We start from the raw sequence: 144,179 nt of genomic DNA on the forward strand, positions 1-144,179 counted from the left end.
TTGCCTTCCGCCTCTGCATCTGGTCCTGTAGCTTCAACATTAGTTACGCTCAAGTGACGTCAGTAGCAAAAAATGGCGTGCATTTTTTTTCTTCAATTTTTCGCATGGGCGAGTGCGAAACTGTAATCAATTGGTTCATTAAGGCTTTATCAGACCACAAATCCCTTACATAGCGGACCAGTAGAAATGGGTGTTACTAAAAATGCCCCTCTCAATGACAGGTTTTTTTCCGCGAGGCCCATGGGCATGGCTCTCGGTGGCGTCAGCCGGGGACCTTTCGCCAAAGCTCTGGGACTCTCACGCCTGCAGTGGATTCATAACGGAGAAGATGTGAAAATAGGAATCTTTCAATGAGAAGAGGCTGTTCAGGTCGGCCCTCGCAGGTTATTCGGGAAGTGAAGGTTGCAGGCATATGCCTAAGCTGTGCTGAAGACAGGCCGGGGCGTGCGAAACTTATCAGTCAGATTGACACACTGGGGCTACGAAATGTCCAACCCGACCGTTTTCTGTTACATGAAGGCTCACTAGCCCTCACGGCATACTAAAGGGTCAAACACCGAAATTGAGTGGAAATCAGTGGAAGGAAATGGTGGAGCTGTGCACAAAATAATCATCCAAGAATTGGCACTAAGGTCAGCTTCAAGACGTCATTTCGAGTGACGATCTTGTTTTCGACCTCGAGCAGCCCTCAAGCCCCCGTAAAAAACTACCGCGTTTGGGCGAAAAACGGGCCGGAAGTACCCCATTATCACTTGAGAAAAGATCTCAGAAGGTGATGACCGGAGGGCGATGAGTGCCCAGGGACTTACAGAACTGCATGTGACGTCGCAGAACACGCGCAAAACAGACTATCATGTCAAGGAGATTATCAATGAGTCTTTTTTAAACGGACTGTTTCATATGTTTGTTTTGAAATGACATAGCCATCTGGAAGACCATTTGGTGCAATATACAGCCTTCCCTTTCTTAAGACCTAAACCTCTCTAGTTTACAAGCTACATGCCTGCAAAGATGTCCAGATTTCTTCCCGTAGACTATTTTAAGTCACCCAGGCATCGACGACGCTATAATGTCGTCATTGAAATGTTGTCATTCCGTTGGTCACGCGGCGGTCAAGGCCAAAATAAATATAATTTCGAGCCATTCACCTGTGGCGTTCGTGAGCACGATTTCCAGATACAACGGCCATCAACTGGCTCTCTATCAATCCTGTGGTTGTAAGGATGACGCAATTAGACACTGACGTATTGAGGAGCATACATACTAAACAGAGAAATTGTGTGGTCCATAGCAGCCTTGTCCACTTAAAAGAATACCAATTTTCATAAGGGAGCTTTTTCAACCCATATCTGGCGCTTGCCTCAATGTCTCCAAACGTGGAGAAGTCTCCTGAAACGACCGATGAGCACGGACCCCGCAAATAACTGGCGAATGGTTAACAACATCCCGACCTCTATCTTCATGCGAGACGACGCACACGCTCACGCGGCACAAAGGCCCAAGACGGCGCTGTCGCTCACACGGTACAGAGAGCCGAAGACAGCTCACCCGCTGACACTGCACAGAGAGCCCAAGACAGCGCGCGCGCCCACGTGGTACAGGGAGCCCAAGACAGCGGGCCCGCTCACATGGTACAGGGAGCCAACGAGGGGTACCAAACGACCCCTTCGTGGTCCCGAGACAAGGAAGAAGACGTGACCGGGGAATTTCCTTGACTTGAACCGCACCGAAGATTTGTGGGACTGAAGACGCGTCACAGCGAGATGGATTCTTGCAAGAGCGTCTCGGAACTGGGGACAGTGCTGAGAGGGGAGTGGGAGAGCGTCTCAACCTCTGTAAGTTAGCGAATGACAAGCCAAACAGATTGGCATACTTACAGAACTACATGTGGTGCCATAAAAACCAACTCTCAACATAGACGTCTGTGTCAAGTAGATTCTTGGTGGGCCACACTTAACCTAGTCAACTGTCGGCGAACACGCACTTGGGCTCTAAACTTACGTGGGGAGTATGACGGTATGCACTTAAAAACAAAAACAAAACACCACATGAACGGTGTGAACCACAAGTGTTTTACTGATGGCGAAATTTGGGAAAGAACTTATGAAACACCCTGTGAGCGTGTCATTCACTGCAAAGCCGCGTCGGTTTGGTTTACAGGACATGGCTGGCCATACAAATGCGTATTATAATGAAATGCCCACGACTTGTTTCCACTACGGTAATGCGCAAAGGAACGATTACCATATAAGGATGTTTTCTTGGATATATAAGTACACACTGCATATCTTTTTGTCAATCTGTGAGCTATTTAAGACCATTTTTATCCTCCGACTCTCTTTTTCTGTGTAACTTTGAACGCATTGGGTTACCGACTTAAATCATTTAAGGGAGCATTGCACATGAAAATATATTTACGTAGGCGTCATTCATCATGAAAAATCCCACATCTCACTATTGGTGTGCTTTCAAGTGCAAAAGGACAGCTATCAGCAGCACAATTTCGCTATTCACCTACTATGTACCTTCATACGTCGCTGTTGATGACGTCATGAAAAGTTTTTATGATGTCCGAGTACTTGCCAGACTGGCCGCGTCAGAGCTACCACTGTAGCGAACGGCGTGACTTACTTGTGGTACTTCTAGGCGCCGCAAGATGGTGGTAGTAGTCTGGGCGTGCAAATGTGTATTACGGCGTGTGTGTGTTTTGACCTTTTTTCGTGGTGTTCTTGTAAATTTTCCACGATTGCATGTTTTCATTTTAACTCGCATTCTTGGTCACTTTTATTAAATGGAGTATCCAACCTGCTGGTACTTTTCACTTATTGCTAGATTGGATGCGTCTGATTTAATCACTAATGCTACTTTTCTTAATATCCTTCTAAATAGCTCAGAATTTTGATTTTAAGTAGCTACTACTGCGGGAAAAATCTCATTGGATTCCCTACTCACTACTATGAAAGTAACACATTCCATTTGCATCGCCTTTTTCAACGGGCGTATTCTGAAGGCAATAAATGTGGCCAGCTAGTAAACCTATAAGGGGATGTCGCCGAATGGACTTTTGGAGTCCCAGTAGCATCGTACTAGCTTTGTAGCAATGTAATCCTACCGATGCCAGATACATTCATTATGTTAAAAGTTGGAAATATGAGCCCCTGCATGAAAACCTGTGCGAAGAATATATATCTGTCGTGCGAAAAGGTTGTTAGGATAAGGAGACTGTCACCCTTTATTCAACGATAGAGCGAGACACGTCCCCTCCGTCCCCCTTGCTAGCACCACCCCTGTAGTTTGGCTTTGGGAGACGGAAGGTCACGTGGTCTATGATGATACACTGGTTTAAATTTCGACCCATGCGTTTCTCGGTCGCTGGCTCTTGCCACCCGCTGTGCCAATCACAAATGTTCGTTTGCACCGACGTAATCCACGCTGAAAGTGATGCCACCTTTAACACGCGCCCAGGCGGCCGGTTGGATTCCCTTCGCTCGGTTCGAGGATCAATTTGACCCCACCGAGATCTCGGGAACTGGGAGAGCTAGAGACACCAAATTTACCGGGTTTGTTAACCTGCACCCGAACTCACTCAAGCCACAATTTGGGGTTCCTAGGTCATGACCTTCTGGTAAAATAAGGTCAATCAAGGTCAACCTCTAGGCTAGTCTCCAAAGTGCCCCAAAACCTAGATACCCGTTCTAAGCAAAAGGTGACATGATCATTTAAGGCCAGTGACCTTGTTTTGCCTTTCAAAGGTCATGGCGACCAAAATCATACGAGACTGTTTTAAGTGTTGCATTTGAATAAACAACAAATATTACGCCAGGCAGTATGTCCCCCAAAACAAAATGTTGACCCGGGTCAATTTAGGTCAGTGACCTATCCTGACCTTTGAGGAGCGCATGGAAGATGCATAATGCGGTTCCTGTTATCGATAAATTCGAAATGAGCACCAGAAACCATCTCATGCACAAGCCCAAGGGTGATAGAACAGATTGACTTTGACCTTAGCCTAACTTTCAAAACTGACCTTAGGTCAATAAAGTTTCTTCATTTAACTGTTGTGTTGCCAAAGAAAGTGTCTCCGAGATGTATAGTCTCGTCTAACACTCCGTTGTTGCATCAGATTGAACGATTTCTCAGAAATTGACTTCGCAGAATCCATGGCCTGATTTTGACCTGCCGTAGGTCAGCAACCTAAAAAGGTACATCTAAATTTGTGACAACAGACCATCCGTTATTCAATTGCCAATAATGATGCAGAATTTGGCGCAGCCGCGCCGCGCCGTTAAGAAACCATTCTGGAAAAACCTTCAGATTGGGGTCAATTTGACCCCCTCACCTCGGCGCGTGTTAACGAGTGTCCCACCTTTGGGCCATATTTCCGAAACATACTCTAGTGCAACCTCAGGACCAGTAAGTCTAATAATAGCACTGGGTAGTGCCAATGTAGGGCCCTCAGGACATGATTACGATATAAATTCTTATTATCATTTTCGACTCGAAAATAACAAAGTACCAAAGAACCACAAGGTGGGATGCTCCATTTAAATTGCTGGACATAGCAACGGTCACGGTTACACAATACAACACAACCTCTATGCGCATAAACAGAACAGACTGAAAAGCAAAAAAGTCGCGCGACAAAACATCCTTTTGATTCCGCATGAAAATAGGCTGCTTTATAATTTGCAAAGGATATACAAACCCTACGATATTCAATAGCGCCTTTTTTAGTGAACAAAAAGTGATTCTAAATGTCTAAGATCGAGAGAAATGATGCAACGTCCTTACGCGGAAAAATTTTCGATGTTTAAGTGAGTGCCACACGCAAATGAATGGTCTCCGATGGGCGAAGGGTTAGATTACACAGAATGCTACCTGTGTGGTCAGACCTTGCCAAACGTTACTGCACTCTGCAATGCAAATTACGTAAATTACAAAAATGACTGAACCGTTGAGAACCACATAAATGATACTGTCGATCTGTTATACATGCATATATATATATATATATATATATATATATATATATATATATATATATATACTCAACATGACGTCCAAAAATAACATTTTGAAGAGCACCACCTGCAGTTTATCAACTCTGCTATCCATACAAAGATCGTAGGCTTCGTGAGATCAACTACATTGACATCATAACCGCTTCTCTTTCCAGGTGACCTACTATATTTCTCCGAAACGGGGCTGCAAAATAACGCATTACCTAGTGCCACCAAACAACGCTGACACGCGAGCAACTCACCGAAAGCGCAAAAAGCACGACTGATGACATTAGAAGTCTTGTTCATTCCCCAGCATGCCCCAGCATTCAACAAGCAACTTAATTCTTGCGTTCCGCTGGACCTTTGGTATAGCTAGTGGTTTCTGATTTGTGGGGCATGATTAGATTTATGTGAAATGCGTGTAAGTGTTGTACTAAAGGGGTTTGTACATGCATTGAAACTTGTTAAACAGAGCTTGTTCAAATCTCTCTCGCTATCTCTCTGTCTCTCTGTCTCTCTGTCCCTCTCTCTCTCTCTCTCTCTCTCTCTCTCTCTCTCTCTCTCTCTCTCTCTCTCTCTCTTTCCCTCTCTCTCCCTCTCTCTCTCTCTCTTCCTCTCTCTCTCTCTCTCTCTCTCTTTCTCTCTCTCCTCTCCTCTCTCTCTCTCTCTCTCTCTCTCTCTCTCTCTCTTTGTTTGCTTGTTCAAGTCGTTCAACCACTGTTTTCTGGTACATTGAAGTTCTATTGCTTATGGTATCAAAACTCGTGAAGCTCTCTTCTCCATGTCCGTGAAGTTAGCGATTTATTCAGCGATTTTTTTCAGCGACGAGTTCCGATTTACCTGAAAAATGATTTCAAGGTCAATAATGGCATGAGAACACAAAAAATGACCCTCATTTTGCAATATCATGTGACCTTCAAGGTCAAAAGCTGGGTCAAAGGACGAGGAACTCGATATCACCCAAAAATTACCGGCCGACTATCAACTAACCAACTTGCAAATGTCAAAATATTCAACACACAAAGAACTAGCGTCCGTAAAAAATCCTGACCTCTCAAGGCTTTTTTCAAGACAAGACTTCTTGATGGACGCTAGTTCTTTCTGTGGTGTATATTTGAATGTTTGTAAGTTAAAAATAGGCCGGTCATTTTTGGGTGATATGGAGTTCCTTGTCCTTCGAGCCCGCGTTTGACCTTGAAGGGTGACCTTGAGAGGTCAGGACTTTATGACAGACGCTAGCTCTTTCTGTGGTGAATGCTTTGATGTTTACAAGCTTAAAATAGGCCGGTATTTTCTGAGTGCTATGGAGTTCCCCGTCCTTACAGCTCGCGCTTGACCTTGAAGAGTAACCTTAGAAGGTCAGGACTTTTTGACGGACCTAGTTCTTCCTGTGTTGAATATTCCGACATTTGCAAGTTGAAAATCGGCCGGTAATTTTTGATTTCCCCGTCGTTTGACCCAGCTTTTGACCTTGAAGGTCACATGCTATTGCAAAATAAGGGTCATTTTTGGTGTTCTCATGCCACAATTCGACCTTGGTATCATATTTCAGGGAAATCGGAACTCGTCGCTGAAAAAAATCGCTGAATAAATTGCTAGCTTCACGTACATCTCTTCTCCGCGTGGATGGCGACATATTGAAGGCCGTCCGGCACCGGGTATGGCGACAGGGTGAAGGCCATCAACTCGAAACAAACGCGAAACACCTCCAATCAACCACCATTAGCTGGAGACGAACGAGGGTCGTTTGCTATATCGAATCACGTGATTTGCAGCATTGCGGCACTGGACGCTGTTTCAGTGACTGTCAGCTGTCCAATGACACGGTGCTAGACTCCCGGAATCTGGTGCCCATGTGACAGTCTACAACAATCGGTGAGAGCCACTCAGTACAGGAAAGCGCGAAATGGTTTATTCTTTCGAAACCACAGCATTCTTTCGCGAAGGCACGTTCTGAGGTGAGAAATCTTGTCTTTTTTTTTTACTCGCAATTGACTGATTTCTTTACGTGACGAGAGATAATCGCTCTCGCGAGAGGGTGGGCCAATCACCACAGAGCAGCGCAGGCCACACCGAGAATTTAACGCCCTCCGTGCCCGCCGCCCTCCCACGTTACGAAAGGCTGTTAAGAGAGAGAGAGAGAGAACAGCGCACGATCTGCACTGAGCGGGCGTCGACATTTCCAACGCGAATTTGTTTTGCTTGCAACATGGAGGGAGGTTTTGATTGGTCATGCCCAGTTATGTCAGTTAGGCAGCTCACCTCTCGGCTTCACTTACATTGCTCTTTGCGCAAGACACGAGGCAGGGCACGCGACGCAATACTGATGTCCACGAGAACATTCTTATTTAGTTTACGAACAGAGAGCAGGCATCTCTTTTCGGTTAACGCGTTTTTCTGTCTTCTTTTTTTGACAGCCACTCACTTTCGACGCAGCATTCCTGCGATGTTCGGGTTTTGACACACGCTTCCGGCTACGTAGGCTTGGGACGTGGGTGGACAAGAACAGGGGCATGTCTCTCTGATTTTAGTGAGTTACATCAATCTTATGATTATGCTGAGTCGGCGTCGGGACGGGGCCCGACCCTCTCTCACTAAGACTGTCACAACCCTGTCCGGGTCAACCAGGTCAACCCACCGAGCTGCCATCAATTGGTCACAGATGTGATATCGGCTCCGAAGCAAATGATATCATTTCTGCGGGCACACAAACCGATGCCCATAAATCGTGCATCCGCTACTCAACGCACTCCTGTCCCCGTGCCGCCTCCACCAGTCACGGCCGTTCCTTGTTCTTCAACCACCCCTTGTCCTGTCTGGCCACCATCTTGCTCTAGCGTCAGCGCAGTCCCTCCGCGCCCACATTCTGGACTGCCCACCCCCGGCCGGTGCAGCTGGTCGGAGCAGCGGCCCGCGTGCGACAGTCGTGCCCCACCACTTCGCCCGGTCAGCGCCGGCAGGGAGAAAGGCGACCGGGCCGTGCATGCGGAGCACGCTCGCGCCACCGGCGAGTGAATCGACGGGGGCCGGTTTTTGTCCCCGGTTGTTGGCGGCACTCAGGCTCGTCGAGAGCGAGCGGACTATTCGCTGCTGGCCAGCCCAACCGTTGCTGTGCCGCCTCCCAGTCTGACGAAATCCGGCCCGTCGCCCGGCGATGACCGTAATGCAATGAGAGCCCGCGCCGGCGCGGCCGGAAGCAGCCTCCCTTGGCCGAAGCCCCGGGGTCGAATGCCAAACAGGACCAACCGCTGCGGCGTCACGATTGTATTCAGCCATTTATCTTGGACACAAACTGTAATAAGGTCGAACAGAAATTTAGCACTACTTCAATGTAAACAAACTGTTCGCTCAAACACCACACACATCTTCGGAATCAACCAGAGCCTTCAGGTTCACCGTGATACAAACGAGTACGGTGGGCGACGATACGCAGATGCCCAGGCACAGGCGCCGCACGCTCAGCTGGATTATCGGCACACGGACGAACACACCCCTCGCGCTAATTACAAAATCGCCCGTGCCCGGCGGCAGCGCAGGTCCGTGGTGGCGGCAGCCAGGCCCACGGCGGACACGTCAACGCGCGAGCAGAGCCGCGGGCGGCGTGGCAAGAGGAGGTACAACCGGTCGCCGGCACTGCGCGAACAAAACAGAGACAGAGCGAGAGCGCGAACGAGCATGGCCGGCGGCAGCGGGCCGCGCGGGCGACGCCGTCGCCGGCGGGCCGGACGGGCCTCGACCGCCGGCGGCGCGGTCGGTCGGTCGCCACGCTGGCGAGGCGCGGCGCCGAGTACAAAAGCCTGCACACAGTCTCGGCTACGAGGCACCTACTTTTTCTGGATTTTCTACGGGCCGCTCACTTCACTTACACGCACGCGGGCACAAGTTGGAAGTCTTATCAAAAGACTACACGCGCGCCAGGCGCGGCTTGATAGCAAACTACGGTCCGCGGTTCGCGGCGTGGAAAACGTATCAAAGCCGAGCCAATGGCGGCGCCACCTACCCCGCCTCCACCGCGCTCACCGTACCGGCGGGTACCGCTCCGGCCCCCCGCCCCCCGAGCCCACCACCGGCGGCGTGCCTCCTCCCCGCCGCCGTCCAACCAAGTGGGTGAAAATCCTAGAAAAGCTCGGGTAAAAACACAGAAAGCGATGCCTCCAGTCGCCTCGCCGCCGGCGCGCCCTATTTGGTAGTCCCCATATCACAAGTTCTCGGGTCCGCCGCCGGAGGGCGCTAGGAGAGCATGAAGCTGAGCCGGCCGTCGCGGACGGCCGTGGCGATGCGTTCGCCCATCACCTCCTGGCTGGTGTAGTCGGGCAGCTTCAGATAGTTGACGCACGTCATCACCGACGGCAGAAAGTCGTCCGGACTCTCGTTTGACTGCACGATCTTGCGGACGATGGTGAGCGGCGGGGAGAGCGCGCGGAACCCTGGCGGCGGGCGGGTCAGGTACGGGTCAGGCGACAGGTCCCCCGGCCGCACACACAAGAACGGAGCTCACTGAACCCAAAAACAGCAATTATTTGGGGTGGCTGACTAACCTGGTTCCCACAATGATGCACACAAGTCTCGTTAGCATCAATTAGTGTCCGCAGCTTCAACGCAGTTGAATGTGTCCAGCAATCACTTGTCAAACATCACTTTAAAGATGCATGGCTGTGGCCAGGGTTCTAACATACAATTCCCGATTAACAATCTTATTCGAGGACGAATTTCGATGCGCATTTTATGATGAACCAGCCGACACACGCATACCTGATCGGTACGGCGCGGAACGAGCGAGGCAAGAACACAGGTCACTGCTGCGATCTCGAGCTTAACGGCTTTAAAAACCGATGCAAACGGGTTGAAAATGATCAGTGTTGGAACAGGCAAGACAGGACGCGCACGCATGCAACCAATCAACGAGGGTTGGCAAAGACGAATCGTAACATGTCCAGAACGGGTGCAGTTGAGGCAGTGGCAGCTCGTTCTCTCGCTCTCGCCAGCCCACACAGTCGCGTTCATGCAGCACCCCGTAACACGCTGAGCCATACGGCGCCAGGCACGCTGAGACGGCCAGCCGGCTCAGTCCGTTCGGTCATTATCGCGACCGGCGAGCACAGCTCGCACGACTGGATGTCGGGAGGAAGACGACAGGGGAGGCGACAACAGGGAGCGGGCTGGCGTCACCCACCTCCGACGGGCAGGCGAGGCGAGCCAGTGACGAAGCTGAGGAACTGGCGGCGCTGCTCGTGGCTGAACTCGGTCAGCACGCGCACCAGCCGCTTGATGGCTGGCGAGTCGTGCGTGTAGCCGTGGTCGGGCTTGAAGGCCTCGCTCAGCGAGCGCTCGTCCCACGGGCTCTCCTACAGCGACGACACGTCACCACGTCAGAGCATGTCCCGAGCGAGCGTGGTGCAGCGCAGTCAGCCGCTTGCACCATGGCAGACCGGCTCACGCCAGGCCACTCGCCGCGGCACACCGGCTCCCGCCAGGCCACCCGCCGCGGCACACCGGCTCACGCCAGGCCACCCGCCGCGGCACACCGACTCACGCCAGGCCACTCGCCGCGGCACACCGGCTCACACCACGCCGCTCAGCAGCCGCGCCACCGGCCAACATCGCCGGGCCGTGACGTCACGGCGTCGTGTGTCGTGTTGCCGGAGTATCCAAGGCCTGCAGAGGCCGCTCGTCGAGCACTGGCTCGTCGGAGTGAGGCGAACGTTACGATCAGCCCGAGCCCGCGGTGGCTAGATTTCGCACTCTCATGCTGTCCCCACTTGAGCAGCTACAGTCGTAACCTATCTCTATCCCTTCCAAGGTCCGTATGCCCATCATGCTAAGCCCCGAACTTGGAACCGGATAACCATATTCAATCACTGCAGAGAAATCACGGTTTACCCCGCTGCATGAACTATCACGAGATAACACAGAAGTCGCATTTTAGCGACTGCAACCTGACAAGTCACGTCCGACAGCTTTGCATTATCGCTGCCACGACCCAGCTGCTGGCGGCTCCAACCGCTCACGCCCGGGCGTCTGCACGTTGCACCGCACCTTGCCCGTCCAAGCCTCCAGTCGAGACGGGCCGACAGGGCCGACGCCGCCGTCCGTGTGATCGATAGAGGACGCCGACAGCCCGCCACGGCGACACCGGCTGACAAACGAGCGTGCGCCACGCCACGCCGCCGACCCACCTGGCTGCCGCAGAACAGGCAGTCGATCTCCTCCGGGAAGAACATGCCCAGGTTCTCCAGCGGGAACACAGACTCGAAGCCCTCGCGGAAGGCCTCCATTTGCCGGTAGACGCTCTCGAAGAGGAGCCAGTGGGTGAGCAGCTGAGGGCGGACGCGCCGGGCAGGGTCAAGTTGCGGCGCCCGCGTGATAAGACTAGAGCAGCCAGTGGCGCCGGTCATCACGACACATATCGCATAAAAACAAGCTGCTCGAGAGGAAATCCTGCAAACCGGGAACTCCACACAGACCCACGCTGAAATAGCGTCTCGCGTAAGACGAAAAGTTCGTCGTGTCTGCAGCGACCCTTCACCACTCCATCCTAGGGACCCGCTCTGAAAACGACGATGATTCATGCTCCAAGGAGAGCAGACGTCCGCGGCCATTTAGCACCTGCCGCAGGACACTGTTCCAGGCTGTCACTTGGCCCGGGAGACAGCAGCCGGCGGTGTCCCACCTTGAGATACTGGTCCAGGTTGTGGATGGTGACCGGCTCGTCCCTGCCGCCCCGCTTCAGCTCGATGCCCGGGTGTCCGGGCAGCGTGAAGTCCAGGCCCAGCTCCTCCACCGAGCAGCCGTCGACGCCCAGCGCCTCGACGGCGGCGCGTCGCTGCTCGCCGCCCAGCGCCGGGTCCGCCTCCAGCTGGCGGCGGCGGCGCACCACGGCCGCCAGCTGCGACAGCGTGGCCGCCAGCGACGCGTCCAGCTGGTGCACGTCGGCCAGCGTCATGGAGCGCTCCTGACGCAGTAGCCACTTGTAGAACGGCACGCTTAGCGGCAGGTCCAGCAGACGGAAGTCCGTCAGCGCCTTGGCCATCAGCTTGCCTGCGGAAGGCGGGAGACAGCCGGTGTCAGGAAAACGCCGCGGGCGGCAGGACTGGGGGGAGACGTGGGGACGGGGCAGGGGTAGATGGGTGGGGTCGATGAGAGGTGGTTAGGGTGAGAGGTGAGGTGGGGTAAGAGGTGACGTAGGGTGAAAGGTGAGGTAGGGTGAGGGGTGAGGTACGACGAGAGGTGAGGTCGGTTGAGAGCTGAGGTAGAGTGCGAGGTGAGGTAGGGTGAAAGGTAAAGTAGGGTAAGAGGTGAGGTAGGGTGGGAAGTGATGTAGGATAAAAGGCGAGGTAGGGTGAGTAGTGAGGTCGGATGGGAGGTGAGGTATAGTGAGAGGCGAGGTAGGGCTAGAAGTCAGGAATGTGAGGTGAAGTGGGTTATGAGGTGGGTTGAAGAGGTGGAGCAGGGTGCAGTGCGCACCAAAGAGGAGGCGCGAGCTGGTGTAAAACGGGGATCTGCCGTCAGCCATCCGCAGGATTCAGGACGGTGGGGGAAATGGCCGTCCAACAGAACAAACCATCCAGTACGGAGTTCAAACCACGAGCCAGTTGCTTTTGATCCTTGCACGTCACCACTCTAGTATATAGCGCTACACGGCGAGAACAATCACCTAGTAGCCAGAGCACAGTAAACATGTCCCAAAAAACTTAACGACCACCACGTTATGTCTAAAACCGGTCTTATACTAATAAACAAACAAGAGCAAGAGCGAGCAGCTCCCCAGCTAGGTAGAGCATATCACTGTTTCACGGCAATCCCACACCGCACAGACGTCTCGGCCGGGCGGCGCATCGGCCCCGGCCGGTCGGGCACGTACCGAGGAACTTGTACTTGGCCTTGAGCCGGGTGATGGTGCCCGACTTGCCGGAGCGCGCCACCGGCGACGGGTAGAGGCCGAGCGGCGCGTGGATGTACTCGACGCCGTCGGAGGCGGCGGCGTCGGCGGCCGACGAGGACGACGACGGCGCCAGCTTGTCGGCGGTGATGTCGGGTGGCGGCCGGTACCGCTCGCCGCGCCACAGCTCCGCGTCCGCCCGCTGCCGGGCGGCACAGGGCGCCCTCAGTGCGACTCACGGCGGCCGCGGCCGACACCGGCGCCACGGTGACACCGCTGGGCGGGCATGGCGCATACCCATAGCTGGCAGCTGCCCATTACGGAAGCGATGGCTCAGGTAGCGTAAAAAGCGCTTAGCAAGGACACAACCCGGTCAGCGCCGGGAGGCACTTATAGTGGCACGCATACCGCACGATCTAAAAACGGAAAATAAAAAAGAAATGCCAACTGTCTCTAGGTTTTCAACACACTTGGGTCACATCACTCGGCTTAATCAAGTGCAAATATTCAGACCCGCGCGGGTTAATGAGTGCCTATTTGCGCGTGATACAAGTACTGCGCAGAACATCCACACCCGCATCACGAGCTGCCGCTGCACAAGCTGCCACCCGTTCCGTCCCCTCGCCACGCCTGCCACGCACCTGCAGCTCGCGCGACACCTGCGAGTAGAACTCGAGCGTAGGCCCGAGGCCGGAGCCGACCTCGTTCTCGTACTGGACCTCGAGCAGCGCGCGCGAGCCGGCCAGCTCGGCCATCAGCGCCTCGGCCTGGCGCACCAGGTCGTCGCGCGACACGGTGCGCTTCTTGCGCTCCAGCTTGGGCGCGATGCGGTCCTCGCTGTCGGCCGCCTGCAGCTCCGGCGACGACTCGATCAGGCGCAGCAGCGCCCGGTCCCGGTCGAACGTCGACGTGAAGAACAGCAGTTGGCGCGTGTCGAACGGGAACAGGAACGGGCTGCCGGCGGCCGGACGCCTTGTCAGCCGGCGGCGACCAGACGCGGTGGCCAGACAGCTGATCGCTGCGTTCAGGCCAACAACAATGTTCGGAGCCGCAATTGAAACCCGAGCAGAGCAGGAAATGTTTACCCCGCACCAATCGGTGTGAGGGACTTGCAACAACAATGGCCTAGGGCAGTTACATCTGTTGCCAACATAAACCACACCCGGAGATTGGCAGGAAACGGTGCGAGGTCGCTGAGTTCGACAACTCCCACCAGCGCCGACAAAAGGTCCCGCCGCGGCGTCGCCTCGACAGCAGCACCAGCACAGCACAGCACAGCTCTACTCTGACGGGCTGCGCGCGGCCTCGCCATCCACCGTAACACACCACTCCGCCACCTGCTTTCGCCAACGGCCGGACCCTTTCACTGCGGCGCCGTTAAAGCCGTACTACCACCCCGCGCTCGGGCCGCAGCACCGACGCTTTCCGGAGAATCTTCATTGCATTCGCGGCCGAGCGAGCGCCGCCTTTACGTTCCGTTCCGAGCCGTCACGCAAAAACGACGGAGTGCGGCGCGGAACAATCTCAGGGCGCGCCGCCGGCCGGCAGCGGCCGACGCCGGCGCCCGGGCCTCTCGCTCACCAGGCGAGCCCGATCTGCTGCAGCCACTGCGGCGTGTTGCCTGTCATCACGATCACCGGGTCCTGCAGCTGCCGGTTCGCCTTGGCCGACACCTTGCTGTTGATGAACTCCTGCCGACGGCCGGGTGGGTGTCAGTTGGCCGGCGGCACGGCGGGACGGCACGATCTGAGTCCGGCGGCCGGCCGGCGCCCGGGCCCACGGCCGGCCGGTGAGCCGGTCCCGTGCTCGACGGTGATAGATCATAGGTATATGCATTATAAACATAAGTCACAGGTCATTACGTATACAGGTACGTGCTCGGCACACGACCTATCTAGCCTTAACTAACATCTGCAACCTAACGGCATACTAGGCTGAAATAATCAGTTCTTACTATAGGGACTTCCGATCCTCCAATGGCCAGCCGGCTCACGGCGCTCTTGCTTTCCAGTGACCCTCACCTTCGTTGTCAGGACGACACGACCGGCCAGCAGACCTCAGAGTCCTCCCCCCCCCCCCTCCCCACCGCCGGGCCCGCCGTCGCTCACCTGGGCCGGCAGCAGCGGCACGAAGCGTGACATGTTGTAGAGGCTGCCGTAGTGGCGGCAGAGCGCGTGCAGCAGGCGCAGCAGATGGAGCGTCTCCAGACAAGGGTCGGAGACCGTGACGTGGTCGGGCAGCCGCGGCGTCAGGTAGGCCAGCAGCGGACACACCGGCTCTGGCGCCACGCCGTCCGACCACAGCTCGTCACGCCGCTTGCCGCTGTGCTTGCTGCCGCCGCTTTTGCCCTTCTTGGCGTGCGAGCCCGAGCCGCGGCCACCGTGCGAGCTCTCCTCGGGCGCCGGCCTGCCGGGCGCCGGCGGGGCGTCAGGGCTGCCGGCCGGGAGAAGGCCTCCCAACACCGACACCGAACGGGGTCGGGGGACAGCCAAACCACCGGGCACTTGCCAGGGCTTGGGATTGTCCGATAAAACAACAGGAAAACACCGGGTGGTATCTAAGGGAGCAAGTCTAGTCGACCTGGGATTTCTCGCTGTGCACGTAAGACTGCAGGGACTTTTGACTCACATTGATTGGCATCCTTTGTTTCCACGAATTCGCCTTCATTGACCATTTATTTCAAAGGTCCAAAATTTGTGCTCGCAACACAAAGCTATCAGGTGGCCGCCAAAACGTTTTTCATCACCAATTCACCTCTCAAATCGCGAACGTATTGTTAGCGTCAGAAACGGTCTTCCGATATGGGAGCTCGTCGGCAACGACAGCAAATTTCGAGCACCACGACTGCTACCATTGTGAAAACAGCACGTCTTTGCAGTATTGTGAGTCTATTACTTTCAGCATGGTGTTCTTTTATCATTCTGAGACTTACATTTCTCGATTCGGGCTTGGCAGCGAATTAGTGAACAGCGATGACGGATTGCAGCACTTCAAGGCAGTTTTTGCCGACAATTCCATTGGTTGCCATGGGAGACGGGGTAACGCCAAAGCAGACGCAATGATGGTTCATCGAAGATAATGTCATTTCAAGTCGTTAACCATCTCATCGTTATCATTCCCCACTGACCTCTGCATCAGACATGTAAACGCGTTGATAATTATTTGGTGCCAGTTGTCGCCAGTGTTTCGATAAATTACGAGACGTATGGGCTGGTGGGCCTACATCAATAAATGGTGCTCAAGATAACAATATGCGCTGTTCATGCCAAACAGTGCCTAATTTTTACATTGAATCACAGCAAGGCTACGACATTGAAAAAGTCTGCCGAAATAATCTTCAAGATTGAAAACCCCACACAAATGTGGAACACTCCCTTGAAGGTCTTCATTGCTCACGAGGGCAAATTTACGCAGACGCGTCTTTTCTATAATAGGGGGAACAGGTGTCCTTATTCATCCAGTCACCATGACGTTATGTGCCGCCGGCGAAGTGAAGAAACTCGGCACCAAAGCAACGGCATGGAAATGGTTACGCAGACTATGAAAGCTATGGTTAGACGGCCACGGAAACATGATTTTCAAACACGAGACGGCCGCGCGGTGCGCTCCGGCCGATCGCCACGGCGACGCGGCACCGCGAGTCGGCATTGTCGCCGTTCATGGTGGCGGTCCCCGAGCCACCGAGCGCACTCCATCCAGCGCGCACCACTCGCGGTCAGCGGAGGTCACACTGCTAACGGGGTCCCACTGCCAACGGGGTCCCACTGCCAACGGGTTCCCACTGCTAACGGGGTCCCACTGCTAACGGGGGCACAGTGGCGAAGAGCCAGATACATAGAGCGAATCGGCGGAGAGGTGACGTGGGCCGAGTGGGTGCGTGGTAAACGGGAGTGCGCCACGTCGCCACCCCACCCACCGGTAGTAGATGGTGTGCGTGCGCTGGAACAGGTGCGTGGAACCGACTGTCAGCTCCGAATCCGAGTCGGTCGGGTCCTGGCTGAACTGCTGAATGGCCTGGAACACTGTCATGTTGTACGGCAGCACGTGGTCGTTGATGATGAACTGCAGCTTGTGGTTGTTGCCCTGGCTGATGCTGACGGCCGCCTGCCGGGCGGGGACACGGGGCGTCAGCTGACCACCTACAGGTCAACAGGGGGTCAGCTGACCACCTACAGGTCAACAGGGGCGTCAGCTGACCACCCACAGGTCAACCGGGCGTCAGCTGACCACCCACAGGTCAATAGGGTCATAAGCTGACCACCTACAGGTCAACAGGGGCGTCAGCTGACCACCCACAAGTCAACAGGGCGTCAGCTGACCACCCACAGGTCAATGGGGTCATAAGCTGACCACCTACAGATCAACAGGGGCATCGCCTGACCACCCACAGGTCAACAGGGCGTCAGCTGACCATCTAGGGGTCAACAGGGACGTCAGCTGACCACCCACAGGTCAATCATGCCAGCTTTTATGACGGGCTTCCTTAAAGGTCCACAGGTGTGGAAGTCTACAGCCACCCGCTTGAAAAGAGCCTCAGTTGCCGGCCCGGAATTTATAACAAAATGCGAGCGAACCAGAGCGCTAAGCTATTAACAGTTTGTGCTGCAGGCTAGAACTGGTGCAACGGAACCAAAGTCCATGTTAACTCCGGACAGAACAGACAACAAAGAGAATGTCCCTTGGGTAATGCTATAATAATGTATCCTCCCTCCCCCCCCCCCCCCAACTCCTTCCAAAAGCAGCAGCCTTTCGTGGCGTCTGTTTTCCGCCACTCCCGGATCCACCCCGATGACGCACGACACCGCACATCTCACTGGCACCACCACCCGAGCGCGGTCCGCCCTGGCTGCGCCGGCCCGGCGACGGCGACGACGGTGCCGTACCAGCGTGTCGTCGATGTCGTCGTCCGAGTCGCCGTCGTCGGATCCGTCGTCCTCGTCGTCGCGGATGCGGCCGTAGCCGCGGATCACCAGGTACCGCTCGATGGCCTGCACCAGCGCCAGCGGGTCGATCTTGACCGGGCCGCCGCGCCACTGGCGCAGGTTCGAGCAGTCCGGCTGACGCTGCAGGTTGCACTGCCGGCCGGAGACGAGCGGGGAGTGAGGGCAGGCGGGCGGGCGGGCCGAGGCCGGCGGCGGCGGCCCGACTCGGCTGGGGCGCCGGGACCGCCAAGCGCTCGACGGTCCGGCGCTCCAGACCGAACGTGACGAGAGCGCCGGGCACGGAGGCGGCGGGACACGGAGATCAGCGGGACGCGAGGCCGCAGCAGCCAGGCGTGGAAACAGCGGCGCCCACTCACGCGTTCACCAGCGTCGGCTGACGCCGTAACTCACCCGGCGTCACTTGCAAAGCACTTTCCCGTCCTCGCGCCACATCGCTTTGTAACAATAGCGCCGACTGGTTTACTAATGGCCGTAACGTGGGCAGCTACACCGGCAAGCCAAATAAATAACGAAACACGGAGCAGATCAATACGCCGGTCCGACCTCCACGGTCCACAAAGCTGATTTAAGCGGTCGTTGGCGGCGTCCGACGGACCCAACCGGACACCCGGCCGCCATGCCGACTTACCTTGAGCTGATTCTGGTTGAAGTACTTGAGTGCACTCTGGCCGGACGGGCCGCCGGCCGTTTCCGACACGTCGTGCACCTTGACCACCAGCTGCTCCACCTGCGTGACGCAGGCGTTCAGCTTGGCCACGAGCGCCGAGAGCGTCGCCGTCTGCTCGGTGCCCGGCAGCCACGGCTCCACCACGTCGGCCAGCTCGGCCGGGCAGCCGGCGAACACGTGCAGGAACGTGCGCAGCCGGCGCTCACGTTCGCTGCCCTCGCCGTCCGTCAGGAAGGCGGTCAGCTGGCGCACCAGGCCGCTGCGCAGCACCTCGAACGGCGAGATGTCCGAGTGGCGCAGCACGGCGCCCACCTCCTGCAGGGCGGCGCGCGGGGCGGCCGGCTGCTGGCGCAGCCGCTGCAGCGCGCCGCCCAGCCGCGCCATCAGCGCCGTGTGGCCCGACGTGTCGCCCGAGAAGTGCTGCTGGATGAACTGCTGCGCGCGCTCGCGGATCCAGCCGCGCACGCGCTCCTTGCTGCCCGACAGGCTGGGGCTGCTGGAGGCGCGGCTCAGCAGGCCGTCCTGCGCGACCCGGGGCCAACGGTCAGGGTGGGACACCGCTCACGGGCGGCGGCGACACACGCCAGACCCAGCGCTGCTCATGCCCGATGCCGTGCATGGCGTCCGTGCTTCGGGACATCGGCTCGTTTGCTGCCTCGGGCAATGACCAGCGGCACGGTAATTAATTTTCCCTCATTACGAACGAGGTCGTTTCGTCAACAACCCCTATCGCCGCTTCAAAACAGAGCCATTACGCGCACGACACCTCACGTCCGGCGTCAGCCGACCCCGGTCCGGAGAGCTGCGCCGCCGGCGCCGGAAGCTCACCTTTGAAAGACCTCGGTCGCCGAGCGGCGAGTTGGAGGCGCTGCGCCCCCAGCGGGCCGGGTTCAGGCTGGCCAGGAACGATGTCTGGAAGCGGCTGCCGCCGGCGCAGCCGCCGGCCGCCGCCTTGCCACGCGCCGCCGAGCCGCCGCCGCCGCCGCCACCGCCGCGGCTGGAGCCGGCCGCCGCTGTTGCGGGCAGGCGGAGCGTCAACAGTGCCAGGCCGCCTATGGGCCTTTCTAACGGGTTCCAGCGACTGTGCCGCTGTCCTCGGTCGGGGCGGGCGAGGGAGGGGACTGCAGAGGGCGGTGATCACTGAGATGTATGGTCTGCCTTGCACAGATACTCCTCTTACAGGAGGAATGGGTAACTCCAACGGCGTAGGCCTTCAGCAGCTATTCTGCTGCGGTCGGAGGGCGACGCACGTGACACAAAACACAGCTCGATATCAACCGTGTAAACACTTCCTAACGAGGGAGACAGTTAGCGGCCAACAGAACTCGCGCAGTTCGTGGAAAGATGTCGCAGCTGAAAGTTCTTATGTTAGTCTTCGAAATACCAGGAGGTACCGGCCAGGCGACGCTGTAATGCTCAATAACGACTCAACTGAAGGTACTCGATATTTCGAGCTGTGCTGATCCTCACGAGTGGAAGGCGTCCACAAAGGTTCAGCACAGTATTATACCTCAAAATATCCACTGTGAATCCAGAGAATTTTCTGTATTCATCAAGACACGTGAATCGGACACCGCAGTCTTTCAAGTCTTTATTGTTAGTCTTCTGGAGCCGACTTTATAATTTTTTAGGAGCATTCTCTGGATTAACGCGTTTTATTTTTTGAAAGTCATATTTTGCTGAGCATTTTTGTACCATTGTCGTATTCGAGGATGGGCACGGCTCAGAATAGAGTACCGTCAATACCATCGTTATTTAACATTACAATGTCCTCTGACTAGTACCTCCTGGTGCACTGACGGTTGTTAACTCAAAATAAAGACTTTCCACTCATCGTATTCTAACCGATAACTTGTGTTAACACACGACCAGCCCTTTTCATTGCTCTAGATAATTACAAACATCAAATCTGGACCGCAACTGTGAGCCAGAGACGCCTCTCGTGGAATAATTCAATCCGGTTGTCTTCTTTGCGAGCAGTTTGTTCTATGCTTGCTACAAAAACGAGGAAGTACAAAGTTTGACTAAAAAAAGCCAGAAGTTCTGGACAGCACACAACGAAGGCGTTACGCATCGCCGAGTCCAAACAAACGTCTTGTAATGTTAACGTCTTGTAACGAACACCCCCGGGATCTTCAGTGAGGGCGAAACGACTGATGGGTCGACGCGCCCCACCGGCCCGGAGAGGTCCTCCGTCCGGTCGGCTCATTCGCCGAGGACAACTGCTCCACTTCGTGGCCAGTGTTCGAAGGGGGCTGCTTGGAGGGTCCGGAGCGCCCCGGAGCCGACCGAGCGCCGGCAACTGGCTGGCCCGGCTCTCGAGGATGGCGCCCGTCCCGCGCTCCAATCAGCTGACGCAACACGCGCCGAGCGCGCGCTCGGCGGCCACTCGGGGCGGCGAAAGCATTTCGGCCGGCACTCGGCGCCCAATCCTGCTCTGATTGACTCGACAGCTCCGACCGAGTCCGACCGCCGCCGTCGTCCCTCGACAGCACGAGGAGCGTTTGCGGGTCCGCAGGTCAGCGTCGCGTTCGTCGGAAGCGACGGGGCGGGCCGCCGGGCGTGTTGCCGCGGCGACAGCGCCGCCGCTCCGCTCCGCACCAGGCCAGCCCTGGCAACGGCTATCGACAAACCGGGCTCCTGCACGGCAGTCTCGGCGGAGCCTTTGAAACGGCACAGCGACCCGCCGTAATGACAGCTCACGACACGGCGCTTCACTAACAGAGCACGCTGGCCGGCCTGGCAGAGCGGGCCGCGCCACCCGCGGAGTTTCTACAGCGCCGCCGCTCAACAAGCATCCATCACCGGCGGTGATTAGCGTTCGGGTCAGCGGCGGGCAAAACAATTAACGATACAGATGCATCGAGCGGCGTGTGGCGGCTGGCCGCACCCACCTCTGGAGAGGGTGTCGAGTGTGGTACCGGTCGCACCCGGCGCCGCCAGCGGCGCCTCCTCTTGACGCGACTTGCGCGACGCATTGCCGGACCGCTTGGAGGTGCGCTTCCGCTTCAGCACGTCACTCAGGCTCCTGGCGGCAGGGGAGGCGGCCACGTCAAGCGCAGGCCACGCGCAAGGTCAGGACGGCGCCGCGTAAACCTCGCCCGGGTGGCGCGATTTGCGCGGCTATAGCGATCGCGGCTTCGGAGTGCTGAGTTCACCTTACGTGTCGCCCCCGTCACGATCAAGTGTGCACCAGGCAGCCGTTGATCTATTCTCACACGCGAATAATTTGCGAGAAGCCGTCAGTTGGCCGTCGCTGTAGATTTGTTGGCCATAGCTGCAGTAACACCTCCAACTTCCACTCCGCCGTTGCAATGACCTGATTCGTATTTAACGGCGAAGAGCGGCATCCTGCGCCGGCTCAAGCATGATTGCTTAGTGACGAAACTGACCGCACGCCAGACGGCGGGAAAAAGGCGACGACGGGCGGCGCTAAATAAATTATAACTACCTACACCAAATGGCCTGAGCTCGAAAACATGATGTTAACGAACACAGGCCTTCTAAATACGTAAGGATGGTGTCCCAAAATGCTATTAGTTATGTGCATCAGGATATTTCTGAACCGTGAGGTAACGTGTAGACTTCGACCTCGCCAAACGTGGCCAACGGGTGTACCGGTCCGTACTAAACACACCGGGCCCTCCCGTCCGGCACGGCAGCCGGCAGCCCTTCTTTCAAATGTAAACTATTCGACGCCAGGCCGGGACCCGCCTGAAACCTTCAAGCGCGCTGCAGGGACCCGCCCCATGCCGCACTGCCACGTGTCGGGGACCCGCTCCATACCGCACTGCCACCTGTCGGGGACCCGCGCCATACCGCACTGCCACCTGTCGGGGACCCGCGCCATACCGCACTGCCACCTGTTGGGGACCCGCTCCATACCGCATTGCCGCCTGTCATCGTACGATCCGCTGCCGGGCAGCTGTGAGCGGCACGGCTGCACCCGGCACCGCCGCAGCCCCGCGTCCGCAGGTGCGACCGATAGGGCTGCAGCGCCGCCACAGGTGCGGACAGGCGGCCACCGGACGACACACACACATACAGAGACGTCAGCACCACCCGCCGGCCTCAGCCAGCGAAGGTGCCGGGGCAGACGCCCAGACCGCCGCCGCCGCCGCCGCCGCCGCCGGGACACAGCTGGACGGCGGCTCGTCACGCCCCGGCCCACCGACGCGCGCTGACAGGCCGAACCAGGACGGTCCCGAACGGCCGCCGACACGCGGCTTCCGGTGTCGTGCAGCGGCAGCCTTCCAGCGTCAGTCTTTGATCGTGTCCAGTTCGTCGGCGCACGTCACGCGACTCAGAATTCTTGGCGTCATACGTGTCTTTTTCAGCTCGCGCCAATGTCATAAGCCCGCCCCACATAACCCAAAGGCACCCGGAATGCATCACTATCAGTCTGACTCTCAATGCGTCTAGACTCGTGTTCCGACGGCTCTCTGAATCGCGCGAATCGCCAGCCCAGAGCAGCACCAATTCCTGAAGATGACGCCTCTGACGCCCCGCCTTCCCTCGGTCTTGGCGGGACCCGGCGAGGGGCACTCACAAGTTGGTGGGCTCGTCGCCGGCGGCCGAGGCGGCGGCCGGCGGCGGCGTCTCCAGGTAGGCGGGCAGCGAGGCGCTGCTCGGGCCGGCGGCGCACAGCTCCGGCCCGCCGGCCGCGCCGGCGCCGCCGCCGCCGCCGCCGACGCCACTTCCACCGCCCGGCGACGGCATCGGCGTCGGCGCCGTCGGGTCGGCCGCCAGCTGGTTGATCTGGTAGACGACCCCTGCCGGAGCGGCGACGTTGCGTTAGGAGGCGGCGCACGGCGGTCGCGACACGGCCTCAGGGTGGCGGCGGCGCCCGGCGTCGAAGCCGAGGTCATCTCACGCCTCGTTGCGGTCGTTATGGTTAATACCTGCGACGGACTAAGTCGCCGAGAACGTTAAGTGCTACCGAAATTGCTTTGCGAAGTGGCCGCGGCACCACAACTTCAACATTTACTGGGGGAAGAGCCGGGGAGGACTGGGGTCGGGCCGTACCTTCGCGTCGGAAATGGATGCTGCACTGCTCGGGCAGCTTCTGGATCAGCACCTCGGCCAGCTGCAGCGCGGCCACCACGATCTTCAGGTCGCCCGACGACAGCATGCCCGTCAGGTGGGAGGACACCTCCTGGATGCCGACCAGGTCCTGCCGCGCACGAGACGGTACCGGTCAGCACCGGCCGCACCGCCAGCGCCAGCAGCGCCCATCTAAAAGCGGCACGTCGTACCCGGCGCCGCTGTACAAGCGGCCCAACAACGCAAGGCGGCGACGGAATGACGGTACGTCAACGTCTAAGTCAGTGCGACGCCACCTCCTGGGATCGATATCCCAAAGCATCCACTGATAGCGATGTAACGACGATGGCGACGACGTGTCACCCTTCTCGCCAGGCCGACACGGACCAGTCGTGCTCTCCTCTGACTGACCTACCGCGGGCGTGACCTGATCACTACGGCGGCCATCCGTCACGTAACGCTTCACTCGCCCAGTGGCGCGCCCGAGCGCTCACCTTCAGCATGTCGGGGCTGGCGAAGTAGACCATGCGCAAGATGGCGCGCAGACACATGTGGCGCACGGCCGGGCCGGCGCACGAGCTGTACACCTTGTACAGGATGGAGAAGAGCGTGCCGACGAGGCCGGAGTACAGCGGCCGGTTGGCCTGCAGCACGGCGAGGCGCGGGTCGGCTCCGGACGGTGCCGCTGGCGCCGACGCGCCCAGCGGCGCGCCGCCGCCGCCGGCCGGACCGTGCGCCGTGCGCCGCTGGATCGGCCGCGACGTGCCCGTGCCCTCGTTGATTTGGCGCATCGTATTGAAGTCGATCGTGTAGTGGCGGCCCATGAAGTCCAGCTGCACTTCGTCGTCGCCCGCCTGGTTGGCCGTCTGCGGCGGGCGTGGCGTGAGACTCGCGGCCGGGGGGAGGGGGCGGCGCGTGGCCGGGATGCGCCTTTCGGCCCGGTTGGCCAGGCGATCAGTTGGTGATGACGAGCACCCCTCCGGCAGACACTTTCTCGCGCTCTCTCGGACCTCTCCTCAGATGTACAGAGCGCCTAGTAAAACCAAAAGTAAACATGGCATGCCCGCCCCAGGAAGGAGCTGTTACCAGCGACTCGCCGAAGGCACAAGTCATCTGGCGCACACCGCCCTCGGGCCGGGCCCGGGCCCGGGCCAGACGCGCGCGCCAGCGCCATGTGCGCCGCCGCCAGACCGCCCGGCAGCGGGCCCAACCCACTCGCGAGCGTCCTCTGGCCCGGCGCCAGCAGCGGGTCCCCCCGGACTCGGTCCGGCCGCGCCTCCGAGCCGCGCCGGCCGCCTCACCTCCACCGTGAAGCTGTCGGCGTGAGAGTAGTTGTGCCAGTTGCTGCGGTCGTCGCGCCACTGCCACTGCACGTACTCCTGGCGACGCGGCACGTGGCGGAGGTTAGTCACACGGGCGCGCGGGGCCGCGCGTGCGTCCCAGGCCGGGTGTGCGACGGTGGCCGTCGCCGCCGCTGGTGGCGGTACGCGGCACGGCCGTCGAGTCACAGGCACAGGTACGGTCACCCAGACAACAGGACTGCGAGAGGAGGAGCGGCGGGGAGGAACCCCAGAGTCACTCAACCAGAACGCCGCCGCCGTTCTCTACCACAACGCACCACTCGGCGATCTCTCCGGGGGTCATGCCAGCTCGGTGGGGCCGAATTTCAGTTCCGCGTGAGCCCTCGACCTCGAGCTGGGAGGAGTCGGCGCGGCCAGTTTGTCATCACCCACCCTCGGGTATATCCTGAACAGCCACTGGTCGACGCTGAAGAGGCCGTCGGTGGGCAGCGACGGCAGCAGGTCGCCCACCAGGCACATGAGCGCGTACAACTCCTCCGGGTTGCGCGACACCAGCTCCATCTGTGGACGGCGGGAGACGTCACCATGACATCACATGGCGCGGCGCGGCCGGCCGCCGGCTGTCCATCGATCCCCGTGACGTCACGCTCGCATACGCAACAGCCAGCTGGCGCACACTGAACCAGCTCTGCTTCCTCGGGCGCCTCCGATCCGGAAGATGTCGCACGGAGCGGGCGGACGGAGCTTGGGCGCCCTCAGCTGGCATGAAGGCCGCGGCCTCGAGCTGCTTTGGCTTCCCGTCATTTACGTAATAGGTGACGACTGACGGCCGTGGCACCGCGGAAGCAGACACACTGATCATCCTCGCTTCAGGTTCGTGATAGAGCGAGCGGAGTCGAGTTTCTGATCATCACCATCCACGGATACGTCACGTTAAAGGGAGTCATACGCATTCAAATCGCGTTTTGAACAATAAAAGCTACCTTGAACATCTTTCGGTGCTGCTCACAATCCTGCCCTTCTGAAGACTAAGCCTCTCTAATTTCTGAGCCACACGCTCGTGAAAATGGGGAGAGGCACATCGGGAAGTGTTTCAAGGTCACCTTCGCATTCAAAGCGTCATAATAACGCCATCCAAATCCCGTCATTTGGCGAAATTTGGATAGCGTTATTGTGACGGGTGCTATATGGCCGTGAATTGACTCTCAACCATGTGGTGCGAGGTACGATGACGCAATCAAACCACGACGCATTGCGGAGCGTATTTACTACACACATAATGGTGCTATCTAGAACAGTCTTTTCCACTTTAAAAGTATTCCAATAATCGTAAGTGCGCTTCTTTCACCGTGTCTGATACTAACGACATTGATTTTAAAAGTATACCAACAGCCACAAGTGAGCTTCTTTCATTATACTTGATACTACCGTCTCTGATTATCTATCGGGCAGAGAACCTGACCAAAGTCCCGGGCGGTCCGCGGGTTACGTGTCATGCGTTCCAGTCGTCCGCGAATTATGTGGCGTCAATGTGGACCGGACTGCATGCGTTTTTCTCCCATTTCACATCCCACTTCACCGCGAAAACGCTGATCAGAATGTTCTGTAACAAATACCAGCTGGCCAGTGATCGCGTTCACATGGAAGGCAAGTAACTCATCGTGACCTGCCGCCATCATCGAACTGCTCACTAATGGCCTGGCCTCGCTGGCTGCGCTGTAGAAATATGATCTCCTGCTAGACTGCTCCATTAATCTCACCGCGCCGCCTTCATAAAACCTGACAGGGCCGCCAGCACGCCGAATGACCCGTCATTCAACAGTCTGCGTCAGGCCACAAAAACACGACCGACGACAAAAATGCACCGAGCCGTGGCAACGGCTCGTCACTGCGACTCGTCAATAGTGACGGGCCGTGGCCAACAGTGACCAAGACGCCCCGCAGATCCGCCGGACACGAGGACGGGCAGCGCTTGGTGCGAGTCACGCCAATCACGCTGAAGGGTCCGCTGATTGCGAGAATTACAACAAACTCCGGGCCAAGAAGCCCCACCTGAGACGCACAAGATGCTGCGCACCAAGCCTGGTTTCGGCGAAGCGCCCAAGACTCCCTTGCAGGCGAAGGTCGAGTCAGCAGAAGGTATCCGCAGGCCACATTAGCTGTGTCAGCCAACGAACTTTTGCACTAGAAACAATTCCAATGATGATGATGAATTGCAATTTTAGGGCGTGTCGACTGCAAATGGTCATATGGCGCCCTAACTACAGTGTTACGAGGCAGTCACAACTCAACGGATTTTTAAAATGCAAAAACCGCCAACCTAAGCAACTGTGAGAGAAACCATGGTGCAGGGGAGAAAACATCGGAGTGAAAATACGGCAGATAGAAACTGAAAAAGCTTTCTAGTTCTGATAGCTTCAGCCGTTTTTCAATGTCGGGCAGTACAGGATCTGGGGCAGTCCGCCCAAAGAACCGCACTCGCGTTCCAACTCGGTCACGACAGGCAATCAACACGAAGTGCACAATTACGGGTCACGGCACCGGGGCCAGCGGGAGCTATCACCAGCAAAAAGCGGCTGCGGTGTGTCCTATGCGAAGGCGGCAGAGAGTGACTTCCCCTCCTCTGCATTTGCGGAAACATGACTGTCACAGCCCGATCCGAGGCTTCATGACATTAAGCTTGTTGCTAAGCGAAAACCAGTCGTGTTGCCACCGCTCATGCACAAATGACGAAACGGCTGGGTACACGTCCTTTGCAGGTAATGGTGTAACGGGCATGCGGTTCCTTGCGCCGAAAGCTTGCCTGCTGCATCGGCGAGATCATTTCCAGAGATCCCCACGTGACTCGGGATCCAACAAAAGACCACCAATTTTTCTCGCTTGATCTAGTAAGGTAATACGCGAAAGAATATCTTGAAAGAGCAGCTTAGTCAAACACAGACCACCAATAGCCAGAAGGCTGCTAAAACAAGGGGCTTTGATGTCAGTAAGACAAAAAATGAGGGGATTTAGGTCTGAAGAAGGGCAGGGCTGTGAGCTGCACCGAATGCTCTTCAAGATGGCCATTTCCGTTCAAAATCCCACGCAAATGTGGAACACACCTTTTAACACGCGCTCGGGCGGGGGTCAATTTGACCCTTCCCCGAAGGTTTTTCCGGTACAATTTCAAACGTTGAGGCGTAGCCGTCCCAAATTTTGCCTAATTGTAGACAATTCAATAGCAGATCGTTTGCTATACAAATTTAGATGTACTTCGTAGGGCCAAAGTCTGGCCATGATCTCAGCGAAGGCAAAAGGGAATCACTCAATCCGATCCAACAACGGAGTGTTAGACGAAGCCATACATCTCTGAGATAGCTTCTTAGGCAACACAACAATTAAATAAACTAATTTCATTGACCAAGGGTTAGGTATAAAGGTCAGACCAAGGTCAAAAACAACCTACTTTATAACTCTAGGACCTCGCTGTATGGGGGAGAGTCTGGTATTCATTGACATTATTGATGACAGAAACCGCACATTTTGACTTCATTGATGACAGAAACCGCTGATAAATCTTTCATGGGCTTCTTAGAGGTCAAAATACGCCAGTGACCTAAAATGACACAGGCCAACATTTTGTTTTTAAGAACACAGCGCCTAGCGTAATCTTTGACGCTTCTTCAAATGCAAAACTTGACGCACTCCTGTATAATTTTGGTTCCATGACCTGCGAAAGATCAAAATAGGTCAATGACCTTAGATGGGCGCCAATGACCTTTTGCTTTGAACAGGTATCTAAGTTTTGGGGCACTTTGGAGACTAATCTGGAGTTTGACACTGTTTAACCTTATTTGACCCAAAAGTCATGACCAAGGAACTTCGAACTTTGACATCAGTGAGTTCGCATGCCGACCGACACACCCCGTACATTTTTCTAGCTCTCCTAGTTTCTGAGATCTCAGTTGGGCCTCAAAATGGACCCACCCGAGCTAAGGATATTCAACCAGCCGCCCGGATACGTGTTAAAGGGAGCATCGCACCTGTTTGTGCTTTCCACTTAACGTTAGAGACGTGTACAATTCAATCAGCAATGCCAAATTTCTCGAAATCCTTCTCAATAACTCGAATTTCGATTGAAGAAGCTGAACATGCGGGAAAAATCGCATTTGGCTGCCTGCTTACCACTATGGAAGTAATGCATTTTATTTGCCTAATTTCCGTGTGCGTTCTGTAATGTCTGTGGCACACTAATGTGCAAACGTTATTGTGCAATAAATGTTATGAAAACACGAAACACTAGCTAAGACAAAAACATATGCGAACATAAAGCTATTACACCGCAAAATCAACGAAACGTTATACTATGACACTTTGACATTGGGAATAGGAGTATCACGTGACCCATGTAACGCACTGGTTCAAGCTTTAACGAGCTAACTTTTCGGTAGCGGGCCAGTACCGGCTGGGCCAATCACAAACGTTCGCTTGTTCGCACCCGTAGAGGTGCGCACGGTCATCGTCATGACGACGGTGGTCGCGACTGCAGCGGAGAAGCGTAGTAGCACTGAGTAGTGCTGTTACAAAACAAAACGTTATCATTGGACGTAACTAGTCCCGATATTTCACTATAAATATCAGGACTAATTCCTTAATTTCAATCGCCAGTTCTTTATGCTTTCGCAGGTTGGTAAGTGATATATCAGCTCTCTGTGAAGTGAGCTCCCAAGGAGAGGTCTGCATGGCACCAGGCTTCCTAACACGTTTTAAGTCCAGACCACTCTCGTCTAGAAGGTCTTGAATGCGTACGCAGGACGGTGAAGCTTCGTGAACGACGCTATCAAAAAAGCCGTAACATGTTTCCCGAAAACCCCGTTTGATAGCTAGGATGACCAGGGAACTGCGACCGCCTGCACGCGTATCGCAGACCCAGGATTCGTCGGAGAATTGCCAGTGTAAGCCCGTGAGCCTCGACCAGAACACTTCCCATCAGTGGTGTGCGGAAAGTTCCTGCGGCAACGCGGAGTGCAGCGCGATGAACTGTGTCTAGTGTGCGTTTGATCGAGTCGGATGCACCATCGTAAGTCGCCAGTAAGTAGATATAACAGGCATTCTAGTTAAGAACGCGTCAGGGAACGGTACAAAAGTGAAAGGGTCTTCTCGTCAGCATCGTACGTGTGTCCCACGCACTTTAAGATGCTCTGGGATTTAAAACACCTAAGCGTCGGTCAAACAGCGTGTCGAGAGATTTTACCACACCTTCCGTCGGGGTGGTTTGTCCTTACAGTCTGAGTCATTTCGGGATAGCTACGGCGGTGGCGGCAAAAACCGCGTGTCTTAGACATAGACAAAAGAAAGCCTTTCATGGCACTGCACTTCTCCAGATGGCTCACCGTGAGCTGCAATTGCCGTTCCATCACGCGGGCAGTCGATAAACTGCACAAAATGACCAAATCATCGACGAACGGCTGACTTTGTGAAAAAGAGCTTCCTATATCATTGACCATAACTATGGAAGTATCACGCTTAATACATTCCATGGAGCACATCGTTTTCGTGCAGATAGCTGTCTGTAAAGTGAAAGCGCAAACACCCGAAAAATAGGTCAATTTAAGTTTTGTAAACAAAGTGCCCATAGCGCCCTGAATCCTATAATGGATTAACTACAACACAAAAGCATGCTTTAACGTTGCGTCATAGGCCTTTCCCATGTCAAAGAAAATTGTGCCGCGTCACAGTTTGGCATAAACTCAGACCACACCGCAGTGTCCACAACTAGAATGCGGTGGATCGCGGTTCTGTTCTTCCCAAAACCACACTGTACATTGGTAAAAGTTTGACTTTTAAATCCAGTTAAGTCGCTCATCAAAGGGAGTGCTCCCCACATGGGGTCTTGAACTGAAATGGCCATTTTAAACGTCATCCAGTGCAGTCCACAGCCCTTCCCTTCTGAAGGCTTAAACTCCACCAGTTTCTGAGTGACACGCCCGCGAACATGTGCATACGATTTCGGGGAAGCTCTTTCAAGGCCATCCAGGCATTCATGACGCCATAACAACGTCATTTAAATTATGCCACTCACTAGCCATGCGGCAATCAAGGTTAATAAAAATATAACTGTCGAGACATCCACATCTGACGCTCGTGAGCACGAATTCCAGATATAACGGCCGGCAATTGGCTCTCATTAACTGTTATGCCAGGTGGGATGACGTAATCAAACAATAACGCATTGTGTAGCTACTTACTAAACGCGGAAATTGTGTTCTGGAGCTGCCTTTTCCAGCTAACCAATAGTCATAAGTGATTTTATTTCATCGCATCCGATGCTTGCCTCAGTATCTTCAAAACGCGGTGCATGCCTTTAATGGCAGGGCTGTGAACTGCACCGAATGATCTTCAAGGTCGCTATTTCAGTTCAAAACCCCATACGAATGTGAAACACCGTCTTTAATTCCAATGAAGTCACTTGAGAAACAGATATTCGTGGACAAAACATTATATCTCTAGCATCCTTTTCGGCCTGAACGTGTCCCAGCGGGTATATGTAACCTTATTCTACCATACCTGATGCTTGAGGACTCCCAACACTATGCAACAAACGAAAAGCCGTTTTTTAGTTCCCTTATGGTGAAACGTTGGTTTTGACAGCACATTATCTGCACAATGCTTGACCGGACATGCTTCACATGTGTTCCTGCGCCGTATCTGTGGGTCAGCAGCGCCATTTCAGCTACGACCTGACAGTATCTGACCAATAGCGTTTGCGACCCTACTCGGGTGATGTCTTGGCCTCCAATTCGCACCACTGGAAGAGGAACCGAGGACAACACGTTGGCAATTCGCTTGCTGCGGCCCACACGAGCGACGCCGGCGTGAAGCGATTCGGCGAGTCGACGTGGCTACGCCGCGACTCACGCTCGGCCTCACTTACAGCGCGTGGCGCGGCAGCGTGCGCACGCTCAAACGCAATAAGGCCGTCCTCACGGCTGCAGCGGTCGAAGGTCCTAAAGGCCCTACGACGTGCACCAATGGCGTTGCAGCATTCGTCAGTCCACCACGGTAGGGGAAAGCGGCGAGAACTAAAGGTACGCGGAGTGCAACCGTTTGCTGTTGTTAATAGAAGCGGTGCCGACATCTTAGTGTCCATGCTACGGGAAATATTACACATAACACAGTTATAATGAAGTTCGTGATGCACTGTGTCACGATAATCAAACAAACGAAGAATGTATACCATGTATACGTCCTGCAGAATATGTCGAGGCAGGAGTAGCGATAATGGGTAGAGGCCCAGGGGCTCTGTTGATGTACATGGTGTCATCAACGTGCTGCTGATCGTGCAAGTCGGTAGATATCGTCAAATGCAAGTCGGCAGATATCGTCAAGTCAAGGTGTTTGTGGCTAATAACGGAAGGAATTCGTTGGCCATCAACAGCCAGCTGCGGTGGCTTATGTGTGTTTCTGATAGTGAATGTTTGTTAAATCGTTTTCGTGGCGTTGAACGTGATGAGCCAGTCTTTACCTATCTCTGGCACACTGTATACGTGACATTGGAGTGACGCCCACGTGGCCACCCGGTCAAGTGGTGTGCCGTGTATGGCGTGGTGTAGTCGGCAAAGAACAATATGTTGTCACCAGTCTTATCGGCTGGGTCGTTGAGATATATATGCACAAGGAAAGGCCCAGGCCCGTCCCCAGCGGGCACCAAGCATGTATTGTCCTGGAAGATGGCCTAGCAGTTAATCGCAAGGACGATACCACCGAAACGATCACAGTCGTTCTTCCGCTGGAGCGGTGAAAGAGACGAAGCATTTTCCTATCACCTTAGAAAACCAGGATCCAGAGGGAGAATATCCTCCGCTGCTTCCAGGGATGGTCGTGGTCCTTTCCTTTTTCGGGGGGGGGGGGGGCTTTTTTGGCGTGAAGATGCCATGCAAGTTCTTTTAAGTTTTGCCACCGGGCTCCCCATCCACCTCGGCGCCCAATTGGGGAACGGTCCAACACTCCCTCGGGAAATGGTCACCGCCATTGCTACCCCGGTACTATACGGGGCGAACAACGCTTCTCACATGGCCAGGTGTAACCGGGGAGGCCCCTTCCCGTCCTGACCGTAGTTCAACGCCGCCACCTCATGACTCCGCAAGCCACCGCGCGCAGCCGGGCTCCTAAGCGGACACCCGTGATGGGCACGCAGCATGCAGCGCAGATGACAAGCCGCTAGACCCGTATGGAGACCTACGCCCCCCCCCCCCCCCGCGTCCCCGGATATCGCCTGTCCCCGGTGAGGCCGCCAGCGTTCCGACCCGGTCAGACGGTCCGCGGGGCACCGGCGCCCACGCCGGCACCCGGTCCGGTCAGTCACGCCGAGCTATTTCATTACGGTGATGGCGGACGGACGCGCGACACGGCCGGCCGGCGGCGGCCGCTGTCGGCACGTGAGTCGCCCGGGGAGCCGGCGCTCGCGGCCAGCCCGGCACGCTCGATCCACCACACAACTGGCTGACTGACGGGCGAGCTTGGCGAGCGGCGTCGGCGGCGAGCTGGCGCGTGCCGTCGCGCTGGGCGACGGGCGCCCGTGACGACCCGGCGACCGAGCGCCGGCGGCGACGAGCCGGATCCGCTCGCCGTCAGCCCGCGGGAGGTCGAGGGATTGCCGCGTCGGGAAGGCGGCGCGGGTCGGCGCCACAGCTGCGTCCGGGAGAAGCATGGCTGCAGTGCAGTGTCATACAAGACACATCCATTGCACGACCGGCAACAGGTGTGCGGTGTATGTGGCGCGCGTGACACTCCCACTTCCTCGCGTTTGGCTGGCGCGGCCAGCAAACACCCCAGATGCGAGGCGGTCCATGCGAAAACGCGGCAAGCGCGCGTCCGCACGGCCCCACAGGCCAGCGGTCGCTCATCGTTCCCAGTCTGCCACTCCACGGCCATCCTCTCTCCACAGCCGCGTCCCTGAGGACAATCCCTCCCGGTCTGTGGTCGGTGACGCGGCTCCACCTCCCCCGGACGGTGACGAGCCGTGCCGTCAGGGACGCCGCCCGGGACGCAGCGGCACACTGCATGACGCGGCGATAAGGCCCACACAACCGAGCTGTGTCCGGTTCAGTCACGCCGCGCGCCAGCCGTCCGCGGCCGGCCACGCGGCGGTCGCCCGTCCCCGGCTCGTCGCGTCGGAAAAAACAGACATCGTTGAACTGCTCAACCGTCCTCTGTCCTCCCAGTCACCCCCACCTCAATTCTCCCACACGTCGTCCAGCCCCCCCCCCCCCCCCCCACGCCCTTCACCTGACCCGTAGCTGGCCGGCCCGAGCAGCCCCCACTGGACCTCGACCTGCTTATCAGCTACCACCTACCACCCGACTGCGCTATTTCCGACAACACACACACACACACACAGCGCTGCACCAAGCCTTCCGAGCGACCTTCCACTCTCCCCCTCCCCCCCCCCCCCCGACCACCTCCGTCCCAATGCACTCCCGGTCACCGCTGACCCGTTCCCCGCCGTCGACTGACCTGTTCCCTGTTACCGACCAGCAGGAAGCACAGCGTGTCGGCGATGTTCTCGGACAGCAGCTGGACGGCGATCTCGGGGCAGTGGCTGCACAGCACGCGCAGCATCTTGGTCACCTCGCAGAATGTGGAGCTGCTGATCACCGGCGGCGATGCCACCAGCTGCCGGGCGCGGCGGGGCGACCGTCAGGCGGGCCACGTGTCACAGGCACAGACCGCGCCGCGCGTGCCAGCGCACTGTCAGGGGAGCGGCGCCGGCAGGGGTGGATGTTCTCAGGGGGCAGATGCGCACGGGCGGGGTAGGGGCAGACATTGCCGCTCGGAACATGCACACAACCTGTTGCGAGAGACAAAACACGCCTGTGTCGAGGCAAATACACACACGCCGGCGGGCCGGCACGAGTACGGTGGTCACGGAGCCTCGTAGCCGAATTGATATCGATGGCCACGCGGAAGAAAAGTGGCGTCGCTGCAGCCGTGCCACGGCTGCAAACGCAGCCGTGGCAGAGCGGCACCCGACGGCAACTACAGCCAAATGCGGCGGCGGCGACCGTGCATAGAACTGTGTACATGTGCGGAGTCGCGTGCTGTCTAAATCATAACTCAAGGCCGGAGAGCAGCGGGCCGGCGGGTTCGCTCCGAGTGCAGCGACCGAGCGCCGCCAGCCGTCATGGCCGTAGGAAGACGAGCTCGGCGCCAGGGTCGCAGCTGATCGCGCGCGACGACACGCTTACTGGCGACTAGAACTGGCAGCCAATGGGTCTATCGTTCAATTCAGAGCGGGGCGAACTGTGTGGGCGAGAGCTGTGCGAGATGAAATGCTTGCAAGCAGACATTGAGGGCGTCCTCACAATAGACGCGACAGATTATCGTGTATGCCCGGGCGGAGCTGACTCGGACCATATCAGGCTACGTGGGACCTGGCGATGGGACTAGCTGTAGCCACACCACCGCTACAGCGAGCGAACTGGCGACCGGCGACTGGCAGCCGCGCACCGCTGCACGCCGTACTGCATACGGCCACACCAATGATACAGCGAGCGAACTGGCGACCGGCGACTGGCAGCCGCGCACCATTGCACGCCATACTGCTACAGCCACACCACCGCTACAGCGAGCGAACTGGCGACCGGCGACCGGCAGCCGCGCACCACTGCACGCCGTAGTGCATATGCAGTATCTCGCAAACGCGGCAATCGGCAGGCGCGCACCAACGCACGCCGTAGTGCATATGCAGTATCCCGCAAACGCGACGTCATCACGCCAGGCCGCAAAGCGCCGAAGCACATTAACTGCGACTTAACAGGTCCGGCAAGCCCCCCCCCCCCCCCCTTCTACACCAGAACGACTAATGCAACACAGCCGATATCTCGCCTTGAACCCTACGCCACTGGTGTAAAAACGTCCCCAAGCCAGCAGGCGGCAAGCCGGCGCGGCGGATCGACAAGCACACGAGCCGGGTAGCTGCACAGCGCGGCTGGCCAACCGGAATGTTGACATGGCGCACTGCCAACAACGACGGTCGCCACGCCAGATCCCCGGGCCGGCTCTGTTTTGGGGCTGTGGCTTCCCGTCCCTCCCTCCCTCCCCCTCCCCCCCCCCCCCCCCCCGAGACGGCACGGAGGGCAAGAACATCCCCTTGGCAACAAGAGGGACGGCGCTGCCCGAGACGAGCGGCACGGACGGCGCCATCCGAACGCGACGCCCGCTCGCCGGCGACCGACGATGTGACCGGCACCGGGTCAGCTCGGAACACCGGCCGACGGCGTAACTAGACGAAAATGCGCGGAGTGTCGCGCGCAGGGTGCCGGCAACATCACGTAGCCCCGGAGAAACGGAGAAGGGGAGGTCGGTATACCCGCCGCACTCGGTTCGGTCGTGACCGGGCACCGGGCCCCGCCGGCTGGGGCAGGACCAGGCTGGGGGGAGCGGACAAAGCGTCGTGCGCCCAGCGTCCGGCCCAACCCCTGCCGCGTCCCGCCGCCGCCCGTCACCGCCCGCTACCGCCCGCCGCCACCCGCCGAGACGGCCGCGCCGGCCGCCGGCCGCCTCCCTTTCCCGGCCGCTGTCCGCCCGATCGCGGCGACAGACGGGCCACCACCCCGCCCAGCGAGCGAGACCGCACCGGGCCGCTGCCGGCCGCGGTGGTGGCCGGCACGACCCGGCGGCAGCTCGCGTGCCGCGCACCACGCGGGTCGGCGTCCCGGCCGGGCCCCGGAACGCGCCGACGACCGGCTCGCGTGCGTCCGCGCCCACGCCTCCGTCGACGTGACTGAGTGGCGTGCGTTGCGTCCCCGCAACCGTTACATGGGCCGTGAGTTACGCCCGCGTCGGAAGTCCGGGCGCCGGAGCTGCTGAGTGGCGCGTGTCGCCCGCGCGCTGAGTTACACGCGTGGTGAATTATGCGCGGCGTCGATCACGTGTGCCATGAGTTACGTGCGGCGCGAGTTGTTTCGTGGTGTGCGACATGTTACGTGCGCCGGACGTTGCCGCCGTTTACTTGTGCTGTGAGTTACGAATGCCGTGAGCGGTCGTGCGCAACATGTGTTGTGTTGTAGGCAACAACGTGTCGCCGGCCCCTCCGACCGCGGGTTGAGTGAGCGGTCTCCAGGGTCGACGCCCCCTGAAGAGAGCGTCACCGCGTGGAGCCAGCGCCATCCCCGGCACCTGCCTGTCGCGCCCCCCCCCCCCCCCCCCCCCCCCGTCCCCCATCATGCCTCCGGCTGTCGCCACGCCGTCGCTGGCCGCCGCGATGCCAGCCCAAGCGGTATGCACTCCGGCAGCCCGTGAAAGGTCACACGGCGCCGGGAGGCGGGGGTCGGCCGGGCGGCGGCCACCAGCTGCTGGCCGACTGCCAGCGCGGCCCGGGTGGGTCGGACGGGGCCGGGCCCGGTCCGGCCCCGCCCGGCGCCGGCCGCCGTAACGGTCCCGCTCAGCCGGGCCGCCCGGCCGCCCGACCGCCGCGCACAAAGAGATCGCTCCCTGGGCCCGGCTCGGCCACGGACCGGGCGCTCGGCCGAGCGCACCGGCGGCCGGCGGCCGGTGGCGCGGGGCGCTGGGGCGGCTCGAACGCCGGCGCACATCTCTCGGCCGGTCGGCCGGCTGGATAGACCCACCGGCGAGAGAGCCAGCACACCACATCCGGTCCGGCGTGAATCCACCTCTCATCGCCACACCGACGTCCGACGTCCGTCGGCGGCGTCGCGTGACGTCGGCCGAGCCACGTCGCGTGCTTCAGCACGGGACGTCCATCCGTCCATCGTGACGCGATGCGCTGGACACGCATGAGCAGCGCACGCGGCCCCACACTTAACCAAACGCCCAAGCCCAGTTCGATACTTACTTGTGACAATGCTTGAGCCACGGTGATCAGTAAGTGAAATGAACGACGCCGACACAACCGCAGCCTCAAAGCGGTCTCATCAGTCCGGACGCGGTGCGCCGCGCTCCGATCGCGCCATAATAGCCCACTTCCCTGGCCGGGCCCTAATCGGCGCGACCACTCCGGCGTCAGCTGTCGGCCGGCCCGTGACGGCACGGGCAGGGGGCGGCGTGACGTCACTCACCAGGCGCTGCACGTTGGTGAGCAGGCCGTGACGCGCGATGTCCTTGACCTTGGCCGGGTCCGTCTTAAAGGTTTCCACCAGCCGGCTGAAGGCCAGGCACACGCTCTCCACAGTCTTCTTGTCCTGAAACCACGCCGGCGCACGCTGACACCGGAGCGCGCGGAGGCGGCCCACACGTCGCGCCGGCCGACCGGCAGGCGTTCCCACACGTCCATACACACACAGCCCGTCGCGCCCTAACAGAACGTACCGCGCGCGCCGCCAGCCTTATTTTTACTCAAAATAACACAACATTTCAACGCAGCTGTAATTAAGGCAGCGTCTGCCGCACAACAACGGGGACAATGAGGCAACACGCGCGGGTGGCGGCGAGTGGGGCGCCATTTCGTGGCGAGCGCGCCGCCCGGCCGACGGCGGCGGTCTCGGCGGCCATACCTGGTGTGTCAGCCTCTCGGCCAGATTGTGCAGGTTATCGCTGACCAGATGGAACTCGTCCTGCGTCAGCGACAGGCAGCAGTTTGCTGTAATAGGCGAGCGCCGCGCGCTGCGCCGGCAGCGAGAAGAAGTCCACGTACATCAGGCACGAGGAGATGCCGCCCTGCCGGCGTGACGCGCGACCGGGTCACACCTCTCCCCCGGAGCACAGAGGTGGATTAGCGGGGAGCGCAGCCCATACGGTGATCACCCGCTCGGACACAGTGCACACCAGTGGTGACTGGCAGCGGCCTGTTCCCAGAAAACACGACCACACGACCAGGAAGCCGTGGAAAACACCGTACTTTCTCAGGCTGGCAGGACACCCCGGGAGACGACAACCCGCCTGGGGGCTCACATGAGCCACGGGACTGTTCCGCTCCTTCCCAGGGCACCGCGGCGTGGTGACAGCAGAGCGGCGGCAAACAAACGCACGGGTCCGATGTGCTGACGAGCTCGCCGGAGTGGCCGCCTCCGCGGCGAGACTCAGTACACCAACCACGGCACGGCCGTCGTAGCAGGCTCGCCAGCCACCAGGTCCACTCAGTACGCCGCCCACCGCGGCTGCCGCAACGCCCCACTCCAGGCGAAGTCTCGCGAGATCAATACGGGGCAACGTTCTTACGTAAGGATCACACCTCGGCAAGACCGCTGCCAATGCAAATGCCGCACGGCGGGTGGAACAACCACTCTGTCTCGACGGCGGGGGAGGGCGCCGGTGGGCGGCTCGTCCGCGCCGGCCGCAGACGGCGTGTCGACACCGCCGGTGCGCTCAGGGCGCCGCGCGAGCCATCGCGCAGTACAGCTCGAGCGCATCATACAATCGGGAGCGGTAGGAGCGAGCGCACGTGGGCACGGACACGGCCCGGTGAAGAGGCGTGACTTGGAGGAAACGGAGCAGGGAACTGCACGGTCCATTGGAAATGAAAGCGTTTGTTTGGGTGCTGAACACGATTCACTGATAAGGACACAATCGACAGGTTGCAGGAATTGGGTCGAACAAAAGATCTCGCCAGTCTGTGCTTTCAGAAACAGAGAGGAAATAGTGATCTCAAAAGGAGCTTTCAACACTGAGCAGCCGAGCACTTGAGCACCGCAATAACTGAACGAAACAACGGACAACTGGTATATGTGTCACAGTGTCTCGGTAAACTGCACTGTACTGGCTAGTGGCTTATCCATAAATACTGCGTCTCGAAGCTGATGCAACTATCGCGTGTCGGTCTCATAGGTCCCATTGTTGAATAGAGCATTGCCCAAATGCTGCAGCGTAAAAGGCAAACGGCTGACAAAAAGGACGTGCGACGCGAAAGCCCGTGATTTTCGGCAGACAGAACTCTTCAAATGAAAAAAGCAAGCAATGATACGCGTCACGGTCGTTACCAAACCTTCATGGTTATTCACTATCAAGCAGCCGACACGACCAAAATGTGTCTGGCCCTCTCATGGCAGAGTGGTGCGGTTCGTGCCCGGCAGTCCAAGAGCCGCGCGGGCGGCCCTTGGACTCTGTGGCGGACGGCAGCTCTGTGGCCTCCGTCACACCCTGGCAGACACCCCATCAGCACACGTAATGGACCGCCAGGCGGGGGCGCAGATTCGACGTCAGGCGACGGCTGGGCACGGCGCCCTCGTGACGTCTGCACCGGCACACAAGGCGACCGCCTCCGAGACGGGACGCGTCCGCATAGTCACCGTGATGACAATCCCGCCAGTTTGTGTCGCTTTGCAGCTTTAGTTGTCGCCTCGTCAACAGATTACTGTGTGTGTGTTGAGGAGGGGGGGGGGGGGGGGGCAACCACGGCCCACACGGCATCAGCGGCCACGGGGTGACGCGGAGAGAGAAGATATGATGGTCTGCGTGACCAAAATAGTCAGTGTCCCAATCTATGCTATGCGCCTACTGACATCTGAGCTAAATAGGAAACAAGGGCATCGAAATACCTTAACCACGTCGCGGGTCTGCCACATTCAACCAGCCCACCGCCATCCCAGCGGCACCGGCACCAGGTGTACAGGACGGGTCCCACCGGACTCTTAGCCGACCTCCCAGCCTCCCAGGATACACCAGCGAACCCCTCAGACTTCCACGATACCTCAGCTGACCCCTCAGCCTCCCACGATACCCCAGCTGACCCCTCAGCCTCACATGATATCCCAGCTGACCCCTCAGCCTCCCACGACACCCCATCTGACCCCTCAGCCTCCCACGATACCCCAGCTGACCCCTCAGCCTCCCATGATACCCCAGCTGACCCCTCAGCCCCCCCCCCCATGATATCCCAGCTGACCCCTCAGCCTCCCATGATGCCCCAGCTGACCCCTCAGCCTCACATGATACCCTAGCTGACCCCTCAGCCTCCCACGATACCCCATCTGACCCCTCAGCCTCCGACGGCGCCTCTCTCACCACTTGTAGCAGGTTCTTGCTGTGGCGGCGGCTGATGAGCTCAAGCGCCGTGAGACCCTGCTCGGCCACGTCCATGCACTGGATGACCTGCAGTTTCTGGAGCAGCACCGGCACTGCCTCCACCACCACGGCCGTGCTGCGCGGCAGCGCCTCCATCAGGTAGGTGAGCGCCCGGCACGCGTGGTTCATCTGGCGGACGAGCCACACGGGCTGGGTCAGCTCAGGTCGGGTCGGGTCAGATCAGCGGCACTCGGCAGCGGGTGCCATCACTGAGTGACTGCTGCGTCTACGACACAGAACAGCATGTCAGCGCTCGACGCGAGCTCTACAAGACCTCCCGCAGATCTGCGCTCGCCCAGTGCCCAAGGCCCCCGTACCGGCCCCACGCCGTGACGTGCCTCCTACAGACAACATTCATCTCGGAGCGGCCATCGGGCAGTGAGCAAGCGCTCCCCGGGCCGCACTCCGCTCGGCCGGCTGCAGGTACCGTCGGGCTGTGCCGGTCCGGACCGGTCCAGCGCGGCCCCCGTCACCGGGGCGGCGGCTGACACGACCTCTGACCCCGGCAGCCGTGGCCCTCACGGCCGGCCGGCGGCGGCGCGCCCGCTCCCACGCCGGCCGTCAGCCGGGTCAGCTGAGCGGCGGCGCGAGGCGGCGCGAGGCGGTACAGCGCAGCGCCGCACACTTTGGGAAGTGCGGTGCACCACAGCATACTGCAGACGGCGCAGCACAAAGGAAACAGCACAGCGCGGCGCAGTATGGCACAGCGCAAGGCACCACGCCAAAGAGAGAGCGGGACAGCGACACGCGGCACGGCGTTGAGGCAAAACATCCGAAGAATGCCAAAGCGCCGCAGAGCACCCTGCGAACACCAGAGCACACTACGAACAGCAGCAAAAGCAGCACAGCGCGCCACGGCCGACACAGCGCAGCGGACAGAGCGGGGACCACTCACAATGTCGAAGTTGTGCTCCATCTGGAGCAGTGCGATGAGCGGCGGCACCACCTGCTTGATGGGAAACCCAGCCAGCGTCTCCTCGTTGCCCATGACCAGCAGCTGGCCCATCTCGATGACGGCCTGCAGCTGCTGGGTCTCGTCCCCGGTGGCCTGCAGGCCCTGCACCAACTGCTGGATCTTTGAACCTGCCGCGTGCGCGCGCGCGTGGGCGGACGTCAGGGACGGGCGGCGGCGGACGCTGCGCAGTTGAGGGCGCACAGGGACCGCGGCAGAGCCAGTACCATAGTTTCACGGTCGGTGCTGGGCGGATCGCCTCGGCCGTTCAGGTGACTGATATCGCAGTTGCACGGGGTAAACGAGTCGGTCATTGCGAAACACAACTTGCACAGGGCCGCTGTCAGCAAGGTCAATTTGCTCTCTTGTGTATGCAGCTACAGAGGAACTCCAAGCACAGGGCGCGGCGAGTTTACACGGCCTCATTGGACGGGAGGTCGCGGCTCAGTACAATCTCGCAGGGGCCCGCACCAAGACACCACCACACCACCACATCGGCTTCACCACCCGTCTGTTACGTACTGCTGCCCATGCTCCTGTGTAGCATCTGCTGCATCCGAGGCCCCAGCGCGCCCAGCAGGTGGGGCGGGATGCCGCGCGCCTCAAGCAGCGCCTGCAGCCGGCCCATGTCGCCGTCCTCCTCTGCGGCGGCGGCGCCAGCCGCGCCGCCTCCTAGCAGCGCCGCGGCGCCGGCGAACCCGGCGGCGGCCGCGCCGGCGCGCTCGGCAGCGGCGCCGCCGGCAGGGCCAGCCGGGCCGGCGGCGGCCGCGGCGCCGGCGCCGCTGCCACCGGCCGCCTCCTCGGCCGGCGCACCCTCCGACGACATGCTGCCGCCCAGCGCCACCTTCCCGCCGGCCCGCGAGCCACGCCGACCGCTGCGAACACCGGCAGACGGGGTCAGCGCGGACAACAGTGACAGGTCACGACAAACTGGCCACGTAGCTGGACACTTAGAGGTCGCGGGACAACACAGCGAGGGATGGCGGGAGGAGACATACGACGCGGCACCCGAGAACCCTCTCCCCGCAGACGAGCACACGCAAAGGGGATGGCACACATCTGAAGCCGCACGTGCGCTCTATCTGCCTGTGACCATCAAATGAGATCACACGCAGCGGTCGTAGCGTCCTCCGCGGCCCAGCGCACCTCCGGCCCCGGGCCGCCGGGCAGTGTCTGTCCAGTGCCCGGCCGCTACTGCAGCGTCAGGGCCAGGCGCCCCGTTGCCGGGCGGACGGCGGGCTACCATTCGTCCGGGTGCCGCTCGCCGCCGGCCGACCGCCAGCGGTTCACGGGTCCACCGCCGTCAACGACCGCGGCGCGCCCGCTGTTGTGGCGGGCCCGGCGGCGGGCGCGCTGTTTGTGCCGGCCGGCGACACCCGACGCGGCCGCTGACCGCGCGCGCGCGCGCGCACCGCGCCGGCCGCTGCCAGCGGCCTGGCGCGCCGCTCCCGGCGCGGCCCTGCCGACGCTCTCACGGCAGGGCGGCGGGTTCGCCGGCCGCTGACGCTCCCTCAACCCTACCCGCCGCGTGCGAAGCGCAGATCCCGGCGCAGCTCGTGCGGAACGCCGGTGATTGGTGCGCGGCTCACCCGAGGTCGACCATGCACCGGCAAATGGCAAGCGTCGTTAAGCGTTAGATTGGGTCGGCTATTCTCAGCGCTGCGCGACTGCCGTGGCGCTATCCCAGGAGTGGATTATATTGAGGACCCGGCACTCCTGCGTAGTTGGCTCTGCGCTTGCTCCAATGTGCTCCGGTCGTGCAGAGTGCCGGCGGCGAAGCTGAGCAGCGATAACGAAGTTCCTGTCCAGAAGACACTATCGAGCAGCCTTCAGCAGCGACATCAAGCGACTTACATGGAGCCACGAAAGTTCACAGCAATTTCCGTGCATGCACCGCGAGTCACGAGAACTGCACGTCATGCCTGCTATTTCTGCTAACGGGAGGACTAGGGCTTTCCCAGCACGTGGGCGCGCCGACACGTTATCGCCATCTCCATAGCTGTTGAGTTAAACAGACTGTAGCCGTGTACAGTGTACACCAGTGAGGCACTGCGGCGGCGCGGCCGGATCGCGGCGGACGAAAGCCGGCCAGCGTTTCTCTCACGCAAGACCTGCCGTCCGCGCCGCGTTACGGCACGCAGAGCGGCGGAGCGTGCCGCGAACGACATTTTCTCCGCGCCTCCCCGGTTAATTTCTCCCCAGCCAACCGGCCAGAGACGCGGCGCCGCGGCCGGGGGCCGAGCCGGCCCGCGCTTCCCACGGACCGCCGCCGGGAGCCCAGCTGGGCGAGTTCCGCCGGGCCGACCTCTCGGCACCAGTCGCACCGGTCCGGCCGCGGCCGTCAGCTGTCGACGGCCACGTGCCGACTGGCAGGTAGCTCCAGCGATGTGGCGATAGCGACGGACGGACGGGCGGACGGGCGGGGCGCCGCCGCACCGCTCGTGCTGGACACGTCGACAGGGTGGCACTACCGGCGACATTTTCTGAGACGGGTGCGGTGCCGACCGGTGGCACTCGGTCGGCAGGACGCAGCGCGTGACGCAAGCTTAGGATCGCTGACTCAACGTCAACGCGGCGCGGAAAACGGTCCGGTGCAGTCGCTGCAGCAACCGCTGGAGCGCAGGCGAGGCAGGACAGTGCGGAGTTCAGGCGGGGAACTCAACGTCCGCCTGGTTCGATAAAGGGTGATAAAATATAGGATGGGACATGCAGGACATATCAGTCTCAATACAGGACATATGGGAGAAATATGGATATAAAAGGTTTCAACGGAGCGTGACATGACAAAGCGAATTTAATTCTTACGGCATAACAGTAGACAAATGAGACCGCTTCTCGTTCCCACGGATTCGTACAATTGGTTCCATGTTCCCACCGATTTGTACAAACAAACCCAAGAATGTGACAAAAGGAGCGGGCCTGCAACTGCAGCAAACGCCCAGGAAAATCTCCTGGGAGATTAACAATGTGCCCAGAACAAGGAAATTTCTAGTTTTTCACCAGCAATCGTACGTGCAAAGCAGACTAATGACGCTTGCCAACGCTAGACAAACTATCAAACCCCCACCACATACAGCCACAGAATGTCTTTCGTCGGCGGCATGGAAGGCGCCATGTTCTGGGTCCGTTCGCTATCAAGATATGTTCAAACCCATTCGACAGACGCGTCAACAGGTCCGCCGACCACACCGACACGCAGTACCAAACCCAAGAAGAGGCAAACACCCTACCCGGTCATTGGCGAGGGGCGAGCGCCTGCTGGGATGGGAGAGGGTGCGAGCCGACGCCGATAGCGCCCCGTCTGACCCATGAAAAACAGGACACCGTCAAAACAACACGACCGCCGCCGGCCGGCTATTTCGGGGCCGGGCCGCCGCGGCCGCGCTGGCCGCGATTTATGACCGACCGGTGGGCCGCCACGCCACGGCACCAAACAGTCGTCCGGCTCGGAGAGGGGAGAGCGGAGGAGGGAGAGAGGCCGAGAGAGAGAGAGAGGCGGAGAACGAGACGCCCCGGCGGAACCAGCGATGACCACGTCGGGACAAAGGCGGCCGGGCGCCGCCGCCGCCTCGCCCAGGGCCGGAAGCGATGGCGACAGTTACCACCCCACCTGCCGGGGGCATGCGCCACGTGCCGCGGGCGGTGGAGGGCACAGTCACAGGCGGTCCAGTCCGCGACGCGGCGCGCGGCTCCTCCGCCGCCACCGTCGGCGGCGCAGGTGCCCGCGACCTTGAGCCAGCACCTCGCTGATCAGCTGATCGCGGCTGGACGGACCGGGCGCCGCAGCGAGGACGCCGGCGAGGCGCGCCACCGCGCCGACTGCATGCCGCCTTGGGCAGGCCGACAGCTACTGCCTTTTCCCAGTTCAATTTGCCAGTTCCAGGATGTGACGAGCGGCGCGCAGACGGATACTCGGATCAATAAATACCCGGCCGGCCGGCACAAAGACCGAGCGGCGGCCCGACGCGGCGCGGTGTCGGCGCGGCGGCCGGCCAGCTGGCGGCGGCCCGGCCAGGTGCGCAGCAGCGCCAGCTGCCGGCCAGCGCCGCGCCGCGCCGCGCCGCGCCGCACTCGTGCCCGCGCCGCGCTCGGCAGCCGTTCGACGACCGGGCGTGACCCCGATCCCGCGAGCGGTGTAGCGGCACCGGGCGCCGTCGCCGCCCGCCTCCGCTCGTCTTGGTGGCACGCGGCCGAACGCGTGCCGCCTCCGCCTCCCTGCGGCCGCGCACTCAGTAGATCAATACGCCGAGCATTGCAGGCAGCCGAGAGGTGCCGTCCCGTCCGCCTCGGTCTTCGCCTCAGTCTGAGCCCGAGTTTCAATCTGAGTTTGGGCCTGTCTCACTCTGAGTTTGAGTCCGGGTCTGCGTCTGGGTCTGAGCCTGGGCCTAGGCCGGAGTACGGGTCTCGTTCCAAGCACGTTCAGGCCAGGGCGCGCCGCGCCGATCGGCACCGGTAGTTAGCGGCGCGGCGGCGCGCCGCGGGGCCTCGTTAGGCCCAATCTGGCGCCGGACGCGGGCGGTTACCGGCGACAACGCGGCCGGACCGCGCCGCCGCTGCCCCATCCGCGCGGCCGCTGCCCCATCCGCGCCGCCGCCGCCGGATCCGCCGCCGGCCCGGCCGGACGCGAAAACACGGGGCGAAAACAGGCGGGCGGCGGACGGACGCGGCAGCGATCACGCGATTTAAATAGCCGCGTGGACGCCGGCGCCAGCATTCTTGGCACATTGGCTGCATTGACGTCCGCACGGGGGCCAGCCTGTGGATCAAAGCGGCCCGGCATACTGATGGCTCTCAGGCCAGACTGGTCGGATTTGAGTCACGCAAAGGTAGTCAACGGACCATGTGATGATGGATGGAACGAAAAAGGAGCTTGATTTGTGATCTAATAAAACTAGAACTTCCTCAATTTATAAAGAGCGTCCCGATAGGACGGTGCTGTTAGCTTAATTCCTCGCAGAACAGCCAAGAGAAAAATCGAGTGGGATCGGTTCGGCAGGTAAATATGAATTTAATACTAGTAATCGTTTCGATAAAGGCATGCAGCTGAAGTAGCAAAACATTTATCTCTCTTCTCCTGGTTATTCTACGACGAATAACGCCAACAGTACTGTCTCATCCATATGCGCAACGCTCCTCGTAAATGCACTAATAACTTACGTACGAACGTCTCGATATCAACTGTTGCGGGGCGTGCCCTTCCGAGAAGCCGGCAACAAACGAGAGAACAGGATCGAGTACGTGCCAAACGTGGACTTTGGCGGAGCCGGATCATCCTAACGAGCTCGTGCGAACGAGCTGACCGAGTCCTCCAGGGTTGCAGTGGCTACGGCCAGCCTTCGCGGGCCGGCCACCACGTCTTCAGCGTTGGATTTAACTCCGCGTTAGGTCAATGCAACGAGTGCAGCTGGTTCCAACGTCTCCTGCCCACAGAACACCGCGGCAGGCGGACCTTCGCTGACGTCACCGCGGCTGTCGCAGCGACATGACATACCGCGGCACTTAGCACAGCGTCGGACTAAGCAGCAAAATACACACACTGGGATGGTCCGGACCGTCGCCCGCAGCGACACTCACAGGCCCCGTGAAACGGCTACAGCTCTCCCGACGCAACGGCAGCGTGATGATACGCCCATGCATTATGCATTTCACTCGCTCAACCCGGCACGAACATGTGATGTCGACCATCACTGAAACAGCGGCTATGTCACGCCACGATGCGGCTAATCCATCGCCGCACAGTTCCGAAGCGGGTTGTGTGACTCGCGCCAACGCGCGACGACCACTAGAGAAGAGGCCTCGGCTCCTGCCGCGGGCCACTCAAGCCATCCCCTCCCAGCAACCACTCAAGAAGACTGAGCTCCTCCCGCAGGCAAATGAAGGCGACCACAAGAGGCCCCCCGGCTCTTTTAGCGGGCAACTCATCGCCGTTCCCTCGCGGCGAGCGCCAGACAGGCGGCACCAAACTTAACCAAACTAAGACGAAGCGACTAGGTACAAACACACACCGAGCTAATCCAGACAGCCGCAAACAGTGCGACTCAATGGTTCCATGAAGTGACTACGGTCTCAGCGCCGCAATGCGACCCGATCTTCTAGCGCGCGTCCGTCAGAGCACACTCGACGGGCAAGCGGCCGCCCCGCGCCGCGCTAGGCCGGGTCAGGCCAGGCCAGAGCCTGGGCCGGGGCCGGCCGGCACGTCCGTCAGAGCACTCTCGACGGGCGAGCGGCCACCCCGCGCCGCGCCGCGCCCGGCTGGGCCAGAGCTGGGATCGGGGCCGGCCGGTTCGTGCACGCTTCCATCAGCACGGCGCCGCTCCCTCCTAAACAGGCCGAGCGGGCTCGCCCCGTCTGGAGATCGGCCTCCTGGTTGCGTAGCCGGCACTGATATCGGGACATCGAGCGTAGAGCAGGCGCCGTCGACCTTTACCCTCCATAAGCAGCTTGGCTCTTCCGGACCTCGGCTCTTCAGTGGAAGGCCACGCCATCGGCGCACCTACTTTTGGGACACTTGGATAATTTAGCTCTCTGACATAGACGTCACAGTATGTCGCGTGTTCATGACAACGTGTTGTAAGCGCTGTAAGTGTTCAAAACTGACCAAACTCCCCCACGCGGCGACGGGGGCCGAGGGCGCGGCGGGGCAGCAGGGCGGCGAGGCGGCGGCAGCGGAGTCTGCAGCCACGCCGCCGACAACCACGTCCGCGGTACGTGGGAGTGCCGGGTCTGGGGCCGGCCACGACGCTAACGTCGCAGCACGCCAGACACCACACCAGCCGGGCCGCGCCGCGCAGCACCCACAGGGCGTCCCTTCGCACGGAAACGACACATGCCCGTGAGCGAGCAGTGCCACGCCGCGCTGCCTTTGCATCGCGCCGCGTCGACGCGCTTGGCAGCGGCCGCCGAGTACGAGCGCGCCCGGTGTCACGTGCTGCAAACACGTGCGACCACGACCGGCCAGGTGGAGGCGAGCCAGAGAGCGCTGGCCGCCGCGGGTCTGGCCGCAGCGGCTCGCCGCTCCAAGGCCGCGCAGCTGACTCGGACGTGTTTTTGAGCGCGGCGCGCGAGGCGGGCACCGGCCGCGGTCCGCCGCGACCGCGGCCCCGACCTGGCGGCCGGGCCGTCTTCGAGTGGCGGCCATTGATCTGTCGACGACGGATCGGGCGCGGCGACGCACAGCCGTGTCGCCGCCGGCGGCCGACGGCGAGCTGCAGCCGCCACAAAAACGGCCACTTGCGGCGGTCGCCCGCCCGCCCGGCCGGCCGGGTCGAGCGCTGACAACAGCCCGGCGCTGGAGTCGAGCGAGCGTCGGCGCGCGGAGCGCCCGCCGCATCCCGAACGGCCGACGCCGGCGGCAGCAGCGTCGCACCGAGACCGCCGCGCACAAACAAACACCGGCTCCGCGACCGGGACCGGGCTGATAACACCCGCACGCGCAGACGGCACGCCGGCACCGGCGCCCCCAACCGTTCTCCGGCTGCAGCGGTGAACGGAGAGTGCTGCTGCGCACTACTCGGCCGGCGCGTCCCCAGGGGCGAGGGGCGCGACGGCAGCGGGCAGCATGCGCTGGCCGCCCGGCCGCGGCGCCGGCGGCCCACCGTGGCGGGCACACCTTTGTTGGCGGGTTCGACGACCATCACGCCATTGTGGCGCGACGCCAGTCACGGCGCCGCTGGCCCAGTCAGGACCGGCCAGCAGACAGCGGGTCCGGGCTCAACGCGCGTCGGCCGCGGCCCGTCGCCGCTGATGGATTCGGCGCCGCGGGGGAGCCGGGGGAGCCGGGGGAGTCGGCGGGGGCCGACCCGTCGAGGGGGCCGGCCGAGGGGACGCGCCACCGCGGCGGCGTCTGGCTCGCCACACGCCGACAGCGACTGTTGCGGAGCGAGCGGCCGAGACGCCCTGACGTGACAGAACGGTGCCGGTTTTCCTCTGGTCTCTTCCAGCCGTGCCGGCACGGTGCACAGTCAGTCAGGCCCGGCGCTGACTCTCCCGGTTCATGGCCGCGGACGCGGTGCAGCCATGCACGCCACTGCACCCTCTTCGGTGTAAAGGCCACTTGCCGTGCATTCATCGTCCGATGCAATCTCGAGCGTCACGAGCCGTTCACCCGCAGCCGTGCGGTGGCCCGTCAGGGCTACCGGCCGTGATCTACGAGCGGCGCTGACAGCGGCGTCCGCGCGGGGGAGGGGGCCGCGGACGGAGGGGACCGCGGCGGGGCAGCGGCGTGGGCCGACCGGCCACGCGGCTCGTGTGGACCAGCCCGACCCCGTCCCCGTCCCCAGCCGGCGTCGGCGGCGTCTCCCACGTAACAGCGCTCTCCCACGGCCGGCCAACAAAGAGCGCAGCCGCGCCGCCACCTGCCCCAGCTGATCGGCGCGGCGCTCGCGGCCGGCGGCCGTTGACCGCGCCGCGCCCGGCCTCGCGCCACCCACCTCTTGAAGAAGAGCTCGCTGAAGAACATGCGTGCGGCGTTAGCGGGTCTCGGCCGCGCGCGCTAACAAATCCATCCCCGGCGGCGGCGTCGCGGTCCGCGCGCACGCGCACGCCCCAGAGCACGTCCGGCTCGGCTGGCGTCGCACTCCGCGCGACGCTCTCACTCACGCGGCGGACGGACCGCCTGCACTCGCGGCGTCCGCTCCGCTGCTCGCACTTGCACCCGGGACGGCCGCACTGCTCCCGCGGCGCGGCGCTGCGCCCGACTGCCTGCCGCTCGCCGGCCGCGGCGCCAGGTTAGGCCGTCCGCCAACCGGCCGGCAGAGGGCAGCAGGCGACGTCACGGCCGCACACCGATCAGCTGACGCCGCGCGGCGATCAATGCCTGCGCGGCGCGCCACTACCTGGCCGCCGCGCCGGCACACCGCCGCCGACGCCGTCAGATCGATAGCAAAACAAACCGACCGCGCGACGAACGCGGCCAGGGCGCACACGAGGCCGCCGCGGCGGTGGGCGCGCACCGCCCGAAGCCGCACCTCCAGCGCGCGCCACGTTCTCGCCCACCGCTGGTGGCGTTAGCCGACGACGCAGGCCTCTGGGCTGATGGAGCGTCACGCAACCCTCACGGAGGCGACGTAACGGAGCGTGGCCGCAGCTGTCCCGAGGGGCAGCGCGCACCGCTGCGCAGCGGCATGGGTCGCCCGGCCCGCTCCGGCCGCGGCGCCCTGCAGCAGCCGGTCGGGCAGGCGAGCGAGGTCACAGAGGCAGCCGGCCTATCGGTCGGTCCCGCTGCCAGTCCCGGCAACGGTGCGCTTAGGTGCTCGCGGGGGCGGCGGCGGCGGTGGCGGCGGCGGCGGTGGCGGCGCCGATTCACACGGGCGGATAAGGCGGGCCTCGGAGAGGAAGAACGTGGGGAGGACAAGACAGGCTGTGTTGTTACTCTGTCTGTGACACGCCGGATACCCACCGAGCGTCTGGGAGAGACCAAACAGGGACATCAGGGTGATGTAGAACATCGGGGTGACGGAGAGGGAGAGAGAAACGCAAAGAGTGAGGTACCGTGGCCCGCGCAGGTCACACGGACGACACAAAGACCAGAAGTCATGAATCGTCAGAGATACAGTGCGTCACAATATCAGTGCATCTCACCAGACAGTCTCAGACATCGACCAGATCGGTCTCCAGAACCTGTTTATACGACGGGAATTGTGTCCAAACAGATCTGAAGGTCATACCAAAGGGTCGAACCATTTGGGTAATGACCTGATACGAAGCTTATTGGAGGAAACAAAAAAGGCACGACGAGGCAAAAAAGTTACCCGACTCAGAGACGCATCTCCCCGGGTAAAAGCGAGGTATTTCTTTGGAAGCGTTTTCCAGCGACGAATAAACGTTCCCCGGGACGCATAAACATTCCGTAGCAAAACGCCAGCGTTCCCCGACGAACGACAGGCTTGTATGCATGCATGCATGCATGTGTGCATTACTTCCATACGGCCATCAACAACGGAGCGTGCCTATTACAGTCCCATCTCAAAAGTACGGGGGATGAGAACGTGCAGATAAAAAACGAAACACGTAAAACACTGACACCCATTCACCGGCTACCAACAGCGTCAGCGCAAAAACAGCTGCGCTCCCATCACGAGTGCGAAACGCTGCTGTGCCGGTCGTGGGATGGCGGCTGGCAGTGCTTTATACAATGCTGGCGCGTGGCACCCAAAGCGTCTCCTTCCGGCGTCGGTTCTCGGCCCAGGGCGGTACAGTCTGTCCTGCCGAGTGAGCCGCGCGCGTGTCGCGGTTCCACACAAGCATGGCCCTCCGCACATCAGGCTTGCCGTGCAGCATCGCCAGGGTTATAGCACAAGCCAGGGTTACCACCTGAAGCTCTGCCATGAGTCGAGACGACATTCATCCAACTGTCTCACGCGATTCAGAAACAGTCAAATCTACGTCGGCCAAAAACCACCCTAGAAACAAACTTCAGGATCTTCTCGGTACTATGTTTTTTTGTGCCATTGTCATAAGCCGCGTCACAGTTTCTGACCTCCGTGAGCACCAACGCCGTCAGTAGTTTTAATGACGCCATCCGGAAGGGAGCACCGCGCGTGGGACAGGTCAAATCAGCACGCCAACATACCGGCGGGTGAGCTTAAACACGAGTGAATTCCTGGGGCAAAACGAGCGTTCGGTGTCACGCCGCCACGCACAAGCCGGCGGAGGCAGCAGAGCAGCGGCGGACTGTGATGGCTGCCGGACTGTGATGGCTGCCGCACAGGGCCCTCGGAGGTGACAGGCATGGGCGCACGCCGACCGCGGCCCACCCCGACGCTGGCGGGCCGCACTGCGTTCCAGGGCGGCCCTGTGTCTCCTCCTTCCCCTACCCCTCCCTCCACTCTGGTCTGCGCGGCCGGCAGCGCGGCGGCAGTATCAGATGTAAACAGCCCGAGCTGATAGCGGAAGGGGCAGAGGTCGTCCCAGGAGCGACCGCGCCTGAGCACCGCCTGCTCATGCTCAGCGGTGGGATGTAAACCCCGGCCTGCGCGGTTCACCGACCAATACCGGACAACGTGAACACACATTAGGATCACTACTCGCCGGTTCGTGCCCAATGAGCCCTTTTTACAGCCCAGCACAGGCCGTGCCAATCAGCTGCCAGGACGAACAGGTCGCTGTAACACTGGTGCACACAAAAGTTCACTGAAATATCAGCTCGGAGCGCTCTCAGCGTACGACTCTCGGCATAACAGGCAAATGGTTCAAAGAAACTATGGGCGGCATTACACCACTCATCATGTCGTTTGGGAGGTCCCTCCGGTTTGGCTCGGTCGCGTTGAACTTGACAATTTTACCACTGCAGGCCAAGCCACTCTTTTAATAGCTCGTGTTACAGCGAATAAAACAAAACTGGCGCCTCCACCGCAAGGCAGCTGCGAGGCACACCACTGCAATGCAAGGCCATCGACCCCACCAGGAGAGTGGGTATGTTGATACACGCCCTGTCATCACGAGGCGCCTCCCACTGGCCGTGTGGCCGCAGCGCCAACGGACCGACCCGGCTCGGGGCTGCGCCGGTCCGGGCACGGGGAGAGCGGGAGGAGGGGGGGGGGGGGGGGGGACAAGAGGGCAGCGGTGGAAGTATGGCGGAGTACAACAGGCCGTTGTACGGGTGAACTGGAACATGCCTCACACTGCGATTCATGAAACAATCGTTGGTCTTCAGGGAAAATCGTTTGCTGACGTTATTGCAGACCAGGTGATTACGCAGTCACCTGCGTGACAATGGATAATATGGTGTTTGTGAAAACCGTTACGTGCGTAATTACTAGCCATGCACGAACTAAAACAGATGATATTAAATGGCACTAACTGACTGCAACCTATAACTCAACCTAAAGCATTAAGAAACTTCCATCATTGCCCGTCACCAGCATGGTGTTCAAATCCGATCAGCCCGTGAATGCGTGATTCGCCCCCCGCACGAGTCATTTTCTTGCCCCTGGCCAATGCACGAGAAACAAATTTCCGGTCCATGCCATCAGCCTACGGGACCAACCAACACTGTGACTGGGTGCATGAGCATGTCATCCATCAATGTCCAAAAATCACAACAGATGAATGAAGGACACTTGTATATCTATCCCATCTAAAAATACCATCTCGAATCTTTCAGTTGCAAAAAACGTGACAACGCGGCATTGACAATCTTGAAGACAATGACAACTGTGTTACAAACGTCAAACGAAGCAACGATCATGTGGTGTTGCAGTTTGCTGCAGGCCCTTTCCAATACGGCAATCTGGTATGATCATCATTTCGGGACCATTTCAGAGAAGGAGGATTCCGAGACATCGAGCGACCACAAGCAATCCGTAGAGCTGCATGTAACACCGAACCTCGCCATATGTCCGGCATGGCAAGCTGCCTTTGAGTAATAATATCCAGCGCAACAATCTCCCCCCACATCCTCTCGTCATCAGTCGTTCCAGCTCCGGGAACAGGAGGACGCGACTGAGGCGGCGCCGAAGCCGTGGGCACGTCACGGCGGCGCAGATCGGGCCGCCGGTGTCCAAACTGCCGCAGCCTGTGGCCAGGCCGCCCGCCCACTGCCATCCGGCGGCAGAGCAACACAGAAAGCTTCTTCCGAGACGAACATCACGACTCATGCCGCACCACGGCCGCGTTCGAAACACCAAGACCGCGTGCACGAGCGTACCCGGCTCAGGTGCCAGCCGGGCCCGGCCGTGACGGGCGGGGCGCGCCACTGCTCGTGCCGCCTCAGCAGTGCACGGCGGCAGTGACCGGGGTGACCCGGGTGGCGTGCACCAGGCGGCCGAGCGCCACACTGGTGCCCGCAGAGCGCTGCAGAAGGAGCATGCGGAGGTGCGCTCCATTGTAGACCGATTGGTCGCGCGCGGCATGGCGCTGAAGCCCCAAAACCGGACTCGGCAGACAAAAATATATAAAACTTGACGCAAGATGACTTTGGGAGCTCAAAGAATCACTCATCACCGCCATACGCACTAGTGCGCAAATCTCCGATCCACGATTATGCGATTGTACTCGACCAGGTATCGAAAGCTGCAAAGAGAGCAAATAAGGATTATCAATTATATTCCTACATGACACACACGAGCACAACCCACAACTTCTTGCTACAGGCTTGCTACAACTTGCTACAGCGATCTGCTGATCGGCGCGGCATTTGGTCACCTCGCGTGGTCATTGCACGACAAAAAAGGGACTAGGCTTACCAAGCGCACCTTTGTCTTAGAAAGGGAAGGAAGCTACATTCCAAAACGTTGTTCTCAACTGCAACAATCCCAAACCCCTGAAACACTCTCACCTTTCAGCTTCATCTTCGGCCGTAACACTGATGACTAAAACGCTGCCCTTACTCGACTGCAACGGTGCGGGGGTCACCTCTTATCGGGCCCGTGTTAAGGCTAAAACTTTGCGGAATTACGGCGGCGTAAAAAGAAAATAGCATTAAAAGGGAAAGCGACTTATGAATCATGAGAGCATATCACAACTTTCAACATTTTCAACTGATCATGACTTACCCGTACGCCCAATTAAGAATCTTTGCGGGGACCTTCGAATCACAGTACACGTTGGGCGGAGCTGGTTGAGTGCACCTTGAAAATACCACCCACGCAGCGGAGTCCAAGCTCAATTGCTAACGCTACGTCGGATCTTTAACCAGGGCAGGCCGGTGGAACTATCTCGTTCGCGCCACACCCGCGGACACCCGCGCCCGCCTGCCTCTCTCTGACCAGTAGACAGCTGGCCTTTTCAGCGGCCTCATTCCTCTAGACCACAGCGGGGCAAATGTCCTCTCGCAGCACGTGACTACATCACCTCCACTACGCCAAGTCTCGCTGCTCTCTGACGGCACCTAGCGACCCGGCCGCGGTGTCGGTGACGGAGGTTTGCACCTCTAATGCAGCGCGGGCCGTGCGTGGCGTGCCGAACAGCCGGCCGCACGCGGCTAGGGTCGCCGGCGCCGGCCGTACAGCTGGGGTCGCCGGCGGCCGGCCGTACGTGGCTTGCACGCCCGCCTCGGCCCAGCGAGACTGCCGAGATCTGCTCGCCAGACGCGGAGCCGGGCGACGGCCGGCGCCGTCACCACCGCCAGCGTTGGGGTCGCCGGCGCCAGGCCGTGCGGCTGGGGTCGCCGGCGGCCGGCCGGCCCGTACGTGGCTGGCTAGCAAGCCCACCTCGACCCAGCGAGACCGCTGAGATCTGCTCGCCAGAGGCGGAGCCAGGCGACGGCCGGCGCCGTCACCACCGCCAGCGGTCGCCGCACCGTCGCGCCCGAGGCGGTGGCGACGGCGTGCTGGGGCTCAAATGGATCCGATAGCGACGCTCGATAACCCATAAGCAAGCCTTGATCTGACGTGCCGCCAAGGCCACGAAAACTGCTGTAGGTGATACACATGACCTTTTAGTCCAAAATTAAATAATGTTTACATCATCGAGACTTCAGTTCTGACGGACTGGGTTTGCAAAGACCAGCCCACGGAAATAAAAGCTTCCCATTCAACGACATTTAGAACAGCATCCCATCGGGGAGTTGTTTCAGTCCAGATTAACGATCGATCAGCGAGCAAAAATATCTCCTGCGCTGGGACCGGGACGGGGCTCAGCCAGTCCATGTTGCCACCGCGTCTTCCTGAATGAAGTCAGCTCTTCGAATGAAGTTGCCAACCGCACGCGCAAGCTATCACGCTAACTTGCAAACTTTAATTAACGTGAATCCAGGACGATGTTACGGCCGAAATTTGCAGGCGCCTATTGATTTTCTACCAACCACGCCGGAAGAAATGTTTGCATAAATCACGTGGATGAATCACGCAAGTTCGTCACAATACTCAGATGACGTACGCGTGGCCGTCTGAACATGCCATCAAACCTAAGCAGCACAAACGGTTGGCATTCGCCCGAGAAAGGCCCGTGTGCGCTTCCGAACGAAAAGGTACCCGCGAGTGACCTACAACCACCCAATCGTGAGACGGAGTGGGCCGCGACCCACCCACCCCTCCGCCTGACGACCGCGGCCTTCCGCGGCGCTCGCCAGACACAAGGCCGGCAGCCCACACGTGACATCAGCACACTTGACAGGTGACGTCACACCGCGCCCGGGCTGACGTCACCACTGCGGGCGCCAGCAGCTGACCGAATACGGCGGCTGCATGAGATCACGCGTGTGGATGAAGACGGGGTCGGACAGCGCAAGGACCAAAGCGATAGCGATTGCGGGCAGCGTGTATACACAGAGCGGCAGGGCCGAACAGACGAGCCCAATATTGCACCGCATGGTATTGTGCGCTATCGACCACCGTACGCCATGAACCACAAACCCGCTGTGGAGGGGCGGCGCCACCTTCCCAGCGGACATACCGCCAGCTGTGCAAGACCGCGTGGTACGGGATGATGGCCAGCTTGCGCCAGGGGGTGCCGCGTGAGTCCGACGCGAGAGACGCACCTGGGTTTCTGCGGGTAATCCCTATCTCCCCGCGCAGCCTGCCGTGTGCATTCCACGATTCAGACTCGCCGCAGCAACACGTCATCTACGGGACGTCCACGAAGGCGATCTACTGGGCCCTCAGAGTCCCCGCTTAATAATCACGGAGGCGCGGCAGTTCACGACAGCATGTTCCAGAAGATAGTGCCACGTTCCCGCGTTTCACTGAGCGCGCCGACCCACTGACATCACACCCACGGCCTGTACGTGAAGCTGCCTGCTCGCACGCCACCCCTTGTCGGGCATATCGCTCAATTATTCACGACGGCACGTCACCGCGCCTGGTGGCAACTCATTGCAGTGCACTGTTCCGTTGCAACGGTACAGTGCATTGCCGATGAACGGAACGGCCGGTCGCATAAACACACGGTCCAACTGGACCTTCTCCAGTCCAGCCAGCAGCTGCAGGACCGAAGGGCAGCGTCCGCTGATGGCCGGCGGCATTTGCGTCGGCCGGCGGCGCCGCCCTCCCGGCGCTGCGCCACCCGGGCAGTCGGCCGACGTCGGTGACCCCGAGAAGCAGGCATCAACAAACGCCGGGTCGCCACTGGCCAGACGCAACAGTTCGGTGCCGCTGCACGGGAGGGGAGGGGGCGGTCGCCGAGGCCGCCCCGGCCGACCGCGTCAGCGGGTCCCGGGCGCACGGCGGGCCGAGCGGCGCTCACAGCGGCGGAAAGGTGCCACTCTGCGGCGGATCGCCGTCTGGCGATCGCAACGGACGGGCGGCAGGATGGAGAAACTGGTGCACCGCGGAGCATCCGTGGTACAGACGCAACTTCCTCCAAGATACCAGCGCACAGCCCAGCCCGCCCCGGCCAGCTAGCGGTCCAACCCGCAAAAGCCCGCTGTGCTACAATGCTGACCCGCCCATTGAACCGCAAGTGCGCAGTTATTGCAACATACATTTTACTATTTCAGCTTAAGTCTAGACCCATACAATTAAATGTGCATGAAGTGGCATGTCAGTGTCATCTAATACGTAACAATGTTTGGCTAACACAAGTTATAGGGCTTCGAGAGCAGCTATCAAAATACACGGACAGTGGAACTTCTCGTGCACCAAAGCCGATATCTAACACTGATGGCAGTTTTCAACTACAACTGAGAAGGAAGCGGTGAAAATTTAAGTTGTCTATCAACAAGATGTAACAAAGGTTCTACCCTTCCACCTCCTCTCCATACACCACGGGCCATATTTTCTAAAATTGCATGCATCAACTGATGACTTTGCTATGACAGTGAAATACTGCATTTTTTACAAAGACTTCATCCAAACTTTTTGGATCGCATGGATTTTTGGAATAAAAACTCAGGCTATGCATTGCTGGTGTTGTGAGCCCTAGACCCTACCATCCGATCGCGGAATTCTAGGTCAACGGCAGAATTTGGTGGCAAACGTTTCACGAGCCGCGATGCTCGGCGTGGGCCACCTTATCCTCTGACGTCACCTGACCTTTAGCGCGGCCGCTGCCACCGGCCGCAGCCCACATGTGTCGCGGGCAAATAGCAAACACTTAGAGCGACCCACACCCACCCCGCCATGGAAGCCAGTAGTAATAGCATCATTCCTCGGAGAAAAACTGGGAAAATGGAGATGATGCGTTGACATTTCAGCAACATGCCTTTATCGGAACAATAGCAGAAAAAAAACGCGGGCCCATATACAGGCCAACACACCCTCGGCATTTGGTGTCTCTAGCTCTCTTACTTTTTGACATCTCAGAGTGTTAAACTGACCGCCCACCAGAGCGAAGGGTGGGGAGGGAGTCGAACTGACCCACCAACCGGCCATCCGGGCGCGTGTTAAGGCTTCTGTGCTGTCTGATTTGCCCTTTTTTTAATACTTGTATCCGTATGCAATTATGTTTGCAAAAAAATGTCATCCAACAGATGGCGTCAATGAGACATTCGATAAAGAGCAAAGGCTGCAGTTTGGAAGCAGCGTTAACCGTAGACAAAGTTCCTGGAAATGATTTTTTAATAGTTCTGCTTCGATTCCATCATGCTTTTTTACAGCGCGCAACAAGATGTCAGGTTTTCTGGTAGCATTGGCAAATATAACTGATGTCACTGGAGGAGCAAACAAACATCATTGATGTCACTGGAGGAGCAACCAAATATCATTGATGTCATTGGAGGAGCAAACAAATATCACTGATGTCACTAGAGGAGTAAACAAATATTCGTGGACAAAATATTGCCATACTGGCCTTCGCGCAGCACCATACAAACGGCGCGGCAGTGGTGGCGTGAACAAGCATGGTAACAAGGGAGAAACGTGGAACATTAATTGAAAGCAACGATTTGCCACACGCCGCAGGCACGCGAAGCTGCACGCCGATCTTGACGTGCGGCACAATCAGCAATTATGGAAGCTTAAACACTCCACACACGTAACCGTTACAGGAAAACGAGCATCGGAGCAGGATGTCAGCCTAAAGCTGAGATGTGTCAAACGCACCTAGGCGTTCATCATTGAATCGCCTGAGATAATACGTACAGGCACCATAAGAGTCCAGGAGACACCGGATCTCATTTTCTCCCTTTCGTAGCTGTCTGCCTCACAATATGACTTGCGCGCGATAGCCGCATCGATATTCGAATGTCTCCACATACTGTCACCTGACCCCACCCTGACCCGGAGGGTCAGGATTCAACCTCAAGGCAAACACTGAACAGTATATGACAATGAAGAAGCAAAGCAAACCATTGGTTTCTGTCTAGATGCTCTATTTGTCCCAAGCTGCTCATCTCCACCAAATGAGAGATGCAATGTGGGGCGGCACAATCCACCCTCCACCGTCGAGTGCGGTTGAGGATGGGGAAATAGGAGTTGTGGGTGATGGCCAGCGACACATTCAGCACGTAGCCGCCTAAGACATCTACGGACGAGATCCTTGACTTGTGATCCCGAGATGGTGAGCGGAAGTCCTAAAATGGGTGTATCGTTTAGGCCGATCATGGCAATGACAGCTGATAGCCGATAGAAAAGGGCCCCTAGCCGAATAGGCCGTGTCATGGCATCACACCCACGCAAAACCCTCCGCGAAACCCGGCACGGCACGCAAAACCCTCCGTAGTACTGGCTGGAGAAAGAACCGGACGCAAACTCAGAGGCTGAACAGGAACGGCACGACTTCAGTGGTACGGCGGGGACACACGTGACAGGCTCGGCCCAGAAAATATTATTTATCCGGCACGGAACATGCAAACCACCAGAAATAAATGCTCAGAGGAACTAAGAGCAAGCCCTTAAATCACTCCGGAACACAAACTAATGCGCACAATATCGCGGGAATAACAAAACTCTAGGCTGCTAGCCAGACTAGAACTCATGACCTTCCGCGCAGGGTGACAGGTGAGCGCTCTGCCAGTCTGACCCTAGCTATCCCCCGCCCCGCCTTATCTCACCACCGTAACCACGGTGGTCAGCTGCATGCATGACAATGTGACGTGAAGCCCGCGTTAATGTACATTCTCCTACGAAAAAGCAGGGGTGCTGGAGCTCTCAGCACAAAAAAAAACTCAGCATATCGAACGTCATGCCAGCGACACGAAATGAGAACTGATGCAACAGCGCAGTTCAGCGCAGCAACATACAACTTCAACACAAATATGACCGAATAACATCGAAAAAGAATGCAACATTGATCTTGAAACAAAATCCGAGTTCAACATATAGGATAAAAAATAAACAGCAAACGCTTACAAATATTTTAACAGTACGAGCGGCTGGCCACCTTGGCTCAACTCATCACGTCAGTAACATTCCTTGGGCGTAGCGGGAACGGTCGTCCCACCAACACCTCGGGGGAGGTCATGGTCACGTGGGATTCAGCTGCACCCGGGTGGGTGCAGCCGGATCATCCCCGGCGTCGGATGAGTTCGTGAATGAGCGCGCTGGGTCAGCGTTTAAGGAACCGTCCGGCACGGTCCGGCGGGATCAATGCCTGACGCCCGGGGAGGCGGAGGTCAATCTTCAATCAATCCAGCGGCGTGGCCCGTGGATGGGCCAGCTCCAGTATTAGATCGGCAACGTCAGCCAGACGGCAACTGCGGTCGACTGGCCAGCCGTTGCGTTCCCAGGTGTGCAGATAAACCTCGCCCGGGCACACAGAAGCAGGTGCAGAAGTAAGCCAGTATGAAGGGTGATAGGGGTTGGAAACACTCCGGGGTACCGGCAGGCCCAGTCAAATGCACGGTAAGAGGTGAATGAGCTCTTGGGAAAAAAGGTTGTTCCGACTAGTCATCTGCTGGCGCGCACTACTAAACGTGATGAAAACAATGCTAAAACTGTTGATGGGAGAAGGCGTCCCTACAATGCCGTTAGAGAAATGTTTGAGGGACGAAATAGCGATGAGAGAATCACAACTGAATTGCCAGAAGCGCGGAAATCTGACAGGGAGCGGGGAGGGGAGCGCAAACCCGGACGATAGGATGGACTTCGCACGAAAGCGAGCGCGTGTCGAGTCAGCCGGCGCGCGCGCGCTGTGACCCACCTGCTGCTGGTACAGGACCCCGTGTTGGAGGCTGGCTGCTGCCCGCTGGAGGCTGCCGGGCCGGCAGAGGGGCCGCCCCTGTCTGCCGACCTCTGGCGCCTAGCGCCGGGCGAACGACCTGCGGCAAGCGAGGGCGACGAGTGAGCAGCCGGCGGTGGCGGCTCTTATCGTGCGCGCGACCCGCTCCGAGCCCTCACACAGCGGCTGGCGCGCACACAGACCTGCACGGACAGGCGGACAGACCGCACAGCACACTCCGCTCCCCCCCCCCCCCCCCGTGGACGACGCTCCGCTTATGCCCCACCCAGCAGCGGGCGCATACATGCCGAAAAACGGGCACGCAGACAACAAGCGAACAACCTCACCCACTCCCTCATCACACCAACAGATGGGCACAAACAGCATGCCGACCCACTAACCCATTCTTCTTCAAACGAACACAAACGGCAGGCAAAACGTTCCAACCGCCCTCTGCTCGCACGGACACAACCAGCAGGCTATCTCCTGGCCGTTCTCATCCACAACAGGCTAGCGAACCACCTCATCAAGCAGGGCGACAACAGAAACGCACAAACAACCGGACAAACCGGTCCACCTGCGCGTTGCTCAGAAGCAAACTAAACTTCAATTTCCAACAAGACAACGCACGGTCTGCTCCCCCGGTGTCACTACCGTTGTTCTTTCTGGGGCGGGCCCCTACACGGGCCCAGACTTGTCGACCGGCGACAGGCACACGTGTGTTCGACCCGTACTCGATCGTGAATTGGCTCACGAGCTCCTCACTTTTGAGTGAGCCGAAGGCGAGTCCGCTCATTACGAAAAATACCGCACTGAGTCATGAGCTGAATAACGTTCTTCGTAAATTTCATGACCTGAGTCGTGAGCCGATCATTTCCCACAACGTCATGTCAGTGAGCCATGTATCTCGACTTAAAGGGGTGACATGAGGAAACGCAGCAAGCCACGTAAAATCAATACATTATATTTCAGAGTGTTAAAATGAACAGCGAGCACCATTAATTATCAAGCTTTGTGCAAGATCAGCACACAGCTTGCTATTGCAGCTCTTCAGCAGCAAGCGCAACATTGTTGATCCCAATATAAAGTTGGCCAAATCTCAGCCAAGGCCCAGAGGATATGACATGAAATAGACGTCCCACGTTCCCCCATGCTGTGTTTAATTCAACGACATTGTCTGCTCCCTGCAAAATCCAAGGGCTGGTCATATTTCTACCACAATGAACGCATCTATACCCGACACCTCATTCACTACTTATACTGCTACAAGCGTGCCACTGCAAGAAACAGCAGCAGTGGCAAGATCGTCTTTTTTCATATGCGAATTGTGGGTCCCGGAATGTGACCTCCCAGGGATGGCATCAATAACTATTTCCAATTTTGAGACAAGTAAATAATTATCTGTACTGCATGCACGCACGCACGCACGCACGCACAAGCGCGTACACACACACACACATTATATGTATATATATATATATATATATATATATATATATATATGTATATGCATGTACATCAATGGGTAATAAGGCAACGAGACATAACTGAATCAGATCTTTGATTTTGCAAACCGCTTGAGTCATGAGCCAAATCATACCATGCAAGCGATGAGTCCGAACTGATATGAACAAAAAAAATAGACGGCTTTGAGTCACGAGCTGAACCGGATCCCAAAATCTGTGCGCCGGACCTGGGCCGGCTAAAAAATTTGATCCCAACACAAGATTGGCGACATGTCCGACGTGACGCCGTATCTGCACGTGCGCTCGAGTGCAGCAGGCGGCCAGCACAGGCCGGGAGAGAAGGCGCACGCCCGACGTACCCCAGCTCACCCGGCACGCCGGGGCGGTGCCTTACAACCGGACCCACGGATACCCCTCCCGCTTCTCGGACTGCCCATTGGAATACCAGTAACGTGTTGAGCACTGGAGGCTGCGTTTCACGTACTCCCATTGCTCAGCATGCCTGAAGTCGTATCGCATTCTAGAGACAGATAGGGCTGTTCAGTAGGGGTCGTGGAGGCCTTCCCTGTTGCCAGTCCAAAACGGAAGACCTCCGCCCGAGCGAGGAAACCAGTGAGCTAGAATCGTTTTTAAGCTCGGGTGGAGCGAAAAAACTACACCGCAAAAGGACCGTATATACGTGAAAAACTCCATTCACAAGACCTTGGACTTATGGGTCAGTGAGAGATGCTCCACCAAAGACATACATGTATGGTTGGTATTAACGTCATATCATAAACATGACAATTTATCACATCTTAGGTCATGACATTGAAACAGAATACATCAAAAGAATAGTTGTTTCGTTATAGTGTGATGAGTGCCAAAAATGATGACCACCAATGTTTTGATGTTTTATTTTGCGCTTTCCTCTCACATGGTTTAAGACAAAATACACTCCAGAATTACGTTGTGTTCATTTCCTTTCCAGCGTCAAAGGTTCCTCAAAAACTCTTCCACTGAACAAGTTCCGTTCTCGGCAGAAGACAGCCCTGTCCATCCATCCCACGTTTTTGAACATCCTGACATTTCGGGTGCAAATTGAACGAAGCCTATTCCTGCTAGCTGTATCGCGTTGCGAGTTCATCGTATTACGACCATATCTGACTGGATGTCGAGTTAATATTGCTGATGTGCATAAACAGGTCACTGGTGTGATGATTCCGTGTCATATGGGACGAGTGGAGCCGAGCACTCCGGTTGTGTTAGCCCCGTGGTAAGTCCGCCAAAGGCAGCTGTAGTGGCCTGTACCGCAATTATACTGTGCGCCTGTGTGACATATGCAAGCATGACATCCAGTAAAGACGTTCGATACTATCTGGTAAAAACCGCAATGCACGTTTCACATGCGCTGCCTAGCGGTAAAAAGTGGCGAGAAATCGGTGATTTTTTGTAGATGGCAGCACTTGCCGCCACAACCAGCGAGATACAGGCAAGGACCCGTGCTGTGGAGGACACGTGGAACAGTGCAGTAGAGAACAAGCGATACTACTGTGAGCTGGTCAAGACATTCTTCAGAACAATAAATGTATCCTCGTTCCGTCAATTATTTGCCACATCCCTGAATCCGGAGCTGGATGGAACACATCACAATAGTAAAATTGAAATGCCTTCTAAATTTCTGTCAGTGTATGAATGCAGGATATTTGATGCATTGCTTGGGGCTTTGCTTTGGAGTTGAGGACCGTGTGACTAAATTCAAGAAAAAGTATTCAAACGAAAAAGGTCTAGGACCCCTGCACATCACATGCTACCAAATCAAACAAACGACTCACATATTTTTTGCTTCTGTTAAGATGGGGTCAGCAAATTTAACTATTTTGTCACCGTTTCTTGTGATATACCTACGCTAATTTCTATGAAGGTGGCCTAACCACGCCTCAGGAAGCCTTGCCTCATCTCATCCTATCTAGCCTATTCGTAACACAGCAGCATTTGTGAGCATTCTTGAATATCTCACTGCTACATTTCGGGAGTGCTGCAATTTAGTGGTCAAGTTTATTCCGGAAACAGAAATACGTGCAGTAATATTTATAAAAAAACTGCTTTGCTGGGCCGCGTTCGATCTGTCGTCAGCGCGTTTGTCAGCACCAATCACGGCTCAGTATTTTCCCCACGTCACGTCATGTGACCACAGTTACATGGTCTGTGACGTGACGCCTCAGCTGACGATAATGACAGGATTTTTGTCGGCCGGTCAGCATGGAGAAGAAGCACTGCCAGATTAAAAGATCAATCTGACAAAGGACTTAAATTCGTAGCTCTTCCGTCTGCGGGCACATTAGGTGGGGTAGGGGCACTTATCTTTAATTTTGGGGAATACAATGATGAACAGAAAAGAAAGAAATTGGACTACCTAGAGAAGCCATGAAAACGTGAGTGACGATGGCTAGCGATGGTGTGTGGTTGCGTCCCCAGTGCATGAATGGTGTTGGGAGAACCGTAAAATATGGAGAATAGGAACCAGGTGCATCGCGTCTCGAACGTGGCCTTCGTCAATGGTCAGTTCAAGTGGGAATTGAATGAAAGAGTGGGCTTCATGCAAGCAAAAGTAGCAGTGAAGGATCCATAGACCTGTTCCACAAAAATTGCGTGAGCACTTGAATGAGAAGGGAAGAATCTAAGTGAGATGGGAATGGTAACAAACAACTCAACAACAAAAACTCAAACAACAACGGGGAGGACAGATGATGGCAATACCGAAACAGGGGCTACATTATATACACCATTTTATAGGTAGTGTGTCATAGGCGGCGGTAAGCCAGATTTAGTGGAAGGTTTGAAGTGGTCAAAAGGTAAAGGAAAAAAGCAAAGTGAAGTTAAAAAACTTTCTCGCCAGCCCACACGGCGAACGCTCTGTCAGCACGCATGACGTTACGCATTCCTGCCGACAATTGTGCTGACGACAGATCAAACGGGCCCTAACGCGGTGTTAGTGTGGCGCGAACAAGAAAAAAAGGGATGCGTGAAAACCTTGAATTGGGCACACAGCTGCCAACTGCGATGTACTGTGATGTAAACAAACCAAGCGTGATAAGTGCACGCGGCTGGAGTCGCCGGGGCTCTCGGGCTTAAAGGTGCCAAGTGCCCTTGCTGTGAGCATACATAGGCATGATTCAGGTGGAGGCGAAGTAGGATATAGACATATTGGTCTGTACAGTCATATAGGTCTCCAGATGCTTTGGAGCCTTGTTTATGCTTGGTGGTTTGGAGCACGCTCGGACTTGGATGACATATTTAAACCTCTCAAAAGAAAAATGGGTTTAGTGCGTTTGGTTCGACAATATCAGGTAAGAGTAAAACTTCACATAAAATACGGCGGAAAGGAGTGAAAAATGCCCTCTCATAGGGCGCTCCTTTATATCCAAAGTAGGAAATTCTAGGACATTGGGAAAGCATACCTAACGCAGGCCTCCACCGGCTTCAAAGAAGTATGTATGCCTGCTGGTCGACCCAACACCTACCCGAAACTAATTTTATCAATAAAAGCATGTTAGCTGTCACTGCTTGAAAATTCATAGTGTTTTTGTTCTCGCAGAGACCACGCAGAATCCAACCCGGTCAAACGCACCAATATCCGAAGGGTACATGCAAAGTTCAATGGTGCAGGAGACATCGATCAAGTGTAACATATCAGGTTGATATTTGCTCCCCACAGTGATGAATACCGGGAGTGCAGCCACCAATAACTTCATGAAAGAGAATGCCCCACAATTGAGAACATTAAAGCAATGTTCAGATATGATGGCATGAGCGCACTTATAGCCATTGCTATACTTTCCAGTAGAAAAGACTGCTCTAAACAACACATTTTCTCTGTTTAGTAAAGATGCTTCACAATAGGTCAATGATTACATAATCGTGCCTTACACAACAGTGATTGGGGGCCACTTGACGGCCCTTATATCTGGAAATCGTACTCACGAACGCCAGATATGAACGACCCGACAACCGTACTTCGTTGGCCTTGATCGCCGCGATTATATATATATATATATATATATATATATATACATATATATATACATATATATATATACACATATATATATATATATATATATATATATATATATACATGGCAGCAGCAGGTCAGTAGTGCATGAAGGGTCAGGTATTGATTATTTCATTGTTGTGACCATTGACAATGAAAAATATGACCAGCCCTTGGATTTGGATTGGATTGGAGCCCAGCCATGCTGTCTCGTTGTGCAGGAAAGCGCACCGAAACGAGCCTGACCGACTATGCTTAATAAGATGATGCGGCGTATCGACGAGTCCCAGTGGGCTGGCTACCCCGAGCCCACCACTCGGTACGCTTGACCAGATAGGCATGTTCGCTCATTGTGATCCCATTTACCGTTTCGTGGGCTTTGCACGGTTGGCACGTGACATTATCGCTTACGCAAGCTGGACTCAGCTCAGTGTCGGACAGGCGAGAAACAAACTACCGCTGTGCGGCAATTTAAAGGGAATGTTGCACAATTGATGTTGAAGATATTGAAGATATTGAGACAAACATCAGATATGATGAAATACGCTCAATTATGGAGATTAAGACAGTTGAGTGGAAACGACTGCTCTCGACAACACAATGTCTCTATTCAGTAAATATGCTCCTCAATACGTCATTGTTTGACTGCGTCATAGAACGTCTGTATGACGTTGAGGTGCCGCTAAACCAGCCTTGCGACGTTGCCACCTACATGTAGTACTTCAGCTCGCCGAGAGATGGCGGTGTTGGGAGTATCCCATGAGCCAAATATCGGTATATGCTCATGTTTTGGCCCTTACTCGTGGTGTTCTTGCATACTACCCATGCGTTTAAGAAGTTCACGTTTACTTACATACTCGGTTATGGGGCTATTGATTTTTGTTTGTGTGTTTGATGAATATTTGGTAATTGTTGGGAATGGGAATGTTTAAAACCTGAAGATGTTGGGGCAAGCATCACTGTCATGCAGGGGGTTCGCTTACAACTATCAACGTTCTCTTTTTTATAAAAAAACTACCAGAGGCAGCGCAACTCCGTTCATCGATTGTGACCCTCGGCGCGTCATGGTTTCATCGTCGCGCTGTACCTTCCTCGGCAATGATTGTAAGCGGGTTGACGGCCATTGTATCTGGAAATCACGGTCACGAACACCAGATATGAACGTCTCGATCTTCTTTTTATTTGCGTTGATAGCCACATGGCCTATGGAATAGCAGGATTTGAATGACATTATGACGTCATGAATGCCAAGGTAACTTTGACATACTCATCCAGATGCATCTTCTCCCATTTTCGCGGGCGTGGAGGTCAGAAACTTAGGGTCTTAGGTCTCACAAAAAGCAGGATTACGAACAGCACCGAAAGGTCTTCAAAATGGCTAGTTCAGTTCAAAATCCCATAAAAATACACGCTTTTTTAGCTGTCCGATTACACCTCTCACTTTCGTAACTAGCAATCATGTCAATTTTCTTATATTATGTAACACGAAGCGTGATTTGTGATTGAAGCTAGAAAACCTTGCTCAGCATTCATTGAGGGCCAAATGGCATTCACTACATTTGGAGATCGTATTCACGGACGCCAGACCTGAACGGCTCGACGATAATGTTCTTTTTGCCCTTGAACGTTGCATGGCCTATGGGGTGGCAGGCCTTGGATGGCGTTGCCATGGCGTCATGCACGCTTAAATGGCCTTGGAATAGTCTGTGCGAAGTAGTCTGCACATCTTCGCGAGCGTGAAGCTCAGAAACTGGATGGTTTAAGATATTAAGAGGGGCGGTTCAGTGGAACTGTACGATATTCAAAATGGCAACACCTCACTACGCAACGCAACGCACCCAACACTTCCTCTACGACATTTGGGTACCACGGAGATCGATATTGCTATGCTATCATGCCATGATAGCAGATGTGCATTGAGTTCCAATATTTGTTGCTCCTCCCTCGCTCAGCACCGACCACTCGAGATCAAGACCGATGGCGGTCGACCAACATCTGTGCGCCCCGGGCAAGGCAAATCGGACGGGCAGGTCCACATGTCAGGGTTCGGGTTCAACGGACGACAAATTAGCGGTACAGAAAATATGACGGAGGCGGAGATGGCGGAGAAAACAGAGTTCTGATGGCAGGAATTCATGTTGATCTCCCTGACACCCAACTTTATGAATTTTGCCGCACTGGACTACCTGGCCTCACATAAAACGGACTAGAATAGCTTTCAACAGGTTCACGTGCCCAACCATGCTGAACTGTTCGCTACGTTTCGGCCGTGCCATGCTGTTTGGCACACTCACCAGAGGCAAGGGCGGCGCCACCGGGTGCGTAGGGCAAGCAGCCGCCGACCTGTCGCCAGACAGGGCGGGCAAGGGTATGTCCTGCCGCTCTGAAATTTGTGGCCGCCGCACTCAAGCCTTCATGGGTCGGGTTTAAGTACGTGTGCAGCGTAAAATGAGTTCAGCGTGGCCGCGGATTCCGGTGGTGGCCAAGGACGAGCTGTGTTGGTCGGGAGGAGGTCCCAATCCTGGAGGGTTTCGTGTGGTAGGGAGAAAAGACGGAACTTCTCAACCCGCCAGCCCCTCAACATCTGACCCGGAAGAGCCGGCGGGCTTTTGGCGGGATCGTGGGCCGGAATGGGAGGGCTGGTGTGGGTCACAAATTGTAACAAGCAATGCAATGCATTTCGTGTTATTTTTGGTGTTAAAACCATCTAAAAACCAGTGTTGCCAAGAGCAATACCATTATAAGTCATATTTTGCTTTCATAGCAGGAGCACCAGTGACTCATGGTGACATGACCAGTGACATGACGCACTAGTAAACCAGGTTGCACACCTTGAACAACTTTAAGCACACATTTCACCGAAAAGCTAAAAAACAACCCAATTTTCAAACACTTTCCTGATCTCATTGAGCAGTAGTAAGGTGGGCTATCAGTATAGACACAGCTATACAAGGCACTTGGCTATTATTGAGGGCGAGGTGCAATTAAAATTCTTGTTTCATATGCAAACCATACCTCATCAGATGCACCAACGAACACGGAAACCAACGGGAAACTGCGTGCCTCGCATTGCCCAAGTCTCGCCCACTTGCCAATACAACCTGCAGTTACTGGTGTCCTACATATACGATAGCTGTCAAAATTAAACAGATTGTAGCACAATGCCCAATCTGTCTGGAGAACATACAATTTACTACCACGGAAAAATGGTCTCTTACATGTGATTCGCTACGCCCTTGCTGCAAGCATCATTAGGTTTTAACACATACGTCTAGTTCACATTTCCCTTCTGTTTGCTTTTTCCCATTTCATTCCATATCTGTGTACAGGCCTGTGTCAAACATTCCAGCTGAACATAACATGTCAAGTATTCGATACAGATAACAAAGTTGCGGCCAGCAGGATTTGTGGAATGTGAACGGAGATCGTAGAAAACAATTTCTACATGTTTTCTGTTCGTAGAAACTTTCCTTCAATGGTTAACGATATCGCACATATTTTGGGGGCAGTGCTAAATGCGAATGATTTCACTTGAATAGCAGACTCTCGGACAAAACGTTATTGCTATCCCTGCTGGTACGCAACATCGTAAACGGCACGGTGCCGGTTGTGAAATGGAAAATGAACACTGGTAAGAGGGAAATGAGGAGCATTTCAAAACTGGCACGTGTACCTTTTGTCATCGTGTACATTTTGTCAGTCATGGCTAAATTTGCATTATGGAGATGGCACCCCCATCACTTACAAGTTATTTCACCCGTGTCTACATGGGTGACCGGGTTGTCGATATTTTACTTCATTTCGGTACTCCCTCATTTTGGTATTTGTTGTGACTGAAACACGACAGTCTTGAACACAAAAATCCATCACAGATATTACGGGACATGTGTCTAGACCCAGTTATGCAGAGACACCAGCCACCAGCCGAGTGCAGACGCACCTGGACCAGGCACGGTGCCGTACTGATCCAGACGGACACAGCCGTACTTGGACCAAACACGGTACCGTACTGATCCAGACAGACACCTCCGCACTTGGGCCAAACGCGGTACCGATCTGATCCAGACGGACACAGCCGCACTTGGACTAAACGCGGTACAGTACTGATCCAGACGGACACAGCCGCACTTGGACCAAACACGGTACCGTACTGATCCCGACGGACACAGCCGTACTTGGACCAAACATGGTACCAGTACTGATCCAGACGGGCACATCCGCACTTGGGCCAAACACGGTACAGTACTGACCCAGAAGGGCACAGGCGCACTTGGACAAGGTAACAGGCCGTTCTGATCATACATAAAAATTCCCGCTAAATGAGGGTAGCTCCGGAATAGCCAAAGAGGAACCGCATCTGGTGGCAGAGGACGAGCACGTGGCCAACAAGAATCGACACCCTGCCCCTGCAGAAAAGCCCAAACAAGACGGCGGGACTTCCTTAGTGCGTGCCAAGCCAACGCGGACGCGAAACCTTATGTCAGCCGTACAAAATACCGCGTGAACCGGCCTGAAGAAGGCCCACAACGTCCGCGGCAAAGAGTGGCTCGATAATCTGAGATGACCCAGAAACTTAAGTTGCCACTTCTTGAGACTTTGAAAACCAGCTTCGCCCCGCAGCTCAAATCCAAAAACTCGTCCGCCCTGTAACACTGTCTTGAAAAAAAACTTAAGCCTACCATCAAATGTGTCATCACAAACACAATCGCATGCAGAACATATCACAGTATGTCCAATAACAATGAAATAGGAGCAACCCGAAATGCACTGATTGCAAAAACACGCACGGTTCACCCCACCACGGAACTATCGTATGATGCGAGCCAATATCTTGCCTGAACCTAAACATGTAATGTCAACCCCATTCAAAATTTACTGCATGAGGCAAGCCGATCGCATGAAGTAGGCAAGTCAATCTCTTGCTTAGAAACACAGGTACGCCTCAAAATATGCATCGCTGTCTGATAAAACATGAAATAGGCAAGCCGATCTCTTGCTTAGAAACACGGGTACGCCTCAAAACATGCATCACTGTCTGATGAAGCATGAAGTATGCGCCCACGTAAGCAAGTTGCCAACCAGTTATGATGTCCAAAATGAGCACGGGCTACCTGAAAACGCCGTCTGCATTATGTGCGAATCGTCTGTTTGTTTTTTTGTGTTTTGTTGTTGTTGTTTTTTTTTTTGCTTGCCCGTTAATGAATCTGAACAGCTAATCGGGGCGTCATTGGGGAGAAAAGCGATGCATTTACAAGAGTGTAGTGGTAACGTCCTGCTTCATAATCCTTTACGAATCAAAATCTAATGATATAACTCTTCCCTCTCACTTTTTATATCCATATTACCCATATCGTCCAAACATCCCCATCTTGCAACCAAAGGTGTTCAGCTATGCCAGACAGACTTCTGGCAACCTGAGCAGTGCAGTTGTGGCTATTTAAGGGCCTTTGGGAGGCATCTACTTTCGGGTATTCATTTCCCCAGAATCCATTATTTTGGCACTTTACGACGCCACTGAGGTGAAATTGAGTCTCGTCCGAAAATCACACCTGATCAATCCAGGCCTCATCAGTGTTCACCATCTAACTTCACTGTAGGCACTGTCTAAATAAGCTTCCCTGTCTGTGTCAGCCAGAAATAGAATGTCGTCTGTACTTTGTACAGTTAAATTATTAAAACTGTGAGGCGGGACATGGTGGACGGTCGCACGCCAGAGTGCGAGCTCTTGAGAGCACCAACGCCGACGGCAGGACTTCTCTGGACACTAGACTACAGACTCCCACTGCCTTCACGTTTTCCTCTGTTGTCTCTCTCTGTCACGTGTTCCTCTTTCCTCTGACTAGTTCTCATCCTTCCAGTGGTTTAGCTCTTGTTCAGTCCTCTAGCTTTTTGCAGTTCGCCGACGGCGCTTCCTCTTGGAACTTATGGATATTGTACAGGATGCGAGTCATGCTTAGTGGATGCGAACTTGAAACTCCTCGCAGTGAAGCTGCAGTAAAGTAAAATCGCAGAATTGGTCTGAAGAGCAATTGACCTGAGATCTGAACATTAACTGAATTATCTGCTGTGCTGTGTACAACAAGCCAGCCTCAGGCTCATAAACTGAAACACCCAAGCTGGAAGGTCCTTTGGGGAAGGGGCAATCACAATCATAGCTGCGCGTTGACAAAATGGTAGCAGACCAGGTGCAGTTATTTGGGTACGACCACTTCTGAGACACGTTTTAATATCTAAGCCATATCAGATTTCGTGCTGTCACTGGCTCCAACACCACAGAAGGAAATAACTTGCAGCTATTGGCTACGTCAGTTTCGGAGGGCGGATAAGGCGCAGCACGCTTCACCTGTGCACTATTCATGGGGAATCTACGTTCAAAAGATTCCAGTAAAGGTGAGTGCGTATGGCTAGTGTGCACTCATATATTTGCCCGCAAAAATTTAAACACATGATCGGATGGGATCTGCACGAGGGCCTGGAGCCGCGGACAAAACAGAATGAGAACAAGGCCTACCGAGCATCGCTGAAAACACTGGAATGTGCATCATTCGATGACCAGGACTGCCACAGCCCGTTCTGAGAGGTGGCATCCGCTCGACGTGGTCAGCGAGACAGCCTTCTGCAAGTGGTGCCCAGGAGGAACAGTGTGCTCCGAACGATGAAAGCGGACATCCTGGTCCGGATGGTGAGAGATGAAAGTCTGCTCATCGTTGTAAATAGGGACAGTCTGCTCCGAGTGGTGTACGGTGGCAGCCTGCTCAGAGTGGTCATTGGTGTCAGCCTGCTTCGAGTGGTGACGTGTAACAGCCTCCTCAGAGTGCCCAGAGGGGTCAGTCTGCTTCGAGTGGTGTACGGTGGCAGCCTGCTCAGAGTGGTCAGTGGGGTCAGTCCGCTCCGAGTGGTGAGGTGTAGCAGCCTCCTCAGAGTGGTCAGTAGGGTTAGTCTGCTCCGAGTGGTGTACGGTGGCAGCCTGCTCAGGGTGGTCAGTGGGGACAGTCTGCTTCGAGTGGTGACGTGTAACAGCCTCCCCAGAGTGGTCAGCGGGGTCAGTCTGCTTCGAGTGGTGTACGGTGGCAGCTTCCTCAGAGTGGTCAGTGAGGTTAGTCTGCTCCGAGTGGTGAGGTGTAACAGCCTCCTCAGAGCGGTCAGTGGGGTCAGTCTGCTCCGAGTGGTGACGTGTAACAGCCTCCTCAGAGTGTTCAGTGAGGTTAGTCTGCTTCGAGTGGTGAGGTGTAACAGCCTCCTTAGGGTGGTCAGTGGGGTCAGCCTGCTCCGAGTGGTGAGGTGTAACAGCCTCCTCAAGTATCAGTGGGTACCTGCTCGAGTGGTGAGTGTAACAGCCTCCTCAGGTGGTCAGTGGGTCTGCTCGAGTCTGCACAGCCTCTCGAGTGTCAGGGGTCAGCCTGCTCGATGTGACGTGTAACAGCCTCCTCAGAGTGGTCAGTGGTCATCTGCTCCGAGTGGGAGCTCCACGGTTGGAAGTGGTAACAGCCTCCTCAGAGTGGTCATGGGTCAGTCTGCTCCGAGTGGTGGTGTACAGCCTCCTCAGAGTGTCATGGGTCAGCCTGCTCCAGTGGTGAGTGGTAACAGCCTCCTCAAGGGTCAGTGAGGTCAGTCTGCTCCGATGGGAGTGAAAGCCTCCTCAGGCGGTCAGTGGGGTCAGTCTGCTCGATGGTGAGTGTAACAGCCTCCTCAGAGTGGTCAGTGAGGTCAGTCTGCTCCGAGTGGTGAGGTGTAACAGCCTCCTCAGAGTGATCAGTGGGGTCAGTCTGCTCCGAGTGGTGAGGTGTAACAGCCTCCTCAGAGTGGTCAGTGAGGTCAGTCTGTTCCGACGGTGAGGTAACAGCTTCCTCAGAGTGGTCAGTGGGGTCAGCCTGCTCCGAGTGGTGACGTGTAACCTCCTCAGAGTGGTCAGTGGGGTCAGTCTGTTCCGAGCGGTGAGGTGTAACAGCCTCCTCAGAGTGCTCAGTGGGGTCAGTCTGCTCGAGTGGTGAGGTGTAACAGCCTCCTCAGAGTGATCAGTGGAGGCAGCCTGCTTCGAGTGGTGACGTGCAACAGCCTCCTCACAGTGGTCAGTGGGTCAGCCTGCTCCGAGTGGGACGTGTAACAGCCTCCTCAGAGTGATCAGTGGAGGCAGCCTGCTCCGAGTGGTGACGCGTAACAGCCTCCTCAGAGTGATCAGTGGGGTCAGTCTGCTTCGAGTGGTGAGGTGTAACAGCCCCTCAGAGTGATCAGTGGAGGCAGCCTGTTCGAGTGGTGACGCGTAACAGCCTCCTCAGAGTGATCAGTGGGGTCAGTCTGCTTCGAGTGGTGACGTGTAACAGCCTCCTCAGAGTGATCAGTGGGGTCCCTGCTCCGAGTGGGCGTGTACAGCCTCCTCAGGGTGATCAGTGGGGTCAGCCTGCTCCGAGTGGTGACGTGTAACAGCCTCCTCAGAGTGATCAGTGGAGGCAGCCTGCTCCGAGCGGTGAGCGGTGACAGCCTCCTCAGAGTGATCAGTGGAGGCAGCCTGCTCCGAGCGGTGGGCGGTGATAGTCTCCTCAGAGTGGTCAGTGGAGGCAGCCTGCTCCGAGCGGTGGGCGGTGATAGTCTCCTCAGAGTGATCAGTGAGCAGCCTGCTCCGAGCGGGTGGCGTGCAGCCTCCTCAGAGTGATCAGTGGAGGCAGCCTGCTCCGAGCGGTGACGTGTAACAGCCTCCTCAGAGTGATCAGTGGAGGCAGCCTGCTCCGAGTGGTGACGTGTAACAGCCTCCTCAGAGTGATCAGTGAGGTCAGCCTGCTCCGAGTGGTGACGTGTAACAGCCTCCTCAGAGTGATCAGTGAGGTCAGCCTGATCCGAGTGGTGACGTGTAACAGCCTCCTCAGAGTGGATCAGTGGAGAGCCTGCTCCGAGTGGTGACGTGTAACAGCCTCCTCAGAGTGGTCAGTGGGGTCAGCCTGCTCCGAGTGGTGACGTGTAACAGCCTCCTCAGAGCGATCAGTGGAGGCAGCCTGCTCCGAGTGGTGAGGTAACAGCCTCCTCAGAGCGGTCAGTGGAGGCAGCCTGCTCCGAGTGGTGACGTGTAACAGCCTCCTCAGAGTGATCAGTGGGGCAGCCTGCTCCGAGGGTGACGTGTAACAGCCTCCTCAGAGTGATCAGTGGGGTCAGCCTGCTCCGAGTGGTGAGGTGTAACAGCCTCCTCAGGGTGGTCAGTGGGGTCAGCCTGCTCCGAGTGGTGACGTGTAACAGCCTCCTCAGAGTGATCAGTGGAGGCAGCCTGCTCCGAGCGGTGAGGTGTAACAGCCTCCTCAGAGTGATCAGTGGAGGCAGCCTGCTCCGAGCGGTGAGGTGTAACAGCCTCCTCAGAGTGATCAGTGGAGGCAGCCTGCTCCGAGTGGTGAGGTGTAACAGCCTCCTCAGAGTGGTCAGTGGGGTCAGCCTGCTCCGAGTGTGAGGTGTAACAGCCTCCTCAGAGTGATCAGTGGGGTCAGCCTGCTCCGAGTGGTGACGTGTAACAGCCTCCTCAGAGTGATCAGTGGAGGCAGCCTGCTCCGAGTGGTGACGTGTAACACAGCCTCCTCAGAGTGTCAGTGGGGCAGCCTGCTCCGAGTGGTGAGGTGTAACAGCCTCCTCAGATGATCAGTGGAGGCAGCCTGCTCCGAGGTGAGTGTAACAGCCTCCTCAGAGCGATCAGTGGAGGCAGCCTGCTCCGAGCGGTGAGGTGTAACAGCCTCCTCAGAGTGATCAGTGGAGGCAGCCTGCTCCGAGCGTGGGCGGTGATAGTCCCCTCTCTGAGCCCTGCCAGGAGCTCTGCTCAGCGTCGTGTGGGACGACAGGTCGGCTACGGCCGGTGATGGACACAGTGATGCCAGTGATGGGCACGGCCAGCTCTGGGTGGCGAGGAAGTGAGGGCAGAAGGCCTTCTCCGAGTGGTGACCGAGATGGCCTGCTCCCAGCGGTGACAGAATGGCAGTCTGCTCCGAGCGGTGGACGGTGGCTGTCGGTACCATGCGGTGAGCGGGGCCAATGACAAGAGGAAGCCGCCAGCTGCACCCACCTCGACCTGTCCTGGTGCCGGCCGGCTCCTGACGGCGCCGGGCTGCTGGCTTCTGCTGGCCGCTCGTGGACGGCTCCGGCGAGCGGGACACGGTCTTCCGACCGCTGCCGCTACCGCCTCCTGCGGACAGAGCCGAGCGGTCAGTGCAGCGCGCCGAACGTCGCGGCCTGCCGGGCACACCGCGCGCACCGAGGGGCCACGTCGAACGCCACCCAGCCACGCCATGGAACACGGCCAAATGCCGCCCAACAGACAATGACATATAGCTTAACACCACTGAATCCGATTCGCACATTAAGCTTGACACCAGCAGAGCAAAACATCATACCAAGCTAATCTGTCGCGAAGTTAACTATAACATCGGCTCGACACCACCAGCCAACGACATCACGCTGCTCCAAAATCTAGCCTGTGAACTGGTAACACTCCAGCAACACACGAATGTCGCTGGAGTTTCCCGCATCTCTGGGACTGCATCTCGCACCCACCTTTTTTGAAACTAGTCAATCACATTTCGACAAGGTATAGCACCACAGCAATACTCAGAGCGATGTGTAAGATCCAGCAGAAACATCGCAGGCAGACCTGAGAGAGCGATGTGTTAAGTCACGCAACACACATCGTAGGGCGACTTGAGTGTAGATTATTACGGCCTGCCCAGGTGGTGCGTGCTTCGAGTCCAAAAATACCACCCATGCATATAGGACCGCATTCTTGCCATCTCACCACCAGAATACATCAATACAGCGCGGTATCTGTCGAACATCACCGAACCAGAAGTCGTTGGGCAGAACCAGACCGCGACATCCGGCCGAGCGTAACAGAGACTGAACGCATTATGCGCGAGGACAACGTGACGTGCAGGAAACCTCCTGCCTGGACAGATTTGTTGGATAGAGCATATTTACGGCACACGATGTCCGAAATGCGCTGTAGAATCGAGCGACGTCTGTACTGACCGACGAGATTGGATAGACCGCTGCAATCAAAAACATCATCCAGGGAGCCCGCCGACAGTAATCGAATCTGACGTAAATTCTGAGAGCGCCAAGGAGCTCATCCGGGTTCATTCAGCACTGGTGCGCCAAACCAAGGGTGAACATTACTGAATCAAGTCGCCAGCAGACCCATAAAAAATCCCCGCTGTGGAAAGGCTGACCTCCTAGTCTGCGCTATAGTTCAGTGCCATCGTATTCATTTTAGCATACAATTTGGTAGCTTCTCCCGACATGCTTCCCATCTCGGCCATGACAAAACCCCACGTCATCTACGCAAACCCCGCGGCGCAGCGCAGCCAAAAACTTGAGCACGCTTGCGTCTAAAAATGCATGTCAAAGGTAGCAGTATTCGACGCCCAGCCGCTCGACAGTTCAGTTACATTGCCAGAGCGCGCAGTACCTTTAATTCTTACCATTGGAAGCAGACAACGGCAAACAACATAAGTCTGACCGCGAAAGACAGCCTCCAGCTCCCAATGATTTTAAAAGCCTGTCTAAAATAAAGCTAGGACCCAGATATCACAAACGGCGCTCGTTGAACCTTTAACTGACTCCCTATGCCGTGTATTTTGGGAGATCTTCGACATCCTGATAATTGGCCCGCTTCACTGATCTTTTTCAACCAAATAATAAAATTTGCTGACTGATCGCGGTAGGCTCCTAGATCCTGATGGATTTATTCGCATCAACACGTAAAAGAACATTATCAACGTTCCCGACTTGTTTTTGGGTTTGCACTGCTCATACGACAACCATTGTCAATCAGACCTTCAACGACAGCGACCTTGGCACATGCATAACATTTTTTATTGGACATACCCCGATGATGATTCATAAATGTCTGCATTTTTCTGTGAATTCGGATAATAAGCCTCGTGTTTTCGGTAGCCAAGTTTATCCATGATAGGTGCGACTTGTCGCTCGTGTTGGACCGAATGTTGCCGATGGGAAAAAGCAATGGACCGTAGAACGCTCGGTGCTCGGCACGTGCTGGGCAGGCGGGAAAATCTCATACATCGGGACCGTTGAAGGCCTCTTAAACGCGTTGAACAAATACGTTCTGGACTTTTGGACATGACTTAAAGACGTTTACCAGATCGGCACGGCCGATATTGCCGAAGGGGTACAGGCATGCTGTGGCACGACTGATACCAGGCTGAACGGGGGAAGCGCCAGCAACATGCACCACTGAATACGTTATGTTCGTGTTCCATCCTCCGTCGAAAGGGATATCCGGTGCCGGGGACATCGCAGCAGTATGCCCGTCTGAAGGCCTCGTCTTCTTGACACACAACTGCAATACGACGGTTTAGACGGGCCATGTTTCTAGTGGTTGTGTGATAACATACGGTCATCCACACCGTCTGCCTGTCTGATCTCATACCATAACGTCTGCCCGTCTGGTGTCTGTGCAAAGCATCTCGAAAGACAGCCGAGAGCATTTAAGATCCAGTCCGATCCTGAACCGATGCAGCTTTCTTCGAAACATTCACCCACCGTGTCATCAGTGCTCTGAAGACACGATACTCCCTTTCTGGGATTGTCTGCTCCCAGGAAGGGAGTATCAAGGGGAGTATAAAGGGATTTATGAAGTTAATTATGCTCCCAGAAAGGAAGTACAAAGGGATTTATGCACCGGATACCCTCTGGTATCTGGTGCATAAATCGCTTCAGGCCATTAGCACTGTTCGTATATACCCAGCTCTTCCAGCAACAAAACCAACCGGCTTTAAACGCCGCGCGCCAAACTCCCAATCACAGCCCGACGGAAATCACACGGCCTGCAGCCTCGCAGCGCGCGTACACACACACACACAGCCGACCAGCAGCGCCGGTGAGCCGTCGCCATCCACTCCAGCTCACCAAGCGTCCGCCCACCCTCCCGAGCGGCCCACTCACTGTGTCGGCGCTTGGCCTCCTGCTCGCGCTCAGGCGGCGTGTCGGCGCGTCGCCGCTTCTCCGCGCGGGCCGCCGTCGGCGGGCTGCGAGACGACCGTTTGTGCTCGCCGCCGGCGCTCTGCCCGCTGCCGGACGCGCTGCGCCTCGAGCCGGACCCGTCTGCTGGCGGCGCGACACGTGGGGTCAGCACGGCCTGCTCACGGCCGTGTTTGGCCAGACCCGGCGGCAGCGTCCCGCCGCGGACGGCCAGCCGCTGGCCTTCAGTTGGGTGGGAAATGCTATTATTGGTCGGATGTGCATTCACAGACTTCAGCGGGTTGTCGTATAGTCTGCAGATCATGTTAACAGTCTGAAGAGCTAGACGTGATGTTTAGCTCCCGTATTACCGAGACATAAACGATACACTCATCGCGGCACAATCCTTAGCACGGCCAGTATGCAGTGCATCTACAAACATGCTTCGGCATACAGCAACATGTTGAATACAAACTTACAAATCAATAACGCCAATCATAATGAAGAACCGGTAATATAGTTCCTATAGACGGGTTATTATGGTTCCTGTATCTGCCGCCTGCCTCTAACAATGTCCTGCTTCTGGCCATGCTGTGTTTGGGCTTCAGGACATTCGTCACACCAAGCAACTTAATCTCATGGTGACCCAACCTTAATAAAGTGTGAATACATGTGCCTGTAACGTCGACTCCTCCACAAGATCATTCAATTTTCGGCGCACGAAGGGTGACACAATAGCTGTTTTCAAAGGTAAGCCGGTGGTGAAGTCACTTAACGGAAGCTGGCGTTTTCAAATGGATAAGCGGTTTTAGACATAACGTCACGCCCAGGAATTGGCCCTCCAAGTCCGCCTCCCTTGAATGAATGAAGTCAAGGTTACTCAATGGTACCAGCATTGTAGCATCTTATCTTCCATGCATATTATCCATTTACGTATTTGCGACACCATAATTATCCACACATTCTCGTGGCCAATAGCACACGCTTCGCCCTGTACGCGTGAAATACGCGGGAAAAACAATCACCTGCGAGGGGAAGGCTATGGGACAAGATCGAAGGTTTCATAAGAGATCGTCTAAGCGTTGCATGGGGTTAGACACTTGACGCAGACATAACACCTGTCTTCGAGACAGGTGTTATTACAGGTGTCTTCGAGACAAGGGCTTAATGCGCTTCCCCCATTTGGAGGCGAACGAACAAACATACACATGACAGCACCATGCACCGCGACATATAAGTTGTAGTGCATGGTACTGTAGTGCGCTAACACTAATCGCGTCTTCCAAATTCGCTAGTCTCCACCCGAACACTGTGCGTAGTAGCGGCGGTATGTAGTAGTGTATGTAGTAGTGTATGTGTAGTAGCGGCACTCACGCGGTTCGCGTACGCTGTTGCCACTACAACGCGAAGCTGACGGCAGGATCTCGCGGCGCGCGAAACGTAACTTATGAGAACCTACTGAGTCACGCCGCGTGTGATGTAGGGAATCCCGCATGATGTGGGTGAGAACTGTCCGGGTCAGGATGATGTGCAATCGTTTTTGAGCGACGCAATCAATGCGAAAGCAGAGGACACTTTGGATCAAATCGATGAAATCAGTTTTGGCCGGTAGGTGAGCACCGACCGCTGTACTTCATCTGATCTTGTTCTGCCAGTGGATGAGTTTTTTGGCCTAATTGTCCGAAGCCACATTTGCACTGACTAGACATCCCGTAGCGGCGCAGCACAATGGTAAATTTTTCGATGAACTGAAAAAAAAACACTGCCTGAGAACAAAGCTTTTATTTAGACTTCTTTAGACTAGACTTTTCAGAAAGCTACACTTTCGTCGTTCAAAACAAAGTTAATTAGTTTCTTCAAAACAAAGTTAATTAGTTTCATCAAGATGCCCTGCAATGCATGCCGCATCGTTTCCTGCTATGTTGGCGAGAAGCTGGAAAAATTACGCATAAAGTTAGCGCGCGTTGTCAGACGCGATGAACCATAACACTATTGTGGTCCATGCCTTTCTACCGTACCTTTTGCTGGAAGTGAAAAGCCTCGTTTCAAATCTCGAAAACTGCAATACCTTCAAATGGATCGCCTGTGCAGTACAAGAACAGATCCAACGAACAGTGCACAGAACAGAACATTTGTTTTCATGAAGAGGGCTTTGGCGTCAAGCGCGAGTGGCATTACTTGTCCACATCCTATGGGGAAGAACTCTTGCCACGGGGTTAGGGGACCTAGAAGGGGTTGCTGCCAGTGCCAGCCTATCGCGCTTCTATTCCGATAATATTCTCTCTGCTGAGAAGCTGCGCCAGTTATGGCAAGACAAGGCTAATGTGCGGGCGGTATGTTTCTTCGTACGCAAAGAAGTCTTTCGGACGGAGGATGAGCTTTGGATCACATTGGCTGCAGCCAAGACTCAGACGGACGCCTGAGGTTTGCAGAGTAACCCCAGTGACAGCGTCAGGCGTTGGAAAGGAAGTAGAGGTTGCTTGATGTCAAGAGTTTTGATAGTTTAAGCGCGAGTTGTGCTGAGTCACTGATTTATATCGAGTCACTACACTGAGTCGACTTCCACGTGCATACGAGCCATCGTGTTGTTAAGCTTAGTGCTGTCCTACAATGTCGTCACTTTCCTTTTCAACAAATATAATTATTCTTCACTGTTTTTTTTGTTGTTGCTTTCGCTCCGTCTTTTTCCAAGAAGCTCATGACAAACCGTGGAAACTCACGCCTGATTTCCGGTAGCAAGTAAGACAAAATGAGGGGCCCAGGCTCGACCCGACATGGCGGGACTGATTGATCGTATAGTAAGCACAGGGTACAGCGGTTCCAGGTCAGGGGACACCTGCACCAGGACTTCGCGAATGACGTCACAGACGCTCACTGTTGTCGTTTGTCGCCACCTCGTCATACCCTGCCCCTCCCGAGGCCTGGCGCCGCCTGTGCGGAGAGACGCCTGGGAGATGCTGCGCCGGCAGCCGACTGAGGATAGCGCGAATGAGGCGTAGGCCCGTACTGTGACAGTTTTCCATCCTTGCCAAACCTGAAACCATCTTTGTATTGTTGAATGATGGGGTTCAAACTACGCTCATTCAAAAGAAAATGACAAAAGGTTCTAAATCGCGTAGGAATAGGGGGTCTGCATGCATTACATATGCTCATAATGCACAATCAATGTTTCTTGTGCAATGACGATTTCACGCAAGACGTAGTTTTGAAGGCTTTCTAACCATTTTGACATGACGATTTGCACAGCTTTTTTCCATCGCAGCGAAAAAAAATCGCCGTTGAACTGACCCTTCAACACAACATGAAAATTCTGGAGGCTGTAACTCCGAAACCGCTGCACTGAGAAATCTGTAAGTGTCTACCTGTCACATGCGTATTCGACGCCGCTGACAACTCCTGATACTCATTGGTATCAACATCCGAGGGCTGGGGGTGCAAAAATGACGCCCTCGACCTGGCGATTTGTCGTGGGATGCCTCTAGTGTTAGACAGGGCGGGTAAAGTGACAAGAGGAAAAAGTCAACACAAATGAGGGGGCCCATCCAGGGGTGTCATTTTGTATGCGTTCGAGCGAGCCTGACCCCCCCCCCCCTCCCCCCTCGTCCTCCATGATGACTCGGGCCCTTTCAATGCTCTCCTGAGCACCCGTCCCCATCGCATATGAGCAAGAGAACACCGGGCTGGCGAAGTGCAGCAGGTGCCGGAACTACTGAGACACTAGGCATCATCATGTATCATCATTATCACCATCACATCGCCTTCCAGAGGGAAGTCTTGCTCAACATCAACACGATTTTGAGACCCACGAAATAAGTGTCTCTTTAATTTCAATTTTGATATCGGGAACCAAGTGACCGAAGTTCGGGAAGAAACTTATGATTTGATGGCAGGTTAAGTCAACTTCACTGGCTTAGTCCCCATCCCCCAACCAATTTTAGAAAGTGACACCCCCGCATCCATCCTTGTTCCAGAGCAACATATAAAACAAACTACATCAAAGTTTTGAGCTTCCGTCTTCGCAATCTTAGGAGCCAGAACATCGATGGTCGGGGAGGGCGCCTGGCGTGCGAGAACAGCCATCGTGAAATGATGCCTCTGAAAGTCTTACAGAATGAATTCGTCCAGTCTCCAAATTTAACTGTAGAGTGCTTTCACAACCAAAGTTGTGAGGAAGTTCTATAAAGGGCTAAAAAGCGACTGTCAAACGAAAAGAGATATTTCATTTTTACTTGTCTAATTCCACTACCAAATTTCGGCACCGGTTCGCAGTGCTGTGAATGCTAATCCGAGCATATTACAAGTACGCAAACTGTGCAAGCCAAACATGCTCCCGAACTACCTTCCAAATTTACAAACTGACATTCTAAAGCGTTCAAAGGTACTTGTTCCAGAAACGTTGTCGTTTTTGACCGCTCACTGCCCACCGTCTAATATCAGCAAGCGGGCCGACGCCGCGCGGCCTGCGGAGACTGCAACAGCGGGCACCGGGGTTTTGTTCAAAGGCTTAAGAGCTCGCGTGGTCAACACTACGTTATGTAATTCATCCACTTCTAGGTTCTGAACAAAGGCTGCACATTCCCAGACGAATATGGTCACTGAGGAGCCAGCTGAACCAGCAACGCTTTTAAAATCAACCTGCCTGGCGCTTGTCATTAACATCATGGTCGTTTCATTTGTCACACATTCGAATTGGTGCATGTTAGCGCCGATTTCCTCTCAGTCACAGAACAGCTTGGAACAATGTCTCCAAGAAGTATAGCTGGCTCACGATGCGCGTATGATGAAGTGAGTGGTAAAAGATATTATCAAGAGGGCATGAGCCTAAATGTTTTGAAAAAGACCTTGAGAACCATTTTCTGAAGTGAAAAAAATGCATGGAGGAGTGCTTATGTTTTGTTTTACATTAACTAAAATGCGTGAGTTCATTGTTGAAACTTTAGGGTGTCGAGAGCCACCGTGTAAACGAGATGCGAAGCCAGATGGATTGTGAATACTTTTCTTGTGAACACACATATAAAGCACCAAAAACTTACTGAAACGTAGAATGGTAAATTAGGCACAGATTTTACTTTTCAGTCTAAAAGAAAGGTACAACTGCACCCCTTCAGCTTTACAAAACAAGTGCATATAATAGCCTGATACAACTGCGACGTTTCCATATACGATCGCTGTGGCTATGCACCCGAACTTTCAAACAGGTAGTGAGTGCGGCATATCTATGTGTATATTGGATATCCATTTGTGTATATATATATATATATACAAATATATATATATATATATATATATATATATATATATATATATGTATATATAAAATAAACGACCAGAAAAGCAGGCCACATTTGGACGGCATACGATAAGTTTTTCGTACCTATCGTACCTATCCCTTATGGCAACTTCCAAGTCCCCCCCCCCAATCATTTTGAGAAGTTTACACCAATGTATGCATCATTTGCATGGTGCCAGAGTTTTCTGTACCAACTAATTTAGCAGAAAACATCGAAATTTAGCCCAATTGATCAGCGCTATCAGATTACTTAAACCTACGTGAACTGTTACCAACCAGGATGTCTTCCAAAGAACTTTTCTCAGGCAAACAAACCCCACAGCACCGGTGCCTCGCCAGTTACTATTGCTTTCCCTTTTCAACAGCGGACAAATTTAGCCAGTCATTCAACTTATCTGAGGTACACAAGCTCAATCATGCATCCGACTACGGTCAACCAGCCGGATCGCTTATCCCACACACAAACTTAACTGATTGGCCAACCCAGGGGCCCTGACCCCTCCCCCCCCCCCCAACAAACACACCTCAACTCGCCTGCTGCGAGCCGAGACTCACGGGCGCCACGGACGCCGCGCGAGCGTGCGTGCGTGCGCGGGTGCCGGCGACCTACCGGATCGGTCGTGGGACCTCTGGCGGCGGGCGGCTGACGAACGGAGTCGGCGGGCGATGCAGTCGTCGACGCCTGCGTCCGCGCTAGCAGAGTCGGCCATTCGAAACGCAGTCTGGGAGGGCAGGCATTCCACGTGTGCGCTAAGAGTCTGCAGCGGAGTGGCGGCGCCGTCAGACACGGCGGTTCGCGCGGCGGGGGCCGGAGACCACGTGCCTTTATGCATGGGGTGGTGAAAAACTACAAATATGGGTTTCACTGTGGTTTATCTTTTTTTCTCTGCCTATGTTCACATTCTGAACTTTCTGTTCAATGGAAACATAGGATGGACCACAGATGGATAAAGATTTCTCACATGATAAATATGGCAAGCTTACTGTCAAAAATTCCTAGTGCTTCAGGCCACTAAAAGGTTGGTCAAACACTAGAACAATTGTGAGACTGAAAATTGTGAAAATAAAACACTTGCCAAATTTTTCATTGGGTGTGTTGGTGGCTTGATTAAGTAACAACATGTGTATGTGCATTCCACATGTGAGAGCCATATGACAAGATAAGGCAATAAGAGAATCCCTTCAGTTCAGTTCTGTCCAGTTCAGTTGTTCTTTAACAGTTCCATTATGATGTACTACAGCTGTTGATGAACGAAGTATTGTTTGATGCACAAACACAAAATAAAGAAGTACAGCTTGATCAATGAAAAATCCAAAAGCAAGGTGACTATTTGGGCTATGCCAACAAATCATCCACAAGGCATCACACTCATAGTGCTGACCAACTCCATCCCCTTCAGTTACCCACAACTTGCTGGCAATTTCAATGCATGTGTTCCACAATTGTTGATCTCACTTGATGTCTTGGTGAGGTCTGCATCCCAAGTTGCTGCATTGCTTTGCTAAACAAATAGGGGGGGGGGGGCTGCACTGCTTTCATGCTTAAAACTATTGCTCAGGGAATTATCTCCAAACCTCATTCAATTTCACCACAAAGCTCGGAGTGATGGAAAAAGAGCAAAGTGAAAATGTGAATACCACACAACATGCACATTGAAAAACAGCAAACCCATAATTCACACAGGCAACAAGGCGCATTCAAGTGAGTACTAGGTACCAAAAATCAAAACAGTAGAATATACAGAAGAAAAAAATTGTATGCCAATAATCACATAGCCTGCTCCTGCACTGCACAGAAATGATGCTTGGCTTATTGACCAGCAGCCATGGATAGGGGTCCACAAATGGATGCATTGCACAGCTTGACTGGCATGGACACATCAGCTGGCACCTGACCAAAAGCCCAACCCAAAGCAGTGCAACTGTGTTGGGGCATTGCACACAAAACATCCAATGGCCCTCTGCAGGAAAAATGCCAGAGGCAAAATTATCTGAAAAACTTGATGAGCCTGCCTTTGCTGGTGGGCTTGGGCCACATGCAGCAACATCTGCTTAGCAAGTGCTTGTAACCCAAGCCCCACCACACAGATTGGTTGAAGCATTCCAGATAAATATGAATATGGTGGGTCCATTACCTGATAAGGTATGGACATGCATTAGGTGTGGTGCAATATGTATTTGTTATCACTTCATGATGAAATCAATGAGGAGGCATGTTTCAATCAAATATTTTAAAGTTGTTAGGTAGCATTTCCATCAATTTTATCTAGAAGCATTGTGCATTCCTATAAAATCATCATTTTCTTCACATTGGGTTACAGGCTGCTGCACCTTATTGTGGAATGCATATATTTGGTTGACTTTGGATAGATGAATATGCACAGGGTCCCACATTACAAGTTGTGTAAAAGTCCATCCAAAGTCCAAAATCCATACTTATGTCCATCTACAATCCCTGTCAATGAGATGGGAGACAAAGACCTTTAAAGGGAGTGTTGCAGATTTGTGCGAGGTTTCACACTGAAACAGCCATCTTGAAAATCATTTGGTAAGTCCATAGCCCTGCCCTTTTGACCTAAAACTCTCTAATTTCTGAACTACAAGCCCACAAAGATATGCCATTTTGGGAGGAGAACATGTTAAGGAACATATTTACTGAACAGAGACTCTGTTATCTAGAACAGCCTGTTCTACTGAAAAAGTGTCTCAAACATTATATGTGAGCTCATTTCAACATGCCTGATGCTTGCTTCAATGCCTCCAAATATGGAGCACTCCCTTAAAGTGCCAAGTCAAGATAACATGATTGTGTACAGGACAGCACCCTATGCCTAGCACTTTGTTTTGCCTCAAAAGAAAAGAAAATGTGCATGAAAAGCATAACCAGCCACTGATCCACAACAGTTCAGAATAAATAAACCTTTTGCCACCTAGTGTTCAATTGCCAGTTGGCATGTGCACCCAAAACTAGCTATGTTTTGTTTCCTAAAAACCTGGTATCGGCTTGGTATTACTACAAGTCTAGGTCCATGGATTCAGACCACAGACCTTATGCACCAGCAAAGCATGCCAGACACAACCACTGCTGCTGAGCATCAATATAGGCCATGTGGTCAAAACTGTTCTGTGCCAGCAAAGCACCAGCATTGCCAGCATACACCGCTAGGTTAAAAGCAGTTCTCATTTATTCCGGGCTACAAGTATTGACATAGCAAAACAAAGCAACCTCACCATTATGCCATTTTGAGAACTAATTCCCATACACAAAGCTGCATTTACTTCTCCTCATACAGTCTGTCATAAAATGTCAGTCATGATGATGGCTCCCTGCTGGTTTTTTACCCCAAAATGACAATGACAATGACTGGAGCTCATGGCATACCAATACATTTAACATGGGTTCTTTTAAGTTAAGGCACACTCACAGCTTGAAAAGAAATGTTCTCAAGACAGATGACAAGACTTGCATTGCTGGCTGAGGATCAGCTGACAGTACCAAGGTTCTTACCATCACATGAATAATGCATGGATGAAATATATGTGATGAAATATATATGACATATATATATATATATAGTATGTATATATATATATATATATATATATATATATATATATATAATATGATATATGATCACCTTTTGACCAGAATTTATGGGATGTGTAATGATTTCATTGCAACATACCAACTTTCAAAAAATCTATTAATAGCAGACAGTGTTCAAATAGAGGAAGACTGGAAGGTTATGCAACACATTGCCTCTCAAGCTAATGCATACCATTTTTAATGTAAAAAACACATGTAACACTATGCATTTGATCTGGATGAAAAACATCTTTTCTAAGCTAGCTAACTCATGAAATATGAGTGTGCTCAGTTACAAATCAGCAAAATATAAAATGCTTCCTTCTCTGTTTCTTCCCACAAGCATTTCAAACACATCAAATATCAAGTCAACTAGGCAGTGGTTGGCTTGGGCTCCATGCCTTAACTTGGCCTTGGCACTTAATTCTGCCTTGGTCATTTGGTCTTAATTTGGTCTTGATTAAGGCTTCATGCCTTAACTTAGTTGCACAACACAAAACAGATTACAGAAATATATTAAAACTCATGCAGCCAATGGTAAACTGTCAATTATTGCTATCTGGCAACAAAATCATTCCTGCAGCACACTTGAAAGGGAAATTTCGAATATAAAGATCAACTAATTGAGCATAACTTGGAAATATATAGCAATAGCTTAAAACAGGCATAGAACCATGCTTTCATGCACCATTGTTCTAAAAAATGCCTACAGCATTTCATGTAACATATCCCATAATACAGCGCATATACACATAAGAGATGCACAACATACTGTAATTTAAACCACAGAAAATAATCACATGCCCTAGGCCCAACTATCCACAAATGGTGGTATGCATGAAACCTTAAGTATCCAGTAATGGCAATGGTGCACATTTTCTTTTCTCAAATAATGGTATGCCAAAAATTAATATGCTGGATCCCAAGACCAGGCTTTCATGGTTTTCATGTTAAGCACAGATGTCACCCACGATTCATGATCAGTGTATACCATCCAACGGTCACATGAAGGCAAAACCGACGCAAAGTTTGCGACCGAACTCTGCCTTCTCACCTGAATACAAGGTCGGCCGTTACCTTGTATATGACTAAATTATGGACAAAAAGTGCACAGACGCACACTTATCAGAGCAAAGATGCGTTTACTTGACAAAATGGGAGATCAAAAACATGGGCTCTCCCCACACCGCATCCCCTTTCCTCCCTGCGCGATCGCCCCCGGCGTTGCGAACGATCAGCTGAGCAGAATGCATGGCTGTTCTGCGATGGTGGTTTGCCGACCATTCAAGAATATTTTAACTGGATGCATGGCTAAGACTTAGTTTCGTAGATATTTGACAGTAAAATGTTTGAGTGAGATACGTTATTCAACTAATAAATCACAGTATCAAGAAGCTGCACCGAGCGGGTATTCAAAACCACAGAAAGCTATCGTCACCATTTACCCTAACGCGCGGGGGACTTGAATCGCGTTCGCACCCGCGAGGTCGCACTCGAAGAAGCGTGGTAGCGGAATGCGATCAGAAATGGCATTTAACGTGGTTTATGTCCGACAACCCAACTTGACCAGGTCATTGTAAATCACCCCTTTTTTAATTGCGTCTCGAGGCACTCGCATACATCACGCAAGGAAGACCATAACAAACCGTCCCCCATTCAAAGCGTAGCTTGAGACACCAGTATCGATTTCTCAAAAACCGCTCTTAGCGCTAGCTTGCATGTGGTGCCCGCCTTTTGTTTGAATTTTTGACTCTGTGAGCAAGGTCCGCGACCAAAAATTCATCAAAAATGCAACTCACTTAAAAAGATTACGCATGTAATCATCGTAAGGGGTCATATTAATCCCTTTTTAATACTTGCAACGCCTGCCATCGCACACGCACTGTGCCATGTTAGAGTTATTGAACAAAACAGTGACCGCCGTGAAGTGCATGTCAACATCGTGCAGACACCAATGAAGCTCAGCAGTGTCATTCTAACAATAAGGTTTTTGTTATCTTGTAGGAAAACAGATGGTACACCGTGTGTTATAAACGACGTCACAGCTTCAGTCAGCAAGATATTCCTTGGAAGTAAAGCGATTCATATGTATATTATTAGCAATTCATATGTGCGGTATTTCGTTCCAAGCTTCTTAACAAATCGATTAGAGACGCCTTTCGGAAGAAAGCTGTCGGCGGAATCACGAATTGTGACGGATGGATGATTTTTTTCTTAGATGAAAAGTTCGTACAGGCAAATTTTTGAAGAGGCTATGGAGAACGGCAACCAGTGATTGGAACAGCAAGCTCAATGCCTTGATCAAACGGCAGCTACCATCCAGATCCATCATCCATGACGAACAAGATAATTCTACCGACGGTGATGTAGAAGAATCATCGGGTTTTCCTCCGCGTAACGGACAAGAAGATCACGAAGAGGACAGGAAACCGAGCAAGTCAACCGATTGACGTCGATCATACAGGTATAAAAGCAATCAAATGTGCCCCCAATCTATCAGCCGTGTCCCTGTCGCCTGGTGTCAGTTTACTCTCAAAAGGCTCAAAATTTTCCAGCGACAAACACCATTAATAATGCAATTCCGGAACAAGTACAGGCAGGGATGAAGCGTTTGGGTTACGGTAAAGGAAAGACTTCTCTCAACGTGACTTACTCACGCCTAACCCCAAAACACCTCACCCACGCTTCCTGCACCTGACAACCACAGGGGGAAAAAGTATAAAAGATAGCTCACTTCTACGTGCTGAAACTAATCTCACAGAACAACACCATGAAGAAAAGATTATTGAGAGCAGATTATAGTCCAACTTCCCAGACTCAGCAAAAAAGGCCTCCACCGACTTTGGGCCAAACTGAGGAGAAGTTTAGGTCACTGAAACAGGTTCTAAACGTGTACAAAACTCATCCGAAACAAATCTGAACAAGCTGCCATTAACAACGCGAGCATAAAACCTAATTTTTACGCCAGATACATGAACAGATCTGTAGGAGTTTGGACTCACTCTCACGAAGAGCTGTTGGACTTCATCAATACCTAAGTCCTCTCCATAACAGCATCAAGTTTACCTTAGAAGACACACATATGTCGGGACAGCTTGCATTTCCGGATGCACTCGTGATGGTTGATCAAAGCTTCAAATTTTCAACGGAACTCTTCAGCAAGCCTAGCCATTCCGGGAACACCATCTACAACACATCAGGCCATCCTATGTCAACAAAAAAGCCGTCATCCGTTCAGAATTTGGACGAGCCATTAAAATATCTTCAAATACTGCCTGCAAATGGCCGCTTGTGTCAAAAAAAAACCAAATACGTGCAAAGAAAACGGCTACTCAAAAACAACTTCCACGTCACGTTCGCCGCGAAACCACACAATAACATCGACTGGAAAAGCAAAGCCAAGATAAGCCAGCTTCGGGAACATCGTCATCAACATCAACAAGCACATCGTCAGCATCAGCAATCACACGATTGACACCAACGAGACCAATACCTGGATAGCTATTTTGCGTTACCATACGTGGATGAAGCATAAAATCCGTTGTCAAAAGATCTGATATTGATGTTCCTTTGGTATGGTAAGACCAAAATGCTTTTGAAACACAATATAGTTCGGTCAGCTTTTCACGACCTGTTATTCATCCGGCAACGGCGTAATCAGAACCCATGAGTTTCAGCGTAATGAGAACCCTCGCCCTTGTAATTTTGCAACAAAAACAAAACAAAACAAAGACCTCATTCGCAAAATTTGTGAATCAATCCATAGGCGTAGGAGCGTTTCAAAAAGTAGGGGGAGGGGCAAGCAAGCTCAGGGCGTACTTCAGGAACTTTTTCTGTTTTTTTTTTTGGAAAGCCAGCCTGTTGACCGGGGGGGGGGAGGAGGGGTAGAGATGGAGGTTGTTACCGGTCTTTATTCAAATGACATGCATCTAGAGCCGTTTCTCATTAGTGCACAATCTTGCCCATTCGACTCATCTATGTTACTCGGCAACCAAGGTTATCCAGCTTTCCAAGGCGATTCGTCCATTTCAACATTGTCTTTCCTGGGGAGGCGACATTCCAATAATTTTTATCTGGGTTCTTCAGACATTAAGTACATCGCGAAGGTTGATTGTAGATGGATATGTTTGATCCAAATTTAAAGATGAAAATTTGATTGTAGATCGAGTGGTCAACAATGTGTATTAACATGGCCAAGCCGTGTTTGTCTGGAAAGATTAAACATTCAGTCAGAATCGACAAGAGAAACAATTTATGTAACGTGATCGCGTAACATGCGCGCTCGCAAATCTTAGCATCAAAACATCCACGCGAGGCGTTGCAGTCTCCATAGTCCGCGGCACGTTGACCCAGGGGCTAATTTTTTCCCCGTGGCCCACCGGTGGACAAAAATGATGGCGCTTTTGAAATATTTACCTTTGAACATTTAAATCGGCTAGTAATACAAATTATGTGACATAGTTTTGAGCATGCAGGCTCGTAAATCCTAGTAACAAAACCTCGACGCCAGGCGTCGCAGCCTCCGTGGGCCGCGCGGCGCTGGTCCAGCAGTAAAGATTGAACCCTGGCCAACAGGTGGACGAAAATGATGACACTTCGGAAAAGTACATTTCAACGGTTCGGGACGTCAAATCGCACATTTAGAAGGCAGTCTGGGCGCATATTTCACGTGTGCTATTCTTAAACTGATCATAAGAGCGGATTGGCCCTTAAAGCACCGCGAAGTGGTGCTGGTGTTGGTGGAACTAGAAGAATAAAAGAAGAATATCAATTTTTCGTGTTTCTGTGACAATTAATTTGTCCAGAAAACAATAACACGGCGCCCGCCGCGTTAATCTGTCTTTCCGTAACACTGCAAGTCTAGTGGCATTTCCAGCGGCCGACGCCGTTCGGTTTTACGGAAGCCGCAACCCAGGCCATCGTTGTCGAAGCCGCAACCCAGGCCATCCGCGGCGTCGGCCTGCGGATGTGATATTAACCGACTGCCAATAAGCGAACGAAAAAGGTGATGCATCTTGAGGAAGATGGCTGGTGAACGAGGTAAATCGGCACGCATGCTTAATGTGGTGCAAAAGCGGCAACTTTAATCTGAAAGGGGGGGAGCAATTAACATTGCTGCCCCCCGGCCCCCATCTTGAAAAGTGTGGGGGGGGGGGCATGGCCCCTCTGGCCCCCCTGTTCCTACGCCCATAAATCAATTCACAGACGCAGCCTGAAACCCGTACTAATAAAACTATCCCATCTGGAGAATAATGCAGTCTTTATCCGTACAAAGCTAGTGTGTTTTTCGCCTGTGATTTATTGTAATTTTGTTCGGTCAAAGTGTGGGAAATGTGTGCCATCTAATCACTTGCACGCTGGGGAAAAAATGCTCTCAACGCTGGTTAGCATCTGGTGTCTGCCTTATATTTGAGTTTTTGATCCTGTGAGAAAGGTCCGTGACCGAAAATGCATCAACAGTATCACCTACTTAATGAATATTACGTATATAATCATTGTAAGTGGGTAATCTTAATTTGCTTCTAATACTCGTCATGCCCTACATAACATAAGCACTGCGCCATCTAAGGATTTTGGTCCCTATTTAAGCCAAACGTTTTTGGGGAATTGGAATGGCTCATTTCGATAATGGGCGTCTTTAAAATAAAGGATATATTGCCGCGAAATGAAATCTATGATGCCTCAAACTGATTGTTTTGGTGCCCCTAGCCCAAGGAGCCAATCCAAGATTTCATCAAGTTGGGTGGCACAACATTGCTGTAGCTCTGAAATCTGGTACCCTCGGGAATGCAAGTTTGAAGCCGGTTATGGTGTTACCAGATTTTGGTGCCTCCTGAAAACAAATATTTGTGGTCATTTGTGGCCCCCAAAAATTGTGTTGCCTTTTAAAAACAAAGCTTATGTAGATCCGAAATGAGGATTTCGTTACTCCTTCACCATGATAGTTTGCTGTCCCCTCGCCCAAGGGACGAGAGGCATGGCCCCATGACTCCCACCCCACCCCTAGGCGGGGCCACTCACCGAGGCAAAAAGGTTCCAAGCGTAGGGCTTTAATAAATGGCACAGGGCCCCCGCTCCACGTACTTGGGCTCCAGAGAGAACGAGCAGAGCAATCCTGTTTGGTGTTTCACCGCCTGACTGACACAGGGCCTTGAGTCCCAATCAGGAAGGAGAAGGGGTGGGACCAGCCCTGGTGCGCCTCTCAGACCGCCGCCGTGATGTGCACCGCGACGAACCGAGCGAAACCGAGTCAGGGGCCTTGGGCTCCGATGTGAAGATGGCTGCGTGGCCGACCGAGCTGGCAGCGCGGGGGATGGATCACTTGCAATTAAGTAGGGAACTGCACTCCTGGTCGCAAGTGAGTAGGAATAAAAAAACAAGCATTGACTGCGAATGTATTTAACTGTTTGCCAACCGCCATGCAAAACACTACGCACGTACCGCACTAAAAGGCACATTCAATTTACCATTTGAACAGCGGGGCCGAGTGTATGTCACTGAGCTAGTTTGCGTCATATCAGCTGCATGAATTGAGAAAATCGTGAGCTGCACTTGCCATGCACTTCATCATTATTAACATGTTTCCTTCCTTTTACGCTTCAGAGACACCTTGGTGCAGAATTTGGGTCCAGCAAAACCAGCCTGGAGTTTATCAAGACGAGTGCAGGACGCGCCGCAGAGAGGCGATGGTGGCATAGTGGTTAGTGGTGAGGGTACTTATCTCTGGACTTTTCAATCCTGGAATGGGGTCCCGGCCATATCACCATCGCATTCCACATACCTCGTGCCTGATAAATTACGTCATAGAGGTGCCCCGTCTCAAAATGTCCCTTGGCAGTTTGCGGGACGTGACGCCCCAATAAGCATTGCAGTTCGTCCGACACAGAAACCGCCGCCCGCCAAATTCGCAAGCAACGCTTCCGCTCATTCAGTGTATATGTGTAGGAAAAATAATCTACAATCGGTTGGATGCAGAGCTCGGACAGACAGCTGAGCCCAGAAGCTGTCCAGCTTGGCGATCCGAAGTGTCCCTCTCTTTCAAATGAAAAGGAAGTTTCACACCTGGCTTGCACGACTTATTATTTCATTCCTGTTGTAAAGTGTGAAAATGTTGCAAAGTTGGGTGTGCTGGACTGCGTCTTGAAGATTATCAAGTGTTTAACTGTCCTTGCGTTACTTAGTCCGTTCCGATAGCTCACTTAGTTATAGCGCTGGCCTTCTGATCCACCCAACCGTGGCGGGTTGAGTTCGAGTTGGTTTTGGCGGTCGCTATTTGTCGTTTACATACATGGCCTACGGCCAGCGGGCGGATCCAGGATTTCGTCAAGGAGTGGGCCATGCAACGTTGTGAGCCCCCTGGAGTTCTTGTTAAGAACTTGATGCACTAGTATAATAAGTGTCACACACTCAAGAGCTGATGGAAATGACATACGGCGCCGGCGGCATGCAAAATTACGTTCGACAGTTGCGCGTAAAAATCCATCGGCGCATATTCGACTGCTGCTCTAGGGCGAAGGCACCAAGGCCAAAAGGAACGGAGCCTGAGCGGTCATGGGCGCCGCAGGAGGCCAACAAAGTGGCTCCCGTCAATTGGCGCCGAAGACCCTATGGAAATGGCCCCAGAATGGTGGAATGTGCCGGAGCAGCTTATCAGAACGGGCCCGACAAGAGCGTAGGGCCCTCCATTGAAATCAGAAGTACCCAAAACCCAGTGCGGAGGGCCCCTGGAAGATGGAGTATACCCGAGCAGATTATCAGGTGGGCCGGACAAGAGTGTAGGGCTCGAAATTCAAATACCAAGACCCAATGTGAGGGGCCCCGGACAATTCATTGTGGCCGATGCGGCGAACACACGGGGTCCCGACAAGTACGTAGGGCCCTCCATAGAGATGGGAAGTACCCAAGACACAATGTGGAGGACCCCCGGATGTTAGAGTGGGCCCGAGCAGGTTCACAGATGGGGCCCCGCCAAGAGCGTAGGGCTTTTCGTTGAAATATGAAATACGAGACGATGTAGAGGGCCCCGAATAATCGAGTGCGCCAGAGCAGGTTGACAGGTAGGGCACCCGAAAAGAGCGGAGGGCCCTCCATTCAAAAATGAAGTGCCCAAAGCCAGATGTAGAGGTCCGCCACAATCGAATGGGTCCGAGTATTTTATAATAAGGGGCCCCAGCAGGAGCGTAAGACCCTCCATTTAAATAAGAAGCACTCAAAACCCGATGCGGAGGGCCCCCAAATGGTGGAGTATACCCGAACAGGTCATCAGATTACCCCGATAGCGGCAGAGGGTCCTAAATTCAAACACCAGGAAGCGACGTGCAGGGCCCCCGACCAATCCAGTGTGGCCGAGGAGGCGAACAGAAAGGGACCCCGACAAGCGCGTAGAAACCCATGCGAATAGCACGTGCCCAAGGCCCAGTGTAGATGGCCCCAGAACCATCGAATGTGCCCGAGCAGGTTATCAGATAGGCCCCCACAAGAGTGTAGGGCCCCCCATTGAGAAAAGAAGTACCCAAGACCCAATGTGGAGGGTCCTCGAGCGACTGAGTGTGCCCAAGCAGGCCATCAGGTGGGCCGCTGACAAGAGTGTAGGACCCTGAGCGAGCAAGTGAAAGAGAATTGGAAACGCCCTAGAGCAATGTAGAGGGCTCATGAACACATCGCAAGTGTGTAGGTAGGTTAACCGAGACCCGCGTAAAGGGCCCCTGAGCAACCGAGAATATCCCAGCAGGTTAAGATATGAGACCCCGGCTATAGCTCCCCTTTCTGAGCCTTTCAGAGCTTTTCTGAAGAATGGAAATAATCCGTGGAAGGGCCCGTGACTGACAAGAGTGCCCCGGCACGCTAACAGGAAGGGCCCCAATAACAGCGCAAGGTCCTTCAAGCAAACGCAAAGAAATGAAGAGCAATGTGGAATGCTCCTTAACGATTGAAATGATCCTGCAAGTGGGCACATAGGTCCCCGGAAACAGCATGGGGCCCCTATACAGTGTAATTAGGCTGAAAATTTACAGTTCACAACTTTTCCAATCATTGAATGATTTTTGTGCGACTTCTCATAGGCCCTTAGCTTTCGCTTACAACTGTTCCTGGTCGCCAGGAAGTCCGGAGATACCCAGTTTTGTTGCGTTCTGTGTTGAAAAAACTGTTCCTGCTCGGCCGGCTATGGGCCCGCTCGGAGCCAATGAGCCCCTTCGGGGCCCAAGGGGGCGCATAGTCCCGTGCCCCCTCCTCTCTGAATCCGCCCCTGCCTGCGGCCGGTGGCGGCAGCCTCGCGAATGGTCAGGTGTCTTTAGTTAGCAGAACGGACCGTGCCGAGGATTGCGGCTCGTTAAACTTTCCGCCATCAACTTCTGCCGTTGACATGGAGCTGCGTGATCGGATGGTAAGGGTCAGCGCTCACACAACAAGCACTGCTTGACGTGCTCTCTGATCCCAGAAACCCATCTGTTCAGAATTTCGCATTACATTCTTAAAAAGAGGTGCTTGTGAAGAAGCATGAGTGTTGAACGCATTTAAAACTCCTCCAGCCAGAAAAATCGCACGTTACAATGGGAGTAACTATCTGGGTAAAATCTCAGCAATGGTTGCAGGACTTTGCACTGAATGCAGTTGATTAGACAGCTACATGCACGCTAGAAACCATAATAGATGCTTGCAAATACCCACGATCACAGGCGCAAATAAACGTCGTGCGTGTGAATAGCATCCAAAGCCGATCGTGCTATGTTGCGTGTCTCAGTGTCTATCGTCATCCAATCAGGCATTGGGCCTGATTTCCACTAGATCATCACCATTACCACTGATCGCCACTAGACCTGATAACAATGTCACAGAGCGTCGCAGACAAACACTACCGCAATTGGTCAGCGGTTGCGAAAATCATGTACGGAACCCGACTGTGTATCCACACGACTATGCAGTCACCGATGACAATGAACCAAGCCCATTCGCACCGTGCGACTGCGGTGCAACGCGTTCTGCCAAGCGTCCATTATCATGCCTACTGAAATGGGCAACCAAATTTTCCCAGGTTGGAGGGCCAACAGCCCTTCTAGGTTATCTATTTACAGTCAATATCCATTGCAGCAATGTTACATGCTTTTAAAGTTGGAGCTGAGACGTCCTGGCCCCTGCTCTCCCCCCCCCCCCCCCTCCCCCTCCCAAAGCTCCTGTCTACTGATGCACTCAGCAATGTAAGATACCAGCTTTTTGCCTAACCCATGGGCACGCTGATCCACAAAGTTCAGTGGAGAGTACGCGTCCGCATAGAATGCTGGATAAGCCAAGGCCAAAAGTTGTGTGAAGAGCGTTGTTGAAAGAAACATGCACCGAATTGTCTGGAGCACATGCCAACACCATTGTTTAGGATCACACAGCAAGGAACGGTCAGCCAGCTATTCGTCCATTATGAGTGGCAATACGCCCGTTCATGCGGCAGACAGCTGACTCCGGGCGTCTACGCAGCAGCCCGTGATGGCGGGCGCGATGAGCCACCAAACAGTCCTCGTCGCACATCACGATACTGTTCCGTACGAGCACTTTCACCAGCCCGGTCATGACATCGAGCTGCACTGGCAATGGATGTGCGGCACGCGACAAACGGATAGAAGACACTGGGCAGTGAAGACTCGCCGGACCAGGCGTACGCAGACGCCGACGCACTCCGAGTTGAGCAGAACCTGCAGCGTATCGGGATGGTCGCGCAGCAGGCACTGGCACACCTCGTAGGCCCTTGGGTCGCCGCACACCAAGTCCGAGATGGCAGCGGCAGCGGCAGTCTAAAGCCGCTGCACGGCCACCGATGCGACGAGCAGCAGCCGGTCGGGCAGGTGGCGGCGGCCAGCTGGCGACGGTGGGGTGTACCAGCTGCGCCAGCTCGTTGGGCCCGCCGCGCGCTGGTGAAGCGTTTCGGCGAAACAGGACGGGATAGCTACCGCTGGCTCCCGTCGAACTGTGCCGAACAAAACCAGAGCTGTTCGGCCGGGCGACTTTCCCTTTCAGTCGTTTTTAATTCGGGGTGCTGCTTGGAATCGGGATCCTACTTTCATGCCTCGAGAGCCTGCTCTTGTCTTAGAAGCCCTTCAGAATACGCCACTTCCATCGGGCACGGCCACAGAAGCTCTCCCTGGCTCAGACAACCGAACATTTTCCCCAAGTCCTGACTTAATTTGGGGATACCATGGAGGCGCGCGCTGTGAAGGAGATGTTACTCGGGTCTAACAATGCAAACGTTTCGTTTCTATCAAGCTCAAGCTTTCAATTTCCATCGCGTGACAACATATCTCGAGCAACATCCGCATTCTCCATTCGCCCCACGTCACCATGCCAACACGGTCCCACCCCCCCCCCCCCCCCCCCGGCCTCTCTCACCCCCGACAGCGCAGTGCCGCGACCAATGTTTTATCGTCCTGCCGCGACTAACCGCTGCTATGGTAACCAGCCGCCAACGGCTGATGTGTGACGTAGGCGGCCAAACACCTGGGTAAACTGGGCTTTACTCAAAGTGCCCGTAACCGCCACAAGGTGACAATGGGGATCCTCGATGGAAATGCCGCGGTATCTTAGATGGTGAACGTGTATGTGTATATTTTTGTCTTTTCTTCGTAATTTCATCTGCGGCTGCATTATGCCTGCTTCTCTTGACATTCTCATTCTCTTCGCGTTTTATGCATTCATTGCCAAGCCTCATTGCTTGAATGTCTCGGTAGTACGTCATACGCCATAACTTACGTTCGGGTTTTCATTGGCAGTTGGTGTGGGCTATTTGTAGTACGAGGGGTGGCAACGGATGTGCGACTATCCCATTAATAGTCATTTGCGGCCTGCAGCAGGTACGTTGCGTAATGCTTGTATGGTGTTGTACGTTTAATTGGCTGCAGTTGCCATTTCCTCAATATTGCAGATAGGTGGCTTGGATTTGTGACACTTCATTGTGCATCGTTGTTTTACTCACATCAATACAATCGCTGATCTGTTAATGCATAGAAGCAAAAGCGCATTTCGCGACACATTGTATGCAAAGCTACGTAGCTCCAGTCCCCTCATTGCAGCCTGTGGTGTTTTCAACTTCCATGCTAACATTTCTGAGATCACAATTATCTTGTGACTGCTAACTTTACACTCGTAATGCAATTGTGTGTGCGTGCTGTGCGGGCCTCCTTTTCCCCTGCTGATTCTCTGGAGAGTAATGGAACTGAAATCTTTTCCAGCATGGCGGATCAGCGAGACTGATGGGAGCACCACAAGATATGTCCAATGCTGGCTTATCGTGGCCAACGTCGTGCAGCGTCGGCGCAGCCGACTGTTCGCGGCCGCCCGGCGGACCAGACGCGGCCGCGTTCTACAGGGCGCCCGGTGCCGGTACAGCCCGCCGCCCAGGGTGACTCGGCGGAGTCGGCAACACCCGCCTCTGGATAAGCCGGCTGTCCGCGGTACCCGGCGGACCAGACGCGGCCGCGTTCTACTGGCCGCCCGTTGCCGGCACAGCCCGCCCCCCAGGGTGACTCGGCGGAGTCGGCAACACGCCCCTCTGGATGAGCCGGCCGTCCGCGGTCGCAGCCGTGTCCACAGGCGTGATCGGGTTAGCGCACGAGGCGGGTGCGACGCGCCCAGTGATGGAGGACTAGAGGTACTGCTCCAGCACATGGCTCCTGCCGAGGAGCGGATGGTGGCGCTGGAAGAGCGACACCGGACGCTGGAACTGGAGGCCATGGCTAGTATGGGGGCGGAGTGCCGAAAATGATTAGCAGGGTAGTGAGTTAAATGCATTGGTAAGGAATCCCGCTTGAACAGTTACATAAACGTGTTTTATGCATTTTATCTGCCATTCATCTGTTTGGTGTAGACGTTTCAAGCCTTATAGTTTATGGATGCGTTTATTATTATGCACGATCTTTTTCATGAAGTACCCTTTTTCTAATATTTATCACCTAATGCCCGATGTATTTCATGCCGTTGGTTAACACATAGCTACTTTAACTTACCGAGTGATATCTGATCTCCAGCTCATAATAAAGCGTTTATGACTTAATAGATTTCATGGTACTTCTCGGCGGCTTCCGTCAGCTCAGCGGGAGTGCGGGACTGGCGCGTGGTCATCACGTTTATGATGTGTTATATACTTGCGTGACGGTCATGCCGTCTGAAACAGACATTCCTTGCCGTTGCGTACGAGTGTCGCCGGGTATTATCGCAGTCCAAGGCATTCCGGCCGTCAGGTGCGCCAAACATGATATGATCAGGCCATTTCCACAGATAGAAGCCCCGAATGGTGCAAACACGATTGATATCTATCATTTCTGCAATGGCCGCTGTGATGCACGTGAGGCGTGACATCAACATGATGTGAGATGCATGCCAGACATGATATCCGACCTCTCCGTACTGCCTGTTTGTATTTAAGACGGCTGTCGCTGCCCTCCGGTCAGCAGATTTTCCAGGACACGTATTATCTCATATGGCTGCTGGCTGGCTTCCGTCATTCTGCTTTGCGGCCTGTTTATTGTCATGAAATGTCTTTCCGTCTGTTCCGTGTCCACAACTTCTTTTTGTACGGCAAGCTCATTTTGTGCTGCAATGGCACGTGGGGCACATCATCATATCAAATTTTGGAATCGGTCCGACCGGCGGGGTGCCGTCGGCACGTGCACACGTGCGCCATTCGTTTAACACGTGAAAAGCGTCCTAAAGTTGCTACAAATCGCGGTAACGTTTGACGAAACGGTGCTGACTCGTAGCTCGGCCCCGGACGTCGAAGCGAAACGGAATAATCACATTTAGACACGGAAGGTCTGCACAACCGGACACGCTAAAGAGCGAATCGACGCACGTTGAGGCGCCAGTGCGCTCGTGCACAAAACGCAGATTCGATGGTTTTCGGGTATTCTTCACGATTGATATCAGCTCTCAGCAGCCCGAGTGGATAACGACAGGAAATTGACCACACCGTGCAGGCACGAACACCGTCAGACTCGAAGCATGCCGTTGGTCGGCCGGGAAGCGACCCGTGTCGTGTTTAAAAAATAAAATTTCAAATATAACGCGCTGGCGTCTGGCGCATTTTGCAACACTTTGGTCATAATCGTTTAGTGTCCGTCATTGCACAAGTCGCCGCCGTCCTGCGTGGAAAATGCCGTGCTCATTTGCAGGCATAGTGTCGACTTAGCATTGCCCGCAAAGTCAGTGTTTCTGCCGGCGGTCCCACCACGCAGGCGATATTAGGCGCATCTTTGGGCACCGTGGAAGATGCGGGATTAGCCGAACAGGGCAAAAGCAATTTTACCTTGAAGCAGCAAACATTTCCACTTCAAAATTTTCACTTATATCCGTGCGCGCAGCTGGCTTAAAGGAAGTGGTCCGTATTTGAAGATATTGGAGCAAGCATCAGATATGATGGAATAAGCTCCCAGCTATTGGCATACTTTTAAGTGGAAAAGACTGGGCTAGACAACACAGTTTATCTGCTTAGGAAACATATTCATCAATACGTCGTTGCTTGATTTTTTCATCGCACCTTGCACAACATTGACTGAGAGCCAAAAACCAGCCGTTACACCGGGAAATCTTGTTCACAAACGCCAGATATAAACGACTTGGCAATCATTCGTTTCTTGGCCTTGCTTGCCGCATAGCTAAGGGCAAGCAAGGATTTCAATTGCGTTTTAATGGCGTCATGAATGCCCTGGTGACCATAAAATAGTCTGCACGAAGTATTCGCATCTTCGAAGGATCACATTACAAGTATGCACATCTTCGTGGGCGTGTAGCTCAGAGACTGGTTGGGCTTGTGTCTTGAGAAGGGCAGGGCTGTGAGCTGTGTCGAATGGTTTTCAAGATGGCTATTTCATTTCAAAATCTCAAACAAACGTGGAACACTCTCTTCAACGTCTTTAAATGGTGTAGATGCATCCGGGGCGGATCCAGGGCTTAGTCAAATGGGCACGCAATATTGTGGGCCCCCTAGAGTTTAAGGTCCCCTAAAAAAACCTTGCGTCCCGGTCATTAGGTTTGAAAATTGTGAGTATGTTTTGTTTTATACGTGAAGCCATCTTACTGTGCGCAGCAGTAGAAAAATAGGCGCGCGGTGTATGCAAAAGTTTGTCGGAAAAACATGACAAAACGAACTTGGTTCTCGGCTTATTTATTACTAGCCGGCTGGTCAATATGATCAGCTGATGGCTTTTGATTAACGCGGAGTTTTGCCTTTGCTTTTTATCAAAGGATATAAAATATCCTAGCATTCAGAACATATTGGGAACATGATGCACGAATAAAAGAGGCTTTACAGCTGAAACAACCAACGGAAATGACATATACGATGTTGGCGGCACGTAAAAACATGTTCGACATAAGCGTGCAAAATCCATCGCAGCTGATATGACTGCTGCTGTAAGGCTACAGCACCAAGGCTAAAAGGGACGGAACCTGAGCGATCACGGGTGCCGCGACAGGCCAACAAAGAGGCTGCCGTCAACAGCTAAAGAGTCAGAGCAAGCGATGAGAAGAACCCAAAGCCAACGTGGTCGGTCCCTGAACGTTCGGGTGTGCCCCGGCAGGCCAGAGGGACCAGAACAGAGCACAGAGCACAGCAACCTCTGAACAAATAGGAATTACCCAAGACCAGTATGCGTGAATGTCTCTGTGTTACCAAGAGTACCCGGGAAGATTAACAGAAAAGGGCCACTGTAGGAGCGAAGGGTCCTGCGCAAACGAGATCAAGGAAAAAGAGCCTTAGATAAATGTAGAGGGTCCGAGTGGCTAGTTGCCTTATCTTATATGAGCTCCAGCACGAGGCCCTCAAAGCAAGTGGAAACAACCCGAGACGATGTGAAAGGCTCTTGAGCACTTGAGTGTACCCCGGTATATAGGGCTCCTGCAAAAGGATATGGAGCCTTTCGGGCGAATGGGAGGAATCCGCGGAGGCCCGCTGATCCAGCAGGAGCGCCCGGGCATATCTCGCAGAGAGTGCCCCAGCAGGAGCGCAGGGCCCTACGAGGAAATACAGGCACCAAGCACAGCGTGGAAGACTGCTTAGCGATCGAATTGACCCGACCAGTGGAGATATGGGGCCCTGTCAGCAGCGTAACTCCTCTGGACAGCATAATGAGCCTCAAAATGTCCCCCAATCACAACCTTCTCAATCAGTGAAGAATAAGCTTTGTATGCTCACAAGCTCCTCATTTTCGCTCGTCACTGCTCTTGGTCGTCTTGAGGCCCCAAAACGCGCAATTTTGCCGTGTTTTGTATTGGAAAACTGCGTACGGTCGGTCGGTCATGGGTCTCTTCGGAGCCTATGGGGTCCCCATGGGACGCAAGGGAGTGGGACAAGGTTTCGTGCCCCCTCCGCCTCTGGATCCGCCGCTGGCCCGAACAGCTTCAAAGATGGGCCTCGGCAAGAGCATAGGGTCATCCACTCAAATAAGAAGCACCCAAGACACAGTATGGGGCCCCAGGAATGATCGAGTATGTCCGAGCAGGTTAACAGATGGGCCCCGACCAGAGCGTAGGGCCCTCCATTCGAACAAGAAATGCTCACAACATAATGTAGAGGACCCCTAAACAATCGAGTGTGCTGGAGCAGATTATCAGACAGGGCCCGCGAAAAGAGCGCAGGGCCTTGCGTTAAAAAAGTGCCCAACACCCAGTATGGACCTTAAGATCGAGTGTGCCCGAGCGGACTACCAGGTGCCCCCCAACAGAAACGCAGGTACTTACATTCAGATACCAAAACACAATGTGCAGGGCCCTCGAACAAACCACTGCATTTGAGCAGGCTCATGTGGGGGCCCCGAGCGATTGAGTGCGTCCAGGCAGGTTGACAAATGGGTCTCTGACAAGAGCGTAGAACCCTAAGCAAATGACAAAGGGTTAGAAGGGCCTAGACCAATGAAGAAGGCCCATGGACGTATTGTGAGTGTGTCGGTAGATTAACTGAGACCAACGTGAAGGGCCCCTGAACAACCGGGCAAGTTGGCATATGGGTCCCATGGCTTAAGCGTGTAGAGCCTATCAGACAAATGGAAAGAATCAGGGGAAGATCTCTGATTGACAAGAGTGCTTCGGCACACTAGCAAGAATGGCCCCAGCAGTAGCGCAGGGGCCTCCTAGTAAATGCAAAGAAATCAGGGGCAACGTAGAAGGTTCCTTAGCGATCGGATAGATCTTGCAACTGGACATATAGGGCCCCTGGGAACAACGTAGAGTCTCTGGGCAACGTAATGAACATGAAAACCCCTCGCTCATCACCTTGTAAACCAACGAAAACTAACTTGTGTCTATTCGTGAGGCCTTCGCTTTCGCTTACGATTGCCGTTGGTCCCCTAGAAGTCCGAAGACGTTCAATTTTGTTGAGTTTTGCATTAAAACTGTGGCTGTTCAGTCGGCCATGGGCCCCTTTCGGGGAATAGGAGCACCTTTGGGCCCAAAAGTGCCATGGGGCCATGGCCCGCCCCTGGATCCGCCGCTGAGTTGAATTGATTAACACTCGCCCGGGTGGCCGGCTAGATACCCTTCGCTCGGGTAAGGGGGTCAATTTGATCCCCCCTTGAGATCTCAAGAACTGAGAAAGCTAGAGACACCAAATTTACAGGATATCTTGACCTGTACGTGAACTCACTTATATCAAATTTTGAGGCTCCTAGGTCATGACCTTCAGGTCAAATAAGGTCAAACGAGGTCAAATTTCAGGTTGGTCTCCAAGGTGCCCCTAGAACGTAGGCAACATCTCTTAAGCAAAAGGTCACAAGCCCATTTGAGGTCAGTGACCTTTTTGACCTTTTGAAGGTCACGGTGACCAAAATCATACAAAACTGCTTTGAGTTTTGCATTTGAATAAGCGACAAAGATTACACTAAGCAGTATGTTCCTAAAACAAAATGTCAACCTGGGTCATCTTAGGTCAGTGATCTGTTCTGACCTCCAAGAAGTCAATGAATGATGGATAGTGCGGTTCCTGCTCTCAATAAATTCGGAATGAGCACCACAAACTATCCCACACGGAAAACCCTGGGTAAGAAATCAGGTTGGTTTTGACATTGGTAGGTCCTTCGTACCTGACCTGGGTCAACGTAATTTGCTCGTTGAATATCTGTGGTGCCTAAGAAAGCATCTCAGAGATGTATGGCTTCGTCAAACACTCCGCTATTGTTCAGATTGGACGATTCCCTAGAAATTACCTTCGCTGGAACCATGACCTGACTTTGACCTGCCATAAGTCAGCGATCTTACAAGGTTCATCTAAATGATGCCAAACGATCCGCTATTGAATTGCTTACAGCTCTAGAAATTTTGGCACGGCTACGCCACGCCGTTCGGAAACCATTCCGAAAAAAACCTTTGGGAGGGTCAATTTGACCCCCCACCCGAGAGCGTGTTAAGGCACATACCGCGTATGTTACACTCGAGCGCGGCGAATATTTAGACACGCGGGTGGCCGCTTGACAGCCTGGGCCATGGCGATGCGGAAAAAAACAGCAACGTGACGAAGACACGAGAGCTTGTGTGCACACATTGCTCTTCTGCAGCAGCGGTCAGCGCTGTCAGCTGGCTACGTGCCGTTGGTCACGATGCATGAACCCACTAACTTCATAATATATTATTTGTGAGATGCATTCCGAAGCGGAACCCTCAGATTTTGCCTGCGGTAGCTGACATCAGAATTTTCCAGAAACTAGTGGCAAATACCGTCATGACATATTTGAGAACAACTCAATTCAGTGGGGACAGCCAGAACTTTTGTTAGGTCAGGCAGAGCTAGAGGTCCATGCTTAAATATTGCCTGCACCAGTGCTCCCACCAGTACGATATTTGTTTGGCGTTGGTCATTTCACATTTCAGCCGAGTCTCAGTCCTATTCCAAACGATGAAATGATTATGGTGCCCTGTCATTGTTTCATAGGTGTCGTATTGTCCCATTTTTAACAAGTTCGCCATCTTAAGCTCTGTTTTATGGAACCCCTTTCTCTTAAGTACATTACCACACGCTGTCAGCCTCAGTACATAACCAGACTATTTCGCCACTTATGGTTTTGTCTGTTGTCGCCAGTGTGTAAGCCAAACCTTCAGATTTCGCTTGAAATAGCCGAAAATGAAAGCCGCCGGGCCTCTCGGTTAAATGCCGTCGTGACAAAATGAGGTACCCAACACATGGGTGACGGTCAGGATTTTCGTATTAGAACGTGGAGGTAACTACTAAGTATACCTGTAACGCGGACACGCCTCGACGCCGCCCACACGTTGTTGTCTGGGTATGGCCTCTTAATTTTTAACACGATCCTTACTTCCCTTCAAAAGCTTCAAATGACAGCGGGTTCGGCCGCAATGCTCGGCACGGTCCGTCCTGCCCTCTGACGTCAACTGACCTTTAGCGCGACCGCTGTCACTGGCCGCAGGCCATACCTGCCAGGGGCAAATAGCGAGCGCCCTAAAACGACTCGAACCCACCCTGCCGTGGGTGGATGGATCGGAATGCAGGTGCTCTAACCAACTGAGCCACCTGGACGGACAATTTTTTGTTTTTATTAGGCACCATTTTAAAGCTTCCATACGTGGTTACCCTTTCTGTTTTGGACACGCAGCTGATATATTTCCGTGTCACATCGCGGAAAACGCAAAGGTGTCTGATATTTTTAGCCAAAGATGTTTTTTGATGCCTACAACCAGCCTTAACAACTTTCCGTCCGTACGGATGCCATTTCCGTGCTGTGAATGCAGCCAATCACCACACATACAGTAGGAAAGTAGTAGTACTCAGTGAGAAATATGAACGCTGGAACCCAAGTTGTTTACCTTCAGCGTCAAAATTGTTGAAAAACGAAATCACCGTGCCAAAACCGTTCGAAATTTACCTTATTTCTCTCGCTAGCACATATCACGATTTGAGCCAGCAGAGCAAGTTGAATATGCTTTTGTTTAATGCTTCCGAGTCGTAAGCGGGCGGGCACAGGAGATCCTTACGTACGCCCTTGGCCAACACTGTTGTCCGCGTGGATCTCAATCTGAATGTATTGCGGAGAGCGGCATTCGTCTCGCTTTACAAAGGGAGAGTTCACCATAACCAACATCTCTTAGCGAAGACCACCATCACGTATGGCTGTATTGAAAAGGGGAATAGTTCCAACCAGCGGATGCCGTTGGTGCATGCAAAAGGCCGCTGAATAAGGCGACAACCCATTGTCGTGTACGTGTTGCAGTGCACTCTTAGAAATTCGACCAAATCGACTGAAAATAAAATATAATTAAGTCAGCTTTACGTCAAATGAACACATAGAAGGTGCATAAATTCGGCATAAAGGTGTCGTGATTCTCTCATCAAAGCATTCATCCACAATTTTGTCTCAGGCCGTGGTCACGTTTCGACACAAATGGATCATATTGCATATGAATCGATGTGTCCTGACGGAACAGACGTGTTGGGTCGTAGCACTACACGCGTTACGGGTAACTGCCACGGAGTGAGGGCCGGATCCATAGCAATTCGAATATACTCCACGGAGTGAGGACAGGTTCCGCAGCAATTCGAGCAAACACCACGGAGTGAGCATCGGATCCGTACCAAGATAGGAATCGATCGCAATTTTTTGGTGACTGAAATATACTTACATTAATAACCCGGTCTCAGTTAAGGTATCGACTGTTAAAACGGGCCGTGCTGGGGCATTTTTATAAAGTGAGGGGGCAGCGAAACCTTTTTAGCCTTGAGCAAAACACATAATTCATCTAGGTGAAATTTCTTTTTAGTTTTGTACACTTCTCGTCTTGACGAACTGTAGCGCTGTAACATGTTTAAGTGATCAAAATGGAATATTTTACAATAAAATTGGTTTAAAAGCGAGGGTGTCATGGCCCCTACCACTACACCTATGCTTGTGTAAGTGGACTTACTTGGGGTACCTTAATTGATGAAAAGAGCAACAACACTTCTGCCGAGAGAACAACGAATGTTTCCACTCAGAGTTACACCTGTTTTTGTGCATAGCTGGCTTAACATCTTTGAATGAATAGGTTGATTGGTTAATGCACCCATCGCGTGTGTCACATTCGACCACTGCGAGTATTTAGACAAGCGAGTTCGGCGAGTTTGCGAGACGTGCGAGTTGCATTCGGCAGCCTTCGGCAGCCTTGGTGACGCAGAACAAAACAGCAACGCGACTGAGATGCAACAGTCTGTGTGCACACATTACTATTCTGCAGCAGTCTCGACAGCGCGCGGTCAGTGCGTTCAGTTGGGCTGTACTGCCGAACGCAATGCCTGCAACGGCTAATTTCATCGCATGTGGTTTAAAAAAAAAATATGGCTTAAGCTGCAACTCTTTAGCTGGACATGCACATGACAGTTTATGTAAAGTAATGGGCAGGTGCCGTCAAAACAAATTTTAGAGTAACACTTAGCAACGGGGATAGCCAGGGCTTTAATGGCGGTAAGAAAGCGTGGCGGTACATGTTTCCGACACTTCCCACACCAATACTCCCCTCGCGTGGTTTGACCCGACTGAAATGGAAAGTTTCAGATGACAATCTGGCCAACGAGGGTTAACCCAGGTCCAGGGCGGTCATGCCGCAGCTTTGTGCGATGCGTAAAGCCCTTCGCATTTCTGTCTAGTGAAAGGACGGATGTCAAATTAGCCGCTGAACTGGACGGCACGAATTGGTTGCGGGGTTCATGGCATATGCAATAAGCAATGCTAACCAGGTACTCTGAACCCGGAGCCATCAGAGCAAACCATGCGGAGTTAGTTTATAAAAATATAACAATGTTGGGCTCGTCGTAACGCTTCATAAACGTTGAGCTCTCTTTTTTTTAGAACAGCATCATAAAGCTTCTCTCATGGTTTCCATTTACGTTTGGGTACATAGCTTATCACGCCAAAGACATCACGAAAAGCGCAAGGTTGATTGGGGTTTTTGGCCAAGGATTTGACGCATTCAGCCGCCTCTAACAAATTTCCTTCACCCACATGGATGCCACTTTCCGTGCTGCAAGTGCAGTATAGTTACCACAGCAGCTATATATCGCCACAGGCATATAAGCCAAGCCCCAGCGCTCAGTAATAAATGTGCACACTCTAACCCTAGTCGTTTACTTTCAGCCCCAAAAGGTTGAAAAGGAAATTTCTGTGCTACAAAATTCGGGAATGTGTCTCAGGCCAGGATTTATTACCATTCAAGTCAGCGGGTAAAAACCAAAGTTGCTGTCTTCAAGCTTTCGATTTGTAAAGGGACGGGGCCACGGAATTCTTAGGTGCGTTGTCGGCCAACACTGTTGCCCACATGAATGCAGATTTGAATATCTTGCGTAGAACAGCATTCGTCCTCCGCTTTTCACAGACATAGTTTACCGTCATTTCTAAGGCGTACTAAATGTGCTGCTGCTGCAGCCGTACTAAATGTGGACCAGATCCCACCAGCTGATGCCGTCGGCGCGTGGAGAAGTTCATTGGATAAGGCGGCGGTCAGTTTGGATGTCGTGGTCGTGCCGTAGTGGAGTTCTAGAGTTTCGACCGAGGCGACTGAATTTGAAATACGGCTGCGCCAGCTTTAAGTAAACTAAGCACACATAAGGTGCGTGGAGTTGGTATAAAACTGCCGAAAGTAATCCAAGGACCAGGCAACTGAAGGTTCAGATATAAAACACCTCAAGACAAAACAGTTCTCGCAAAAACAAATTGCGCACCACGCAATGCGGCCCTTTAGGCTTTGTGTTCATGTCGCTATATAGCGCCAGAAAGCCATTAGCCGGGTCTCCATGGCAATGCCCAGCTTTCCTGTCTTCAACCTGGCCTGTAACGTCACCGGTGAAAGCGAGCTTAATTCAATAATATTTATTTTCCTTCGATATGTTTGCCAGGGCTTTCCAATGCCATTCAACTCCTTTTAAATCGACAGAATAGTTCTGGAAATCAGACAGGGACAAAAATGTCCACAGTAAGACCCGGTGTAAAAATATTCCGGTACATTCTCGTGCGCGCGTGCGTGCGTGCGTGTGTGCAGCGGACTGAGTCAGTCAGAGGAGACAGTCGTTCGCAAAACACGCGCGGAATTAGAAAAATTGTCTGGGTTGAGGACCTGTTATCGTCCTCACTTCGGAGACCTATCTTAAACTACTCCTGGGAGCGCAAAACACCTTATGTTTGCGACATGTAGTATTAAGGCAGTCGTCAGCCCACTGCGCCCGTCCGATGCCGTGTTTAAGAAGATTCCAGCTTTTCACACACTGCCCGGCCGGTGTCTGATACCTGGTGGCCAACGGTGGCCAACGCCGTTCGGTTTTACGGAAACTGCGACCCAGACCATCGCTGTCCTGGCCTACGAGATTGTGGGCGCGTAGGCTCGAACCTTTTGATACATTGTTGCACTAGTTGCTTCTGCAAAAGACTAAGCGTTCTGAAGCAAACATGGGATGGCCCCGCTCATTTTTGAACTCATTTCGATCCACTCTGTTCAACACTGATGAGACCCCTTTTTATTATCCGGGAAAGGGGTCCCGTGATTAGAACACCAGGGACACACTACCGTTCTCGGTCAAGGGAACAAGGGCCATTTCGTCCCACCGCGGGGGTTGTCATCCGGACACCATTCTGGCGACACAGGACAGGATCCCATGGCCGATCCGGAGGCCCCTGCAGGGATGCATCATTTCGCATTGTTCTGCTCCCTGACTCGGGAGGCTTCCCGACCCGCGCAGCTGGCCCCGGATCGACGCAGGAACCTTCATTGACGCAATAACATGCTGATCCCCGCAGGTGGTCCGATCACCGGCACACAGACTTCAGTTTGGCTTAACGGGTACTTGCTGGAATTAGGATGGAGAACACACCGTTGGGCATCACGAGCCCTGGCTGGCATAGGACCTTTCCATTAAATACCTTTCCTTCACCTTGATCTTGACCTTTTACCTATACCTTTCTGAATACCATAGACCTTTCCTTTCCAATATGAACAATTTCATGAGTTATCATGTTTCCTCTCCTTGTCAGAGGCCCCGGACCAACGCGAGAGTCTCTCTATCATGTGGGGCGCCGTCCCCGTCCCTGTTGAGAAAATATTCTCCTGACAGACTCGAAGCCCCTTGTTGACACAAAGTACCTTGTTAGACACTGTGGGCCCCTGAACGATACAGGAGTCCCGCACTGTTGCAGTGTCCCCGACCAGCGTAAATCGTGGACCCAGCTGTGTCCCTGTTTGGGAAAGGAGCTGACAAGGAGTCGACTGTTCGGCGCATGTGATTTGTGGCCGAAACAGAGGAGTGCTCTGTCTCAGGGGTTCAAACTGGCACAAAGCTCGTACAAGCGACATCGGCCCTGTAACTGACGTTTAAGATTACTACGGCGTCCGTAATGTGACCACTGGATGCGACCTCTGAATATGACCACTAAAAACGGGCCGCTGAATATGACCTCCAGCTGGCCTTTGGCACTTCGGCCCCTCAAATCCGACCTTCATTCCACGTCCCGGTGCCCTAAGAGGGTGCATGTGTCCCTGTCCCCCTCCGCCTGCGTTACTGTTGCGGAAGCAGAGGCAGAAGGCGACTGTAAAGCTTCCAAATGCTACTGAATTATCCAAATATCCGTGTCAGAAAAACCTCCGCCTGTGCTGCCGATGCGTTCTGCAAGTGGGTGTGCCAACATGGGTCCTTTCCCAATTAGTGAAAGCTCATTCTGTGCTTTAGATGGGCCCATCCCCATCCCCATTCTGGCCGTAAGATGGGGCTCATCCCCTTCCAAGTGTCTGTTGGCCTGAAAGCGTTATCAGGTCTAAAAGCAAAAATTAATCCTTCTCGTTCTTGACCCGTGGCTTTTCTGGGCATGGAAAAGACACGTCCCAGACCTAAAGTAGGCTGTCTCTACCAGATGTGGGCTCATTTCGGGCCTAAAAGATGAGAGGTGCCTTTGAGACGCTTACTTATCAATCTAAAATGGATGTTCCGCTGATTAATAAGGGGCCTTTTGAGTCTACCATGGTCCTCTCCAGATCTAAGAGGGTCTTTTCTGAATCTAACATGAGCCCCTTCCTAACCGAAAGCGGGCACTTTTTTGGTCTACGAAGAGTTTTTTCTGATTTGAGATGGGTTATTTCCAGGCATAAACTTACAGTGGCCGTTTCTTATCTGTAAATGGGCTCCTTTCTACCTGGGGGAGAAGAGTCCATTTCCGCTCATTCCATGGCCTGTGGCAATGAGAACCCGCCAGTCGAACCGCGACCACGGAATTTCGAACAGTCTGCCCCACGGCAGCCTAGGACCCATTGCGAAGCTTGGACCATGCCTAGGGCCCGCGATTGCCAGTCAGAGGATCATTTGCATAAGTCGGGGTCCCTGAAGCTGTGTTGGTCAGGGGCTACAGTATGCCCAACAGGTGAACCTATGTCGGCAAGGGGCCGGGTCGGCCATGATACCGAATGTCAGGAAGCCTCTTGGGTTGACCGGGCCCACTGATAACGAAAGGAGATAGGATAGATGAAAATGAGATGATTTATTATGGGATGGTGAAAAGGCCCCGCGTGGTACACGGGCCCAAGAACAGACGTGCCTCGAACCTCCACCACATCAGGACCTGGGACCTGATAAACCGACCTGGAGTCATCTACCAATTATTGGGTCCCCTGTGTTGGTAAACAATCTTTTGGCGTCAATGGGATTCCCTGTGTCGACCCGTGATCAACTGCTCCGGTCTGAGGGCCTTCTGTATCAGGGAGACGACCCATACTTGATGCATCTCTCCGCGACGCTCCTGATCGACCAGGGGACTCCGTCCACCGTGTCTCCAGGACAGTACCTGGCAGTTACCACGGTTGGCGGGTCGAAGCGGAAATCCCTTCAACCCTTAACCGGGAAAGGCAATGGGCCCCTGGTGTTCTATTTAGGGGGCTCCTTGTCCCCGGAACGAAAGGGGCCTTCTTAGAGTTCCGCCCACTGGGCCCCTCAACGAACGTATTCGTCGGCATGATAGCGACACGTGAAGAAAGCTGGGGTCCCTCGGAATAGAATGGGTCAAATCTAATTATTTTTCGGTGTGCTTTTTCACTGGATTATCGAGCTTTATGCCGCCCTACCTCCTCTTACCAAAACTTTGGCCTCTCCACTGGCAGAAGTTTGAGCTTGTGGGATCTGCGATTGGCTCTTTTCGGACTTAAATGCTTAGATGGGCCCTTTGCGGAGCTGAGATGCCCACTTTCTCAGATTGAAACGTGCCATTTCGTGATATAAGAAAGGCCCTACTTGAGTCCACCATGGGACCATTCCAGGCCTAGGAGGGCCCTTTCTGTGCTCACGATGGCCCCATCCTGACCTGAGACGGATCCCCTCTGAGTTTGCGATGGGGCTGTCCTGATCAGAGACAGGTGCTTTTGAATCTACAGAGAACCCTTTTCAGATCGGAAAAGCGCCCTACTTGTGCCTGACAATGTTATAGAGGTATCGTGCTTTGAAATTGATCCTTTCCGGACCTGATGGGCTCACTACGCTGACTTACATAATACGCACTGAACAAATCTCTTCCACAAATCCCTTAGGCACCCAATTTGGCCACCTGGAATATGGGGAAAAGATAGTCTTGGCTATTACCTCATACGTAGGGTACGGTTTTCCCACGAATACCAAAGAATAATGCCCCCATTGGCTTTCTGAGCCTACAATAGGCCCACTCCAGGCCAGAGATAGGCCCTTCCAAGATTCAAAAAGTAAGACAGACCCTTTCTCAGCCCAAACATTTTCGTTCCTTAGCCTATACTGGGTCTCTACCTCATTTGCGACGAATCGTTTCTGAATTTATGATGAAACCTTTCCAAGTTTGAAAGGGACTTCTCTAAGTTTACCACGAGCCTTTTTTCCGACTTGCAGCCTTTTTGAGCTTGCAGCCCTTTTCAGATCAAGAGCGGGTCCACACCGTACCTGGAAGTGGCATGAATGTTTTCCGGTCTTAAAATGGGCCATTTCCAGCCTGAGATCGCCTTTCGCGGACACGAAAGATTCCTTTCTGAGCTTAAAATGGGTCTTCTCCGGACCAAACACAGCCCGCTACGCTTGCTTTTGGGGTCAGTTTGCCCCCGCTGCCCCCCCCCCCCTCCCCCCCGGCCAGGCTGCCATTGACTGGTACACCAATTTCGAACCGTGACCTGATCTGACCTTGGTTTTGTAGGGGAACAGAAATGGTCGGAATTAAATCCCACAGTCTTAACGCTTTTTTACGTATCCTCAATATCCATCTTGAAGTACTGTCACCATAAGTTTAACTTCATACATCGGAACGACCGTGTTTGACCTTTCGTAACCTCTGATAACTTACATTTGACCTAAGGTCAAAAAGTTGGTGCGTATTCTCCATGATCTGATGAGACCTTCGAAAATGTACCTTTATTTTTTTCGTACGGCGTCGGAGATCCCAGGGGGGGGGGTCAGCTGCCTCGGCCGAGCACGGTTGTCTGAGACGCCGGCTGGGCGCGGGTTGATATATCTGTAGAACCCAGAGCAAAATTCTGACAAACTTCTGAATTCTATCGGTTAAGAAAGAGGGTACTGAAACATTGTAAATTGACAGCGCCAGTGATTTATTCCATGCAGTCGTTCAGCCTCTCATTTCTGCAGTTTACTTACTTCAAAATACAAACAGAATCGATCTCGCGGTAGCCTCTAGTTTCTGCTTCTGATTTGGTTACAAGGTAAAAATCACAGTAAAACGGAGAAGATCGTGTTCCTTGCTAACAAGTAAGCAATATGCGGTAATTTTCTAGAGGGTAAAAGATCACCATCAGGGGCGCTTTTGTCAATCCTATACCCCTCCCTTGGCAGAGCTCTGGCCACGCCCCTGCCCACATACAAAAGCGGATCAGGTCGACTATGTTGAATGAGGGGCAACTGAATGTCCGTTGGACCAATTCATGCTTTAAGGCAAGCAGCTGCCAGGAAGTTTTCTGCGGTAGTGTAGTGTAAGGGAAGATAGTTCAGAAAAGGTTCTATTACAGGTGTGTAATATATGTTTTACACACGAATGGGTAGTAATGCTGAACCATAAATATGCAGCAAAGCAGCCATATGATGAATTCGCAGTCGGTCATGCGGGGTTCAGACGGGCCAGCGCAGTGGCAGCCGACGGCGGACGAAAGCAGGGTTCAGGTAGGGAATATATCACATAAGGACCCTTATTCTGTGACTTGGGTTTGTACGGGAGAGAACTCCGCTTTATGTTTTTTCACATTGTTTTAAGCAGTTAGTATTACAAGCTTCCGAATTCGTTTCCACCTCAAATGCTGCGACAAATCTCATCTTTTGAAAAGCAGCGAGCGAAATCTAGGCGCATGAAAACTCTGACGCATCATGAGCCATCGATTCGCATTTGAAATTCTGACCAGCTTATGTCCAGGTCATATTTTGACATCTACTCTATTGAGGCAGATGTCTCCTCAATGACTCAAAGTGCCTAACCACACGAATAATCCTGGGAAGATAAATACCCATATTTTCCGAATGGCATAGATGAGTCGAAAAGGCAAGATTGTGCACCAGTGATAAACAGCTGTAGGTGTATATCTAGGATGGGTGCCATGACATTTAGCACATACCCCTTGACATCTCAGAGGACTGAGAGAGCTAGACACCAAATTCACAGGGTGTGCTGGCCTGTACGTGAACTCATTTAAGCCAAAGTTTGAGGTCTCTAGATAATCTCTAGGTCAGACTCTAGGTTGGTGTCAAAGTGCCCACGAACCTAGATACCTGTTCTAAGCAAAAGGTCACGCGCTCAACCAAGGCCATTGACCTTGTTTGGGCTTTTGAAGGTCATGTTGACCAAAATCATACAAGACTGCTTTGAGTTTTGCATGCAAATGAGCGACAAAGATTTCGTTAGGCAGTATTGTTCGTAAAGCAAAATATTGACCTGGGTCATTTTAGGTCAGTGGCCTATCTGACCTTTAAGTGACCTATTCTGACAGATCAAATTCCCGCTTCTTTGTCAAAGGGATCTTCCAATCTGGTAGTGCTTCCTCTCCATGCTGACGGACTGACAAAAAATACTGGCATCATGGTCTGCCGGCGCGTGACGGCACAGGTCATGTAACTTCGTGGTCACGTGACGTGACATAGGCGAATACTGGACCGTGATTGGTGTTGACAAACGTGCAGATGACAGGTCGAACGCTGCCTGGGAAACAAATATAAGCTAACCGCATCCTTCCAAGGTTATGTGGACGTCCTCGAATAGGTTCCTTCTTGGGTCCTATGTTACTGCCTCTGTTCTTAAATTATCTTAAAATTTAAAACTTGTTGCCACGTTTACTTATTTGCTCGTTTTAACTTGGTTTAACCCTTCATTCCACGCACTGAACATGTTGTAATACGTTTGATCACTCATGTCCGCTATCACGCGTGCGGTCTTCCCAGCGTTCAAGGTGTGCCCCCGTGACGTCACATATGAATCTTCGCCGAGTAGTGAATAGCCTGGACAGCACCACCCGGCACGTTTCGCCTTGCCAAGAGCCTGCTGATACAGCGGGTGTGGTCTGTGTCGCTGGCGATTGTGGTGCCGTGAGTCAGACTGGCATGCAGCAATTGAAAATCGGGACTAGTGCGTAAAATTACCCTAAAACGGTTTTCCACAATGTCGTGGTACAGAAACTCGATCTTTGTACTGAAAGGTCTGAAGGAGTACACGAAAGGTGGCTATGTCAGTGCTAGTAAGTGCTTTGCTGCGAAGGACCTGGATGTTGACTGTAATGGCAAGTCGTTCATGATAACTGGTGCCAACAGTGGAATAGGTAAGGCACTTGCGGTTGCCATTGCCAAGCTTGGGGGAACCATACACATGGTCTGCAGAAACCCCACATATGCTGAAGAGGCCATGAAGGAAATCAGAGATGAGACTGGAAATCCAAATATTCATGTCCACATTCTGGACATGTCCCAACCAAAGAACATTGCAAAATTTGCAGAGAAGTTCATGGATGAGCATGAATCCTTGAATGTTTTGGTCAACAATGCAGGGTGCATGGTCAATGAGAGGCGCACAACAGATGATGGGTTGGAGATGAATTTTGCAACAAACACCTTGGGAGTGCACATGCTGACAAAGAGCTTGCTGCCACTTCTGAAGAGATCTGATCAGCCACGTGTCATCATGGTGGCTTCTGCTGGAATGCTTACCCAGAAGCTGAACCTGGCAGACCTTCAGTCAGAGAAGATGAAGACTTATGATGGAACCATGGTGTACGCTCAAAACAAGCGACAGCAGGTCATCATGACTGAGCAGTATGCTGCAGAGCATCCTGAGGTCAAGTTCTTTTCAATGCACCCTGGATGGGCAGACACTCCAGCAGTGAAGACATCAATGCCAGATTTTTATAACCGGATGCAGGGCAAGTTCCGCACCCCGGAAGAGGGAGCCGACACAGCGCTATGGCTTGCTGTTTCAGATGCTGCCAAAAGCCAGCCAAGTGGGGAGTTCTATCAGGACAGGAGGGTGGTGCCCAAGCATCTTCCTCTTGCATGGACCCACAGCTCAACTGAAGAGCATGACAAGCTGATGGCAGTGCTAGATGATTATTTTGCTCAGTTCAGTCAGTGAGGATTGGTGCTAGAGGTGGGTGGGGTAGCTATCAAAATCAAGACTGCTGATGCATACCTTTTCCCAAGTACAATTGCAATGTTCAAAACCATGAACGATTCTAAGCATTTAATAACAGAAGAAGCAATGGACTTGCAGTGACAGGCTTCCATCAGGATATTCCAATGCTCTTGTCTAACAACGTAACATACAATGTGCTTGTTGTAAGGTCTTGGATTGCGGATGGGTTTCACCACAAGATTGTGGTTGTAATATTCATGGGAAAAATAATTGGGTTTTCATTTAGGCATTGTAAGCATTCATGCAGTTTTCTTGTAGGTCCTTTCAAGCATAATTTTAGGTGTACCCTTTGTGCTGAACTTTGAAATTGAACAGCACATGCCTATCTATTCATGCTAGCTCAGTTTTGTCATACATGTATATATATATATATATATATATATATATATATATATATATATATATATATATATATAATGGAGTTATCCATAAATTTTGCCATCCATGAGAGCAAACATAAGTTTAGAAAAGGGGAGAGCTCTGGACTTGAATGACATTGACAATGAGATTGGTTGAAATATGTAATATATGCTATGGGCATTCTATTATCCACCAATTTGATTGCAAGAAGATACATATGATAGGTGCCATGGTTTTGCTAGCAGGTTATCTAAACATGTGCTTGGTGTGAACAACTGGAATGTGCACAGATTTTAGGTGCCTAAGATGGCACCAACTCAGTACTCCATGGTTTTGGAACACTCAGTTAATGCTTACCTGTAATTTTGCATGTCAGTGGGATAATTATATGTGGGATGATGCAAGCCAAGCACAATGTAGGAGTCTGTGTAGATGTTCCAGATACTGATGACATTTTTAACTTGATGTACACAATTTTGGGGTCTTGTCCTGCATAGTATTATGATGTGTTCATGTCTGTGTATAGACTTATGGTATTCCTGATTTATGTTGTTTCTTTACAAGTGTACAGTGGGTCCCTGGTAGTAGAAATGTGTGATTATGATTGAAGTTTGTTATGTGTAGGGGGCTCATCACTGTATGCACCAATAACAAATTGTTGTCAGTTTCAGTTGTTCCTCCTTTCATCTGGCTTTGATGTTTTGCAGTGGTGACCCATTTAAGGTATGATTGCTTTAGGTTGTGATGAGGTCTTGTCATACACTGCTAAAAAACAGCCTGTTTTGTGAAAGTGTCAGATAGAGGTGTTGAGCTATATTCAGTCTCCAGGTGTGCAATGCCACCAGGTTTTGTAACATTTACATGTACACAGTGGTTACATGTCAACATGCCTGTTACTGCTTTACATGTGTATCTGCTGATTGGCCTCTCCATGAATAAATCATGTGGCTTTGAATGTTGCAAACTTGCTGTAATCTTGTGGTCTCTTACCACGATTTCAACGGATTAATCTTGGGCGTCATAGACAGCTTTCAGGTTTGCCTTTGTGCAACGCTTCTCCGGTATTGCAGGCATAGAAGGTAGCTGATCTTTGAACGGTCAATCCATCCAGCGTAGTATTGCTGTCCACAGAATGGGAATGATGCGCTGGTATCGCCGCAGGCTGATGGAGCTCCCGCCGGCGTACTTAGATTCTTTGAAAAGCGCCTTCCACGTATTCGGTGGATCCGTGAGATGCGATGTGCATATTAGCTCCTCTCCTTGTACCGCGGCAAGAATTATCCAGCATAACAATATCGACAGTGATGATGTCATGGTTACGTTATTTGTTCATCATACGTGGCGTGAGGTCTTTGGGACTTACTGCTAAGAACGCCCGAACAAGATTTTTCAACCGCTTATGTCGATCATTGTGGAAACGCGTGCGCACCCGCCTACAGTCGCGTCAGCAAACTAGAATTTGTCAATTGTCGGGCCATGGCAAGCCCGTTCCAATTTGGTTGGCAGTTGCAAGTAATGAAAGCTTAAACCAGCCCATCGCATAACCCTACAATACCATATTCGGTTTAAGCAAGTTACCATGCGCACGTGGATTTAGCATCCAGCCACCTCGGGGTGGGGAGCCACGCATAAAACCGTCATCTGGCACTGGACGGCGTAAAAGTTCAGCTTTGGAGAGAAGTAAAGTTGAGTAACCTCAGGACACGTGCTCGCAGGCACCAAGACCCTATATCGACAGGCTGGGCGGCAGGATTATACCAAAACACACTGTATCTTAAATTTGTACCGGCACAACGGGCTTATATGCTAACTTCAGTCAAGGATTGTAGCAAATAACAAACAAAACAAATTGAATAACGTTTTGTAAACAATCACTGGCTAAGTGTCATCATCTAAAATGAGAAATTTGCAGCTTGGCATCCTCGGCAGTCTAGAAATATGACAACGGGTGTTTTTGCAGCACGCAAAGAATAGCCTATTCTATGTGGCGCCACGTAGAGTTTTTGCCCGGCATGTTGGCAGCGCGTCACGGCCCGGCCCCGCCGACGGGTCGCCAAGTCCGCATTTACCCAGGCAACGCACATAACCCGAACGAGGTTTATATTTAACCGCCCGCCACACACACATGCCCCACCGGCATCGGTGGCCCCAAACGCCTCAGGTCATTCCTCCGTCACGCTAGACAGAGGCGGGTCCAGAACGACGCTGGGCGCGACATTTCCCCCTGTTACGAAAGTCAAATTCAGTCTTGGTAACAAAGCGAATGAAATTTAAATTTACCACTCATTGTCTACCACCACTGTACACTGCCCGTTCAACAGCGCGAGTAAGGCGTATGGGCGAAGTGCAGACATTACACGCAGCGGTCAACAAGTTTTACATTCTTCGCATGTGTACGACGAGCAGCACCCTTCCTATGCAGAAAATCGGAATAGCGGCAGCCCGCGCGACGCCCAACAAATGGCCCAACTCGCGGGTCATCCGTCTTTGCTCTTCTATCAAAGTTACGAGATCGGACTCGATCACTTGAACCTAGCTTCCGTTCTCTAGCCCTTTGTCCTTATCGTACTGGGTCTTGCATTTGCTCAGCCCTCTGTAAAGTCGCCAGGAGAATTCAAAGCTTCTCGTAGACGAAGTCCTTTTTGTACAAACTCACTCGGCCCTCAACTAGCCGAGAAATGGGGCTGCTTGCGTGGCGAAGGAAACAAATGAAGCATGGGGTGTGGCCCATGCGTACTGCTCATCTCATTAGTCAAGGAAAAGGTAGCAACCGGAGGACGCTGTTCCCAGTCAGACCCATAGGACTCGGACACTGCACGTGACCGTCGCTTAGTACCCAGGTGTTTTCTTTCAACTTTACCCACGGCCTTGTGATGATAGCCAACACAGAACCGTGCTGCAACACCAAAATTCTCGCACAGCACCCGAGCGCCCGAATTTTCGAGCAGGTTTGACCCCGCGTCACTCTCCATCAATGCGGGCGGCCCAAACTTTAAAAGAAATGCTCTACCTTTTCCATGATCCCGTCAGACGACCCAGAATCAAGCGGGTAGCGCGCCAAGAAACCAGACAGATCAGCAGGCAACATCGCTGTGCCACCGAACTCCGAAGCATGCCGAGAATGTCTACGACGAGGGTCTCGTTCTGATGGCTGGCCTTTTGGGAAAGAAGTGGTGAATGCTGCAGCGAGGTACTCTTTCTTTACTGCACCGTTTGCAGCTCCGAAGATAGTCCTCACAGTCTCTTCAGCCCTGGATACCAAACATATCTGCTCAACTACTCATGCAGTTTAACCGTGCCCCCGTGGGCGGCATGAGGTGCATCATGGTGGTTGAAAAGGAGCCCAGAACGCTGGCAAGGGGCCACACAATCAAATCAGCACCTGTTGGTTGAGCCCTTCGGAGTATAATCCCGTCCCTCAGGCAAAACCGATTGGGTCGCTCTCGTTCCAGATGTGGAGGAGCGAAGCGCAGCCATAGCCCATGGCTAATATAATGGGCATTCGATCTACAATTCCTGTGAGATTTCGGGCACCAGGCAAGGGAATCCAGCTTGAGAGAAACCTGCACGAGAAGATTTGCAACTGTCAAATTGACCTCTCGAGCCCCCTCTAAATTTGTGCCACGTGCACTAGCCTTTGGCTGTGCGAGTGGAACGTCTGTCCAATCACTTGTGCCAGTCAACACAGACCGTTGTTGCTTTTGGTACTTACAACCGCCGTGGCTTGCTGGCTGAGCATTACGAGCGCCGGTATCTGCACCGTAGCCGCCTCCACCGGCGCGGCGAGCCGCCGACCTCGCCACCCGGGGACTCTGCCGTCTCCACACATTTCCCGAATGCCCCGCCAGGGGCGCCAGCATCGCCCTGGGTGCCCGGCACCTCCCGGTCCGGCAGCGGTGTATGTTGCGCCAGGCCACCGACGTCGTGCAAGCAGGACAGCATACCTACATGCTGCGCCTGTGCGGCTGGCCTATGCGTAAAGGAGTAAGGGCGTTAACTGACGAATGCCTTCCAGCGCGCCAGCCTCGGGTTGATGTGATAGCGATTGTGCAAAATTTTGAGAGCGCCCTTGCAGTCGCAAAACCGTGCAAACGTGGCATCCGCTAAATACATGTAACACTTCTTCAAGCCCGGAATGAAACTGTGCACTTCTAGCTCCAAAATCGTCCACTTACTGTGAGCCAAGCTAAATCTACTACCGTTTTAAGCAACTTTGCGCTCCTCACCGTCCTACATTTGAGACCAAATTTGGCCCCAGCCCGCGGAACTACTATCTGTATGTAAAATGAATGGACAATCATTGCGCGGATAGCTAAGCATTTTGGCCCCCATAATCTCCGCACGGAGGTGGGAAATATACTGGTCCAGTTCCTCGTTCTAAAAAGAATTCCCGGAGTTGCACAAAGTGACTAAGGCATTTGAAACAATGCTAAAAGACGGGATAACTTAACGCATGACATGAAGCCAAACGCCTTAGCTTCTTACAGAGACGTAGGCGGCTTCAGGTCAGCCATTATCCGAATACGATCTGGATCAATGGAAATCCTACGAGGAGTGATGTGATGACCAATGTATTCCAAAGTTGTTTGAAAATGAAACAGACGACAATTCTCAGGAGCGAGCTTGAGCTCTGCACCCCGAGTGTCTCTAGAACCGTGTGCAAAAGCTGACAATGTTCAACACTCGGACCCGTGAGCAGGATGTCATCTGCGTACACGTGTACATCTTCAAACTCCCCTTAGACCTATCGCATGACTGGGTGCAACAAGCACGATGACTGAATGCATCCCAATGGCATTCGTCGAGGGTAAAGCGTCTTTCCTAGGGCGTAAAACGCACACATTTTGCTCGACTTTTCCGAAAGCTGTAGATTCTAAAACGCATGCTTATTTTCAAGTGTTGAAGCAACCTTCCACCCGTGCAGAGAAAAGAAAAACTCATCACTTGTAGGCAGGACAAACTGCTTCGAAATGAGAAGCTTGTCCAACGATCGCATGTCCTGCACAACCCGGTACTCATAAGACCTCTTTGGAATCAAAATTATGGGAGAGTCCCAATCAGAGGGTTCCCGTTTTTCGAAGACACCATACGCCTGCAGATCATCAAGCTGCGACTTCAGTTGGTCTTCACGGGCCCATGGAATTGGGTATGGCCGTATGAACCGAGGCTGTGCTCCCTCCCGCAGCCCCAAGCTAACATCATCAGTTATTCTGGCCTAGATCTGCATAGCGGCGTGAAAACACATCGGAAATAAACGGATTAACCTTGCTTATCTATCTCGCCGAGAGCCAGTGAGAGGGGAGCCAACCACAAACTCTGATAACACCTTATCAGTGGTTTTTCCAATATACCGGCTGTCGTCAGTAGACACCGTGTTCACCTCTGCCGTGACGTCATCGGCGATTCCCCCAGCAGGCCCGGGCTGGCGCGTCTCAGCATGGACAATCTGCTCTGCATAGTCAATGACACTCCGCCTATGCATGGTGATCAGACGATACGATCGGCTGCGAATGTAAATTGGATATGTGTTGACGTAAACGGTGTCACCAGTGGATCGCACATTTCAACGTTACTCGAGCGCTGTTCCACGAATAAATCCTCGCTTTCACAGGACAAAGGCTGGTCAACCTTCACCGCCAAACACACAGCTGACTGCGGAGGGACAGGTACAGCCTGTCTTGAGTCGCAGCTTTAACTTAGCACTAGTATTCACAGAAACTAGCAGTTTGGTAAACTATTACTGGTATCACTAGTATTTGGGGACCCTTTGTGGTGCTCCCTAGCAGTGGATGTCTCCTGAAAATGAAAGGGTTTACGCCCACAATAATAGCTTTGGTGCTCCTATTCCGCATGGGTCAAACCAGAACTTCGTCAAATGGACACGACACGGACATTTTGATAAGCCTGGAATTTGGTGCCTCTCGAAAATGAAGGTGTTGGGACACTGCAGAGGCCCTCATACTTGGTGCTGTGCCACCAAAACTTTATGAGTGGCCAAAAGGAATAAGTGGCATGGCCCCATGTCTGCCCCGCTGAATCCAGCCCTGTCTGCGAGAACAAGCAGCGGAAGAAGGCGATCAAATTACGCAGTCCTGGAGCATTGCCATTACGCCATTCAATGACGTATTTTTTAGCCTCAGTCGCTGGTACCTTCGGGAAGAACTCAACACCTGCTTAAAATTGCTATCTTCCTGCAGCCTCCTAAAACGGCCCCGAAACGTTACCATCCGTGGGCACATGCGTTGCCCACTGCGACAGTGGGACGCTATGGCCATAAAGTGACTTTTTTCTCTCCAGCAAATCACTCGTCTTTGGACCCAAAACAATATGAAAATCGTAATATCACACTTTTGGAAGCTATCAGACGTCTAAAGAGAGACGCAACTAAGATGTTTACGCCAATCGGCTGTCCGGTGCTCATCGTCAATATGTGAAACCTTGAGGATGAACACAGTTTGAAATATTAAGTATCATCAAAAATTTGTTAGCACTAGAATGTCGTTTAAGTGCCTCCTAGCATATTAAAGGTCGTTAATTTGCCACAAAAGCTTAGACTCAAAATGCACAAAAAGAACAGAATCCGAACATCAGACTTGTGTTCGCCTTAAATTTTTTGAGTCGGCTCAAGGCTACCTAACAAACTTTAAGATCCGATTTAGCTCGTGACTCTTAGCCGTTTCATTTTTTTATGCGGCTCTGTCTGAATTGATTATGACATACACACACACACACACACACACACACACACACACACACACACACACACATATATATATATATATATATATATATATATATATATATATATATATATATATATATATATATCTAGCATTGCGCGTTTGATAAAAAAGGTTTTGCATGCTTGATAAAAAACGACCGCTGATTCCACATTGGCAAGCTCTTTATATGCATCTTTCGAAGTTTCGGGCTTTCGACTTAGCAGCATCGTGAAGATAAAAGGTTATTCGTGCAAAATCACATATATTCGATATCACCACATTCTTACGTTTCGAGTCTTTGTCACTTCGTCGGAGAAATATACATGACACAAGTGTTTTGGGTTTTTAAGGATGAAAGTTGTGCAGTATTATTCTAAAAACATCTTTTAGTATGGGGAAAAAATTCCTATCGTTTCCTGGACATGTGTAAAAAGTACCCACGAAGAAGAACAATAAAGACACATCACCACAATAATTTCTTTGGTACCTACCGCCCATCGACTAAGACCCCCAGAGGTGCCCCGTCGCTTAAGTGCACTGCCAGGCGTCGTGAGTGTCGTAGTCACGTTCATGTAGTGTGCGGAACGAAGTTCTCAGCTTCCGTGATTACTTCTGAATTGGTACACTACCTGAGTGCTTTCAAGCCTCTTGTTTTTTCAGGGCTGTTTCTCATGTGAAAGTTAGAGATTTTTGATGTCACGATTAAAGCTGACAAGGTCTATTCCGCGGTCCCTCTTGCTTTTTATCTGTCGAAATATTATTTCCCGTAGAGCTCTTTCGTCTTGTTTGTAGGCAGATGCCAACTGACCTTGATAATGCAGTAGGACGATTAGTCGTTTGTCTTGTCTTGGTCTGTTCTCAAAGTGTCTTGTCAAATGTCGTATTTCGTTCCTGACGTCCTGATTTAAAAAAAAGTTATCCACATGAAGCTCATGTACGGCGAAGGTGTACCGATCGCTGAGCCCGTCGTGCTGCGTTAGCTGGGGTTCTAGCTTTACTTTTCCGCCACTGATTTTTGATATGAGAGAAGAGGTCGCCAAGCCATCACTTAACTGGAAATTGAGTGCTAGTTTACTCGTTTAATGACTGGCATCCTCGGAAATGATAATTGCTATAAAAACTCCACATATACCTGGCGCTGCACCACCGTTAAACATGGGGGAGCGGGACCCGAGGATGGGGGCAGGGCTGCGACCCAAAAAATTCTGAGTCTTTCACAGGCCCTGTGGACGTTGAATGGAAGGAAATTATCCGCACGGCTATCATCTCCTATCCCTCCCGTCGCGGACGGACGTCCGTTGCACCATACTGGCAGGAAAAATTATCACATGCCCGTAGCTTCTTGTCAGAACAATACGTGTTTTCGTCTAGCCCCACTAGTCACATAATATATCAGTGTATATGTAGACCTAACCCCTTGCTGTGTGAGTGCGATTCATCTGTGTTTCGTCCATATTTGGGTCCTTGTTGACTGCACACAAGTAGGGAGTCGCATGTATATACCGGGGATACCTCCTGGCATGCGGAAGGTCGACAACTGCTGGTATAGGAACTATGACCTCGCCATGCCGGAGACCCCGGAGCTCGAGGTATTCTTCTTTTATGCAGTGCAAACGCAAATACTTTGATCACAAAACATGTATTTGCCACGTCAGGGAACATACATCGTTTCATCAGAGCCTGGCTGGAAGTTTCGCCAAACGGGAAGTCCTGAAGTTGCTTGCTGTTGGCAGACTGTGTGCGTGTAGTTACGCCGGATAAGTCCTATAAAATATGCTACATAGCCAGCAGGCCGCCGTCACTTTCTAGCGGCACCATCGCCGCGCTATCCCACCGACCCGCGATCAGATCGGATGGCATGTTCAACACAATATGCGGCGCGCTGGCGCAAAAGGAGCGCTCGGGGTACGACACACCAAACATAAAGCTCGACACCAAGCGGCCGCCACTAGCGCCGCCGTTCGGCCAACACTGAAAGCTCCACATCGACGATCGAGTCGGAATGCTCGGCGGCTGACCGCTGGCAGGATCGGGACTGGTGGTGACAGAACGCGCGCGCACGCCCCCGGCCCTCCCTCCGCGGCCACCGTGCACGGCGCGACAGCTAACAAAGGGGCACGAACGAGGACGCGACCTAGGGGTCATGCGGACCGCCCACGCACCGACTAGAGATGCAAGATTTGGGTATCACCACCACCGCGGTACCGGCGGGCGCATCCCCAGCGTGGTGGTACCGGGGCCGTCAAGGTCTGCCGGTGCCAGGAAACGTGGCCTACGTTGGATGCATGGAGAGCTGGCACCAGGACAATACCGGTACCGCCCACCCCATACCTGCTCCACAGGTGGTACGGATGCATGTACTAGTACCAGTGCGTGCTGGCAGCAAGCGTAAAAATGAAAATCTTGCATCTCTAATCTAAGCCCCATGACGGTGTAACCGTTTTCAACCTCCCTCATGACCTCTGAAAACCCATGCAAAAATAGCCAAAAACATCTAATTCGAGATCCATTTAACAAACCAGGGACACGAAAAGTGTACAATTCTTGAGCCCCTCGAGGAAATTTGAGCATCGTTAGTAATCATGAATTGTGTCATGCAAGTAATACAAACAAGTGGTACAGCAATGCGAATAGCACATCAAGCACCAGCACAGACAACCCTGTATGTTAGCTTCATTAGCGGTTTAGACGTGCTAGACTAGGTGCATTTGCAATCATAACAGAGCCTAAAATAGGGAGTGGTGCAGGGCTATCCACAGAGCGAATGAACTCATGGACAAGTCCGAAACCAAACACCCTTCTACCAGCACCCACAACGACCAACGCACCACAAACCCCCCACAAAACATTAAACGACTATCCAAGCCTCCAGGAGAGGGTGCCCCCAAGCATGCCCGTAGGAAAATGCCTCCTTCGGAGTCCAGTGCCAAGCAGCCATTACCCCGCGCTCTAAGCTCTTGCGCAGCACGTCCCAGCCGCTGGCAAGAAGACCGTGCGCCTCTGTCGGCGGCGGAAGCTGCGCAGCTCCGCCTGCGCGGGCAACTCGCGGCCAATCAGAGCCGGGCGCCGCTGAGGTGCAAGCGTCATCAGCCAATCAGGCAGCGGGGTGGCCGCGAGGGCACGCCAGCAGCACACACACGCACACGCACACACACACACACACACGCACACGCACACTACTGCATCCTAACGGCGCGACACCGACCTGGGTGTAAAACAGCCTCTATGTCGTAATACTTGGGGCCTCGCGTGGGAACAGCTAGCGCGGTTAAAGCGACTTGACCAGACATCCCGAGGAACACCTACCGGCGCGGCAGCCGCCTCGTACAAACATCAAGAGTATAAAACGGCGGCGAGGCGGCGCGACGCGCTCCGACCGGCGCGCGGCCGGCTGGTCCAATAAGGGACCTACGGCACGTCCGACCCGTGGGCCAAACAGTGGGTGGGAGAGGCAGGCGCGGCAGTTACATGAGCGCGCACTGACGGCCGCGGCGGCGGCGGCGCCGCTTGCGGTCCTGCTCGGTCGGCGGCGACGTGCGGATGATGCGCACCACCTGCCGGCGAAAACAGGCGGTCAGAGCGCCGCGCGGTCGGCACACGCCGCTGGGGCGGACGGCCAGGGGATCCGAGCACGCGCGCGCTCCTCGGTGGTGCGTGCCGTGACAGAGTACTCAACGACAGCGGCGCGGCAGGTGTGGTAACTGCGCGACACATAGGGCGTCGAACTATACAGCAAAAATATATCCAAGTTGGTTAAAGTAGTTATTTTACCCAGCGCCGCGGGGCGTCGAGACGAACGCACACACAAATACCAGGTCCATACACCGTCAGACGATGCACCGGAGGGGAAACATAGATCAATCCACGCTAGGGCACACGATGAATAACAAAGCATAGTTGGGCAATGTCCGAAAACCAAAGCACCCGTGTGTTCGGAAAGATTGACCACCCAGTCGCAGCATGCACGAGTGCGAAAATGGCGACAGAAAAGCCTGAATTACCAAGGGAATCAAATATGAACAACCAGACGCCACATGGGCAGAAAATCTTTGGATAAGTAGACATAAACATGAGAATCCCAGTCCTGAGGGATAGACAGTATTGCATGACCAGAATGTCTTCGGGCCGATCAGATTTTGAAGGCATCCACAACAACAGATGACGAGTCACGGCCATGCACGCGTGGAATTCGAAAGCAAAGTAAATCAGAAACAATATCTCGACCTATTCATATTGCGCTTCCCACAATGCTAAGGGGCCCAAGCCCGCCAACTCCCCAACTAATCAAAAAGCACACTCCCCGGCTCTAGAGATCCGCGATGGCAACACTATACCGACCCCGAGTCAGCGCCGCGGACCACGGGCGCCGCACCACCCGACAGCGGAAGCACCCCACACCCAGACCAGTACCCCCTCCAGCGGCAGCAGGCCGACAACCGGCGCGCCCGCCGCAGCCTGCCGAGCCCCACGCCGCCAGCACCGACCTCGTGGAACGCCGAGTCTACGTTGAGCGGCGGGTCCTTGGCACTGGTTTCAATGTAGGGTATGTTGAGCTTGGCGGCCAGCTCGCGGCCCTGCTCCTCGGTGACCTTGCGCAGGTGCACCAGGTCCACCTTGTTGGCCACCAGCAGCATCGGATACGCGTCCCTGCGGAGGCGCGACACGGCGTCACCGCCGCCGGGCTCTCGCGTGCTACCCTGTCGTGCGTCGCTGACGGCCGCAGCGGGAGGGCCTCACAGCTGTCACAAACTATATGCAGTATGCAGCGAAAAGGCAGCTATGAAAAGCTCAGTCGGTCGACACCGACACGCTCCCCGGTCAGAAGGCGGTGTCGGTCGGTAACAGCGTGGGCGCTTGGCTGCAGGTACGGGCTCAAAATGCACGCATGACTTCAGTGCAAAGCGTACATGACGGACCAGAACAGAGATTTCGAATTGGGGATGAATATACGCTGGTTCTCCATCCAACTGAATTACAGATACTTTGCTTTATTGGTAATCAATGTTATAGACTGAAATGCAACAGTTTGATTCAGTCAAATCTATTCAACAATTACTGCCTTTGAGTCCAAATCCCGACCAAAATTCCCATATGCTAGGATTGGACTATAAAAACACTGTGAATACTCAGCTCCAACATCTCTCCTAGCCCATCGTCATACAAATCCATTTGAACACGATGCGTAACACCTCTGGATTTCAAAATCCTGCGGTATATCTTCACGAAACTTCTTCAGTAACCCATTTCTCAACAACACAAACCATTTTTTCCTTAGAGGAACAACATTTGAACTCTCAAATTTAGACAGACTTCTGTCCCATTCCGTCGACTTCCCATCGAAACGTTGGGGTCTATACAACACCAACTGCAACGTGCCTGCAGTGACCTTAATGCGCCCTCCCGTCCAATATGTCGAGGTTTTTAAAGGGTATTGTGTGGTATTGTGCAGTGAAAACTGAAGGTACGACTGGCAAGTCTTGCGATTGGAGTTTGGGTGAGGGCGTTTGGGGCATCGTGGTTGGACGGTGATAAAAATATTTTAAAGTGGTTTGTTGAAGGATAGAAATGTGACGCCTCGTTTCTCACGACCAACAGACTGATGCCATTTTATCAAACACCACTTGGTCTTGCTAAGTCCGTGGGTGCAAAGAACAATTCAAAATGTAGGCAGAATGCCAACACTCCTTAAACTCTCAACACTGGCAGCGACCCCACACAGCGCAATTCCTACTCCCCCCCCCCCCGCAAAAAACAACTGTGATCTAGATACGTTTCCCGTGAGCCAACCCCATCTATACCCAGCGCATACATAATACGGCTGCAGCCCGACACGGGGACCCCCCACCGTCAGCGGCGCTTGGAGGCGGGCAGCCGCGACCACCGAACAGACCCCGACCGGCCGCACCTGTCCTTGACGCGGAGGATCTGCGTGTGGAAGTGCTGGATGTTGGCGTAGCTCTGTTTGTCGGTGACGGAGTAGACCAGCAGGAAGCCGTCGCCGGTGCGCATGTACTGCTCCCGCATGGCGCTGAACTCCTCCTGGCCGGCCGTGTCGAGCACTGCGGACGGGCCGGCCGGCGTCACGCGCCGATCCGCCACCAGCTGCGGCCATCTCACGGCCTGCCCTCAGCCAACACTCCACTCGAACGCGTGGTTTCAGATAGCGTGAATGTGAACTGCTTGCAGGGTGGCATTATAGCATCACTTGTAAGTGACCACAGGTGCTCATTTGGCCCGGTTCGACGTTGCACAGTTTGAATGACGGAAGGGATTTGAGTGAACCCTGTCGTATTTATTTTTCTTGTCTCCTGAAATTGTCCCTTTTCTGGTGATAATTAAGAAAAAGGCAAACACCACCTGTATTCTGACCTTGCTGTGAAATGCGCAAGCTCCAAAACAATCAGAAGGCACGGCCAGTCAAAGACGCTCAATAAATGGCTCCTAAAGCCAAGTCATGCCCCGTAAGAGTAAGCTTGTGTGACCACGCTGTCCCGACCACCAGCAGCCAGCCCCGCAGTCACTCCCATGTCCTGAACCGGAGCCGTACGCCACCTCGGCTTATCCCAGCCCGCGGGCCGCGCCACCGAGCGCGAGCGTGCGCGGGGGGGGGGGGGGGGCTCATGGCACCCACCGTCCATGATACACCACTGGGCGTCCACCTCGCAGTGCTGAATGTACGAATCCTCAATGGTCGGGTCGTAGTCGGTGACGAACAGCTTCTGGAAGAACTGGATGGTGAGCGCCGACTTGCCGACGCCGCCGTCGCCTACCACCACCAGCTTATAGGTGGTCAGGTTGCCGCTGGCCGCCGGCGGCTTGGACATGGTGCCGGCGCGCTGACCTCCGGCCACTGGCGGCGGGGCGGGGCACCGTCAGAGCGGACAGGGAGCGGGGCGCGGCGTGACCTGTGCTCGTGACGGGGTGGGGCACCGACAGAGCGGACAGGGAGAGGGGCGCGGTGTGACCTGTGCTCGTGACAGGGCGGGGCACCGTCCGAGCGGACAGGGAGCGGGGCGCGGTGTGACCTGTGATCGTGACGGGACGGGACACCGTCAGAGTGGACAAGGAGCGGGGCGCGGTGTGACTTGTGCTCGTGACAGGGCGGGGCACCGTCCGAGCGGACAGGGAGCGGGGCGCGGTGTGACCTGTGCTCGTGACGGGGCGGGGCACCGTCCGAGCGGACAGGGAGCGGGGCGCGGTGTGACCTGTGCTCGTGACGGGGCGGGGGACCGTCAGAACGGACAGGGAGTGGGGCGCGGTGTGACCTGTGCTCGTGACGGGGCGGGGCACCGTCAGGGCGGACAGGGAGCTGGGCGCGGTGTGACCTGTGCTCGTGACAGCGCGGGGCACCGTCAGAGCGGACAGGGAGCGGGGCGCGGTGTGACCTGTGCTCGTGACGGGATGGGGCACCGTCAGGGCGGACAGGTAGCGGGACGCGGTGTGACCTGTGCTCGTGGCGGGGCGGGGCACCATCAGGGCGGACAGGGAACGGGGAGTGGTGTGACCTGTGCTCGTGACGGGGTGGAGCACCGTCAGGGCGGACAGGTAGCGGGACGCGGCGTGACCTGTGCTCCTGACGGGGCGCGGCACCGTCAGGGCGGACAGGGAGCGAGGCGGCGTAACCCACAACAAGGCCGCGGCCACTATGGTAATGACCATACTGGGCAGTGCACTAGACATTCTGGCCGCGCATACTGACCAGCGTCATACATACATACTGGCCAGTGTAGTACTGACCATATTGGCCAGTACACTGCACATACTGGCCACCAATACTGGCCCGTGCCATACTGGTGTCATACTGCAGCCAGTGCCCGCTCCCCCCCCCCCCCCCACACACACTTCACTGGCCGCGGAGCAGCGTTTTGGGAGCTGACAGGAAAGAGAGGTGTCAGGGCGGGGGACATTTTTAACGTTTACTTCTCATTATCGGAGAACGATTTCTCTACGCTGCATATTTGTTTGCTCATACCAAGTTTGTTCTCAGACTACTACAGTTAAAACTACATATGCTGAGCGTCGCGATAGAGAAGCGTTAAATGCGTGCTCTCGTGCTCAGCAGTGTTCAGAAGACCGTGTGCTGTGCGTGGTGTCCAATGCCGAAAAAGTGTGGGCCTCCATCGCAAAGGAGACCTTACCAGATTAAGCAGGCCTACAATGCATCGGGTCAGTTAGTGTTTCGTTATCTAGCACCTCACTATACATATATACATTTCCTAGGAACATCGCCGATGGCGTCCTTACGTTGGATTGCGACGAATCAGTGATTTCTTTTTTCAAAGCACAGGTGAACAAGATCTTTTGAAAATGCATTGCAAATGTTTCAGTTTCTCTCTTCAATGAACCTTGATGCAACACCTGACATGTGACTGATTCTTGGGCTTCAATACAGTAACAGCTCTGGCAGGGTTCCATGACATCATCCCACGCCTCAGCGTCCCCGATCTCGCTGTTACTAGAACACCCCCCCCCCCCGTGTGAAGGGACCCTCTTCCAGTCGCGATGGGGACCTGCTCTCAGTCATAACAGTGCCCTGCTGTTCGAGGATGACTCCTTGCCTCATTGTGCCATGACCATACTCATCAGAACGAGGGCCTCCTGTCATACTGCGGAGCTTAACCAAGCGAAAACGTTCATCGCAATGGGCATCATTTGTATTCTCAGCTCTCTCCCGTCCCGACCGGGGACTCCTACGCTGTCCTGGCCGTCCATCATCATTGCTGCTGAACATGAACACTAGACCTGTCATGGCTTTTGACGGGCCCCATTTTTAATACTTCACATGGATTTAGTGGTAGTAAAAACACATGCTCGCCTCCCCCTCCCCTCTGACACTAGAGCGGACTGACCGGCCTCTCTTCCCCACAAACTGGTGACATCCCACACCCTGGGTTATGTTTACCTTCCCATACAAAGGTGTGTACTAATTACTCAAGATAAATGCTAGCACATTATACCCATATGCAAAAGTGGACTGGACTCTGCATCAAGTCACAGTTATTTCAAGCATCTGACAGGTGTCTATAAAACTGGACTAGGCATGTGGAATGTGGCTGTTCAGCTGCATGAAATGGTTCTTTGTACTTTGGCTTGATAGTGCTATCCAAGCCACATTTACCTGGAGCATGTCAACTTGGCCTTTAGATTAATTTGGATCTAAATGTCACGACCATTGCCTCCACTGAGATGTTCAAAGCCATTTCCACTGATTGCATATAACACATGGTGCACATCCTGCTGCACATGTTGGTCAATCTACACACCTGCATGTGCGGCAGGCCACACAATGTGATGCCATCCTCATTTTCTTGCGAATGACTTTAGGTCACTAACTCAGAGCACCTTAAGAATTGGAGATCACTGCTGCAGTGTCAAATGAAGGAAAAGTGACAGCTGTTGGAATCAGTGTACCTATTCAGATGGTTCATTTTTGTTCATTGCTTAGCCTCTTGGCATCTTTTTTGAACTCATTGCATCTTAATGAAGTCTTAGCATGCATGCACATGCTCGGCACTGGCATCTGCACCACTGGAGTCAAATCCTGTACAACAAAACAGCAAGAAACATGGCTTCAATTTCCCTGCTATGAGGCTACAGGCCATTACTCAATTAGATCCCCATCCCTTCTTATCTGTTGACAACTGAACTAATAAGTCTGGAGTACCACTGAATTTAAGAAATGTGGCTCATCTAGCATTGGTCTCCAGCAACCATCACACTACAGCATAGATGTGATGTTGTGCAGAGCTCGATGACGTGCACAGCCAGGCTAAGGCCGTGCAGCCAGCACAGTCCACCCAGCAGGCTGCAGGCTGCTTGCCAATGATGTAAAATGAGCTGATTGTGCTGCTAAGCTCAAAACAGATCAGCAAGGTCATCATTCTTTTTGTTAAGACAGTGAGGGATGCACTAACAAATACCTTTCACTGGCATTTTCCAAGTCATGTGGTAAACAGCCGACCCACGCAATGAAACATTTCAAGGAACAAGAATGATCTTGAGGTATCCTCTCCCATCACATGTTTTGGCATAATCCTGGCTCTAATTTAATGATACAAATGTGTATGATAAAATGTGGTCCCATTTGAATGTTAAAATGAGCATTATCAAAATTTTTGGCAGGCTCCTTCCAACATTACACACACTTCCTTCAGGGTTAATCAGATATAACAATCATTGTGACTGCATGGATGACTGCAAAAAAGGTAAACAGCCTATCAGAATGACCAAATTTCTATTTGCTGTAAATTATCCTAGGATGAAGAGGTGTATGCACCACATGGAAGTTTAGAGTAACTGAAATGACTTGACATGATATTCTAAGTCATTTGTCTGCCTAAATGCTCCTGATAATACATAACCATATACAGCTTGCTGAATGCAACAAATATAAAGAACAATGACAGCCTGACTTTGGCCTCATCCAAAGAAAGAATGACAGCCCTGTGACACATATTCACTGCTCCACAATTGTCTGTGTGGGCTTTTCCTTTGGATGGTTTCAGTTCTTTTTGCACTAAAATGTCTCCAGTTGGGAAAAAAACATTTCCTTCTTGTGTTTAAAGTACTAGTAGCATTCTGAAGGGTGTAACATAAACTTTGAAACACTCAAGGAATTTTACAACCAGCACACAAAAATGTACCCAGAAATGTCTGGAGTCCAGCACCATGGAACATGGTAAACACAGTAGCATGTGTTATACAAAGTTTCTGTTAATTGATTATCATTTAATTCCAATATACAGGCTACAAACATTGCATATCATGCAAAACACATCACACAGATTCTTGATCTGACTAAAACTTGATGATCTTTGATTCTTGAACTCATGGTGATAAAACATTTTCATTGCACATTTAGTTGTCAGCTGATGACCAATGACACTTATCTAGACAGCATAAATCTTGCTATCTAGAACATGATAGGGTGGGGTATAAATAATTTTAACCAAAGGGAAAGCATAATCTCAGCCTATGTCTTATGCAATACCCTGGTGCCTGTATTACTAGTTCTGTTCTTCTATAGTGTAGTCCCCATCACTAGCACCATCACCTAATGCCACTGCAGTCCCTCCCTCCCTGCCCAACCACATGTGGAATTAGTTTCCTTTGTTTAAAACATCTTCTATTTTGATGTAGAAATGTTGTGCCCAAAACTCTTCCTGTCTGCTTTTCTGTTAAAGCTTTGATCATCATAATACATCCCAGGCACATGTCAGACAAAGGTATGTTAACTGCTACCAGCAACAATGACAGATGCCAGCATCATGTCATGACACAAAGTATTATATCTGAGTAAAAAATGAATACTGAAACACCTAAGTAACCTTACACATGCTCCCTGGAATGGAATTAGACTGTCATTCCTAGGGCAAATAAAAACTGCCTCAAATAATCAATCTCTGACCAGGATTTCATACTGGGCATAATGTGACATTCCTGAGAATGTTGAAAGAAGGATGTGCCTAATTATCCATGATAAAACTACGATTCTGAACATCCAATTCAAGACTTTTCATCACTTAAACATGCAGAAGCTTTCATTTGCAGTTAGATATTCTGTTTGTGCCATTAATAATGGCCCAAAGTATTTAACTAAAGGGGACAATGGTGCTGAAGCACTCCAGGCTGCTGCATGGGTAGGTCAGAAATCAGAGGTCCTAGCTGACACCTGCCTCGCAGCTTTTCCAACCAATGACTAACAGCACAGGGAAAAACACCATCTCAGTGGTGATAATAAGCTCCTTTGGGATCTGCCATCTGGTTGTAGAACTCTAAGTGGTTTTGTCATGCCAAAAAGTTACAAAATTGTGGCAGCTTGCTCTGCACAAAGATTGATTTCGACAATGTCTAAGCTCCCTCCGGCTGAGTCATAAAACCGGATGAACAGACCCATCACGGGACGTTAAAGGACACGGGATACCGATAGCTTGTTTACGGGTGCAAAAAGGGAGTGCATGCTTACTTTAAGTATGAGATGACCACCCGAGGCAGCAGGAGGCAGCACGAAGCATCAGCATGTCCAACAACACCCCGTCGACATTGCCACAGGTCCAATGAGGCACGTTGCTAGTCCCACCGACACAAACGCAGTGAAAGGAATGCCATGCGTCTTCGGATATTTCCACAGAAGTTATTCGCAAAATACTTCCACTCTCCACCAACGCACCCCGACACCTTCCCACTCGTCGTGCGCAATGCGCCACGAGAAGTGCGCGAAGCGCGGAGCACAATGTATATAACAGCATCCACCAAGAACGGGGCCTTTCGATATAAATGTGTAGCGACCCTAGTGAGCAGATTATTTTTTGTATTTTAAGAAGAGTCTATAGGAATAATTACAATTGACGTAAGTTAAATATTTTATCATATTTAAAGTTGTTCCTGCATTGGAAAATTTATCGTATGTTATGCATAAAGTCGCAATTCATTTTTGACTGATACACATAATCAAGGACCAGGATTTACATTGTCTAACTTACAGCTATGCACCTATAGGCTTGTTCAGGATTTAACCAACGGTGATAAGTCCCTTATAGATGTACAAAGTCTGTCAAGAGTATATCTTCCTAGTTATTTTGGGGGTCTAGCTCCAATGTTTACCCATAAACACCATCAATTCTAACAAATTTCCGAAGTTGTGTGGTTGCTTATTTGCTGTCTTCCCCTGCCCGCGGTCCCATATAACAAGGCTCCCGAACAGTCTCTGGGCGATTGAACATCTTTGTACGTGTCTGTTCCCTTTAGGCTGCCTCAAGGTCCACGGTCTTTTCGAAACCAAGTGAACGTCGAGGACTTCTTGCATTGTGAAGGGATTTGAGCATCTTGGATCTTATGGAACTCGTGTCTTCCTAAAAGCCTTGACTGGCATCTGTCGGCCATCAGTTCATTTGGCAGTGTTGTGGTGAAACGCAGCACTACAATAGAAGCCGCAGTGCGACTAGGTCTATGCAGCTCGGCCTTGAGGTGGCAATGCCAGTTTGGCATTTTTCTGATCAGCTGCTTAGTCAATAAATGTGCCGAAATAATCCCTCTCCGTACTCTTTATTCGTCTTTACTATGAAGTGCTATCGTACTTGTGGCCCTTTTTCAAGCACATTACACGCATATATTCTGTATGGAATATTCACTATGCTACCTTGGGCTTAATTTTCAGCGCTTGCATGCTCGCTTATTTCCTAGTTCTGATCTGAAGTGAACGACTCGCCGTTTATGTGGCGCATCATTATTGCTGGAGATAGCGCAGCGGAAAATGCATTGATACTACAGCCAAACGCCAAACGTGGTAGTATTTGATTGAGATGCGCCTGCGTTTGCCGGTCCTTGGTTATGACGCGCTCTGACAAGCGCCAGGGATAAGCTTCCCCCGTTATTGCGATGTGGAGGAAGTGCCGAATGGTCATAGCTACCCCTAGCCCGGAGGTGCCCACCTGTGTGTTCACAGTTTAAGAAGAGCGTTTGGCTTTTGTGTACCGTTTAAACCATTCCGGATTTTTCTGATTTTGAACGGACTCTCCTGCCATGGCAGCTGCTTCAATTCTCCGTGACCCATGCGCTTTTGTCTCTCCTGGCAGATCTCTGCTCCTTCAAGGAGAGAAAAAAAACATTTGAAGACATTGAAACAAGCATCAGATATAGTGAAACAACTTCACTTAGAACTATTGGTGTACTTTTGAAGTGGAAAAGACTACTCTATACAGCACAATTCTTTGTTTAGTGAATATGCTCCTCAATGCATCATGGTTTGATTATGTCATCGTACCTTGCGAAACATTGATTAAGAGCCAGTTAACAGCCGTCGTATCTGGAAATCATGCTCACGAGCACCAGATATGAACGCCTCGGCGATGTTATCTTTATTGGCCTTGATTGTCAAATGGCTATAGAATGGCATAGTTTGAGTGACGCCATTATGACGTCATGAATGCCAAAGTGACCTTAAAGTACTCCCCATGATGTACTTTTTCCCATTTTGGCGGGCGTGTGGTTCAGAAACTAGAGGGGCTTGGGTCTTAAGAAGGGCTGGATTGCGGACATCACGAAAGGTCTTGAAGATGGCTATGTCGGGATATATATATATATATATATATATATATATATATATATATATATATATATATATGTGTGTGTGTGTGTGTGTGTGTGTGTGTGTGTGTGTGTGTGTGTGTGTGTGTGTGTGTGTGTGTGTGTGTGTGTGTGTGCGTGCGCGCGTACGTGCGTGCGTTCGTGCGTATGGAAGATTCCCTTTAACATGCGCTCGGGTGGGGGGGTCAAATTGACCCCCCTAAGGTTTTTCCAGAATGGTTTTCGAACGGCACGGCGCAGCCGAGGCAAATTTTGCATAGCTGTATACAATTGAATAGCGGATTGTTTGGCACCAAACACTTAGATGTACCTTGTAAGGTCGCTGACTTCTGGCAGGTCAAAGTCAGGCTATGGTTTCAGCGAAAGCAATTTCTAGGGAATCCCTCAATCTTATCTAACAATGGAGTGTTAGACGAAGCCGTGCATCTCTGAGATGATTTCTTAGGCAACACAACAATTGAATGAACATATTAAATTGACCTAAGGTCAGGTATGAAGGTCACACGAATGTCAAAACCAATCTGTTTTGTTACTCTAGGGCTTGCTGTATGGGATAGTTTCTGGTGCTCATTTCGAATTTGATAGCAGAAACCGCATTATACCTCATCCATGGACTTTTTAGAGGTCCGAATAGGTCATTGACCTAAAATGACCCGGGTCGACATTTTGTTTTAGGGAACACACTGCCTGGCGTAATTTTTGTCGCTTAGTCAAATGCAAAATTCAAAGCAATCTTGTATTATTTTGGTCGCCTTGACCTTTAAAATGTCAAACAAGGTCACTGACCTTAAATGAACATGTGGACTTTTTACTTAGAAACGGTTATCTAGGTTCTGGGGGCACTTTAGAGACCAACCTGAAACTTGACCTTGTTTGACCCTTTTGACCCGAAGGTCATGACCTAGGAACCTGAAACTTCGACCTAAGTGAGTCCACATACAGGGCAATCTACCCTGTAATTTTGGTGTCTCTAGCTTTCTTAGTTCCCAAGGTCTCAGGGAGGGGGGTCAAGCTGACCCCCCCACCCACCCGAGCGAAGGGTATCTAGCCGGCCACCCGGGCGCGTGTTAAGCTTTGCTTGGGATGCTTCGACCACTTGGACCCGTCTAACTGGTTCCGAAGCGAGTCTCTCAGAACAAGACCCTGGGCTTCTTGAGCCTCTTGAACAATCTATGTGTCCCTTGACCGCACCAAATCTCCTTGCCCTTCTAGATCCTTCGGTGATCTAGGGGTTCATAGTCAGTTTCATAGAACCCATTGCCCGTCTCCTGGTCCCTGACTGCCTCATGGAGTCAAACTTCTGTCGGTGCACCGGACTACACACGAACAATCTTACAGAGCGCACTGTCCACCGAGCTTGGGCAAAGAACGTGGCATGCCATGAGGGGATTTCAACATTTTGTCAGGAACGCATTCTGGTTACGACAAACCTACCACACCATTTTCTCTTCGTATTGCCGACTTGTGTCTTTATTACGTTCCATCCACTATAAACACTGAGAAGACTTTGATTGTCGAGGAATTGTTGACTTTTCGAGGTTCTTAAACGCCTAGGGTTTTCTTGCACCTTGTAGGACAGTTTAAAAAAATTGTTCCGAACGGTTTGCACGGGTGACTTCGGGTTCAGAGTATCTACTAAGCAAAGCTTTTTGCGTGCACCCCGAACCCACCACCCAAGCGTGCCGTCCAATTCAACGGATAATTTTGCCTCCTCTCTTTTGCCAGAGAGGAATGCGGATGTTTTTACGTGCCGCACGACGCTGCGGCACGGCCGCCCGGGCCTTGGTTGACCGTCGTTGGCCAGTTTCCAGCTGGTCTTTCCATTTCGGACAGGTCAAACAATGCACCCACTCTGGGACTCGTACCCAGCACCGGTGGATTATGAGTTCAGAATCCTTCCCCTAGACCACGAAGACAGCTAAATATTTATGATCTGCTTAGTGGCTTCGGGCGACTTCAGCATCTTGGAGCATGATGAATGAGTCGTGGCGCCACGCCGCAGGCTCACATCAAGTCCGTTGTTTCATATTTCTCCGTCTCTAGAGGCCACCTGACGACTGCCTCCGGTCTGACCGGCTCATATTCCCTGATGATCTTCTGATCTGATCTGATCCTTGCTGGCATCGTTGTCCATGAGTCGCCTGCCACCAGAGCGGCCGTGGGTGAAGTTGGCGATGGCAAGTGTGGGCCAGATTCACCATTCTAGTCCGCTTCACCCACCACTGATCTACGCTTGTCTTGATAGCAACGAACAAATGTAGCACCGAACGTAAGTCCAGGCTATGCGGGAGGAACAGGCTCAAGGTGTTAATGTGAAAGAAATTGCATGGGCTAAATATTGTTTGACAAAAAATTACACTTCAGTTAGGTCGCGAGGAAGAAAACGCGTACAGGGCGTTGACTGCGGGGATAAAGGTCGCATGGGTGACATCCTATACGGGAGGTATTACTGACTTCACGAGGGAACACAACTTGTACTTAGCTCCAGACCGGCAAATAACATCGCCTCCAAAACCATCAATAGTAGGACGGAACCGAACAAGCATCTGACCTGAGCTCGGCGCCGGCAGAAGTGCGGCTGGAATCCAAATATTTGACTTGATGCTTGACACTTGAACTTGAGCGACATTTCCTCAATGACAATTTTCCAGCGGCTGCACCGGTTTTTCAGAAGGCCCTACCGGCTGAACGCCGTTTTTTGCCGGATAATGTCTACATATCTGATCCAATAGAGATCCATACCCCAAGTTCAAACACATCAAGTGCAGTTTCGCGATGTTAGTGACAAGTAAATACAAAGTCAAACGAGGGAAGGACACGCAATTGGCACATATGCAACAGCACCCGTGTTCGCGCTCTCGAACAAGGCTTGTAGCCTATCATCAGCGTTTTATCATCATGTCATCGTTGCCAACAACAACGTTGCTATCATTGCCATCATCCTCATTGCCGTCGGTCGCCGTCGCCACAACCGTCGTCGTCGTCGTTATTTTCGTCATCGTCGTTATCATCGTTCACGGCCTGAGCTGTGTGTACGATTATGAACATTGATATGCTGAATAGCCCGTGCATGGTACTGTCTGGCGCACTAGATGTTGTCTTCAGCGGACTGGATTTTTCACTAGTCTGAATTCCACCGGCGGTTGATATATATCCACACGTAGTCACATCCATTGACAGTGCCCCGTGCTTCAGCAGCCATCACGCGATAGCAGTACACTCCGCTGACGTAACTTTCATTCTGGTAGATTCAGCGCCAATATCTGTAGTTACTGACCACAACTGGTTGAAGTTATCAGCTGTGTTTGTGCTCCTTG

The 144,179-nt window shown here is 53.4% G+C and overlaps 3 protein-coding genes across 3 annotated transcripts; 1 reads left to right on the forward strand and 2 right to left on the reverse strand.

Annotated features, from left to right (window-relative positions):
• Positions 1-8,252: 8,252 nt before the first annotated feature.
• LOC119097238 (E3 ubiquitin-protein ligase TRIP12-like) lies at positions 8,253-90,290 on the reverse strand. The gene is given in 32 exon segments (XM_037220290.1): positions 8,253-9,430; positions 10,177-10,348; positions 11,180-11,320; positions 11,674-12,041; positions 12,865-13,084; positions 13,524-13,836; positions 14,464-14,573; positions 14,991-15,288; positions 16,799-16,986; positions 17,766-17,957; positions 18,454-19,014; positions 19,321-19,505; positions 21,387-21,520; positions 23,042-23,091; positions 23,224-23,264; positions 23,518-23,665; positions 24,030-24,401; positions 24,837-24,914; positions 25,269-25,397; positions 34,332-34,490; positions 37,895-38,017; positions 38,330-38,422; positions 38,424-38,492; positions 40,776-40,964; positions 41,731-41,918; positions 42,310-42,449; positions 42,609-42,662; positions 61,744-61,861; positions 77,294-77,413; positions 80,191-80,349; positions 86,106-86,253; positions 90,136-90,290. Coding segments are annotated over 31 exon segments (5,409 nt in total). The 5' UTR covers positions 86,206-86,253; positions 90,136-90,290; the 3' UTR covers positions 8,253-9,233.
• Positions 90,291-118,551: 28,261 nt separating this feature from the next.
• On the forward strand, positions 118,552-121,014 carry LOC119096830 (dehydrogenase/reductase SDR family member 12). Its single transcript, XM_037219790.1, has one exon. It carries the CDS (start codon positions 118,673-118,675, stop codon positions 119,633-119,635), a length of 963 nt encoding a protein of 320 aa, XP_037075685.1. The 5' UTR covers positions 118,552-118,672; the 3' UTR covers positions 119,636-121,014.
• Positions 121,015-128,399: 7,385 nt separating this feature from the next.
• Positions 128,400-138,970, reverse strand: LOC119096857 (ras-related protein M-Ras). Its single transcript, XM_037219819.1, has 5 exons — positions 138,743-138,970; positions 133,409-133,627; positions 132,683-132,836; positions 131,262-131,424; positions 128,400-130,331 (listed from the first exon to the last, which is right to left on the reverse strand). Coding segments are annotated over exons 1-5 (627 nt in total). The 5' UTR covers positions 138,744-138,970; the 3' UTR covers positions 128,400-130,241.
• Positions 138,971-144,179: the final 5,209 nt, after the last annotated feature.

This window comes from Pollicipes pollicipes, unplaced genomic scaffold (genome assembly GCF_011947565.3).
Source record: "Pollicipes pollicipes isolate AB1234 unplaced genomic scaffold, Ppol_2.1 Scaffold_4295;HRSCAF=5057_pilon_pilon_pilon, whole genome shotgun sequence".
Taxonomy (NCBI): Eukaryota; Metazoa; Arthropoda; class Thecostraca; order Pollicipedomorpha; family Pollicipedidae; genus Pollicipes; species Pollicipes pollicipes.

What these genes read in the sequence shown, in the direction of transcription:
- LOC119096830 (XM_037219790.1), top strand. Translation starts at nt 118,673, where the DNA reads ATGTCGTGGTACAGAAACTCGATCTTTGTACTGAAAGGTCTGAAGGAG.
- LOC119096857 (XM_037219819.1), bottom strand. An exon ending in ATCCTCCGCGTCAAGGACAG is followed by an intron (nt 131,425 to 132,682) that starts GTGCGGCCGGTC and finishes GCGCCTCCGCAG; the next exon opens with GGACGCGTATCCGATGCTGC. An exon ending in TAGACTCGGCGTTCCACGAG is followed by an intron (nt 130,332 to 131,261) that starts GTCGGTGCTGGC and finishes TTTCGCCGGCAG; the next exon opens with GTGGTGCGCATCATCCGCAC.